Source organism: Lepidochelys olivacea, assembly GCF_965140295.1.
Source record: "Lepidochelys olivacea isolate rLepOli2 genome assembly, chromosome: 5".
In the NCBI taxonomy this organism is placed as follows: Eukaryota; Metazoa; Chordata; order Testudines; family Cheloniidae; genus Lepidochelys; species Lepidochelys olivacea.
In genome coordinates, this window is record NC_140415.1 from 22257105 (window position 1) to 22367942 (window position 110838).

At 43.5% G+C, this 110838-nt stretch overlaps 1 protein-coding gene across 8 annotated transcripts; it reads left to right on the forward strand.

The window, feature by feature from the left end:
* Window positions 1–17314: 17314 nt before the first annotated feature.
* On the forward strand, window positions 17315–98365 carry ZNF532 (zinc finger protein 532). Of its 8 annotated transcripts, none has more exons than XM_084629013.1 (10): window positions 17315–17441; window positions 21831–21939; window positions 58695–61057; window positions 68902–69083; window positions 72933–73109; window positions 82658–82820; window positions 85227–85505; window positions 93304–93416; window positions 94274–94421; window positions 96088–98365. In XM_084629013.1, the coding sequence occupies exons 3-10, from the start codon at window positions 58715–58717 to the stop codon at window positions 96580–96582; spliced, it is 3900 nt and encodes a 1299-aa protein (XP_084485139.1). In that variant the 5' UTR covers window positions 17315–17441; window positions 21831–21939; window positions 58695–58714; the 3' UTR covers window positions 96583–98365. The 8 variants fall into 8 exon arrangements, with proteins under 8 accessions (XP_084485139.1, XP_084485141.1, XP_084485142.1 ...); XM_084629014.1 differs by lacking the exon at window positions 17315–17441 and adding an exon at window positions 21017–21050; XM_084629010.1 differs by lacking the exon at window positions 17315–17441 and adding an exon at window positions 21296–21423.
* The last annotated feature ends 12473 nt before the right edge of the window (window positions 98366–110838 follow it).

A 110838-nucleotide genomic window follows, 5' to 3' on the forward strand; every position in this document is an offset into this window, starting at 1 on the left:
ACAATTCTATCAGCGGGTGTCTGACTTTCTCGGCACCCTAGATTCGCACGAGTGCCTGGTCCTGGGAGGGGACTTTAACACCACCCTCAAGGAACAGGACCGCTCAGGGGCCGAGCCGAGCCCGGCCGCCGCGAACTTTCTCCGAGGAATAGTCGAACATCACTCCCTAGTGGACGTCTGGCATGACCATCATCCAGATGACACTTCCATGTTCACTTTTGTTCGGGTGGAGGCCCATTGGTCACACCACTCTCGGTTGGACCATATTTACTTATCCCGTTTCCATCTTTCACAGGCCCACTCCTCCGCCATTCGGCCGGCCCCATTCTCCGATCATCATTTAGTCACCGTAACGGTCTCCCTCCGTGCAGAGACACCGGGGCCGGCCTTTTGGCACTTTAACAACAGCCTGTTGGAGGACGAGAGCTTTGTGATGTCCTTCCGGGAGTTTTGGCTGGCCTGGCGAGAGCAGTGGCGTGCCTTTCCCTCGGTGCGGCGATGGTGGGATCTCGGGAAGGTGCGCGCCAAGCTCTTCTGCCGTGACTACACTCGGGGCACCAGCCGACGGCGAAATGCGGCGATAGAGCAGTTGGAACGGGAGGTCTTAGAGATGGAGAGGCGCCTGGCCGCCGATCCCGAGGACCCGTCCCTCTGCAGAGCGTGCCGGGAGAAGCGGGAGGAGCTCCGGGCCCTCGAGGACCACCGGGCCTGAGGTGCCTTCTTTTGGTCCCGCATCCACCTCCTTCGGGAGATGGACCGCGGCTCCCGCTTCTTCTATGCCCTGGAGAAAACGAGGGGGGCCAAGAAACACGTCACCTGCCTTCTTGCGGAAGACGGCACCCCCCTCACGGGTCCGGAGAAGATGTGTGGGAGGGCCCGTGACTTCTACACAAGCCTTTTCTCCCCGGACCCGACCGATCCTGACGCTTGCGAGGTGCTCTGGGAGGAACTCCCCACGGTCAGCGTGGGCGACCGAGACCGACTAGAGCTGCCTCTCACCCTGGCCGAGTTCTCGGAAGCCCTCCGTCGCTTGCCCACCAATAAATCTCCGGGCATGGACGGGCTGACCGTGGAGTTTTACCGCGCGTTCTGGGACATTCTCGGCCCAGACCTAGTCACCGTCTGGGCTGAGTCCTTGCAGAGTGGGGTCCTCCCTCTGTCATGAAGGCAAGCGGTGCTCGCCTTGCTGCCGAAGAAGGGGGACCTCCGCGATTTACGAAACTGGCATCCCGTCTCACTCCTTAGCACGGATTACTCCTTAGCACGCAATCTCGCTGCGGCTAGGGTCCGTGATGGCGGACGTGATCCACCCAGACCAGACCTATACTGTCCCGGGTCGCAGCATTTTTGACAACCTATTTCTAGTCCGAGACCTTTTGGAACTCGGGCGGAGAGATGGTCTGTCGTTCGCCCTCCTGTCTCTTGATCAGGAGAAGGCGTTCGATAGAGTAGACCATGGGTACCTCCTGAGCACTCTGCAGGCGTTTGGATTCGGACCTCAGTTTGTGAGTTTTCTCCGGGTGCTGTATGCCTCCGCGGAGTGTTCGGTTAGGCTCAACTGGACCCTGACTGAACCGGTCAGCTTCGGGCGAGGAGTGCGGCAGGGGTGCCCCCTCTCGGGCCAGTTGTACGCTCTGGTGATCGAGCCTTTCCTCTGTCTCCTCCGCAGGAGGATGACAGGGTTGGTGCTGCGGGGAGCCGGAGCTGCGGCTGATCCTGTCGGCGTACGCCGATGACGTACTCCTCGTGGTCCAGGACCCGGGCAACTTGGCGCGAGTGGAGGCATGCCAGGCCATCTATTCAGCAGCCTCCTCCGCCCAAGTCAACTGGGTCAAGAGCTCTGGCTTGGCGGTGGGGGACTGGTGGCAGGTAAGCTCCCTCCCACCCGCGCTTCAGACCATCCGGTGGAGTGCGGGTCCACTGCTCTATCTCGGTGTTTACCTTTCCGCCACGCACCCTTCCCCGCCGGAGAACTGGCAAAATTTAGAGGGCGGGGTGATAGAGCGGATCCGGAAATGGACGAGGCTACTCCGATGTCTCTCCCTCCGAGGGAGAGCACTGGAGCTTAACCAACTAGTCCTGTCCACGCTCTGGTACCGGCTCAACACCCTGGCCTCAGCCCCCGGTTTCCTGACCCACCTCCGGAGATTGATTCTAGAGTTCTTTTGGTCAGGAATGCACTGGGCCCCTGTTGGAGTTCTTCATTTACCCCTGAAGGAAGGAGGGCAGGTCCGCATTTTCCGCCTCCAGGCCCTGCAGAGGCTCCTTTATAGTGCAGGTAGTTCGACGTGGAGCATATTGGCGCACGCCTTCCTGCGCCGCTTCCAAGGGCTCCGATACGACCGGCAGCTCTTTTATCTTTGTCCGAGAGGTTTTCCGTGAGACCTCTCCGGGCTGCCGGTCTTCTACCAGGACCTCCTCTGGACCTGGAAACTGTTTCTAATGACCAGATCTCCTCACGGAGCCCCTGCTACATAATCCCCAACTCCGTGTGCAGGTGGCGGAGTCCTGCTCGGTGCGCCAAAGTTTGGTCCTGGCGGAAGTCACGAGGGTCGGAGACCTCCTGGACTACGACCGGAGAGACTGGCTGGATCCTCTGACGCTCGCTCGGCGCATGGGGCTCTCCAGCCCTTGTACCTCCCGGCGTGTACTTCAGGAGGTGAAGGCCGCCTTGACCCCCGCTGCTCGGGCTTATGTCAACCGAGCCTTGTGCGACGGTGCACCCCGCCCATCCTCTACCGCAGGCCCGCTGGACCTTTCCATTGGGCCCCTACCCTGCCGATCCCAACAAACCTCTGACCCTTTCACTGCAAGCCAGCTGCATGAACTGCAGCCGGTCAGTTTTCAAATCGCACCACGGAATTATTTATACACACTCACGCTTCACACCCTTCACGCCCACACCCTGGTGTCCCGCCCCAATACAAAGTGGCAGGACCTCCTGCCACCCTTGGATTGTGAGCAACCTCGGTGGGCCAGCCTGTATTCCACCTTGGTCCCGAGGCCCGTCGGGGACATCAGTTGGCGGCTCCTTCACGGAGCTGTGAGCACGAGCGTGTTTCTGACATGGTTTACCCCCATCCCGGATACTTGCCCTTTTTGTAATGTGAGGGAAACCCTGGAGCACATATATCTAGAGTGTGCCAGATTGCAGCCCCTTTTCCGGCTCCTCACAAATATTCTATTGCGCTTTTGGCTTCATTTCTCCCCGCACCTTTTTATCTATACACTCCCCATCCGTGACCCCACAAAATCACGAGACCTCCTGGTTTACCTCCTCCTAGCCTTGGCTAAAACAGCCATTTATAAAACCAGAGAGGGGAGGTTGGCCCATGAAGCGTCCCGCGATTGTGGGGCCTTTTTCCGATCCTCAGTACATTCACGAATCTGGGCGGAGTTCCTCTGGGCGGCGTCCACCGACTCCCTTGACACCTTGGAGGAGCGGTGGGCGCTGTCCGGGGTTCTCTGCTCGGTGACCCCGTCCGGTTCCCTCCATCTGACCGTTTGATTGAGGGGAAGAGCGAGAGACGCCAGCCCCCACCATTGCCGCTGTGGATACCATCATTACTGTCATCTAGGAGGGGTCCTATAATACATGGGTGTCTACCCCCCGCACCCCTAAACCGCCCACCCCGCAGCCGTGCCCATCTTGCCGGGCACTCTCAGGAGAGGGATAATCGGTGACACTGGGTGCGGCACTAGGTAACTCGAGGGGGTGGAAGACCACTAGTGTTGAGGAAGCCCCCCTGCTCTAGGCCACCAGGTAACTCAGGAGGGTGGAAGACCACGAGTGTCGAGGAAGCCCCCCCGCTCTGGGCCCAGGCTAGCCTGAACACTTCTCCCTCCTGAAAGCTGCTGTGTTATACCTTCTGTTTGCGTTGTTTTGTTGCATAGTTTGTTTTGTTTTCTTTGGTAACTCTTTGCAAGTGTTACACAATAAAATTCTTTTCTGTTTCAAAAAAAACAAAACAAAAAAACCTTCCCTGTTCCCTTACCCAGGGAAAAGGGACCTACTTAGCCTGCTCTCCTGCTGCTGCCCTCTGACTTGGGCTTTCCTTGCTTTTTGCCCCAGCTTTTGGCTTCCCCCCCGACTGGGCCAGACGCTCTCCCACCTTTCTCTTCTTTTTGTTGTTTTTTTTTCTTTTCTCTGCTGTTGGTAGAGTGCGGGCCGGCTGCCGGCTGGCTGTTAGCCGCCGCCCCCCCCCCGCCACCTGCCCTCGGACACTGCTGCCGCTCCAGCTGAAAACCCCCCCCAAGGGGGGGGGGGGCTGCTGACCCGCTCCCTGGAGGTGGGGAGTGGAAGGACCCAGCCCCCAGACCCAGCCACTTGCTGTTTGTCTGCAGACCCGTCTCGGGTTGAGAGAATTTCTTATCATCCGCTCCGGCATCCCTGGAGGATGCGAAAAAGAAAGTCCAAAGACAGAGAAATAGCCGTCTACCGGAGGAACATTGCCCGGGGAATCTACAAATTGCCGTGGAGGGGGCCCAAGACTGAGTAACATTCAAACTGTGCTCTTGTGTGTGGGGAGGCCTTGACTGTGTCATGACTGTGTTTGTAGGGACAAAGGGGGTGTGGCACCCGATTCATCTGTGTCCTCCCAACTCCCACACCACTATCCTCATCAGTGCCCCCTCCATCGTCATTGCTGGCTGTTTAACATCTGCCTCTGGACTTAGCTGCTCGCCCTGATTCCACCGTGTGGGCCAGAAGCACCAGCCAACCAAACAGGACTCTCTGGACAAGCGTACGGTGGTTCATATACCCCCCCTCCCCCATGAACTGCCCATCCCACAGCCTGTCCCTTTTTACCTGACCCCAACTCCTGTTAACCACCTGCCACCGCCCCCGCTAGGGCATCGGCAATAGAGGGCACCGGGGTGACCTCCGCCGCTGCCATGCCCACCGCCTCCCCAGACTCTAGGGGAGCCCCCCCAGCCATCGGGAAAGGCCAGGGCAAGAAGAAGGGGAAGCGCCCTGCTAAAACCACCAGGCCCTCCGTGGCAGGGCCCCCCCCACTGCTGTGGCCCTGCCACCGACCATAGCATCCCTCCCTGCTGCCCCCTCCACCGACTCTGCGGGTGTCCCTCCCTCACCCCCCAGGACGTATGCCCGGGTGGCAGCAGCCCCACCGCCTGCCGCCTCATCATCTCTCCTGCCCACCACCTCTGCCACCATCAACAGCGGCCAGGGCCCCTTCCCCACCATGACAAGGAAGCACGGTGTCCGATGCCTCCTGGTGCCCGCCTTGCCCCACTTGGAGACCTACGTGCAGGCATTGGCGAGGGTGGTGGGGCCCTCGGCCATTGTGGCGGCCTCCAAAATGTATGGGAAGGTCGTCTAATTCTTAGCATCGGAGGCTGCCGCCCAGGAGGCAGTGGAGAGGGGCCAGGCGGTAGGGGGGGTGTTTGTCCCCCTAGAGCCACTGGAGGACCTGGGCGTCCACCTGGTCCTGACCTCTGTCCCTCCTTTTCTTCCCAATGCTGCCCTGTTACCCGCCCTTTCCACCCTGGGGAAACCTGTTCTGTCATCAGCCCTCTCCCGTTGGGCTGCAAGGACCCCACCCTCCGTCACATCTTTTCCTTCCACCGGCAAGTGCAGCTTCTACTGCCGTCGGCGGCGCATGACAGAGGGGCGCTCGAGGGGTCCTTCCCAGTCCCCCACCAGGGGGCCCGTTACCGGGTGTATTTCTCCACGGGGGAAGCCCGGTGCTACCTCTGCCGGGCATCAGGGCATGTCCGGAGGGTGGGCAAGGAGGGGCACCTGGGATCCCCGAGACCCGGCAGGACATCAGCCCCATCATTGCCGACGCCCCTGGCTGCCCGATACCTGAACCAGCCCCCCCTCCTCTTCGGACCACCGCTTCTCCCGCTCAGGCCCAAGGGGCACCTCCCCTACATCACCCAGATGAGCGGAAAAGCCCCGCCCTCGCTGCTGACAATCTGGCGGGGCCTATGGAGGAGGGTGTGGCAGAGATACCACCAAGCATGGGAGAGAGCCTGCCCCAGGGAGAATCCTCCCTCCCTTATGCTGCCTCGCCGGCACCCCCGCAAGTCCCTGAGCCATTGCCTTTACCCCCTGATATGACCCCTGCTAACCAGCCCCCAGATGATGTCATGGAGGGCTGGGCCCTAGTCCAGGGGAAGCGAGGCAAGTGGAAGGCTTGAACTTCGCCTCATCTACCCGAGGCGGAGGCCCCCCGGAAGACCAGGAAGGGGGGCACCGATGCCGAACCTTCCGCTTTGTCCACGAGTGTGTCCCATCCAGCGGTGTCAGCCGGGAAAGATGTGGTAGCACTGGAAGGTAGTGTCTCCCCTCCACGGGAGACCCTTGAGGAAGCTCCTTCTGTCCTGACACTACCCGAAGCCCCCGTGAACCCTGAGGCAACCGTCTTGGCGGGTGCCAGCGGGGAGAACCCCGAGGTGACGGAAAGTGTCCTCTACTCCATGTTCGAGGAGATCAAGGCCCTAGATCTGACCCCGGTCGCCCAGGGGGAGGACGACCTTTTGTCAGCAAACCTTGATTTGGGTGACCTCACTCCACCCCTCCTTTCCCCATGTTCCCTTCCCCTAACTGCTGCTTTTGCTCCCACCTCCGCGGAGCCCCTGGACTCCTCCATCGACCCGGCCACTGATGGCACCCCACTGACGACCACCGAGCCTGCTTAGGTGACAGCTGGCACCACGCAGCCGGGACACGAGCAGCCAGGGGCACCCCCCATTGGTGCAGAGCAATCGATTTCCTTCCCAGGCGGCGGCCCAACAGAAGATAATCCACCTCCTGATGCTGTGGCCGCTAAATTCACCATAGAGCCCGCGCTCGGTATCACTGAGAGCTCCCTCCTCACCCCCTTAACCCTCGAGCCTGATAGGGAGGCGCCACCATCCAGCTGCTTGCCTCCTGAAACCCAGAACCTCGCCTCTGCCCCTGCCCCTACCCCGCCCCTACCCTATCCAGTCTACCTCCTGTGATGTTATCGCCGCCCCCGGGGCTGTCTCCTTCCCTTTTCCAACCGATGACCCCCAGGGAGCGGCCTTTGCGTTCTCCTGCCCTGACCCATTAGGGACTGTTATTTTCTCTCCACCGCCCCCTATCGCCCCAGAGCTTGAGGTGGGCCTAGAAGCTCCAGCCCATCAGGCACCCGGTTGGGGGTCCGCACCCTGTTTGCCCGTTTTAGTAGGCCACGGGGCTGCACCAAGGGCCCCGCCGGGGAACAACGGGGAAATTGTAACCCCACCCCCCCATGAGCTGCCAGGAGAGCTGCAGAAGTTTTTAGAGGATGTCCGTGGCTCCTGCAACAAGGTACAACTTGCTCTCCAGCGATGTAGGGATTTTTTTCAAATCCTCCGGGCCACAAGGGCCCTCAAGGGGGAAGGTAAAGGGACAGCGAAGCAGGATGCCGTGGCCTACTGGCGGGTCCACGTCTTCCGACACCAATTACTCACCTACGGGATGGGTCAAAGACTGTTGCGCGGCCCGCTGGGGGATGCGAGCGTCCCTGCCAGTGAGGATCCCCCCCGGCCCTCCCCATGACACCTCTCACCATCGCAACGTTGAACACCCGGGGCTGTAGGATGGCTCTCTGCAGGTCCCAGGTGCTCTTCTTCCTTCAGGAGGGAGGGTACTCTGTGATTTTCCTGCAAGAGACCCATATGGATCCGACCGCCAAAGATAGTTGGCGGCTGGAGTGGGGGGACAGGGTCTACTTTAGCCATTCCACGATTTGGCAGGCTGGAGTGGGAACCCTGTTCTCCCCGACCTACGGCCCGAGGTGCTAGGGGTTGCCGAGGCCGTGCAGTGTTGCCTGCTGCATCTCCAGGTCCATATAGAGGGGCTCGTGGTTAACCTCATTAATGTCAATGCCCCGACATCGGGCCTGGAGTGGCTGCAATTCTATCAGCAGGCGTCCGCCTTCCTCGGCACCTTAGATTCTCACGAGTGCCTGGTCCTGGGCGGGGATTTTAATACCACCCTCGAGGAGCGAGACCGCTTGGGGACCGAGCAGTGCCCGGCCGCCGCGGACGCCCTCCGGGAGATAGTTGAACATCACTCCCTAGTGGACATCTGGTGTGACCACCACCCGGATGACACTTCCACATTCACCTTTGTCCGGGTGGAAGCCCATCGGTCGAGCCACTCCCAGTTGGACCGCATTTATTTATTACGCTTCCATCTCTCATGAGCCCACTCCTCCAGCATTCGGCTGGCCCCATTTCCTGACCATCACCTAGCCACCATGACAGCCTCTCTCTGTGTGGAGAGGCCGGGGCCGGCCTATTGGCGTTTTAACAACAGCCTGTTGGAGGATGAGGGCTTCATGACATCCTTCTGGGAATTCTGGCTGGGCTGGCGAGGGCAGCGGCGTGCCTTTCCCTCGGCGCGGCGATGGTGGGACCTGGGGAAGGTGCGCGCCTGGCTTTTCTGCCGCGACTACACCCGGTGCACCAGCCGACGGAGACATGCGATGACAGAGCAGTTGGAATGGGAGATCTTAGAGCTGGAGAGGCGTCTGGCCACCAGCCCCGAAGACCCGCTCCTTTGCGGAGCGTGCCAGAAGAAGCGGGAGGAGCTCCGGGCCCTCGGGGACCATCGGGCCCGGAGCGCCTTTGTTCGATCCCGCATCCACATCCTTCGGGACATGGATCGCGACTCCCGCTTCTTCTATGCCCTGGAGAAAGCAAGGGGGGCCAAGAAACACGTCACCTGCCTCCTGGCAGAAGACGGCACCCCCCCTCACGGAACCGGCGGAGATGTGCGGGAGGCCCGAGCCTTCTATGCAAGTCTTTTCTCCCCGGATCCGACTGATCCTAGCGCTTGCAGAGTGCTTTGGGAGGAGCTCCCTACGGTCAGCGTGGGCGACCGAGACCGGCTAGAGTTGCCTCTCACTCTGGCCAAGTTCTCGGAAGCCCTCTGTTGTATGCCCACTAATAAGTCTCCAGGCATGGACGGGCTGACCGTGGAGATCTACCGCATGTTTTGGGACGTCCTTGGCCCAGACCTAGTCACTGTCTGGGCCGAGTCTCTGCAGAGCGGGGTCCTCCCTCTTTTGTGTAGGCGAGCTGTGCTCGCCTTATTGCCGAAGAAGGGGGACCTCTGCGATTTACGAAATTGGCTTCCCGTCTCGCTCCTCAGCACGGACTACAAAATCATAGCAAAAGCAATCTCGCTGCGGCTAGGGTCTGTGCTGGCGGACGTGATCCACCCAGACCAGACCTACACCGTCCCAGACCGCAGTATCTTTGATAACCTATTTATGGTTCGGGACTTTTTGGAACTCGGGAGTAGAGATGGTCTGTCGTTCGCCCTCCTGTCCCTAGATCAGAAGAAGGCGTTCGATAGGGTGGACCACGGGTACCTCCTGAGCACTCTGCAGGCATTTGGCTTCAGACCCCAGTTTGTGGGTTTTCTCCGGGTGCTGTACACTTCCACAGAGTGTCTGGTTAAGCTCAACTGGACCCTGACTGAACTGGTCATCTTCGGGCGAGGAGTACGGCAGGGGTGCCCCCTCTCGGGCCAACTGTACGCTCTGGCGATCAAACCCTTCCTCTGTCTCCTCTGCAGGAGGTTGACAGGGTTGGAGCTGCGGGAGCCAGAGCTGCAGCTGGTCCTTTCGGCGTACGCTGATGATGTGCTCCTCATGATCCAGGACCCCGGCGACTTGGTGCGGGTGGAGGCTTGCCAGGCCATCTATTCGGCAGCCTCCTCTGCCCGGGTCAACTGGGTCAAGAGCTCTGGCTTGGCGGTAGGAGACTGGCGGCAGGTGAACTCCCTCCCACCCACGGTTCAGACCATCCGGTGGAGCGCGGGTCCGCTGCTTTACCTCGATGTTTACCTTTCTGCCACACACCTTTCCCCGCCGGAAAACTGGGAAAATTTAGAGGGTGGGGTGATAGAGCGGCTCTGGAAATGGACGGGACTACTCTGATGTCTCTCCCTCCGAGGGAGAGCGCTGGTGCTTAATCAACTAGTCCTCTCCATGCTCTGGTACTGGCTCAACACCCTGGTCCTGGTCCCAGGTTTCCTGACCAACCTCCGGACATCAATTCTGGGGTTCTTTTGGTCAGGAACGCACTGGACCCCTGTAGGGGTTCTTCATGTACCCCTGAAGGAAGGAGGACAGGGCCTGAAGTGTCTGCACACTCAGGTCCGTGTCTTCCGCCTCCAGGCCCTACAGAGACTCCTCTATGGTGCAGGCAGTTCGGCGTGGAGCACACTGGCACATGCCATCCTTCGCCGCATCCAAGGGCTCTGATATGATCAGCAGCTCTTTTATCTCCGTCCGGGAGGTCTTCCGCGAGACCTCTTGGGGCTGCTGGTCTTCTACCAGGACCTCCTCCGGACTTGGAAACTGTTTTTAACGACCAGGTCCGTGGTAGCCACCGAGGGGGTAGATCTCCTCGCGGAGCCCCTGCTACACAACCCCCAGCTCCATGTGCAGGTGGCGGAGTCCTGCTCGGTGCACCAGAGCTTGATCCTGGCAGAAGTCACGAGAGTCGGAGACCTCCTGGACTATGACCGGGGAGACTGGCTGGATCCCGACGCTCTCCAGACCTCACACCCCCTGGCGCGTACTTCAGGAGGTGAAGGTCGCTTTGCCACCCGCTTCTCGAGCTTATCTCGACCGGGTCCTGCTCAAGGGCATGCCCCGCCCACCCTCTACCCCAGGCCCGCCGGACCTTTTAATTGGACCCCTGCCCCGCAGACCCAATCGACCCCCTCACCCCTTCACTGCGAGCCGGCTGCATGAACTGCAGCCGGTATGCTTCCAAACCACGCCAAGGAAACATCTATACACGCTCATGCTCCACACCCTTCACGCCCTCACCCTAGTGTCCCACCCCGACACAAAGTGGCAAGACCTTCTGCCACCTTTGGAGGGTGAGCAGCCCTGGTGGGCCAGCCTGTGTTCCACCTTGGTTCTGAGATCCGTCGGGGACATCAGTTGGCAGCTCCTTCATGGATCTGTGAGCACGGTCACGTACTTGGCGCGGTTCACCCCCGTCCCAGATACTTGTCCCTTTTGTGGTGTGAGGGAAACCCTGGCGCATGCATATTTGGAGTGCGCCAGGCTGCAGCCCCTGTTCCAGCTCCTCACAAATCTCCTATTACGTTTTTGGTTGCATTTTTCCCCTCACCTTTTTATTTATGCACTCCCCATCCGTGTCCTCACAAAGTCACGGGATCTCCTAGTTAGCCTCCTCCTGGCCCTGGCTAAAATGGCCATCTATAAAACCAGAGAGAGGAGGTTGGCCGATGGAGTTTCCTGTGACCGTGGGGCCGTTTTCCGATTCTCAGTCCGTTCACGTATCCAGGTGGAGTTCCTCTGGGCTGCGTCCATTGACTCCATTGATGCTTTTGAGGAGCGGTAGGCGCTGTCCGAGGTTCTCTGCTCGGTGTCCCCGTTCGAGTCCCTTTGTCTGACCCTTTGATTGGGGGAGAGAGTAAGGGACCCCAGCCCCAGCCATTGCTGCTGCGGACACCACCACCTTAGAGGGGTCCTTTCACACATGGGTGCACGTGCCCCCATCCCGGATTGTCCACCCCACAGCCTGCCCCTCTTGTTGGGTGCTTTCAGAGGAGGGAATTGTTGGTGACACTCGGGCATGGCGCCAGGTAACTCGAAGGGGTGGAAGACCAAGAGAGTCGATGAAGTCCCCTCGCTCTGGGCCACCAGGTAACTTGGAAGGGTGGAAGACCACGAGAGACGAGGAAGCCCCCCCGCTCTGGGCCCAGGCAAGCTTGAACACTTCCCTCCCCTGAAGCTAATGAGAAAACAATTGTGATTGGTTGCTGTGTTACACATTGCATATTCTGCTGTTTTTTCTTTGTAAGTGTGTTATGCAAATAAAAAATATCTTTTGCTTCAAAAAAAAAATTCTATAACCATCTGGCCTGACCCTGTCACAGTATATATATATCTATCTTCTTACGATATGTTTCATTCTATGCATCCAATGAAGTGGGCTGTAGCCACCTTCTATGTATGTATATTTATATCTTCTTACTATATGTTTTATTCTATGCATCTGATCAAGTGGAAAGCTTGTGCTCTAATAAATTTGTTAGTCTCTAAGATGCCACAAGTACTCCTGTTCTTTTTGCTATATCAAGGTAACTTGAAGAAGAATCCTCTAAGGGATAGAAAGTATTTCTCAACTATCTATCTAATCTATCTATAGTTTGATCACCATGGTATTTAAGTACCAGACAATAAATTAACAAACCAATGAGTGTGCCCTAATGGCTGTATGCTAGAGTGTGTGTGTTGTAATTTTTATTTATTTATTTATTGTGTTTAATTCCTTTCTTCTTGCCTTCTGTGTCTTCCACTCCCATTTGCTACTAGATAGATGTCCTAGGGAAGTGGCTATTACTAGGGAAGGCCTTGTCAAAAGCCAGATCCTCTACTAGCAGAAGTACCTGTTGCTGACAATAGGTTTCAACAACAGCTATTTCAACAATAGGTTCAGCAATGCGCAGGTTAACTGCAAACCCACTTATCATTATTTCAGAAAACTGTGGTTCAGATATTCTCGGTGTTGGTTTTAACTGCAGTTTGTCACCATCTACACTTACATTTAAACTGTATGCAGCCCTTAAACGGTGTTGAGCCTGTTGCTGATACCTTTTGTCAGGAACTGGCCCATCAGAAATGATGGACATGTAAGGCTGGGTATAATCTGCAAACTGAAGACCCTACAATGAGACCACACTTTCCCACTAAGGTCTTGTTTATATCGCTAAAATGGTGTGTTTTGAACCTCAGGGTAACTCTCACATGTGAGCTATCCCACTTTAAGACTATAGCAAGACAAGGCACTTTAGGTTTACTATGAGGTACACTCGCTTAAGTCAGCCCTATACCTCAGGCTGGGGTTTACCTCGCTTCGTTTACTTTGTAGTAAAACTAAAGTGCCTTTTTTTCACTGTGTTTTTACTTTGGGATAGCTCATGAATGTGAGGTAAAAAGCTCACCTTTTTTAGCAGGGAAGCCAAAGCCTATGCCGTCTAATGGCTCAATATACACATGGAACAGGAGAGGTGACATGAATGAGGGAAGCATCAGGGCAGACAAGCAACTGCCCAGTACTACTTTCAGAGATCTCTCCAAAAGAAAGGAATAAAGAAACTCAAGCAACTCTACCTACCTTTACTGTCCACACATGAGTTAATGGTACCTCAACGGTAATGAAGGAAGCTTACAGATAGTTAATTACCAGGAAGTGGTTGTGAACCAACACAATCAGGGTAGTTTCCATGCTATGACCAGGCCTAAAACCAAACTCACTGGTTCTGAAGAGACCAACAATGGCTCCAGCAACTCTAACTGCTTGGTGACTTGATGTCACCAACAAAGAGAGACATGGTTCTGACTCAGGCCTGGTTTACATTAAAAGTTAGGTTGACATAACTATGAAGCTCAGGGGTGTGAAAAATACCTAACCCCTGGTGTAAATGCAGGTAGGTCAATGGAAGAATGTTGACCTAGCTGCTGTCGCTCAGGAAGGATGGAGTTCTGCCAGCGACAGAAAAACCCCTTTCATTGCTGTAGGAAACTTCCACACTATGGTGCTACAGTGGCATAACTACAGCACTGTAATATCTGTAATGTAGACATGGTCTCACTGGTAGCCTGCAACTCTCCATGAATTGGGTACATACAAGGCCAATTTACAGGTGAAGAATAATGTTGCTGAAATGAGCTGCTATTTGCACTGTAAAAAGCAAACGAAATAGTATTTCAATTCACATAAGTACGGTAGTGCAATCTCTTACAAATGTAGAATTATGTAAAAAAAAGTAACAGCATTCAAAAATAAAACAATGTAAAACTTTAGAGCCTACAAGTACACTCAGTCCTACTTCATCCAATCACTCAGACAAACAACTTTGGTTACAATTCGCAGGAGATAATGCTGCCTGCTTCTTGTTTACAATGTCATCTGAAAGTGAGAACAGGTGTTCTCATGGCACTGTTGTAGCTGGCGTTGCAAAATATTTACGTGCCAGATGCGCTAAAGATTCATATGTCCCTTCATGCTTCAAACACCATTCCAGAGGGCATGCATCCATGTTGATAACGGGTTCTGCTTAATAATTATCCAAAGCAGAGTGGACTGACGCATGTTCATTTTCATTATGTGAGTCAGATGCCACCAGCAGAAGGTTGATTTTCTTTTTTGGTGGTTCGGATTCTGTAATTTTCGGATCTGAGTATTGCTGTTTTAAGACTTCTGAGAGCATGCTCCACACCTCGTCTCTCTCAGATTTTGGAAGGCACTTCAGATTCTTAAACCTAGGGTCAAGTGCTATAGCTATGTTTAGAAATCTCACATTGGTACCTTCTTTGCGTTTTGTCAAATCTGCAGTGAAAGTGTTCTTAAAACGAACATGTGCTGGGTCATCATTCGAGACTGCTATATCATGAAATATATATGGCGGAATGCAGGTAAAACAGAGCAGGAGACATACAATTCTCCCCCAAGGAGTTCAGTCACAAATTTAATTAACACATTTTTTTTTAACAAGCATCATCAGCATAGAAGCATGTCCTCTAGAATGGTGGCCAAAGCATGAAGGGGCATATGAATCTTTAGCATATCTGGCATGTAAAATACCTTGCAATGCCGACTACAAAAGCGCAACATGAATGCCTGTTCTCATTTTCAGGTGACGTAAATAAGAAGCAGGCAGCAGTATCTCATGTAAATGTAAACAAACCTGTTTTTCTTAGCAATTGGCTGAACAAGAAGTAGGACTAAGTGGACTTGTAGGCTCTAAAGTTTTGCATTGTTCTGTTTTTGAGTGCAGTTATATAAGACAAAAAATCTACATTTGTAAGTTACACTTTCACGATAAAGAGATTGCAGTACAGTACTTGTATGAGGCGAATGGAAAAATACTATTTCTTTTGTTTATCATTTTACAGTGCAAATATTTGTAATCAAAAATAATAATATAAAGTGAGCACTGTACACTTTGTATTAGGTGTTGTAATAGAAATCAATATATTTGAAAACGTAGGAAAACATCCAAAAATATTTAATAAATTTCAATTGGTATTCTATTATTTAACAGTGAGATTAATCACAATTAATTTTTTAAAGTTAATTGCATGAGTTAACTGCAATTAATCAACAGTCCTAGTTTATTCTTATTACTGTTTGCCAAATTCATTCAAATACTTGCTCTAAAAAGTGCCAAACTCACTATGGATCAATATTGTGCCTGTAATTAATTTATTGTGCTAATCACTTATTATTTTGATTAAGATTATAAGCAAGTTAAGGTCTTGATCCTGCAAACTCACATATATGGGTGGATAATCTGTCCCAAGTGAATGAATCTGAAGAACTAGGGCCTTTGTAAACAAATCTTCTAATAAGAGCATCCTTCCATAAGATGATACTTTAATGTTAATTTGGTATCGCTTATTGCATCTATGCTGTTTTTGTGAGTCTTACGTGGAATGTTACTGTAGCATTCATGATTATCAAGTGTGTATATGACAAATTTCTATATACTTGCAAAAAATGCAGAAGTTCATGCCAAAGTATATAGAGTAAAATAGTAACACCTATTTCAAATGTAATAATGCTATATATTGTGATGTTATAATTAGTCATTCATATGTAAAGCTTCAAAGACGAATTCTGTACAATTGTACAATATGCTGTCCCACTATCAGAGAAAAAGGATCAAACAATGAAATTAATGGCAGGCAGCTTTCCAATGAACAAAAAGCTATTTCTTCATGCAGCCTGTAGTCAGCTCATAGAACTCATGCCACAAGAGATCAGTCATACTATAGAGTAATTTTTTGAAAGAGGTGGGATAATTTTATGATCAATAATATTTGTAGTTAGGGAACAATGAAGTCAATATAGTCAAAAATTATATGTTTTGTTTAAAAAAAAAAGAAGTCAAAAAGCCAAGGGGTTTATAACAGCTAAGATTCAAAACTCTATTGAAAATTGTAAGCACCAGCTTCTATGAGCCAGTCCTTAAGGTTGGATTTAAACATTCTCCTATAACGCAGAAAGTGAAACTGCCAAGAAACAAAAGTGAAACTGTTTTCATTGTCCAGTGTACACAGTAAGTGAAATGCAAATGATTTGCAATAATGTTAAAAAGCATGTGCAGATATTTTAAGTTTCCTGCTAGTGTATTAATCTACAATGATACTGATAAAAAAAACACATTTTATTTTACAATATGTAATTTCAACCGCCCACGTCCCTTCATGAGTGGCAAAATAAGTCTAATCAAATCTCATGTTTAGGGTGTAAATTAATTACTGCAGGAGTCAGAAAAAAATAACCCCTTTCTCCCACCTTAAAGCAAATAATTATAATTCTTTATTCTTACATAGCATCTTCCGTCTAGGGACGTCAAATAGCTTCACAAAGCTGTAAAGTGTCCCTGTGAGGAAAGGAAATATTGTCCCCATTTTACGGGTGGTGATGAAACTGGTACAAACAAGTTTTTGCTTTGTTTGTGGTTATAGCAAGTCACTGCAAGAGGTGAAAACAAAACCCAGATCTGATTCCTGTCCTGTAAAAACTAGAAGACCCCTCTCTGAGAGTAGAGGCTTTTTAACATAGGTAATGATTGAAGAAAACAGAAAAGATTGTGAAAGGAGGAAACATACTCCCCACCCCAATTTCCTAGTGAAGTCAGTGGGATTTTTCTGTTCTGAATGTCAAACGTCGAGTTCTCAGTTTCCAGCTGTAAAAACCTCTGTGAACATTAAGGAAAAAATCAGATCCTGCTTGTCTCACTGCTCATTTATTTTTAAAATGAGTATCTCTGTAATTGACATTTTAGCCAACACCATTTTCAGTCTTCAATTTGGAAAAACCAAAACCCATGAATCGCAGCTGGTAACCTATATATATATATATATATATATATATATACTCTTTGTCTGGGCCTGCTCAATCTGGTTCCTAAAGAACAAGTTTTATTTATTTATTTTTTTAAAGCCCCGAAATTGCAGATCCCCCGTTAAGCCAGCAGTGCACATGAGCTCCCCTTGTCTGCGATTTAGCCATGTATGGTTGACTTTTAACTCCTTCGCCCTCTCTCTGGCTCTCCTCTGTCCCCCAAGGAGTCCCTGACTGTCAAAGGAAATGCGCCAAACACACCTATAAAAGCCCCTAACCGCCTTCCCAGCAAGGGAGAAGCTTAAAATCGGATCACACGGGAGATCTCTCCCATCTCTCCACAAGCCACAGAGGCACCCCCCCACCCCCACCTTTTCCTCCAGTCCCAGCCAGAGTGTCTCTCTCTCTCTGCCATTATGTTCAACCATCTTTTAACCAGGCCTCTCCGCAGGCTGCAGTGTCCGTGAGAGAGGCCTGAGCCCTGTCTGCCCGAGGCCCCCCCGTGCAGGAGCTGCCCCCCACGGGTGCGGGTCGCTGACCCTGCAGGGCAGCAGCAGGTCTGTTTGCATGGGGGTGCGGCATGTGCATGCAGCGGGTTCGCTTTCTCCCCACGGCCCGGCTGCTGCTGCTGCTGCTGCTCCCACGCGCGCTAGGCCCCGCTGGGCTGTGGCAGAGCGGCCTGGAGTGCGGCAGCCGCGGCTCTCTCCCCGGGCCCCGCGCTCGCCGCCGCCGCGGTAGCCGCCGCCGCCCAGGGGGCTCCCAGGCGGCGCGAGGCCGCCGGGGGGCGGGGGGGGGGGAGCGGGGAAGGAGGAAAGGGTGTCCCCTGTCTTCCACCGGCGGGACCCCTCCGCCACGGGGAGGCAGCCGGCGCCAGCGCGCAGGGCCGAGGTCACCCGAGCGCTACAGCTGCCAGGGCTTGAGGGCTGCAAAGTCCAGCACGGCAGGGGGGTGGTTAGCGGCTCCCAGCCGCGGGAGGGGTTAAGGTGGGCGCCCAGGGGAGCGCCCTCTCCTCCAGGCAAGGCCCCTGCGGCCCCCAGCACCCTCTGGGGTGGGGTCCCTGAACTGGTCCAGCCCCCACCCAGGCCTCAGCTACGCTCTGAACAGGAAGGGGCTTTAGCTTGGTGCTGGAGACCATGTAGGGATTCTAGTTTGGGAACGGCCTCCCACCAGTGCGGAGGGAGATGGGGACCAGGAGTGCGGAGGGGACTGTGGTTGGGAGCCCCCCAGCGCAGGGAGAGGAGATGGGGACCAGGAGTGCAGAGGGGACTGTGGTTGGGAGCCCCCCAGTGCAGGGAGAGGAGATGGGGACCAGGAGTGCGGAGGAGACTGTGGTTGGGAGCCCCCCACTGCAGGGAGAGGAGACTGTGGTTGGGAGCCCCCCACTGCAGGGAGAGGAGACTGTGGTTGGGAGCCCCCCACTGCAGGGAGAGGAGATGGGGACCAGGAGTGCGGAGGAGACTGTGGTTGGGAGCCCCCCAATGCAGGGAGAGGAGACTGTGGTTGGGAGCCCCCCAATGCAGGGAGAGGAGATGGGGACCAGGAGTGCGGAGGAGACTGTGGTTGGGAGCCCCCCAATGCAGGGAGAGGAGATGGGGACCAGGAGTGTGGAGGAGACTGTGGTTGGGAGCCCCGCAGCGCAGGGAGAGGAGACTGTGGTTGGGAGCCCCCTAGTGCAGGGAGAGGAGATGGGGACCAGGAGTGCGGAGGAGACTGGTTGGGAGCCCCCCAATGCAGGGAGAGGAGACTGTGGTTGGGAGCCCCCCAGTGCAGGGAGAGGAGATGGGGACCAGGAGTGCGGAGGAGACTGTGGTTGGGAGCCCCCCAATGCAGGGAGAGGAGACTGTGGTTGGGACCCCCCCAGTGCAGGGAGAGGAGATGGGGACCAGGAGTGCGGAGGAGACTGTGGTTGGGAGCCCCCCAGTGCAGGGAGAGGAGATGGGGACCAGGAGTGCGGAGGGGACTGTTGTTGGGAGCCCCCCAGTGCAGGGAGAGGAGATGGGGACCAGGAGTGTGGAGGAGACTGTGGTTGGGAGCCCCGCAGTGCAGGGAGAGGAGATGGGGACCAGGAGTACGGAGGGGACTGTGGTTGGGAGCCCCCTAGTGCAGGGAGAGGAGATGGGGACCAGGAGTGCGGAGGAGACTGTGGTTGGGAGCCCCCCAATGCAGGGAGAGGAGACTGTGGTTGGGAGCCCCCCAATGCAGGGAGAGGAGATGGGGACCAGGAGTGCGGAGGAGACTGTGGTTGGGAGCCCCCCAATGCAGGGAGAGGAGATGGGGACCAGGAGTGTGGAGGAGACTGTGGTTGGGAGCCCCGCAGTGCAGGGAGAGGAGACTGTGGTTGGGAGCCCCCTAGTGCAGGGAGAGGAGATGGGGACCAGGAGTGCGGAGGAGACTGTGGTTGGGAGCCCCCCAATGCAGGGAGAGGAGATGGGGACCAGGAGTGCGGAGGAGACTGTGGTTGGGAGCCCCCCAATGCAGGGAGAGGAGACTGTGGTTGGGACCCCCCCAGTGCAGGGAGAGGAGATGGGGACCAGGAGTGCGGAGGAGACTGTGGTTGGGAGCCCCCCAGTGCAGGGAGAGGAGATTGTGGTTGAGAGCCCCCCAATGCAGGGAGAGGAGACTGTGGTTGGGAGCCCCCCAGCGCAGGGAGAGGAGATGGGGACCAGGAGTGCGGATGAGATTGTGGTTGAGAGCCCCCCAATGCAGGGAGAGGAGACTGTGGTTGGGAGCCCCTCAATGCAGGGAGAGGAGATGGGGACCAGGAGTGCGGAGGAGACTGGTTGGGAGCCCCCCAGTGCAAGGAGGAAATGGAGACCAGGAGTGCGGAGGAGACTGGTTGGGAGCCTGCCATTTCAGGGAGAAGATGGGGGTCAGGGACGCAGAAGGAACCATGAGAAGGAGCCCCCCAGTGAAGGGTGGGGATGGGGTGAAGGGTGTGGAGGAGACCATGGTTAGGAGCCCCCCACTGTGGGAAGGGGTGGCTGTGAGGGATGTGGAGGAGACTGTGACGTGGTTCCGAGCCCCCCAGTGCAGGCAAGGGATGAAGATGACCGGTGTGGAGGAGACTGAGGTTAGGAGCTGCCCCAGTGCATTGAGGGGATGGGGCGAGGGACACAGAGAAGACTGGGGTTAGCAGCTGCCCCAGAGTTGGGAGGAGATGAGTGTAAGGCATGTGGAGAAGACTGTGGCTATGAACCACTTCTGTGTGGGGAGAAGGTGGCATGAGGATCAGAGACAGACAAGACTTTTGTCAGGAGCTGCTTCTTTAAGAGGAAGGGTTGGAGGGAAGAAAGCGCCATTAGTTATACCTCTGGGGGGATTGGTTCGGGTGGTGCAGAGAAAATCATGGTGAGGAGCCACCTCACTGAGAGCATGGGAAAGGGCACAGAAAAGATCAATGGTGGACAGGACAGCAATGGGGGCATAGAAGATCTTGATTTGGAGCCACCCTCAAGTGTGTGTTGAGGAAGCAAGGCCCTGGATTGGAGGATGGCAGAGGAAGCGGGGAACTTGGTTAGGAACTATCCCGGTGCTGAGAGGGGTGGGTGCAGAAAAGGCCTTGATGAGGAGCCATTCTAGACCTTTGGGGAGTTGAGTGGGTTGGGAAGACCTTGATCAGGACAGAGTCACATTTGGGGATGGGGGTTGTGGGAGATGAGAAGACTTTGGTTAGCAGCACCCGCTCCCTGCCCCCTGTGCTTTGTGAAGGTGTGGGGGAAGATCAGACCTTGGTTAACAACTCTTTTCCACCAGAGCCTAAAGAGGATTTAGAGGCAAAAGAAGTCACCACAGTGCTGTTGGGCGTGGGGAGAAGTGATTTCTTGTGGAAGCGGATTGTGGGGTGGGGAGAAAAATCATCTGTGGAGGGGAGAAAGCACTTGTTAGCGTTGCCCCAAATACTGTGAAGAGATGGGAGGATGGGAAGGAGAGGACCTTGGTTAGCTGCCACCCCAGAGCTGCCGGCATGAGGGGGCAGGTATGACGTTAATCGGCAGCCACCCTGTACTGTAGGGAGTGGAGGCAGAGAGGACCTTGGTTAGCAGTCACCCCAGTGCTGCGGCCGAGTCTGCCTTGTGCAGCAAGAGAGATCCTATGAGGATTTTTATTGCAGTCTCTTTGTTAGCTACAGACACACACGCTCACAGCTTTCAGCCAGGTTGTGGGAGGTAAGTGGGGGAGGAGAGGAAGGGAACGTTTATGGGGTGGAGTTGGGGTGTAAGGATGTTTGTATGCAGTGGGGATATGATTGAAATAGGGGGACATGATTGAAATCACCCCCATATCCAAAGAAGAAAAGAGCCCCTGCAATTTTCAGGGACTTGTTGGCAACTCAGCGAGGGTTGCCATAGCTTTTTATGTAGGGTGACCAGAACCGGCTGAAACTGGTTTGAGGCAGATCAGCTCCTGAACACAATGCAGTCACTGAGCTACTACAGTGGGATAGCTTCCTCCCTTCATGGCAGCCAAAAGCAGAGGAGCTTGCAGAAAGATACCATCCCAAAACAGTATGTGAATGCACACTTTAGACACACTGCACTGGTATGTGGCTAATGTAGTCATAAAGGATTCTTTATATAAATTTACATATTTGCAGTAACTGAGATTACTTTAGCTTTTCATTCCTTTTTATGTTTAAAGAATGGGCAAGAGCTGAGATTTATGACCCTTATTCAAATATTTTTGGTTTGCAAGGGTGGGACACTGGTTAAACTAAATAAAAATGGATTGAATGATTTGTAATTGTCGTTATGCTTGTGACTGAAGAATGCTGCTTTGCATGCTGTTTTATTTACAGGGTGTTGTCTTACGGTTTTCTTCGTTATAAGATGTGAAGGGGGGTGCTGTGTCTTTCTTAAAGGCCAAAGGAAACAGTATTGTTGTAGGATTGTGCATAAAAGCATTGCAAAGATGCTGTAAGGCATACTCTTTTTTTTTTTTTCTTGTAGGCCTATTGATTGGGGCTGCCTTTAACCCTTTCATATTTGCAGAGGTAATGCATCTCTGACAATAACTGAGCATTGGCTAAAAAATCTTTCAAAGGTCAAGGTTCACAAGGTGAGATATGGTATTTTGAGTATGACTATAACAACAGTATGAAGCTACGTGTATACAAAAACTAAATCTGACTTCTGATTGCACACCTGACACATTAGTGAAGAAACAATGGTTTCAATGTAGGTGAAGAAATACTATTAACCTCATCCAAGTTTAATGGGATTAAAGCTATTGTTTGTAAAGACTTACTGATACCCAGGCTAAATACAATATCTTCATTTATATATCTCATAGATGAGGATTTTTTCACTATTCAGTCATACAGAATAGGCCTCTGAGTGACAATCATAAATTGTGGACCACATGGCAGTGAACTATTCTGCATTGCAGTACAGCATTACACATTTTGAATGTTCCATCTAATTATTTATAAATTGATTGCATGGCCAAATCTAGGTAGCCTACTTATTATTTCTGAATTAACAACTTTAATGTAATACTGGTATTTTATATATGTTTTATGTATAGGTGTATAATATATATAAAATATACTAAGTTGATTGTGTTTCTTAAACTGTATTACACCGAGAGGATTTTGCAGCCAAGTGGAAGGATATATTTTAGAGCTTTGATAGCGTTCCAGTGGATTATTAGTGACATAAATTATAATATTGAGCAGTTATGAAATAAGAATAGGAAACCGAATGGGCAGTGCATCAGCTGCTAAGGGATGACTGCTTTTAACCAAAGCTTCACAGCAATGCATAATGGACAGGATTTTTTTGTCATCTAAAAAATAAATGTGTACTTAGATTTGAGCTGGCATTTGCATCTTAAACTGAAAGCTGGAGGCTTCAGAGAGAGGGAGAGGGGGAGAGAGAAGAAAGCAGTAATGATTATAGCAAAGGGAAGAACAAAGGCTGTTAGAGCTTACACACTGGAACACTAAACATTTTGCCTTGGGGATTCTTTTGCTAGAACTGTTACTTCCTAAAACAGGAAATCAGTAACTCTCGAATCTTATCCAGTATGATTTTCACAAAGCTAACCAGTCCTGGCTGTAAGCTGGTTTTATAAATCTACAGTCAAGAAAAATATGGAGGAAAAATATTGAAATATTCTAGTGTGAAATGAGTTTTTTTTCTTTGTGTTCAGCAGAGTAAAGTAGACAGTCTTAAAAGCCTTGAGAATTTTTGGATTGGGTAAGTTGTATGGTGGCTGTTGATAGGCAGGGTGTCTATATCAAAGAGTGACAAATATATAGGAACCTTTTTATTTCTGACTGCAGTAGATTACATAACGTATTTGGAAGTGAATTGTGATACAATGAAAGTGGCATGTTAAATGTTTAGCCAGAAAATATTTTATATAGTTTTATATGTAGGTATAATATATTGTGTTTCTCAAATTTGATAGGGTGAATAGCTTGCATGGTGGAGTAAAATGCCTAACAAATCACTGTGCTATGATTTCTTTTAATAGTTTACATAATTTCTGAGTGCAGAGGTTCTATATTTGACTATAGACATCTGTAACAGAATTATGCTTGCAAACACGAATCCATGTTGCATAATAGGAATAGTATTTATTGCTGATGATGATGCATGCTCTTTTCCAAGTGTCAGCTAAAATTCATATGGTTACATGGGAGCACCTTTCATTTCATTTTTTCCCACCAGAATAGTAAACTATTTTAAAACTGTAGGTACTTGAATTGAACAAAACTCAGTGTATGTGTTTTATTTGGTTTTTGGCACTAGTTCTGCGTTACCCATTTTTTATTTTTATTTTTTGCAACGGATGTCTTATTTACATTTGTGAGGAAGTTTATACTGTAACATGAGAAACCGGAATAGATGCTGGTTTATATGGTACTTCTGGTGGCTTTGTTTTTTCCACGTAGGCCAGCCTTTTCAGTTGAAAATGCTGCTTAATGTTAGAAGGTTTGATCCTCTGTATCAGTAATCCTGAGCTCATCTTGGATTGAAGATTATCTTGGGTATTTGATCTTGAACAGAGGGATAATGATTTATCAGGTTCCAGGTCTCCTTTGAATGAAACAGCTAGGTTTCTGTTTCTTGGAAGTATGACTGTAAGGTAGAACATACATATGCATACTGATTCCTGGAACTGAATGTGAAAATATTGACCCTTATGTTTTCAGGGCCTGTTCTCTTTGCTGGTGTTGCGCAGACAGGCCTTGCCTGATTTGGAGTGCTCTCACTGAGATTCCCTGTAGCTGCTTCATGTTGCTTTTGAGCAAGAATTACCATCCACTTTGGAGAAGAGTGTATTAGTCTGAGTGGAGGAAATAAATGGAAGAAGGAGTAATTAGAATATTATTCCTTTTTTTTTCATTAGATTCAGGATATCCAGAGCTGTTAAGTTACCATTATAAATTCTTATGTTCAGGTGTCTGTAACTTAATGTTCCAGCCCATTTTACATACAAAAGATATCAGAGTAGGAGAGAGCTATTTTTGTAATAATCTTTCAAAACAGCATGCAAAAAAGAGAAGTTTTTGGGATTTAGATGGTTTTGGGGCTTATCTTCAGTTTAAGGAGAAACTATGGCGGCTGACAGACCCAAAACTTGATGTACCGTATTTAATCAAATTTGTTAGCAAAATGTAGGCAATTTTATGTCTGTCATCTTCCTCCACTGTTTTACTGTGGAGGTGGTCTGCTCAGCTTCAGAGGGTGGGGGGAAAGCAGTGCTTTGTAATGGCTTAAACTACAGCACTAATCCCCAGACTGTAGGGCAGGGGGTGCAGAGGACCGTTCGTGGGAGGGCATGGCAGGTCAAGGCTAGCCCTCATTGGGGGGCAGGGAGAGAGTGCAACCCAGCCCCGCCCCACCTCTGCTTTCTCTGCTCCCAGCCCTGTACTGGCCCCCAGCCTCAGCCCCCTGCAGCAGCTCCAGCCCTGTCCCCGTCCTCAGCCTTGGCCACCAGTCAGGGCTCCGTTCCCAGCCCCAGCCCTTCCCCCAGCTGCAGCCCCATTCTCAGCCCCCTTACTCCTGTTCACGTCCCGTCCCCCCCACCCCTCCCCGGGAGCCATGGCCCCGCTCCTGGCCCCAGCTCCTGGGGATGGTGGTGCAGACAGGGGTACCTTCCCCCAAAATTGGAGACCACTGGCCCAGAGAATAGAGCACTGAACCAGGAGTTAGGATGCCTGAGTTCTGTTCCTGGCTTTGCCGCAGACCTGCTGAATCACTTTGGGCAAGTCACTTCCGGTCTCAGTTCCCCCATCTGTAAAATGGGGATAATGATACTGACTTCCTTTCTAAAGTGCTTTGAGATCTACTGGTAAATGCTGTGTATTATTATCATGTTAGTGAAAAATCTGCTCTCTGGCTGCCAACCAAAGTTTGGCAATAACAAAGTTTGAAAAGCCGCATTTGGTTCTTTTTGACTAGAAGAATGGGACATGGGCACACAAAGCATATACAGAAGAGAAGAACCAAAATGAGGGATAGGTATTTAGAAATGTGGCACCCTTCCTACTATACTCAGAGGAGGAGGGCTCACCAGCTGGGAAGCCAGTTGGTTAGGTTCTGTGAATATTAACCTGATCCTGAGTAAGTAATGTACAGTGTACTATGTTACTGTTCTGTTGTAACTTTGCCTTAATAAACAGTACAAAAGACAATCCCAACAACAGCAAAAACACAACCAAGAAGTAGGCCATTAGGAGTGAGAACTCCAGATAAAACTCCAGAGAATTCCCCTTCTTCTCCTTTTACTTTCTTCCCCCTCTGTCTCCACCAAGAAGTTAATTCTGCATTAACAGCCCACTTTGTAGACAATTGATGATTGGAGGTGGAAGAAGATTTTCAAGCTTCCAAAGAGTCATAAACCACCAGTGAGATTTTTTTAAAGTAGAAAATATCAGTGTGTGATTTGATTTTTAAAAAAAAAAATATGGAGGCTTTGTTAGCGTAATTATAACAAAAACTAACCTTTCAACAAATCAGACATTAAAAAATTCCAAGATATAGTACCCATCATTTAAAAACAAAACAGCAATTGCCAACAGTTAGCTATTATAAGCATAGGAAATTGTTGGCAAGTGGCAAACTACTGAAGTTCTCTTAGAGATCCAAAACAAAACATCGTTTTGTGATAGTGGACCGTTGTTGGCTTGCCAGTGCTTGGTAGTCCATAGCTGTAAAACTCAGCTAAGGTGTATATGCAAATAGTGGTCTTGCCGTACCTTATAGTAAAGATTTCATAGATTTCGTACAAAGATTTCGTACAAAACTTTCGTATTTTTAAGGCCCCAAACCTGAACCCATGAGCAAAGACTGATTGAAAGAGCTTTGTCTCTAGGAACTACAGAAAGCTAGGGGAACATAATGCTGATTTCCAGCTCTCTGCTCAGCCTGTCTGGAGCTGCTGTTGCACCCTATGTGAAGAAATGGATGCAGACCAATGCCTCTTGAGGCACCCAAATTAGTTGTGCGTCCCAGTGGACGCTATTATGCATAGACCTACATCCTTGGCTGTTCTCTCTGTTAAATTATAGAAATACACTATGGATATATTCTGTCTGGCATGGATACCTGTATGTGTCTGGGGTCTCCATAGCTTCACTGTCCCAACTATAGACTTCCGATGCTTTCATTCGTAAAATGTTTTCTTAAAATGGCACATTACTTGAGCTCAAGTCTTCATTATTTTTACAAAATATATCACAGTACCCTGTGAAGTATTATAAATAAATAAAACCAAACTACAATTGTCAAAATCAACAAAGTACATTTTGTGATGCATTGTCTTTGTTAATTGTTGGCTTACAGTACTTGCTTATTCACAAAATGTCAGTAATTGACAAATCAGTCTCCCAGGTATTAGTGTGGATTAGCAAGGTTCTGCTGTACTTCAGAAATAGGGTAATACAGATATGAGTTAAAAAGAGAGAATATTAAATTTTTGTTAAAGCAATTTTTATCCCATCATATATATTTGATAGTTTGCTTTTAGCATTGCCTTTAGTTTACAATGCCACACAATAATAATCTGGGAGTATAATGTAGTCAAATCTCATTCCAGGGGAAGGTTAGTGATAGAAAGGTAAGAGAGGTGTCATTTGATTTGTAAACTCTACAGAAGCATAATTTCAGTGGTGTCACCCTCCGCAGCATGGCAGGAGAGATTTTCTGTCTCCCCTGGCTCTCAGCTCCATGTCTCTGGTTGCTGGAAATTTTGGTAATACAATGTCGTGAGAAGTGGGTCGAGTTTGGTATTATTCAAAAGCCATATCTCCAGTGCAGTGGTTTTCAAGCAGGGGTCCGGGGCTCCCTAGGGGGTCACAAGCAGGTTTCAGGGGCCTGGGCAGCCTGTGACTCCTCTATTTGGGGAAGCTGTGGCCCCATCCCGAGGCCCACTCCTGCTCAGCCTCTTCCCCTGGAAGCCCTGCCCATGCTCCACCCCTAGCCCCGCTCAGCCCCCTTGCCTGCCTCTTGCGCCTGATTGTCCCCTCCCCAAGACCTCCTCCTGCCGCTCGCATCTCTTTGCCCCCTCTCCCAGACACCCCCCCCCTGCCAGCCAGCCAGCTAGCTGAGCCAGTCGGCTGGCCACTCACGCAGGCTCCCCTCTCTCCCCCAGTCTCCCCTGCCCACCAAAAGAGCCAGGCGGTTGCCTGTTCATTCGCCTCTTTTCCCCCTCCCCTAGGGGCTCCTCGCTGGTCGAGACAGCTAGCCAGCCACTCATGCACCTCTTTGCCCCCTCACTCAGAGCCCTCCCCCAGCCTGGTCACAAACATGCGCGTGTGTGCCTCTTTGCCCCATCTCCCCAGCTGCCGGCCAGCCAGCTAGCTGGCCACTCATGTGCGTGCTCCTCTTCTCCCCCAGTGCCCTCCAGCCAGCTGTCCACTCATGCACTTCTTCGCCCCTGCTGGCCAGTTGAGCCAGCCAGCCTCTTCACCCCCTCCCGCAAGACTCTCATGCAGGTGGAGCTGAGATGGGAAGAGGACAAGTGGGACTGGGGCCTTGGGGGGAAGCCCATGAGGGACTGCAGGCGGGGCGCCCACCCTTTCAGTGGTGGTGTGCTCCAAAGGTGGCGGGCAGGCTGTTTGGGGAGGCTTAGCCTCCCTTGGCCTTTTATATCTGCCGCCTATGTTCAAGGGTCCACCAAGCATGACTAACGTTAGACTTGCTAGGGTCCAGGGCAGACAGCCTAAGCCTTACTGAATGGGACTGCAGCCTGGGGCACCGAGCTCCACCAACAGGGATTGAAGCCAAAGCCTGAGCAATGTAGCATCAGAGTGCCCCCTGTGGTGTGGGGCTCTGGGCAGTTCCCCTGCTTGCTACTCTCTAAAGCTGGCCTTGTCTTTTATATGCAGAAAAAAGGTTGATGGAGAGTGGTGAAACACTGGAATGCATTACCTAGGGAGGTGGTGGAATCTCCTTCCTCAGAAGTTTTTAAGGTCAGGCTTGACAAAGCCCTGGCTGGGATGATTTAGTTGGGGATTGGTCCTGCTTTGAGCAGGGGGTTGGACTAGATGACCTCCTGAGGTCCCTTCCAACCCTGATATTCTATGATTTTGTGTGGCACAGGTGGGCTGTGAAGTTTTTATAACATGTTGGGGAGAGTCTCAGAAAGAGGTTGAGAACCCCTGCTCTGGGGAACACAGTGGTACCAGACATGACAAACCAAGAACAATGATGCAGTTATATATCTGAGAAAATGTTATGTTACACTTTAACACAGGGATACATTGCTTACATAAAAAAGACACTGATCTTTGATGATCCTAGGGAAGTTAGCCTTGACATGTAGGACTGAACACATTTATTCATTAAAGTCAACTTCGGTATTGTCTCCATATAGGGCACCACTGCTAGACATGTTGTCACACTGATACTCGTCCGAGCCCCACTTGTACATCTCTGTACAAGGCAGGCTGCTGACCAAACATTAGCAGGGGTGGTGAGCATCTGGTGTTTGCACACAAACACTTGATTAGCTTAAGGATTGATTCGGAAGCACGTGGTATTTTGCACATAACTGGTGTGATCAGTCCATCCTCCAAGACACATCAATGGCCAATAGGGGAGGGTAGTTTTGGATGCGCTTGATTATCCTGGAGCTATTCCATTACTTAATGATTTGCCTCCCCTTGTTGACGGCAATTTTTCTCTTTTTGTCTGCTTCTTGGAAAACATCCACCAGTGTAGCTCCGCAAGTGTCATAATATTGGTCTTCAAATGGTAAACTCAGCAGATGAACATCTCCGTAGCATTTATGACCTCATCAGTGACTGTCGTAGCCATTCCGAGCATGTTTGGAGTGAAGAGAGAATCTCTGGAGGCTGAATCAAATGCTTTCTAGTAAGATAATTCAGTCTTTCCAACAGCACTTGTAGTCGTAGATTATACACCAATGCACCCAGTTGTTGTGGAAACCTCTTTTTCACTCAAGCACTGGTACATGAGGTTCTGTGATAAAATGACAGCCTTGGCTCCATTTGCTTGCTGTCATACTTGGTGGTGCTGAAGTCACTGCAGCTACTGGTGTACCACCTAAAGAAGAACTACAAGTCATGCAATATTATTTTTTTGAGGTTTGGCATCAGCTGTGGATCCCTGAAACTCATACGTACCGCAGGACAAAATGCTTTTCCATAAAAATTTAGCAGCTGCAAACAGAGTCTGCATATAACTGTTGACGTCAGCACTTTCTTCCGCTTTTCATAGCACCATGTCTTTTGTGGCTTTTAAGGATAAGCGCTGTGATTCATTTCTGTGGATAGGGTCGCTAAAAGCTATATCCATATCCCATAGTTCATCTTCAATAAGTGCTTTAAGAGCCTTTCTGCTAAGCATCTGTTCCTCTTCAATCCAGCTCAAACCACATATTTCTCTGTACTTAGCTTCTGCATCAGCTATTGCTATCACTTTTCCATCCATTAGAGACTCTGTGAGGCAATTTTTGAACTCCAGCTGAGTCGCACAGTTTGCAGTAGTAAAATCAGCAATTGTTTCTGTTGAATTTTGCCTTTTGACACATCACATTACATACATTCTTGATATCATAGTCGATGTGATACGCACTGTCCTAGGCGTGGACACCTTTTGGGTCAGTGCACTCACTTTACTTTCCATGCAACATTCTCCCTAAGAGTGATTTCACCAGCGTCACATGTTGAAACCGTGTTTAATGGAGGTCTTTGGGCTTTCGGCTTACTGCAAAAGAAACAGGTGTTCTTCTCAAAACACGTGCCCTGGGACGTTGTATAAGATGAGTCTCGCCAATAGCAGGCACTTTCTATGTCATCTTCAACTTTTTCTTGAAGCTCGATATATTGCCTCTCCAACTGTACCAAATTCAGTTTGTGTGCGCTGCTTGTAGCATGTAAGGTGCCACCAAACAATGTGTTTAACCTGGTCTGCTGCAGTGGTATTCTCCAAAGATTCAGCTACTAGTTGGTATTCTCCAGCTCCCCATTGACTCCTAAAAATAGTCAAGGCCAAAGTAAAAACAAGAATTTTGTAATCAGTTACTTTGGGATTGTAATTAATTATGTCAGATATGTTATGTAACTATGTGCATGCTATTTGTGGATGGATTCCCATAATTTATGGCTGGCTGCTGATGTCTTAACCAGTGCCTCATTACAACTCTTTTGGCATAATAAACAAAGCTGATAATCAGTACCACTGAACCATTTCTATTTTGCCCATGATGGCTGTGACCTGGCGTGCCTGGGGCTGACCTCATTGAAAATGCCAAGGTCAGGGCAGGCTGCAATAAGTAGAGCAGATTCTCACTAAACTTGTGATTAACATTGCAGTTACTAACTCACTAACTAGTCACAAACTGTACTCCTGATCTCCCACACGGGTTATCAAGAAGCTGAAAGAAATCACACAGCCTCCTTTATTGCATTCCAGTTCTCTGACTCCCAATCAGCACAAAGGTCCAGTACATTGAGAAGTTATTTAAAAACTTTGCTCACAATACAAAATGTTCTTCTGACCGCAAAGGGTCAATTGCGTTACCAGGTCAATATTAGTTCGGATCTTACCCAAAATACTACACTGCCAGCCAATCCTTTAGTGTTTAGAACTAAAGAAGAAAAAAAGAACAAAAAGAGAGTTGTTAAGTAGTAAAGCAATCAAAATACATACATAAGACTTCAAAGTCCATATATTAGGTTCTTAGCAGCATTGGTGAGTTTGCAGGCTTGAAAGTCCCTCTGGAATACATCCACAGCGTGGATGGGTCATTCAGTCCTCTGTTCAGAGCTTCAGTATGTAGAAAAGTTACTCCAGAGGTAAGAAGCAGGAATGAAGACAAAATGGAGACGATCCAGCTGCCTTTTATAGTCCTTTGCCATGCGGCTTGTATGTCCTTTGTCCCAAACACAAGCTGCCCAGCAAATGGCATGGAAAAGCTTTAAAATTCTCTGTCCACAGGCATACCATATGCAGCAGACTGGATTAGATGAACTCTCAAAGTCCCTTCCAGTCCTACAATTCTATGTCTTACAGGATATTTATTCATAAAGAGTAACATATTTGGTATCTACAGAAAGCTTGTAACTTGTCAATATTCATAGTCATTGTGAGATGATTGTATGGGTAACATTTAAGGAATAATGTCTTTATACTGAAAGTATGTTTTATGGACTTAGAGTAGAAATTAGTCACCAGGAGATGTGTCTTGGTGGTGGCCCATACTGGCAAGGGAGAGGTGTCACCCCCTTCCATCTGGCCAGTGATCCAGTGCCAGACTCAATTGTTTAGCCTTGCAAAATACTAAGATTTTGAATAGGAAACCATCAGAGGAAACGACAAACAATCAAAATTACTTAAAGGTATAAGAGAAAAATTACAAGAAGACAGAGGTTCGCCCTGTTTGTGAATAGAAACAAAAGGCTGTTTTCAGTATAACAGGAGAAACACATTGTGAAGTGGGGGTTCTTTCATAAACATTTGGATCCTGGTTCTTGAGAAACCAGACAGCTCTGCAACAGATTGAACTTTGAGGGGGGAAATATTCTTTATCAGATATCAATAGTTACCTTTCCTAAGCTTAGCCCCTAGTTCCCATGTTATGATTTTGTTGTGTATTGTAACAATTTGTTTCCACCACTCTTCTCTTGTTTCTCGTTAAATCTTTATTTTTTCTTAGATAAACCTACTTTTGTTTTATCATAAATGTTCACAAGTGCTGTATGGTTTACAGGAGCAGTGGTTTAAAGTAAACTTGGTAAACACTGCCCCTTTGGGTGCACAGAATCTGGAATGTATATGCATAGCCAGTGTCAAGGGCTGAACATCACAGGGGAATGATTGAAAGGGACTCAGGGATTTGGGTGTACCTATTGTTAATCTGCAAGGTGAAATTAGGGCTAGCATAGCCTAGAGGAGATGGCTTGAGAGGTTGAAAGGCAGATGGTGTCAGGGAGCTGACATCAAACTATTCCAAGAAAGACTCCCTCCAGCTAGAGAAAGGGCATAACAAGGCAATAGGTAACAAGGTGACACACACTCCTGGGTGCCCCAAGAACCACCATACCTCTTTCCCCGTGAATCTAACCACGTTACACAGCAGGATGGATAAAAATCAATGATTTTTACTTTTTTTTATTTAAATTGGATTTTTTTTGATAAAATACTTTTTGAGGAAAAAAACTTATCTAAAGATAGTTTTAATTAAGGTACATTATAGCTCAAAGATATCTCATCATGGAATAGGGATTATAAATTCTAATTCTATAGTATGAGACAATATATTAATGTAATGTTTAAGAAAAGTTTTGTAAATGAGTTCTAATAGTTCATGGATTAACGACCCAATCTTGTGGGGTTCCACAGGTTTCTGTATAGATTATTTAGGTTAATCTTTCTATCTACCCAATGGAACTCAGTGCTCAGTCTAGAAGATACCATCAGAGATGCTTAATTTTGCAGTTCTCAAACTGTGGATTTGTGTCTCCAGAGGTAACATGCTTGTTAACAGCAAAAATGTTTTAAATAAATAAATAATATATAGAGCTGAGAAATAACAGACCTCAACTCTATTGTCCCTCTGCAAATCTGTGTAGATAGAGTCAATCCCTTACCTCTCTCTAAAAGTGCAAAGTTTCAAAAAGTTCAATGAATAGAAGATTGTTGGGGGCGGAATAGATTTGGACAAGGAGAAGAAGTCAAGGTAAATGTGAGAAGCGAGGGACATATGCTTGTTTTTTTTAAATATTATATGTTTACTGTTGAAGAAAAAAATCCAGAATATTTAACGTTGTTGTTTTAGTTAAATAAAACAATTTAAATGTCTCTCTAGTGATGTTCTCCTCCTAGTACAGCATGGCAAGAAAATCCTCCAAATATTAATGATTAACCTGTTGAATTGGAGATATTTATGAAGTCATTGGGAGGTGAACTATCTGCTTCAGTTACCTTTGGTAAATGAAATAACCAAACAATCATTCATTTTCTGATATTGCTGTAAAACTAATCTGAAAAGTTTTCAAAATAAATCACTGTTTAAAAATGGATAGTGTGTACCTTCTAAAAATTAAACCTATATCTATCTCTGAGTTGTGAAGAATATGTATTAAGGTTATAACAAACAACAAGAATGCACTTTTATATAGAAAATCATGATTAAATCGAGTCTTCCTGACTAGTGATTTAAATCAAATCCTCCGTGTTACACAGTCTCTCAATCCTTCTTCTGGCTCCCTCTTTTCTGCTCCATGAAGTATATCTTGTCTTCACCTTCCATGCCCTACATAGCTCTGCCAATACCTACATTGTAACCCCATCTCCTTATTCAAATACCTCTTCAATCTGCATATCTTTTGCAATTCCCACAAGAAGTGAGTCTACAATTGTTATGGTAGAGAAAACGGCTTGAGGCATTCAAAATGTGCATATGCCTACACCAATTTTTTTTTTCAAATTTGTAACTCTTACCTTTATCCCCTTCCTCACCTGTTTCTCTCCTTAACAGTTGTTCTCCAAATTCATATTATGTCTAGAACTATGCTGCTAATTATTTAGGGCAGAAACCACGTTTTTCTATTTGATCTGTAAAGCAACTCAGCACCAGTTTGAGTATTGTAAAAATAATAAATAGTAGTAGTGTGCAGAGAGCTTACCAGTGGCTAGCTTGAAGTGTTGTCAAATTGGGAAATTTCCCAGCATAGCTATGCCAAATAAGTTATTTTAGTGTAAGTATACAAGTATAAGTACCCATGTGGACATTCTACTCTGGAATAAATTCAGTTTTATCAAATGTCCCCACAAAGAGCTAGAACAATGTACCTTCAACAGAATAACTATTCCCATGTAGCTGTGTCGGGAAATTTCCCCACATAGACGTGCCCTATCTCCCAGTTAGATCATCAATAATGGATATCACTTCTTAACACCAGCCTAAACAAAAGCAAATATGTTACCAGTGACAGCTGATCAATAGTTCTGATGATTTGCTGTGAAAGGCAAGTACATTAAGGCAAACAAAAGCAGTACGCTAGTTTTCATGAGCTATCAGCTAGCATAACTTCTCCAGGAAATAGGAGTAACCACAACTCAAACTGTGATTCAGCGTGGTTTGAAATACTCAGAAGGCAACTAGGATATGGAAGAGGCCACTTTAACCTCAATCAGTAATACCTCTCATCCCTGCATAACACACAAGCTCCTTCTGGCTTATCAAAAATCCCACAATTTGATACTATGGGACAGCCAGAAGAGACAGGTTTCAGAGTAACAGCCGTGTTAGTCTGTATTCGCAAAAAGAAAAGGAATACTTGTGGCACCTTAGAGACTAACCAATTTATTTGAGCATAAGCTTTTGTGAGCTACAGCTCACTTCAGAAGAAACACTGCTTCAGAAATGCAGCTATTACAATAAGCAGGATTTTTGCTCTCTCCCCTAATAAAAGTTATTTACCCTACCCATAGTACCAATAAAGTGATGAAGTCAGTTTCCTTAATATTTTTGCTGAAGTGCTAGTGTGTCTCAGCTTCAGACGAATTTGCACCAAGCAACAGAACCTAATATAATTCAACATAATAAACAATTATTAAACTTAAAAAACAAAAAATCAAGTTTGTCTGTATGCATAAATTGCAATGAGTAGAAGAAACTTTAAAATCAGCCTCTCAATTTGCACACGTTTTTCAAAAACTTCTGTTTTTCTTTAGAAAACAGAAATCTCAGCAAGATACTTCTGGCAAAATCTTCCCAATATTAAAACTTTTAAATTAATGCTCACTGCAAAGAAAATCATGAATTACATTTATGAACTATAACTACCTAATAGTTGATTATTGCCTAAAACAGTTTAAAAATGTATCATGCCACTCAAAAAAATTTGTTAAGGATATTCAGCTATATTTCCTGAATCACTAAAAATCAAAAACATTACCAGTTGTTTATAAGTGTATTCTCTATGCCATTATCTAAATCACTGATGACGATACTGGACAGAACTGGACCCAGAACTGATCCCTGCTGGACTCCACTTGATATGCCCTTCCAGTTTGACTGTGAACCAGTGATAACGATGCTCTGGGAATGGTTTTGTAACCAGTTATGCACCCACCTGATAGTAGCTCCATCTAGGTTGTATTTCCCTAGTTTGTTAATGAGAAGGTCATGTGAGACAGTATCAAAAGCCTTACTAAAGTCAAGATATACCACATCTACTGCTTTTCTCCAATCACAAAGCTTGTTACCCTGTCAAAGAAAGCTATTAGGTTGGCTTGGCACAATTTGTTCTTGACAAATCCATGCTGTTACTTATCACCTTATTATCTTCTAGATAGACACAAACTGATTGCTTAATTATTTGTTGCATTATCTTTCCAGGTACTGAAGTTAAAATGACTGGTCTGTAATTCCCGGGTTGTCCTTATTCCCCTTTTTATAGATTGGCACTATATTTGCCCTTTCCCAGTCCTCTGGAATCTCTCCCGTCTTCTGTGACTTTTCTAAGATAATCGCTAATGGCTCAGATATTTCCTCAGTCAGCTCCTTGAGTATTCTAGGGTGTATTTAATCAGGCCCTGGTGACTTGAAGACGTCTAAGTAATTTTTAACTTGTTCTTTACATATTTTAGCCTCTGATCCTACCTCATTTTCACTGGCATTCACTATATTAGACATCCAATCGCTACTAACCTTTTTGGTGAAAACTAAACCAAGAGTCATTTAATGCTTCTGCTGTTTCCACATTTTCTGTTATTGCCCCCCTCCGCCCCCATTGAGTTACAGGGCTACCCTGTCATTCGTCTTCCTCTTGCTTCTAATGTATTTGTAGAATGTTTTCTTGTTCCCCTTTATGTCTTTAGCTAGTTTAATTTCGTTCTGTGCCTTGGCCTTTCTAATTTTGCCCCTACGTCCTTGTGTTATTTGTTTATATACATCCTTTGTAATTTGACCTAGATTCCACTTTCTGAAATGTGTTTGGTCTTGTGGGTTTGTCACATCTGAGGTGAGAGACATTTGCAAAGAATAGGGGACCCTTTGCCAATGGTTTTTATGTCACGGGGGCTAGTTTTAGCAACTGTTTTAGATGGACAGGAAAGAGAGAAGATGACGTGGGTATGAAAGAGACTGGAGAGGAGGAAGTTGCAGTAATTTAGATGGGAGCAGATCAAGGAATAAAGGTAATTTTAGCTGTTGGGATAGAGAGAGAAATGTTCAAAATGTGGAGGGGGAAATGCAAACTTTGTACTCAGTTTGGATGAGAGGACAGAATGAAGGGCAGGAGATGAAGATCACACAGAGATTTCAAGTCTAAGTGACAGGGAGGATGGTGGTGATAATAAGGAAGGAAAATGGGGTAAGTGAAGAGGGTTTAGGAGAAAATGAGCTTTATTTTTGACCATGTTACACTTAAGTGGTTAGGAAAATATCTTGAAGGGAGGTTGCTGAGGCAGCCTAAAATTCGAAGTGGAAACACAACACAAGTCAGGAGTGGAAAAGGTAAATTTGCAAGTCATCTTCATAGAATGGTAACTGAAATTGGGTGAGCAAATAATGTTGCTCAACTATAAGGTTTAGAAGGAGAAGAAGGGGCCCTGAACCCATGTAGGTCCCACAAAGTGGAGAGGGGCGAAGGCACTGAAAAAGCAGTTGGTGGTAAGAAGAAAACTAAAGAAAGGACAGTTTTACAAAGGCTAGATAAAAGGACAGGATATCAAGGAGGGAAGAAGATGATCAGCTGTATCAACAATAGTGGAGGAATGAAGGAGAATAGGGACTGAGCATATAGGGCCCAAGATGTAATCAAGAAGTGATTCTTAGAGACTATTCTTATTGAATAGTAATTTGAGAAACACTGAAAGAATTGGAAAAGAAAAAAGGTTGTTTAGCATAACCAGGTTCACAGAAGTTGCAATCAGTCGTGTCTGCTTGTAAATGAGAGGGCAGAACCAGACCTCTGAGCTACAAGTATAGAGCTAAACCCATCCACTGAAGAGGCTGCTAGGTTATTCTGTTTCCATACATTGGGCTGACAGATCTCCTACAAAGCATCAGGCTGTTTTATACCGATTGCTTCAGTTTTCCTCTTTACAGATCAAAACAAAACAAAAAAAAAACCTTTTCAGTTTCAACGTTAATTTATAGTAGCTTGGCCTCATTCCTGGAAGACTGTTTTCCCCCAGTCTCCTGTCTGAGGCACTGCACCAGTACTGTCGCTCCAGCTCTAAGTGAAATCTGAGACAAATAAAAAAGCTAGGACACAACAATGCTTTTTTTGTTCCTTTCCCCTGCTCGAGTGTTTGAAAGGATAGTTTTGTTTGTTTTGCTCTTAGGACTAGAGTCCCTCCAACTCAAACCAGTCCAGCCACAGAGCTTAGGGAGGAGTGATGGAGAATCCCTTTAGTAAATTCAAAATGCCTTCATTAACCCCTCAGCATGGAACCCCCACACCAGGGAAAGAGCTACTGCTACTAAACCGCCTGAGAGTGTTTCAACATGGAATATGTGAACTTCCTCCACTTCAGATCCACAACAGCTGTGATAAATCAACATTTCAACACAGGTTCTAGGAAACCAGGGCAGTAGTGGTAAGGGCCCCCAGTCATAGATTTCCTGCTGCAGCAACTTTCTTCCCATACCAAGAGTCAGCATGGTTTTCTGCCTTTCTATCTTAGCAGCCATGTAGGGGGGGCCCCAGAGGATCCAAAGAAATGGAGTGTTTCCAGTGGCAAACCAGTGAATTCTTGCCCAGGTTCCCACTTTCCGTTTCTATAGATAGCTCGCTGGGGCTTGCTATCTTCTTTTGATGCTACACTTATACCAGAGATTTGCTTCAATGGAACTTGTGTGATGAACTGAGTTAAAATGATAAACAGGAAGAAAATAAAGAGGCAATGAAACAGCAAGGCAGTATTTTCCCTTCAGCTCAGAAATTGACCCTTTTCATGCTGTTCTCTGGATGTAATTACTTCAGATCAGGCACTTTCAAAGAAACAATGTGAACAGTCATGAACATTTACTACATACATAGAAGCAAAGGAGATTTCCTTTTTCTCCCAGAACGTGATGCTGAAGATTAAACATTGGTAAAAGATATGAAGGCCCACAAAAGGGACTTTCTACCAAAGAGCCTGTTGATAGGTGAGTGGACTCTTCCCTGAAAATAAAGAAGCAGTGAGAGGCAAAAAGGCATCCGTTAAAAAGTGGAAGTTAAATCCTAATGGGGAAAATAGAAAGGAGCATAAACCATGGCAAATGAAGTGTAAAAATATGATTAGGAACGCCAAAAAAAAATTGAAGAACAGCTAGCCAAAGACTCAAAAAGTAATAGCAAAAAAATGTTTAAGTACATCAGAAGCAGGAAGCCTGCTAAACACCCAGTGGGGCCACTGGACGATCGAGATGATAAAGGAACACTCAAGATTATAAGGTCATTGCAGAGAAACTAAATGAATTCTTTGCATTGGTCTTCACAGTTGAGGATGTGAGGGAGATTCCCAAACCTGAGCCATTCTTTTTAGGTGACAAATCGGAGGAACTGTCCCAGATTGAGGTGTCATTAGAGGAGGTTTTAGAACAAACTGATAAATTAACAGTAATAAGTCACCAGGACCAGATGGTATTCACCCAAGAGTTCTGAAGAAACTCAAATGTAAAATTGCAGGACTACTAACTGTCGGCTGTAACCTATCATTTAAATCAGCTTCTCCCAAATGACTGGAGGATAGCTAATGTGATACCAATTTTTCAATAGGGCTCCAGAGGTGACCCCAGCAATTCAGGCCGATAAGCCTGACTTCAGTACCAGGCAAACTGGTTGAAACTATAGCAAAGAACAAAATTGTCAGACACATAGATGAACATAATTTGTTGGGAAATAGTCAACATGGTTTTTGTAAAGGGAAATCATGCCTTACCAATCTACTAAAATTCTTTGAGGGGGGTCAACAAGCATGTGGACAAAGGGGATCCACTGGATACAGTGTATTTAGATTTTCAGAAAGCTTTTGACAAGGTCCCTCAGCAAAGACTCTTAAGAAAAGTAAGCCGTCATGGCATAAGAGAAAATTGGTTACATGGATTGGTAACTGGTTAAAAGATAGGAAACAAAGGGTAGGAATAAATGGTTAGTTTTCAGAATGGAGAGAGTTAAATAGTGGTGTCCCCTGGGGTATGTACTGGGCCCAGTCCTTTTCAACATATTCATAAATGATCTGGAAAAAGGGGTAAATAGTGAGGTGGCAAAATTTGCAGAAGATCCAAAACTGCTCAAGATAGTTAAGTCCCGGGCAGACTGCGAAGAGCTACAAAAGGATCTCTCAAAACTGGGTGACTGGGCAACAAAGTGGCAGATGAAATTCAGTGTTGATAAATGCAAAGTAATGCACGTTGGAAAACATAATCCCAACTATACATATAAAATGATGGGGTCTAAATTAGCTGTTACCACTCAAGAAAGAGATCTTGGAGTCATTGTGGATAGTTCTCTGAAAACATCCACTTGATGTGCAGTAGCAGTCAACAAAACGAACAGAATGTTGGGCATCATTAAGAAAGGGATAGATAATAAGACAGAAAATATCATATTGCCTCTCTATAAATCCATGGCATGCCCACATCTTGACTACTGTGTGCAGATGTGGTCGCCCCATCTCAAAAAAGATATATTGGACTTGGAAAAGGTTCAGAAAAAGGCAACAAAAATGATTAGGGGTATGGATTGGCTGCCATATGTTGAGAGATTAATAAGACTGGGACTTTTCAGCTTGGAAAAGAGACAACTAAGAGGGGATATGTTAGAGGTCTATAAAATTATTACTGGTGTGAAGAAAGTAAATAAGGAAGTGTTATTTACTCCTTCTCATAACACAAGAACTAGGGGCCACCAAATGAAATTAATAGGCAGCAGGTTTAAAACAAACAAAAGGAAGTATTTTTTCACATAGTGCACTTAAACTGTGGAACTCCTTGCCAAAGTTATTGTGAAGGCATAGATTATAACAGGGTTCAAAAAAGAACTACATAAATTCATTGAGAAATAGGCCCATCAATGGCTAGTTAGCCAGGATGGGCAGGGGTGTTTTCCGTACCCTCTGTTTGCCAGAAGCTGGGAATGGTTGACAGGGGATGGATCACTTGATGATTATTTGTTCTGTTCATTCCCTCTGGGGCACCTGGCATTGCCCACTGTCGGAAGACAGGATACTGGGCTAGATGGACCTTTGGTCTGACCCAGTATGGCCGTTCTTATATCCCCGGGGCCTTCAGCGTCTTCTACCTTTTTTTCCCTGAGATCCTAGAATGGGGAGATTCCCTGTGAGAGGTCTCACCACACACTGTCAGAAAAGCAAGCTTAATTCATATTATCCACTTCACTGGTGTTACTCTCTGTTACGCAGTGGTCTCTTGAAAGCATGCAGGCACTCTACTAGAAGATCAGTATCCAGGCTTAAAGAACTCCTCCATTCTTTGGAAAACTTCTGAGGGAAAATATTTGAGCGATCACTAGACAAAGTAGTGGCTGAATTTTGAGAAGGTGATAAAATGCTTCTCATAATTCAAGTAGTATGAAAGGGACTTTAAGTCCTTTTACAAAAGCAGGAAGTCCTTTGCTGGGTAGTCAGAAAAGACAACCAGTACAAAAGAGGGAAATCAAACATGTCTAGAGGAGGTAGGACTAGGAGAGATCTCATTCTGTATCACCCCCTCTGAAGTGAGAGAGTCCCTGATCTGAACACTAAATGGCCTGTCAGCACTTTGGACAGGTGGGTTCAGTAAATAAACAAGAATGGATATGCTATAAAATTAAATCAGTATCTCCAAACACATGTTGTATTTATATACTGCACCCCAAAATCTGTGGAGAGCAGACATGAAGGAAGTTGCATTTCAGGGGAATAGTCCTCCATTCTAAGACTGGGCAGAAATGAGTGGTCTTGAATTTCAAACTTTTTCTCTTCTGTTAATCTGAGATACATATCAGTGTTTGCACACCATGCAGAATATATTGCAGATTTAAATATTTTTAAATATTTTCAAATATTTTACATTCTAGGTGCTTCCACTTGCTCTCTCAGATGCACTACGAGTCTTTACCAAAGCACTTGTAGCCTTAGTGGCGGCCCTCAGGCTTTTACCTGTCTCCTAATTTGGGCTCCATTCATGGATAAAGTGAAGGCAGATATTCTGTGAATAATCCAGTTCTTGGGAGATCATGGTTTCCTGACAAATCAGGAAGTCACTTCATCCCTATTGTAATGAACATTGCAAACTGCACATCAGGGCAGGGCAGAAGTAGAAGTCAGTGGTCTGGCCTGCAGGCAGATTGTTGTTGATTTTATCCTAGAACACCTACCAGAAATCATGCTTGGAGGTAGAGCTCTCCATGATGAAGGAATCAGGAAGGGACCTTGAGATAAAAGGGAAGAATCAGGGTTCAAATGCCTGGCTGCTGTGATAGGGGCAAGATGTAATTTAAGCTGGGAAGGTATTGGTCCCAGATGCCTGAGAACAACAGTCTGCCTCAGAGAGGGAGGAGCAGGAGCAGTGCTTTTTTCCTGAGGTGAAGGGAAGCTACAAACTTTTCATCCACTCAGCAAGTGAGACTACTGGCCATTTGCATGTATGTGGGTTTTTCCCATCTGAGCTGCGTTCATAGATTGTTTGAAAGTCCAGTGAATGGGAAAGACCCATAGTAGGAAAGGGTGAGCCTGAATGTGAGATACAAAGTAAACTTTGTTTTGCCTGATGTTTTTCACTAAGCATTCAGGCTCACCATTCCTTCCCACCTATACTGGGAATTGATCTACCTTCTTTTGATAGACATTTAGAACTATGCATTATGTACTCTTTTGGTGAAGTTTAAACATTTAACCTTAACCATGCCTAATGTTACAGCATGCAAGTTCTTTTGAGCTATTTTTCAGCTTCAGAAGCAAACTTAACTGAGTTCTTAGTGAGGGAAGAACAAAATTCCTGTTTTGATCTGAGTCTTACACAGTATTTTATCTGAGAACTTTTAAATGGCTTTTACTTATTACGCTGCTATTGTCATATGTAAAAAGTTCAAAACATATAATTAAAAGAAAATCATAAACTAAGCAGATTTTAACTTTGTAGTTTCTTTGACAAGCATAAAAATAAAAATCTGACTTGGATACATTTACAAATATAGTGTAATTTACAGTAAATTGAGTTATGGAAAACTCAAAGGTAAGGTTGATTTTTTTTCGTGATGCTGTATATGGGTGTTGTTTTACACTGATTTCTGCAGCCTTTTATGTTAAATCTTTAAAAACAATGTTCTTAGTAAACTGATATTTTTCTACTGCATCTTGGATAACTAAATTCCCAAGGATATTAATAAAATGCCTTTACTCCATTGGACAGTATGTCTGCGTGGTATCTCAGAAGTACAGTATTTAGTTTTAATCCAGCTGGGCTGTACTTCTAATACATCATTCATTTTCTTTATCCTAAAATAAATCACTATATATTGTGACAAAGTTCCTCCTCTACCTTGGTGGGGTCTTGCGCTTATTGACAGATTTGCTCGCGTTGGAGCTTCACGGCAGCCCTCAGTTTGGCTGTTTTTATGAACCCACAGTCCAGTCAACTCCTCCTGTGTCTGACCAGGAGCTGGGAGGTTTGGGGGGAACGTGGGCCTGCCCTCTACTCCAGGTTCCAGCCCAGAGCCCTGTGGAATGCAGCTGTTTAGAGTGCCTCCTGGAACAGCTGTTCGACAGCTACAACTCCCTGGGCTACTTCCCCATGGCCTCCACCCAACATCTTCTTTATCCTCACCAGAGGACCTTCCTCCTGGTGTCTGATAATGCTTGTACTCCTCAGTCCTCCAACAGTCCGGGTTCTCACTCTCAGCTCCTAGCGCCTCTTGCTCCCAGCTCCTTACACACATGCCACAAACTGAAGTGACCTCCTTTTTAAACCCAGGTGCCCTGATTAGCCTGCCTTAATTGATTCTAGCAGCCAATTAGCCTGTCTGTCTTAATTGTCTCCAGAATGTTCCTGATTATTCTGGAACCTTCCCTGTTACCTTACCCAGGGAAAAGGGACCTAGTTAACCTGGGGCTAATATATCTGCCTTCTATTACTCTTCTGTAGCCATCCGGCCCAATCCTGTCATAATATTTTAACACTGAATTGTTATCCAAAACATTTTAAATGGTTCTCTTTGTAGAAGCAAAAAGGTCTGTGTTTGTGAAATTGTGCATAAGATATTTTGTGCCTATAGTCTTCTTACCAGTGGTTTTGATAATCTGCATCATAAAATCAAAAACACGGGAGATGGAAAAAGAACTGCTGGATACTTAGCAGTGAAATTTTGTTGCTTATGATGTAGTCAATAGTACTTTCTTCATTTAAACCACATCTTCTGTTCCTAAAGTGGATTCTGTGTCTGGGGGTCAAAATCAGAGCAGTCACTCTTTTTAGTTTGGGGTGAGTATTGCATCCTTGATTCCCTTGCCAGATTGTATCTCCAAAGCCAGAATCTTGTTGGTTCCTGACTTTTCATACTGCTTAACATTTTTACCTCCCCCCTCCCCCTCCCCCTCCAACCTTCCCCAAATCAGTTAAATGGATATTTTCTTAAATTTCTAAAATTTTTGAGGGGTTAGCTAGTAATTGGTGTCTCTCCTTATGTATTCTCTTTGAGGAACATCAGTATTGTTCTTCTGGTAAGGCAAGTTTGAATCATGGCTGACAATACATAGCACAAAGTTAAGGGGCCTAAGCAGCATGACAGTTTCCTTCTAGTCATGTACTAAAAGCGAGTTCTCCATTAACATGTTGTCCCTCCCTTTGGTGGTGCCAGCCAGGGCAGACTCCATGCTAATTGGCAGTTCAGTAAAGACCTTGCAGATCAGAAATGTAACTGAGTGCCGGTCTACGAAGGGAGTTCACGGAGTTGAAGCGCACTAACAGATCCACTATACATAAGCAGAAGTAATAGCTTGCAGATATCTTTAGTTCTCAAAGTCTCAAGGATCTGCTATAGTGGATGTTTTAGTAGCTTTTTTGTCCCCTGCCTCCTTTACGGATGATGAAGAGAAGGTCTATATTTAGCATTAAGGAAAGGAAGCAGTGTAGCTGTTTGGGGCAGGGACTGTCTTTTTATTCTGTGTGTACAGCACCTTGCACAATGGGATCCTGGTCCTTGACAGGAGTTCCAAGGCCCTATGATTATACTATTAATAAGTTACTCAAGGCTTCAGTTATTTTCCTTTTGCTTCCTGCTGATGTATGGTAAATGATTATTCTAATTTATTATTTTCATCCATGGACATTTTACATATGGCTTTGTGTTCCAGAATTGTTAAACTGGCTGTGTTTGCCAAGGAAGAAGTAGATTTTTAAGGCCAGGTGGGACTGTTTAACTGTTCTGTTAATCTAGGCTGAACTCCTGCATGATGCTGGCCAAAGAACCTCACCCAATAATTACTATTTCAATCCAATAACTTCTGTTTGAGCTCTAGCGTATCTTTAAAAAAAATCCAGTCTTGATTTAAATAGGTAGGATTTGTGCTAATGAAGATTTCATTCCTCCCCTTCCCCTAATTCCTCCTCTCTAATCTCTGCGGTCCATTCTGCAATAGCTTTCTTGACCAAGCCTATACAGATATCAACTGCTGCCTCAAAGGTAGAATTGCTGCAGATGCAAATCTCCAACTCCCATCTCTGATTCTTAAAGAAACAGTCTAAGGCCAAGAAAACAGAAGACCGGATGAAAAACAAAAATGTCCTAAGTGATTTGGATGAACTTTTAAAATTGTCTATTTTCATTTATAATTTAAGAGCCTATCCTTGGCTCTAGGCACTTTTAACTTTTAAATAGAACAATATATAAAATTCACATTATCACATTCGACACAGTCAGTGCCTATGAACCTGTAATAACTCCCACATACATTGTGACTTCATTCTCTCCCTCAACTAGCTCCCTTCCCAAATGTCTGTGAGCATTTATGGACTTTTCAGCCTGGATAATCAACAATGTTGGGATCTGAGAGACCGAGTGGAGCAAGTTCTTGAGTCTAGGATGCTTCCGGAAAAAAATTACCTGCTAGAAAGCCCCACCAATTTTTTTAAAACAAAGTGGGCATGAGTATCTCCACTGATCTAAAATGCAGAGGTTTATTCTAGTCAGAGAAATTATCTCAGATAGGAGGTTCCCAAATTCTTTAGGGTTTTAAGTTTTTTGAAAAGTCCTTTAAAGTCCACTCTGAAATCAACAGCCAGCCAGAACACCTCTGGGAGCCTTGATACTATGTGCTCTTAGTGAGAAACACAGCCAATAAGTGGGTTGCCACATTCTGCGCTAGCTTCAGTTTCTAGATCAGAGGTAGGTAAACTACAGCCCGTGAGACACATCCGGCCTGCGGGACCCAGCTGCCCGGCCCCTGAGCTCCTGGCCGGGGAGGCTAGCTCCCGGCCCCTTCCCTGCTGTCCCCGCTCCCCCGCAGCCTCACCTCGCCCCCAGCGCAATTCTCTGGGCAGCAGGGCTGTGAGCTCCGGGGGCAGTGCAGCTGCAGAGCTCGGCCTGACCCGGTGCTCTGTGCTGCATGGTGGTGGAGGTGGCGTGGCCGGTGCTCCAGGCAGCGCAGTAAGGGAGCAGGGGGGGTTGGATAGAGGGCAGGGGAGGGTGGGGGTGTGGATAGGGGTCAGGGCGGAAACAGGGGGTTGAATGGGGGCAGTCAGGAAGGAGGGGAGGGTTGGATGGGGTGGCGGGGGGCAGTTAGGTGCACGGGTCCGGGGGTGGTCAGGGGACAGGGAGCGGGGTGTCTGTGGATGGGGCAGGAGTCTCGGGGGAGGGTGGCACGACCCCCTCCCCTAACCAGCCCTCCATACAATTTCCGAAACCCGATGTGGCCCTCAGGCCAAAAAGTTTGCTCGCCCCTGTTCTAGATGGTCTCAAAATGTATCTCTGTGTAGAGCACAGCCTGTTAATATAGTCTTGAGGTGGCAAAGGCATGTATTGCCTTTAGCAAGGTCCTCAAATGAAAGAAAGTCAGTCATCTTACCATAACAGATGGAAAATATGGCTACAGCTCCTAACTGAATAGCCAAGGATCTAGCAAGATCGTTACATTGCGAATGTTCATGCAATCTTCAGGTTTTTATGGCTGTCTCTTGCATCTACCAGCGTTAGGTTTATCTGGATTGAACATCAGTCTGTTAGCTCTCCTCTAAGCCCCAATTTTATGCAAGCAGTAGGAAATGTATACAGAAAATTCTCTCTGGAACATCAATTGCTAGGAGTGAGAGACATGGTTAAGGTAGAGAAAAATTATTTTGGTGTCCATGATAGTTGATCTTGGCCCAACTCTGCATTTCTGTTTGCAGTATTTTCATGGTAGTGTCTAAGCTGTTTATTCTTTCTGACTATCATCATTTTTGTTCTGTGAACTTTTTTTGTATCTTCCTGGTAATGAGGGTCCAGTACTGAATTAATATTCGAGACATTGCTGTATCAAAGCAATATTGAGACTACTAACATTCCTGGTTTTTTACGTGAAGGCTTTATGTCTATATCTGCAAGATAAGGGTGTGATTCCGCGGTTCGTGTACACATACACTAGGTCTTACGAAGCTAGTACAAGTATAAATAGCAGTGTAGCTGCAGTAGGACTGGTAGCAGCAGTGGAGGCATGGTTGAGCCGTGCTGAATACATACCCACCTGAGTGGGTATATACTTGGCACCGCTGAGCTGTGCCTTTGCTGTTGCTGCCAGTGCTACTGTGGCTACATTGCTATTTGTACTTGTGCTAGCTCAATGAGAGGTAGGGTAAGTATCTGTACACGAGCAGGGAAATTACACTCCTATATTCCAATGTAGACATAGCCTACAACATAAAGATGCATTGTCCTCTTTTGCTACCAAATCACATTGCAAAACCAAGATTAATTTGCAGTCCAGTGTTGACCCTCAGGGTACGTCTACACTGCAATGTAAGCCCAGGGTTAGTCTGTGAACCTTGGGTTTGCAAGCCCAGGCCTTGAGCGTCCACACTACATATTGATTCTAGGTTTAGAATTTCTGGAGCTGGGCCTCAAACCTAGGGCTCCAGCTTCCGAAGTGCAGTACTGAATCAGACCTGAGTCAAACCACTCTATCCCAGGCTTCCTAGCACCCTCTCCAGATGTGGCTGCTTTAGGCTTTGGTTTATTGCTCAGCATGGGAAAACCTGGCTGTCCACCAGGCATGTACAAGAAATTCCCAACAGATCCTGCCAAGTTGTCTTTTGGGTCTGCATTCCCCGGCAACAGGAGCCAGTAACATTGGGAGGAGCCACCATTTGAAGAGCTTCTCTTGCTTACGCTTTCACTCCTGTTTCAGCAAATGGGCAGAGCATCCATTAGATGCCATTGGACGTTCTGGCAGCAGATTATGGTGGAGGAGGAGGATGACAGACATGGAAAAATGGAACTGGCTGATGCTGTTTGTGGCTCTTGGTGTAGCTGTTGATGTCTGTGTAGATAAGCATTCCTGGAGCCCAGCCTCAAGCACAGATTAATGGGATCACATCATCATACAGAGTGACCAACAATGGAATGACCAACAATGGGTCCAGAACTTCCTCATGAAGAAAGTTACATTTCTGGAGCTTTGTGAGCAGCTTGCCCTCCAGCATCACAACGCATGCATGATGGCGGTCATACCAGTCAAGAAGCAGGTTTCTGTAACAGTCTGAAAGCTGCCTTATACTTCAGACTACTACAGGTCCATCACTAACAAGTTTGGCCTTGGAAAGTCATCTATGGGTAAAGTGTTCATGGAGGTTTCAGAGCGAATCAGGTGTGTGATTTACGCAAACAGGCCAAAACAATATTCCTGAAGTAACTGGTGGTTTTGAGAGAATGGGGTTTCCAAACTGCACCAGGGCCATTGGCTGGACTCGTGTGCTCATTGTTTGCCCTATTCAAGGAACACGTGAGTACATAAGCTGCAGAGGGTTCTACGTTATGAACCAGGCCCTTGTGGACCACAGGCCAACTTATGGATGCCAGTGTGGGCTGCCCTGGAAAAGTTCATGATGCCAGCGTTTTCCGATGGTCAGGAGTCCTTAATGGACAGACTGGGATACTGTTCCCACCAAATGGCATTGTCATAAATGGAGTCACTGTTATCCTGGGGGACCCCACATATCCCCTTTTGCCTTGGCTATGAAACCATATCCTGATCTCAGAGAGACCAGCAAAGGAGCATTCCGTTACATTCTTAGCAGATGCAGATTGGTGGTTAAACGTGCATTTGGAAGACTGAAATCCCACTGGCACTGTTCACAGACACATTTGGAAGCCTGTGTCATGAATGCTGTCCATATTATTGTGGCTTGCTGTACTCTTCAGAATACTTGTGAAGCCTTTTGAAGCCAAAGGTGAGCCATGCACCCGTCAATGGAGCTATTATAGTAATGGATTGCTGAACTGGTACACTCAACCAGAAAGTTCACTTATCACAGCTAGGACAGGATGCATCTAGGCACACACATCAGGGATGTTCGGTGCTCACACATCATGGACTCACGGGCTAATGGAAGAGGGAGTATAGTACATTTATGAATGTGCTTGTACAGTCTTTACATCTTGCAGTGAAATGTATGTGGGAGGTTGATTGCCGTGCATTGTAGTTATGAATATCATGACAGCTTATGAAGTGGCAGGAACTGGATTTTAGATTATGGCTTGATGTAGAGAAATTTATTGAGAAATAATGATTGCATACGACTTCCCAGTTGTGCCTTTTCATGTGATAAGCTTTTATTTGAAGTACACGTTACATGATACAATGCAGTGATGCCAATAACATTACTTAATAAAATAAACTTTTTATTTTTTGAAGATTTATTAGAAACACACAATATTAAACCATTGCCAGACAGACCAGTTGATATTAACACACCAAAACACCAGCAATAAATCAACAGCAAAACCTTAAACATGAATAGTGCAAATTTTTTGGAACTGGTTCCACTGTCAGCTCTTACTGTTGAGTTTCCTTGGCCCCCTGTTCTCCTTTGCCTTTCTTCCGCGTGTAGTGTGCACTTGGCGGCACAGCAGGTGGGTGGAGCTGTTCACATGGGCAGAGGTCAGCAAGTGGTTGTATGTATGCAAGGAGGAGGGGGCCAGCATGGGCTGGAGAGCTGCATGGCCCAGCCAACCACAGAAATGTCCAAAGTGTTCCTGGTCTGCAGCACATGGAACCGCGGAGGGGGACTCCAGCCATGGTGCAGGTGCAGCAGGAGGCTGAATTCTGATGGCTATAAGCATAAGCAGCCTCTCAAACAGGTCTTTCGGCTGAGCTCTATCTTTCTTCCTCAGCTGATATTCCTGCTCCAGAAATGCTGCAAACCTCCCATATGTGCTGAAACTCTGTCCTCTCACTCTGCAGTCTGTCTGTGCCTTTCCATTTGCCGCACATCTTTCTCCCTCTGGTATTGCACCTGCTTGTTGGCCCTGTCCAGAATGTCCACCATAAGTTCATCACAGAAACACATCTGCTTGGACCAGTCTGTGACAGTTCTGCATCCCAGGGGCGTGCTAGAGTAGGCCCATGCTGCTGAGGTGGTAGGACCATCAGAGATTGAAGGACCATCAGAGCCTGAAGGGTTTAAAAGCAGATATCAGACTGCATTATTGTTTGTGCTTCCTAGAGAGGTTCAGTGCCTCGTGAAACACCAAGCTAATACTTTTGTAAACTGAGCTTCTATAGATTCTGAGAGGAATGCCTCAGCTCCCAGAAGCTTCTTAGACAAAGTTCAGTTAATCACAGTGAAAAGACTGCGCAGACAATGGTAAGTTACAATTTACTATAATTTTTGTTTTAAAATTACAGACCTGCTTGGCCTTTTGGGGATTGTTGAAGGGCTGGTGTAGCTTTCTACATAAATCTTCTCTATGCTTTCAGGCATTCCACATTCTTGAGGACATCAACAATCCTAGAGGTCCCAGAATGGCGAAGGGGGATTTTATTCCAAGCTGCTGGTGGCAAGACAGCTGTGTATAAGACAGAGGTGTTCCTTGACAGAGGAGCATATGGATGAGTGGAGTGGGCTGATGACCTACAGAGGAGGGCCTAGGAAATATACCCTTCCCTGAAATTTGTCTGCCTATCTGGAGTCCCTACTACGGGGGAAAATAGCTTCTTCAGTGCCCAGGATTGGATCAGAATTCATGAGGGAATCAACGGGATGCTACGCAAGTGTCCACATGGATAATTGTCTCCCTACAGCTCTGTACAGCACTCGTAGGCTACTCTGAATGCATCTACTCAGGAACTACATGCAAACACACCTGATAATATGGATTCTCAGAGAACTACACAGTTATTCCCTCCTCCCCCATCTTCTTGGCACATTTCAGGACTACGTACAACCTCCTGGTTGTACTCCAGACATTGATTTTTGTCACCCATGGACTACACTTAACCTCCCTCACAGCAGTCAATTTTTTGTTTACAGGCAGCTCGTTATGATGTGGCATGCCTGATTTGCACAGTGTGGTGTATTAAAAGGGAAAGCAGTATACAGTTCTTATTTTACACACCACGGCACATCTCTGTAAGCATGTGCGAGTTTCTAGTAAACATTTAGTTTTAAGTGCTTGTTTCGCTGTTCTTTGCGCTTCCTTGAATTCCACGTGGTGTGTGTCTAGATGGGCTTATGCTGCTGCCTACGGCTTGCAATACATTTTGTACTGGGTTATAAATAGGAAATTCCTCCCTTCCCTATGTTAATAACAACAAACATGGAGCCAGAAACTTAACAGGCTCAGGGGCTATTTCTCCCTTTTGCATGTCTGATGCTGGTTCCATGGCAGGCAGCTCCTCCAGGGAAGCATTAAAAAGCTTCTCCACATAGGGACCCAGAATGTGTTGCAGCTACTCCAGCAGCAGAGCCTCCTTGGCGACCATTTTGCTCACAAATCACTTTGGCAGCCTCATCTGGCACTTGCCGGCTCCCCTCTGGTCCTATACTGGAGTTAGGGATTAGAAGGTTGCTGTCCTGGCTGACCAGGCTGTCTGAAGTGTTCATGTCTCAGTGCAATACCCACCACCTGCTGATCTGTGTCAAGCTCTAGTTGAATAGAAATTCAGATCAATTAAAAATGCATAACACCAGTATTTTAAGTATTTTTGTTAAATAAAACTACCTTAAATATGCTGCATACATAACAAAAAAAATTATGAAAAATGTCTTTGCATTGTAAGCTAACTGATTTATTAAACAAAGGAGGTATTGTCTATAGTTAATGAATTGAACTGATTGTTTCTGGTCATCATGTCTTTCAAGATTTTAAAAAGAGTAGATCTCATCCTCTCACACCTTTTTTTTTTCTTCCATAGATTGGAAGAGGAAAATAAATCCCAATTGGTTTCTTAACTTTGAATGAAATAATCATTGAATTTAACTATTTGAATAAACAAATTATTTTCTGTGCTCCTGCAGAAGAGGCTACTACTGTCAAAAGTTGATTTAGCACTTCAACAATGTGATCCCAGGTGCTTAGCCAGTGACTTCCTCCAGTTCAGTGTTGAATGCTAATTTTTTGTATTTAATTTACACAATTTTAATATTAGAAGCTTAGGCCATAAATAGGTTGTCGGTTGCAAATTAATTTTAAATAAGTTTTTAAATTTAAAAACATTTATTTTAAATAAAAATCCAGAATTGATTTTTTTTAAAAGCTTGATTTTTATCCACCCTGTTTTCACTCTAATTCCTGCTTTTTATTCATAGTAGGCCTGTCAAGCGATTAAAAAAATTAATTGTGATTAATCGTGCGATTAAAAAAATTAATCGTGTGATTAATCGCACTGTTAATAATAGAATACCATTTATTTAAATATTTTTGGATGTTTTGTACATTTTCAAATATAGTGATTTCAATTATAACAGAATACAAAGTGCACAGTGCTCACTTTATATTTATTTAAATATATTTAGTGTTCATTACAAGTATGTTAAGCATATCTGGCATGTAAATACCTTGCAAGGCCGGCTACAAATGTCCCATGAGAATGCCTGTTCTCACTATCTAGCGACATTGTAAATAAGTAGGCAGCATTATCTCCCGTAAATGTAAACAAACTTGTTTGTCTTAGCGAATGGCTGAACGGGAAGTAGAGCCTACAGGTCCACTCAGTCCTAAAGTTTTGCATTGTTTTGTTTCTGAGTGCAGCTATGTAACAAAAAAAAAATACATTTGTAATATTGTACTCACAATAAAGAGATTGCACTACAGTACTTGTAAGAGGTAAATTGAAAAATACTGTTTATTTTGTTTATCATTTTTACAGTGCAAATATTTGTAATAAAAAGTAATATAAACTGAGCACTGTACACTTTGTATTCTGTGTTGTAACTGAAATCAATATATTTGAAAATGTAGACAAACATCCGAAAATATTTAATACATTTCAGTTGGCATTCTATTGTTTAACAATGCAATTAAAACCGCGATTAATTTTTTTTAGTTAATCGTATGAGTTAACTGTGATTAATTGACAGCTCTAATTCATAGGTATTTTTACAACCTTTTTATTATTCCCTAATTGTCCAAACTTTCTTTCTGTTAAAGACAGATGTTAAAACTGAGTTCACATGCCTTGCCATTTTTAGTCGTCGTCATTGCATTTGGTTGTTTTTTCTCATTAGAAGTATTCTCCCTCCTCTGCTATATTTGTGAAAACCCTTTTAATTCTTATCTCCTGTAGCTATTGGCAACTTGTTCTTCTTTCTCTGGTGTCACTGCCCTCATCACATGACATCTGTCCTACAAAGAGAACCATTTCTTCTCTCTACCCAGTTTTCTCTATTGTCACCTCTGTCATTCCCCATTCCTTTTTTTGAGGACACCGTTAATTCTGAAAATTAGAGCCATCATACCACTCTTGGCCTCCACCCATCCCCAAGTTAACGATGTGTAACTTACTCTTTCTCAATACAGGACAGGAAATAGTGATCTTATCTCTTTAATGATGTCATTTCCTACCACCTCCTCAATCCAATATCTCCTGCCTCTTCCTTAGCACTGAAACTACAATCCTTACTGTGGTCATCCACTCCCCCCCACTGTTCTGATCTTGGCTCCCTTACACTTCATTATTTTCCTGTTTGACCTCAGTGCAGTGTTTGACATTATTGGTACATCCTCCTATGTTTTAAACATGATGCTGGTATCTGATATTCTTTTGTCTTTCTAATAGCTATTGGAACATGGACTATAGGTTCGCTAAAGGCTATCCTTGAAAATTCCAGCTATGTTCACTTCTTTGTGTACTGTTTCCAACATGGATGTCCAGAGTCTCTTCTGTCAGAGCACAAAGGATTTCTGAAATCCTATGCTGCGACTATGAAGAAAAGATTATTTACCTCCACAGTAGCACTTGCAAAGTCCATGGCAACTGAACTGATCTGAGGTGGCAGGCTAGTAAACGTAACGTGGTGATGGCTGAGCTTATTTAGTAGTGAGGAGTTTCACTGTTACTCTTTTTAAAAAGAGTTTTGTCAGGGTTTGTGTATAAAATAAAAATTATTGCTTAGATTAAATAATTGCAACATTTAACATGAAAATTCTACTTTATATTAAAACTTTCCTTTAAACCCCTTGGAAAGTCTCCAGCCTCTCTCATTTGTTTGTCTGCTGAGGAACCAATTCCACTGTCACAGATATCAGCCATTTCTTGCCATGGAATGGCTAGTTGTTGGCTCACCAAGAGTGATGTACAGTGAAAGTGCTGATGCTCCCTGGCTACCCAAACCCTTGTAGAGCCCTATTACAAGTAGACTTGCAGATGTGTTTCTCAGATGACTGCCTGCCACATGAGATCTAAATTCCTGGGCTGTACAAGATTGTCTCCTGATTTTCATAGCACATAGGGTTTTCCATGTTAGATCAAACCAAAGATACCTCAGACCCAGTAGTATCCTGTCTCCAGAAATGGCCTATGCTTGATGTTTCAGTGGAATGTAAATACCCAAGCATCAGTAAGATATCTGGACATAGATATCTTGGATCTTGCAGTCTTGGATTCAGTGTGGGTGGGCTGGTGGGTAGAAACTTCCTTCCTGATACTTGTAGCTATCAGCTGAATGGTAGAAATGTGGGTTTCCAAAAGTGGCAGGATTGGACCCTCAAGTCACTGTACAGACAAGATGGCAATTTTCCTGGTCTTTAGATTTTTATATTATCTGCCTGCCTTTTGAAGGTGTCCTTCACTAGTGTATCGGGGCACCAAACCCAGCTATTAGATATGCATTATTTTGTTCCCAAACACTTGTTTGGGAACTTACTATAACAAGACTGTAGCCCATCTCAGGATGGACGGTCAGTTCATCTATAAAAATCACATCTCAACTCATCTTAAAAACTTTTAAGGGAGCCCAGTCATGTGGTGACATAAAATGAGTTACAGAAACTGAACACACATGTTTAAATGTCACAAGCAAATAATTCTGTTGCATCTCGGCCTTGATTATCTGAAATGTAGTCCTGTCCCCCACCCCCGTCATCTTTTCTAACTGTGGTCTGGGGAGCCTTCTGTGTGATCCATGGAACATAATCTGTCATATTAGTGAAGCCTCTGTCACTCTTCAAAGTAGTGATGATTTCTTCCAGATGTGGCCCAAGACAAGACTTGTAGGGCTGTTCTACATGGGGGACATTTTTCTAAAATTCTACTCTCTGTTTCTAAAACTAGTTAAGCCAAACAGATTTTAATGGTGGCTGAAGCCTTAGTATAGATTCATTTTTAGATCCTGAACCATTTTTACTGGTGTCAAAAAGCAGATTTTGAATTAAGTGTCAAATTTAAGGTGAAGAGCAGAATTCTCAGCTTTTGCAGTTAAATAGCTGAAGAGAACTGTATAGCAGTGAGTAGCATCAGTACATCTGAAACAAGTATGGGGGCCTAAGGTCTCTGTTACAAACTTTTAAAAGTCTTGCCCTGTTTTATGTTTTTATTGCTGTACATATACCTAAGCGCTCTCTTGTGGTAAGTTTGAGAAAGATAGTGGAGGGTTGACTTCATTGGAGCTACACTGATTTACATCACCTAAGGCTCAGACCTTTGAATCTTCCTCGTATACCAGTAATGGAAGATATAGGCATGGGCTAGCTCAGCTGGCTGATTATGTGGAGAATAAAGTGCTGAGGATAAAGGCATGAAACAACGTTTTGGATATTTCAGTACAGATGGAAGAACCAGAGAGGCAGGAAGGCTACTGAATAGTCACAGAGCTGCATGCTATAGTTCCTGTATGCAGAATTATTGTTTTAAAATAAGAAGAAGAAAAAACCTATTCAAGCAGTCCTATCCCATTTTTCGCCTTCAGAAACAAACAAACAAACGAGTCCCCCAAACAAAAAGGAAAACCCCACCACCGCCACCACAATAGCCTGGTAAATTTGTTTTTATTTTATTTTTGTTTAATAACTTATTTATTTTACTTGTATCATGTCATGAGTTGTGCTTCAGTAAACCTAATCTGAGCAGCTGGCTAGTGATATCTCTCCATGAGGGGATTAAGATATTGTAAATTCCACTGGAAACCAAAATCTGTGTATATGGTCTGTAGGAGATCCTATGAATTTGTGGCCCAGCATCCTGTATTTCTCTGGTTGGGTTGTCAGTGGAATAGTTGAGAACTACTGTGTCCTTCCCACAGAAACATCTTCCAGTTGACTTTTAGCCATCTGTGATGTAGTATTTTGTTCAGGGTTAACACTAACAAAGCTGGAGCCCCTGCAAAGCCATTTTATTGTTTCCCTTTGCATACAAGGCCCAGAATTTAATAAGCAAGCTCTTTCCACCCCATGCTGTGACCATGGCCTGATATGGGGTGGGGGAAGGGAAGTCTAGGTATTATGTTTAGACTAGGTATATGTATTTGTGGGAGGAGTTAAATGAGTAGTGAGTGAAGATTTCTGGTTCAGAGGAATGTGTGATTTCCCCTAGTGATAAATGGATGATACTCACTAATAGTGCCCTCGTTCTATAAGTAGCACCTTGTTCTCCACACCATGTATCCATCAAAGCACTGATTCACAAGCAATAAACATGTCACTAGTACTTCATTCTGTCTCAGGTGGGAACCCATGCCCTGACCCCTCCTGCAGATGTGGCAGCATTGTCTGAACCATCCCTGGTCTTGTTAACTATATGTAACAGGACCAAGTACTCCCTTTTAATTGTATCCTGTCAAACAGCTGGTTTAATGGTAGCAAGCAGAGCCCTCTGCGTATCTTGCACAGGAAGTAAGCATGCCACTAAGTTCAAGCTCCTGACCCTTTCTTATCAGGTTTTCAGAGAGTTAGGACTTGTGTGCATGGGGAAATTGACAGGCAGCTATAATGGAAAATCCCTGCATAGACTTACTGTTCTGAAATAAATATGACTTTATTCTGAAGTAACTACTCTGCTTTGGAAACAGAGTAGTTATTCCAGGCTAAAATCATTTTTATTCTGGAATAGAGTGTCTACATGGGTGAGTTATTCTAGAATAGTTAAATTGTAGTGGACTAGCAGTAGCAGAATAACTATTTCAGAATAGTCGTGCTGGTAATTTTTCCTGAATAGACAAGGCCTTTGCAAAGATTCTTCCCAGATGCTTATGAATTTGCACAAGGCAGATCTCCTATCTCAAGCACTAGGTATTCTAAAGGCTGTAGTTGAACTTTTGTCCATCTGAAGCTCCTAGGACAAACCCTGAGATTAGTTTTTGCTGCTTTGTTACAATCTGAGGGTCTGCTTCCTTATAGACAAAAATGTTCCATTTTCATTAAGGAAAACTGGCTTGTCTGCCCAGTGTAGACCAGATATCATTACTTTACAAATGAGGTCAATATGGTATTTTAGTCTAGGGTGTGTTTGTTTAAAGACCATCTGAAAAATGTTTCTGCATTACATTCACTGGTCAGGCAAATAGTGTTGGTATGCTATGTGTTTAAAAGCAGCTCAATTAACAGGATTTTAACCCTAGAGTAGAGGGGGGCAAAAGGACCTTTACAGGTACTCCTCATACTCTAACCTTGTGAAAATGTTCTGGGGGCAGTTAATTAATAATCCACCCTTTTGTAAACTCAAAGGAATTTCAATCTGCCTAGTTTTTGCAGAGAAAAAGGAAAGATTGCAGGGCAGTGTCACAGTTAACAAAGGGCAACCACCATAACAAAAGTACTTAACAGTCAATGGGACTACTCACAGTACATAAATTTAAGCATGTGTGTAAATCTTTGCAGGATCGGGGCCATAGTGGATGACTGAAAATAGTCTGGAAAATAGCTTACTGAGGTTAACTGTTTACTGTGAAGACAGTTCAAATGTCCAGTACTGCAAAGACCTCATGACTTTAATTGATTCAGTCACTAGATATGCTCTGTTGCTGTAGCCATGTTGGTCCCAAGGTATTAGAGAAACAAGGTGGGTGAGGTAATATCTTTTATTGGACCAGCTTCTGTTGGTGACAGAGACTAGCTTTCGAGCTACACAGAGCTCTTCCTCAGGTCTGGGAAAGGTACTCAAGAGGGTCACCGATAGTTTGATCTTGTATTTAGCTGTGACACAGTTGAGTACCATTCCCAGACCTGAAGAAGAGCGCTGTGTAGCTCAAAAGCTTGTTTCTCATTAACAGAAGTTGGTCCAGTAAAAGATACGACATCACCCATCTTGTCTCAGTCAGTAGATGTCAAATAATGGGCAACACTCCTCACTCTCTACTCCTTTGCCTATTTAATTGGAGTTGAATTTATCAACCTAAATATACTAAATTGGAATTAATCCTGATGGAACCTCTTTCATAGCTGTAATGAAAAGTGAGTATTCTGGACATTCACGTCATATAGAAGATAGTGTGATGGAACAATGCCATTTTTTAAGAGTGCATTTGATCTACAGTCTTTGGGTATGTTCAGTGGTTTGACTAACAGTGAAAAGTACAAATGTGCAAGAGATCTAGGTTTTTAAGTTCCATAATGTAGAGGTGTCTGGCTTTAAGCACAGGAGTAGGGTGCTTTTGAAAGTAAAGTGTAAATCTAAAATAAAAGGGAAAATTATAATCCCCAAAGGCTTCTTTTGTGCTGGTCTCACAGTGTAATCATTTGGCATGTTCGCTTCGACCTGGACAGCTACTGGATAATTTCTAACCTCTGAAAAGAAATTGTGATTTATAACATTTCTATACATTCATGGATGAAATAAGTGTGGTAACACTTCGCAAAAACATTTACAAACTACGTATAGGGGCATTATTTTTATTTATATATAGATAGATAGATATAGATATATAGTATTAAAATATGGTTTTGATGTTTAAGGTACTGATATAAAGATTCTGTGCTCTTTTTACAGATTTGCTTCCAGACAAATACATGACCATGGGGGATATGAAGACCCCCGACTTCGACGACCTTCTTGCAGCCTTTGACATCCCAGACATGGTCGATCCTAAAGCAGCTATTGAGTCTGGACATGATGATCATGAAAACCACATAAAACAGAATGCTCATACAGATGAAGATTCTCATGTGCCATCATCATCAGATGTTGGTGTGAGCGTCATTGTGAAAAATGTACGTAATATTGAGTCTTCTGAAGGAGTGGATAAGGATGGCCACCATTCCACAGGCAATGGCTTACATAATGGTTTTCTAACAGCATCTGCTCTTGAAAGTTACGGTAAAGATGAAGGGAAGTGTCTGAAAGAGGAGGGGTCAGCTTCTGAGGCTACTCTGAAAGAGTCAGCTTTCAACCAGTTTAGCCCAATCTCAAGTGCTGAAGAATTTGATGATGATGAAAAAATAGAGGTGGATGATCCTCCAGATAAAGAAGAGATGCGTGCAAATTTCAGAGCAAATGTGTTAACAGGATCAGTTTCTCAGCAGGAATATGACAAACTAAAGATGCTTGGAGGGGAAAACTTGATTAAACCTGGAATTCCAGCTTCAAGTAATATAGATAAAAACAAAGGTGTTAAAAGAGAAACAGAAACAAACTCTGTGAATGTAAGTGTCTATGAACCATTCAAAGCCCGAAAAATAGAGGACAAATTGATGAAAGACAATTCTGAAAAGCTGCTTGAAAACAGGGTACTTGATGGAAAACTAGGTGCTGAAAAAGGTGAAACAAATCTTGCCAGCATTTCACAGTCCAAAGCAAAGTCATCAGCAAAGCTTTCTTCATGCATTGCTGCAATTGCAGCACTGAGTGCTAAAAAGGCAGCTACAGATACCAGTAACGAATTACAGTCTACTTCAAGAGAATCTTCTCCATTACCAAAAGACATGAATGAAAGTCCCCGGGCTATTGAGAAATCACCTGAATCTCAGAGTCTTATTGATGGTGCTAAAAAACCATCTATAAAACAACCCGATAGTCCCAGAAGTGTATCAAGTGAAAACAGCAGCAAAGGGTCTCCATCTTCTCCTGCAGGGTCAACGCCAGCCATTCCAAAAGTTCGCATAAAAACCATCAAGACTTCTTCTGGGGAAATCAAGAGAACAGTTACAAGGGTGTTGCCAGAAGTTGATTTGGACTCTGGTAAAAAGCCAGAGCCAACTGCTTCCATGGTAGCTTCCATGACATCTCTCCTATCCTCTCCAACTTCTGCTGCTGTTCTTTCTTCTCCTCCTAGGACACCTCTCCAGTCAGCAGTTGTCACCAATGCTGTTGCATCTGCAGAACTTGCGCCAAAGCAGGTCACTATTAAACCTGTGGCTACTGCTTTTCTCCCAGTTTCAGCAGTTAAAACAGCAGGATCACAAGTGATTAATCTGAAGCTTGCTAACAATACTACGGTGAAAGCCACTGTAATATCTGCTGCTTCTGTGCAAAGTGCCAGTAGTGCCATTATTAAAGCTGCAAATGCTATACAGCAGCAGACTGTTGTGGTGCCAGCATCAAGCCTTGCCAGCGCTAAACTTGTGCCAAAGACAGTCCATCTTGCCAACCTTAATCTTCTGCCTCAAGGTGCTCAAACCACCTCTGAACTCCGCCAAGTGCTAACAAAACCTCAGCAACAAATAAAGCAGGCAATAATTTCTGCAGCAGCCTCACAGCCTTCTAAAAAAGTGTCACGTGTCCAGGTGGTGTCATCTCTGCAGAGTTCTGTAGTGGAAGCATTCAATAAGGTGCTGAGCAGTGTTAATCCTGTCCCAGTTTACGTCCCAAACCTCAGTCCTCCTGCCAATGCAGGTATAACATTACCAACACGTGGTTACAAGTGTTTGGAATGTGGTGATTCGTTTGCTCTCGAAAAGAGTCTGACACAGCATTATGATAGGAGGAGTGTGCGAATTGAAGTGACATGTAACCATTGTACAAAAAATTTAGTTTTCTACAATAAATGCAGTCTTCTTTCTCATGCGCGTGGACATAAGGAAAAAGGAGTTGTAATGCAGTGCTCACATTTGATTTTAAAACCAGTCCCAGCAGATCAAATGATAGCGTCTCCTTCAAGCAATACTGCTGCATCTTCTACTCTTCAAAGCCCAATGGGAGTTGGCACACATACTGTAACCAAGATACAGTCTGGCATAACTGGAACAGTAATATCAGCCCCAGCAAGTACACCTATCATTCCAGCTATGCCTCTAGATGAAGACCCATCAAAACTCTGTAGACATAGTCTAAAGTGTTTGGAGTGCAATGAAGTTTTCCAAGATGAGACATCTCTTGCTACACATTTCCAGCAGGCTGCAGACACAAGTGGACAAGTAGAGTATCTTATGTTTAAATTCCAGTGTTTCAGCAATAAGAATAGGAGATCTGAATGTGTTTTTTGCTTTCACTTAAACATTCATACCTCATTTGAGAGAAGTAATAAATGCTTGAAAGAATATTTTAAAAATAGGAAAAAAACCTGCAAGCACAAAATAGTGAATGTCATTGTTTTCAGAATTAGAGTGTACTTTGTTGGAAAAATCTGATTTGATCCAGGTCTTAAAGTTTACATCTGTAAGGGTGGTGGAGGTTTTTAAAATTAAGATTTAGCGAAGTTTCCAGGACTTTGGAGTGGAGCCCGCGAAGCAGCTCCGGAGCAGTGGAGCTGCAGGTTTTTGTCTGGAGCCAGAGTGGAGCCGGAGCACAGCTCCAAAGCCCTGGAAGATTCTGAGAACTGTGCCCTGAGATACTGAAATCGGTAATGATATTCACTGAGAACTTGTAGTGATCCTTTTTTATGCTTTGGAATTTAAATATACAATGGAATCCACTTAATTGGCACCCTCCTTAACAGCACACGCACTTAATGGGAACGATTGTCTTATGGTTGATTGTGTCTTTGATTTGATTTCAATTTCTATTACTTATAGTGCCGTAAGTGTGCTAGGCGCTTATTTGGGTGCTACAGTGACTCTAGGCAATGAATAAATGGCACACAAACTCTATTTAAATGATGTGCCTGCTGTGCAGGCCTTCTGAAAATAGGAGTGAAAAGTGGTGTTTGCTAGCATATATTTCCAGCTGTGTGCCCATTTGTTTTCTTGTTACTGCTTTCTTTCTCTCTTATGATTGCTAAAATGAGTCAAATTTATCTTAATATAGTATTTTTAAAATGTTGTGTACATTGCATAATTTACATAAACTTATTAAATAAAAGTGAAATAAACCAATGCACAGTGTAGTCTATAAGCCTCTGATAATTGAGACCATTGCTTAATTGGCATATTTGGATTTTCCCTGGGGTGTGCCAATTAAAAAGGATTCTACTGTATTTCAAAGCATGTGGCTGGCTTTCGTGTTGCAACTTCCTGTTATGTGTGAATGGAAAGCCAGTAAATACACTCAGATCGCCAGAGACAGGAGTGTGGGTATAACATTCTTCCTCTTATGGGCAATGGCAGGGATAGACTTGCTGAGCTTTTGCACTTAGTAAGAAATCCTCTGATACAGTACAGAGTACAGGACAGTACAGACGCAGGTGGCTTTTACAAGGGCCTCCATATTACTTAAGACACATTGTGGGACTGTGCTGGTAGGATGTCTGTGAAGCAACACTTTGTACACATCACCTGAAGTAGCCCTGCATATAAAGGTAGATGAGTGTGGAAACACTGAATCCAGGATTGCGTGAATTATATGACACAGTAGCAGATGCTATTCCAGCTATTAGCTGGGATAATAGTTACAAAGAGTCTGCAGTGAAATCTCATGGCCTTACTGTGGCTTGATATGTGTGGATTCCCACCCTTGGAATGCTATAGCGATCCCTGCATAAAGTCTGATTATTTAGGCTTTGGGCGAAGAAGATGGAATGGTGAATTTTCACCCTTTGCTCCCACTATAATTTTGAACCAAGTGTTGAACCAGTTATTGGCATGGTTGACTCTAAATATATTTTGTGCCCATGCGCAACATAATTAAAACTCCGTAACTGGTCAGCTAACCCTGTCAGAGGCCTAGGCTGGCGTACAGTTGGCTTTTTTGTAACTAATCCATTACTATTATTTATATTATGGTAGTGCCTAGGAACCCCAACCAAGGCCCCATTGGGCTTGGCACTGTAAAAGCAAGTAAGAAAGAAGACATTCCCTGCCCCAGAGAGCTCAGAAGCTACATATCAGACAGGACATGTGGAGTGCGGGTGGGCTGGGAAGATGAGGTAAGGATAAAATGAACAGAGTTGAGCAGAAAAGCATGGAAAAAAAATGCTGGTCCATCATGCCGGGTTTTTGTTGGTGGTTTTTGCCAGGGTGGGCAAAGAAACCAAATCATGTTTGTATAATCGGCATGGCTTGTGCTGTTTCCTCCCAGTTGTCCCTAAACTAGGATGTTCTCGCCTAATGTGCTGCTATTCTGTGCTGTGTGCATGTCTTTTGGACACATTTTCCTCTGCTGAGGCCTATGGGACAGCTGCCCAGATTTCCCCAGAATGTATTAATATAAACATGAGTAAGCAGAATCAGAAGTGTGGACATTCAAATACAGTTATGAAGGCAGAAAAGCTGCTATAGGGACACAAACTAGACTGTATTGCATATAACCTGTGAACAACTTGGCTGTCTCTAACTGGTAACAAAACCTCTAAAAGTTTAAGTGTTGACAAGGCCTTAGTGTCTGGCCATGTGATGTTCTGTTTTCAAAGAAAAAAAATCCAAGCATTTTAGCTACATCGGTCTCCATTATTTCAGTAAGCCACTGCAAGGGCAGAAAGTTTTAATTTTAATTCTTTTTTTTTTTAAAGGACACTGATAATAAATAGCTTTTAAATATTATAAATCTCTGTTGTTTGCAAAATCCTCTTTAAAAAAAATGAATTATTTTTCCTATTTATTGTAGTCTTTTTCCTTTGTCAGACATGGTTGCAACCTCTCTGACCACTTTTTTATATGTGTGCATTATTACATTCAGTAGTATTACAACTGAGATGGAATGCCCAACATGAAAGCAGCTTAAAAGAACACTACCACTTCAGCAACAACAGTATATCACATTTTTCTGACAAGATATGTTTTTGTGCTCTATCATCAATCAGTGTAAGCATTGTTGTCGGAATAGTGTTTGTTGCAGAAGGACATTGTCTAGGTATTTATTAATCATTTTTGAATTTTTCTCTCTCATTATAATATCCCTTTAGAAACTTGAAAGAGAAATATTATTTCTTTATTGACTTTTGATCTTCCTTTTACCTAGCACTGGCTTGTTATTGTAAAGTTGCTCAAGAATGTGGGTTGCTAGACTGACTTGTTTCTTGGGGCAGTGGGGGGGGTGGAGAGGAGGTCAGAAAAGGTGGATTGATTTGGGGGGAGCCGGGAAGAACATGTGGAATTATTTGGATTTTGCAAACAAATAGAAAGCACAGTAACTCCTATTTGGGGGTTACCAATCTTCACAGTGTGCTTTTAACTGTTCTTGCAGTGCAGTTAGCACAAATGTTGTGTTTTGGTTTAGTCTAGATAACAATTTTTTCTTTTTAAAAATATTTCTCGGAAACAGGTTAGAAGGTTTCTTTTAAAAACTATCCAAAAAAATCCACCGGTCTAACGGTTTGAACATGGAGGTCCTTCTCCACATATTATAGGAACTCTTCCTTATTATTTTGTGAAAGATCCACCCAAACCACCACGGAAACGGACTATGTGTCTAATACTGTAGATGAATACGTGAATAAGGGCTTATCTACATGGCAGTATAGCACTACGTCAGTTTGAAGTAGGTACCATTTAGAGCATGCCAGCAGGGCCTATGTGGAGCATTTAGAGTGCTTCACAAATTACACCCGCTTAGAGTTATTTGCCACAGTGTGTAGACAAGGCCTAACTTTACTCATGTAAGTAGTCCCATTGAACTCAATGGGCCCACTCATGTGTAAGTGCAGGATTGAGTCAGTGCACTGTATGGAGAAGATAGTGAACCTGAAGTAATAAAATGTTCAGGTAAGATAGGCTTAGAGGTATAACTGCATAGCGCTCATGGAAACTATGTAGCCCACCCCTTAATATGACTTAACTGGTCTTGTGGGTTTTTATTTCTCCTCACCACCATTTTCCCCCCAAGCCTCTTCCTCCTTACTCCTAGATCCGAATGCTTGTAATGCTTGTCACACTGAGAAAAACATGGTTTGCTCTTATGTGGGTTGGAATGATAGATGTGGAAATTCAGGCTCACCTTAAGCCCAACGTAAAGTGTTAAGCAGAAGTGTTGGCTTGTAGAATTCCCTGGTAGTGTCTTCTTGTAAGCAGCTACAATTACACATATTTTCTACACTTGTTAAAGTAGTAAACTGCCTACTTTGACAACTAGTATTGCTGGAGTTTCGTGACATTCTGGAGTGTTAGTGTTGTAGACTAATTATGCAAACTGCTTGCTGGCACTTCTGAAATTGAGGAATACTTAGTGGGATTGGTAACGGTGTATGGCTTTTCTGTGGCGTAACATCCGGGTTTTCTTTTGTAGTGCTGCAAACAAAGATACTTTGGAAGGAATATGAAAAATCCATATATTTCTATTATTGGAATAAGAAGTTTTGTTTTGCCATTTTCTTATGTAATCAAAGAATACTCCAGATTCTCCACTGTTGTATTACTGCTTGTTAATACGTAGATGGCAAAAGATAAATTGTGGCAGTGGTACTGAAGCTCAATAAATGTGGTAAGAACATTTTAAATAGAGTTATGGTTAGTCAGGCTTTTGCCCTGAAGCCTGTGATGAACACAAAATTAAAACCCCACGTTAGTTCTATTAGTAATGGAAGTCATAATTCAGTGTTTCAGGAATTATTTACTGGGACAATTAAGAACAAATATTTGGCTTTTTAAAGTGTGTGTGTGTGTGTGTTTGTGTGTGTGTGTGCGTGTGTGTGTAAAATGAGGACATTTTGTGGCACATGCTTAGAACAAGGCCATGTTCCAACATATAGGGCCATCAGGATTATAAAGTAAAGTTTAAGAGTGAGCTGCATGAAATTAAACTCCCTAATTCAGTGTAGAGTTCAAGATACTTCATTTTAACATTCTTCTTTAAAATAAAACTATATGTAATTTTTTTCTGGGTTTGCATGGGTCCTCAAAACCATTTAGACTGAGATCCTGCATTATGAAAGGAATAAAAATGAACTTTGTCTCTTGTCAGGTTTCTAAAATTAGAGAGTAGTACAAAATAGCATCTTTAAAAAAGAATTCCTTTACAGGTGAAATACTGGCCTCATTGAAGTCAAAGGCAAAATTCCCATTAGCGTCAATGAAACCAGGATTTCATCTTATATATTTAGGGTCTGATCCTGCAATCCTACTCAGAGAAGCAATCCTTATTGGAACATGCCTGTGACCCTGGTGGAGAATCACCATAATATTAATAAAAAGTATATTCCATGTTAGAATAAGCATAACATTCTCAAACTGTTAAATTGTTTGAGGGATTACTTTGGTTCATGGTATTTACTAATATTCTTTTAAAAAACAAATTAACCCCTTTATGTTATTTTTCACAGTAACTATTAAGGGCCTGTTCTTGTAGTTAGTATCAAAACTCTGACTTAAGTGGGAGCAGGTTTAGGCCCTAACTTTACATGGGTGCATAGACTCAATTGCCAGTAATGATGAGTCAGCACCACATTTAAGCTACTTATAACTAGGGCCCTACGAAATTCATGGTCCATTTTGGTCAATTTCACGGTCATAGGATTTTAAAAATTGTAAATTTCATGATTTCACATATTTAAATCTGAAATTTCACAGTGTTTTAATTGTAGGGGTCCTGACCCAAAAAGAAGTTGTTGGAGGGTCGCAAGGTTATTGTAGAGGGGGTTGCGGTACTGCTACCCTTACTTATGCGCTGCTGCTGCTGGCGGCGGCCCTGTCTCCAGAGCTGGGTGGCTGGAGAACGGCATCCGCGGCCCAGGAGCCCAGCTCCGAAGGCAGCGCTGCCGCCAGCAGCAGCACAGAAGTAAAGATGGCCTGGTGTGGTATTGCCACCCTTATTTCAGAGCTGGGCCGCCACTTTCCAGCCACCCACCTCTGAAGGCAACGGCGCAGCGTGGTATGATATGGCCACCCTTACTTCTGTGCTGCTGCTGGCGGGGCACTGCCTTCAGAGTTGAGCACCCGGCCAACAACTGCCACTCTCTGGCCACCCAGCTCTGAAGGCAGCGCAGAAATAAATGTGGCAACACCTCAACCCCCCTAAAATAACCTTGCAACCCCCCACAACCCCCTTTTGGGTCAGGAACCCCAGTTTAGAAACGCTGGTCTTCCCCCGTGAAATCTGTACACAAAAGACCCTGATGTGTTTTTCATGGCTGTGAATTTGGTAGGGTCCTACTTATAACATTCTACTATTGTGCTTACAATTGCAAGTTTGATTCTGCTGTTATGACTAGAATTGCAACATACCGTGAGGGAGCAGCTTTGGACTTTACTATGAAACACAGAATTATTCAAAGGAAAATGGTCCAGAATTAGAGGAGATGGTCATTTTCATATTATGCCTACCATTTGCGGGGGACAGACTCTTTTACAGCAAGAATAAACACACTGTGTTATATTATTTCATAATTACAATTTTGTTTAATCAGTAGTTCAATAAGTCTGTCTTTAATACAAATTGACAGAGGATTTTTTGTTTTGCGTTTTAGTTCATTACTTTAAGGGTAAAGTTTTCAAAAGTCTTATTTTCAAAAGCGCCTACATCACTTAGGAGACTCGATTTTATTTTCAGAAGTGCCTAAGTCCCTCAAGAGTATAAGTCCCACTGAAAGTCAAGGGGCACTTTTGACAATTTGACCCTAGAATCCATTACAGTAGAAATTGAACATTTTAAAAGTTATACTTTCTCACGGACGATGACCTCCTTACTCTAATTTTTTTTCGTGAAGAAAAAATAGAAATACCAAAAAGCACCAGAAGCCCTGTACATTAGCTATCCATTATTTATGTATATTATAGCTTGGTTTAAAGTGTAGGACGTAAGAGATTTACTGGTTTTGGTTTTTAGTTTAATTTCAGGCTTCAGCTTGGGGCTTGTAGCTTTCTGCCTTGGGTCAATCACTTATTAATTACTTTTTATTATTTTATTATAACCATCTTGTTATTAAAAAACAAACAAAGTATTAAAAAGAAGAATTAGGGATCCTGTTCTGCAAAGACTTAACATCCAGTACTTAATTTTAAGCATGTGAATAGTTCAGTTGAAGTCATTGGAACTATTCATGTGCTTAAAGTCAAGCACAGAGCATAAATCTGTCCAGGATTGTAGCCTAGCTATTTAGAGATGCTTTTTTGCATTTATGTAACTAAAACCTATATGGGCCAGATTCACAGGTACCCTTCAGCCTCTTTGTGCCTCTTCAGTGATGGAAAGGAGCTGTAAATCCAATTTAAATCTGTGTTTACATCCGATTTACATCATTTGCATTCCATCACTGGAATGGCACAAAGCAGCCAAAAAGTGCTCGTGATTCTGACTTAACAAGTGATCAATCATGTACTAAAGGATTTTAGTTAATTAGTTACTTTGAAAACCAAAAATAATTGCTTGAGATTGGGAAAGTGGCTATTGCACTTACAGAGACTCCTTTAAAAAAAAAAAAGCTTTAGAAATGTTTTACATAAATTTAATTCTTATTTACATGTGCAATACTTACAATGCATACACAATACTCTGGTCTTGTGGGTAAATATATTTAAAACCACCTTTTTAAAAAAAATTAACACCCCCCCCATTAAGTGGTACTCTGAATGTTACAATTAAAAAACAACATAAGCAAGGAGATCTAAAAGTAAAGATAACACACCATATTTAAGTTTATTTTGGTGGCGTAGATTTTTCTGTGGTGCTCTGAGTTAAGAGCATAAATATAGTTCACATGGACCTTTAGGCTCTTTCACAGTGCCAGAGTGGTGTGTAAAGGGGACTTTATATCAGGCCCAGAATGTCCAATTTAGAGGCCTCTGTTTTACAAAGGGATCCAGGAGTAGGGCCTACATTTGAATTTGCCTGCTCTTGTTGGTTTATATCACAACCATAACACAGGGTTTTTTTAAAATGTGCTGTAATGTTTGACAGAAGAAAGCATATCATTGAACCAAACCATTTGTTTTATCTATTTTGGTTTATCATTTAGAAGACTTGCAATATCTGCCAGATGCTGCTTCCTAACCAGTGCAGTTTTGCATCACACCAGAGAATTCATCAGCATAAATCTCCATATACGTGTCCTGAATGTGGAGCAATCTGCAGATCGGTCCACTTCCAGACCCACGTCACTAAGAACTGCCTACATTACACACGAAGAGTTGGTTTTCGGTCAGTATGATTACACACGTGTAACTAAAATATGTTGTCAGTTTATATATATGTATATATATATGTAATGGGTTTCTTTTATGTTTTTCAAACTTAAACTGAAATAGTTTCTCTTTATTGTGACAGTTGCTTGCAAGATGCTGCTTTATTATTTTAAAGTTGTCATGGCTACAGTACTATTTGTATTACACATTTTGGGATAAAAATTCTTGCTGGGTGTCAGCTATGAATTTGGGCATGTGCTTATGTATGGTACTCAATCAGAATACTACTAATTTCATGCAGCCATGAGATGTCATATTAAGGCATACAGTTTCTAAGCTAATGAATTCAGACGTTTTACCAATTTAGTTTCTTTAAAAAAAGACGTAAGCTGACTTTTAGATAGTCTTGGTAAAATAATGATAATCTTTTCCGTATTTACTGCTAGACTGTATCTTTAAAGCACTGATGGGTGTACTCCACCTGTCTATCAGATACAGGAGGCAACTTTATTGAAGTCTTTCTGCCTCTCTTGTTCTCACTCTTTTTCCCCAGTTGGGGAAGTCCAGGTTCCCGCTGCTGGATTTACCATTACGTTATATTTTAAACCAGTTCACATTGTCCATCAGAGAGTGCAACAGTCTGCTACTTTGGCTCTTTGTTGAGAGTCTTTAATTCCTGTTTCAGAGTGGTAGCCCTGTTAATCTGTATCAGCAAAAAGAACAAGGAGTACTTGTCTCTAAGGTGCCACAAGTACTCCTCGTTCTTTTTAATTCCTGTGTTTCCCCTACATTTTCTGCTGGGAAGCAACTGTCAGTGGAGTAACAAGAATTGGAGGAGTATCAAGGAAACCTCTAGCCTTTCACTGACCAGCCTTGAAACTCTGTCAGTCCCTAGATTTCCACCAACACTCAGAGCAGCACCAAGCCAACAGCTCAGAATAGCCTCTCTTTTCCCAGCTCCTACAGCAGGCCTCTGCATAGCACTTCAATATAGTCTTGCAGTCGGTCTTAACTGGCTTCCTAAAGATAGAGTGGTGTGATTTAGAATCCCACCAGCCGATAGTATGTCTTCCCCTCAAGGAAACACAGTTCAGTTATCAGGATGGCTGAAAAGTTTTCTGTTAAGGTTACTCTGAGGGGAGGATGAAGCCCTTTTACTGCATCTAGGCAGATGTTGTGGCAGGATCTTTCTGGTTTTGGTGACCTGGGTAGGTCAGGCCAAAGATTCAACTCTCATCTGCCCCAAAGTATCTTTGGATTATTCTCTCTCTCCTTCTTCCCCGTCTCCTGAATAAGCAGGGGGTGTTCGGAAGAAGGGGAAGGTTTTTGACGTGTCTTCCATCCCCAGCCCATTCCCTTCCTATACCTCAGTCACCTGTGGGACTCAGATGCAACGTCTTCCTCAGAGACACCTGGCCTCTACCCATATGGCCGTTGCAACGAGAAGACCCCCTCATAGTCAAAAATCTACTTTCCACAATGAATCAGGACAATGGTGCTAGATTATCCAGGATTTCTCTTCAAAACCCTATGAGAAACTGTGTGAACCCTTCACCACAATCTGCGTCAAAGTTCCTTTTCTCCTCTCCATCCAATGATCCTAAAACAAAAATATCTAAGACAATCAAGAATCCATCTTCTCCTCATTAGAACCCTCAGAATCAACACCAAACTTGCTCTTGAGGAAGGATGTATTTCCTCCTGCCTTTCCAAACAGTGTCCAATAATTTAAGGAAGCTGTTTGATGCCAGTGATCTAGACTAGCTGATTGAGCTAATTAAATTGAGGAAATTCAGCTCACTTGACTCAAGCTGGATTCTCTCAAACTGAGGGGAAAAAAGCTGCTGCAACAGTGAGTCCAGGAGGGGGGACCTGGACCTGAGGGGGACCCAGATCTTCAGCAGAGCTACTTTTGTATTCAGGCAGACATGCAGACTGTAGTCAGCAGTGGATGCTTATAGTTGTGGATTATTTTATTTATAAGGAAAAAAACTCATGGAAAGAAAAAAACCCCTCTTGAATGTGATATCACTAGTACATTAGAAGTAGAACTAATATGGAGTTAAATGTAAAAAGATGATGATACTTAAAACTTAGTGTTGTGGAGAGTTGTGTGTCTGTAGTTAAGATGGAAGGTCGTTTTCATTTATAAGTTTCATTTGAGCCCCTCCCATCTTTAACAGATTTAAGCCAAATCACCTGAAATTTCACGTATATGTTGTTATGCTGAAGTAGAGGTTTTTTAGAAATTTGGAGGTATCTCAGAGACAATGTGTTTGTGAGATAAGAGGGCTCAAAAATTGTGCTTTCCTTTTCAAAAAAAGTTTCCTAATTCTTTTAGCTTGCCGTATCTGAAAAATGGCATATGTTTCCTATATCATCATGCTATCTCTCTTCCATAAGATCACCGTATCTCTAAAAGGATATAACAGACATAGAAGGAGTTCAGAGATGGGTAACGAAAATAATTAGAGGCATGGAAAATCTTCCATAAGAAGAGAGATTTAAAAGGTAGGAACTGTTTAGTTTAGAGAAGATACGAACAGGTAGATACAAAATAATAAATGATATAGTGAAGGTAAATTGAGTGAATTTACCCTTTCTCTCTTAATATGAAAAGAAGGGGACAGTTAATGAAATTGGAAGCAAATTTAAAACCAATAAAAGGATATTTTTAAATGCAATGCATAATTGGCCTGTGGAACTCGTTGCCAACAGATTAGTGGGTGTCAAAAGGATTGGACATTTATATGGCTAACGAGAAGTTCCATAATTATATTAGATAGAAATAAAGTTTGGAAGGGATATAAACCTTCATTCTTCAAAGTGAACTTCCAAAAGATTGGGGTTAGTAAGAAACTTCCCCTATAAGCAAGTTATTCCATAATTGTCCACTACAGGGTATTTTTGGAACTTCTTGGAAGCAGCTAATACTGGAGAGAGGACACTGGACTAAATGGGCCATTGACTTGATCTAGTATGGAAATTCCTGTGGTCTTATATTAACTCAATTTATGTTACTTGCTTTGCTGTAGATTGAATTGGGGGAAGGTGTCAGAGACACTAAGATTTCAAAGGCATATTTTAGAAAAATATTTTCAGAATTCCAACCTGATGTTTAGAAAGGATTGTAAAGCTCCTGCGTAGTCACCCTGAATTTAAGTTTACTCTTCTCTGTCCAAATATTGATTTGACTATGTACAGAGAAAAATCACTCAGTTAAGAAAACATTTTCATTAAAATTAAACCTGAATAAATATAGTAAAGTTGTTATTCTTGTTGTATTTCATTTTTGGTAGCTTCTAGATTGCAATATGGTTCTTCATACAATCTACTACTCCTGATAAAAATGTGTTTTCTAGGGCCTATAGGGTCTAAAAAGTTCTTATTTATAATCAGCAGATGGAATAGATTCCACTGGCCATTCTGTCTATTGCTGGCATAACGCTATTATCAAATCTTGTCCTCTGGCTTTAGATCTTGCAAATTAATTATTGTTATCTTTTTTTCTTTTTTAGGTCTATAACCACTTTGTTTCTGTTGGATCTTAATGTGTGATTTGTACTTTCCAGTATTACTGTAGCCGTGTCGGTCCCAGGATAGTAGAGAGACAAGGTGGCTGAGGTAATATCTTTTATTGGAACAATTGTCTCTCTCACCAGCAGAAGTTGGTCCAGTAAAAGCTATTACCTCACCCACCTTATCTCTCTGATTTGTACTTTGTTAACCAATCAAATCATATTATTGTATCAGATTGAATACATAATCCTCCCTCCTCCACCTGCCTAAAACCCAGTTTTGATTCCACTTATTTTAGTACACTTTTGTGTTATGTTAGATTGACTCTTTTCCTCTTCTCTTACAGCTGTGTACATTGCAATGTTGTGTACTCTGATGTGGCTGCACTCAAGTCTCACATTCAAGGTTCCCACTGTGAAGTCTTCTACAAGTGTCCTATCTGTCCCATGGCATTTAAATCTGCACCCAGCACACATTCCCATGCCTATACACAACACCCTGGTATCAAGATAGGAGAACCAAAGTAAGCAATATTAATCTTTTGCTCTTACTCTAATGCTATATTTTAATAACCAGTACAATTACATTCTCTGTTGTATTTATAATGTTAAAAGTCACATACTGCATAACCCGCCATTTATCATACTATTGATAATGTGTGGAGTACGTCACATTTTCTAGTCATTTATTTGGCAAGGATAAGATTTCCATGAACATAACAATAAGATTTTTTTAACCATAGCACAGAAAACTTGATACACTGCAGCCAAGAAACTACCTGTATTCAGTCTTGCTCAGTGGTTTTTTTTTCATTGTTAAACTAAATGATTTTAAATCAGCTGCATTTTTTATCATGAACTAGAGTAACAGTAGTGACAGTCGAAACGATTAACGTATTTGCTGTTTTTGAAGTGTGTTGAGACATTTATAATTCTAACAGAGTACTGTTTCCATCTAATGTTCTATTTGCAGGCATAAACCTACAATCTGGGGAAAACATGATGGTCACTGACATTTATTTCACAACATAACACAAGAACTAGGGATCACCAAATTAAATTAATAGGCAGCAGTTTTAAAACAAATAAAAGGAAGCATTTCTTCATGCAACACAGAGTCAACCTGTGGAACTCCTTGCCAGAGGATGTTGTGAAGGCCAAGACCATAACAGGGTTCAAAAAAGAACTAGATAAATTCATGGAGGATAGGTCCATCAATGGCTATTAGCAAGGGTGGGCAGGAATGGTGTCCTTAGCCTCTGTTTGCCAGAAGCTGGGAATGAGCAACAAGGGATGGATCACTTCATGATTACCTGTTCTGTCCATTTCCTCTGAGGCACCTGGCGCTGGCCACTGTCGGAAGACAGGATACTGGGCTAGATGGACCTTTGGTCTGACCCAGTAGGGCCGTTCTTATGTTCTTATACTATTATTCATTAATTAGTAAAATAATTGCAGGTTTATGCTGTGATATAATAAAGGTATTTTCATAACTTTTTACAGTGCAATAATATTATTGATAAATTGACATAACAATCATCAGTGTCTGACTTGATTCTGATGTAAAACTTAGAATACAATGTACAGGTGAATCAGCAAGTATTTTGCTTACAGTGATAAGTCATCCATATTACAATTGCTTTGCAGGACAAAAGTGTAATATTATGGTTTTGTGGAAATGGTCTCTAATTTAGGATGAAGAAAAGGAGTACTTCTGGCACCTTAGCGACTAACCAATTTATTTGAGCATAAGCTTTCGTGAGCTACAGCTCACTTCATCAGATGCATACTGTGGAAACTGCAGAAGACATTATATACACAGAGACCATGAAACAATACCTCCTCCCATCCCACTCTCCTGCTGGTAATAGCTTATCTAAAGTGATCACTCTCCTTACAATGTGTATGTGTATGTGTATGATGATCAAGTTGGGCCATTTCCAGCACAAATCCAGGTTTTCTCACCCCCCACCCCCATACACACACAAACTCACTCTCCTGCTGGTAATAGTTCATCCAAAGTGACCACTCTCCCTACAACGTGCATGATAATCAAGGTGGGCCATTTCCAGCACAAATTCAGGTTTTCTCACACACACACACACAAACTCACTCTCCTGCTGGCAATAGCTCATCCAAACTGACCACTCTCCTTACAATGTGTATGATAATCAAGGTGGGCCATTTCCAGCATAAATCCAAGTTTAACCAGAACGTCGGGGGGAGGGGGCGGGGGTAGGAAAAAACAAGGGGAAATAGGCTACCTTGCATAATGACTTAGCCACTCCCAGTCTCTATTTAAGCCTAAATTAATAGTATCCAATTTGCAAATGAATTCCAATTCAGCAGTTTCTCGCTGGAGTCTGGATTTGAAGTTTTTTTGTTTTAAGATAGCGACCTTCATGTCTGTAATTGCGTGACCAGAGAGATTGAAGTGTTCTCCGACTGGTTTATGAATGTTATACTTCTTGACATCTGATTTGTGTCCATTTATTCTTTTACGTAGAGACTGTCCAGTTTGACCAATGTACATGGCAGAGGGGCATTGCTGGCACATGATGGCATATATCACATTGGTGGATGTGCAGGTGAACGAGCCTCTGATAGTGTGGCTGATGTTATTAGGCCCTGTGATGGTGTCCCCTGAATAGATATGTGGGCACAGTTGGCAACGGGCTTTGTTGCTAGGATAGTTTCATGGTCTCTGTGTATATAATGTCTTCTGCAGTTTCCACTGTATGCTTCCGATGAAGTGAGCTGTAGCTCACGAAAGCTTATGCTCAAATAAATTGGTTAGTCTCTAAGGTGCCACAAGTACTCCTTTTCTTTTTGCGAATACAGACTAACACGGCTGTTACTCTGAAACCTGTAATTTAGGATGCAAACACCACGAGCCTTAAACAAATTAGAAACTAGTATAATGTCTCTCTGATTATGTTAAATTTGGTCCACACTTTCTCGACTGTCAACCATGTCAACCAGCATTCAGAGGTACTAGAGAAATTGGAGTAATTTTTTACATACATCTAGTCCCTCAGTTCTTCTCTCCCAAGCTCCTCTATATAGCTCTGCCTTTCAAACTGAACAGAAAAAGCCCTTGCTTTCCACACCTTCTAGAATGCACTCTAGTTAATATAGCTTTTCCATTTAGTGTAGCTTAATAATCATTAATATTCCTCAGCACTGTTATTGCACTTTTCTCCTTCATAATGCTTGCCTGACAAACCAGAAAAGATACGGATAGTGTTTGGTAAATGCTTAACGTATTGCAGAGCAGTTGACTCAAGAGAGCTTGTTTCTTTCAGTCACTTTTGCTCGCAGGGCTGTCAATAGTCACTTTTGGCAGTCTCAGAAATACTAGGTAGTCTCAGTTCATTGGTTTCATGCTGTTCTGTCAGGGAAGAATTGTCTATGGCCTAAAGTTCTCCCAGGTAGGCCATTTCATGACAAGATGTGTTTTTTCTCCAGGAGATGTTGTCCCCCATCAGTCTTTTCTACCTGGCTTGTCTTCACTACTAGCCACAACCTTTGGGAGTGCTGAGCTAGGCTTGCACCTTCACAAGACCCACATGTCATCAAGAAAAAGAGAATTCCAACTGCAGTTAAGTGAGAGAGGCCCACCATTAAACAGTCTCCAACCTTGCCTGCCAAGGTCAAGGCAGATGCACCTTGGTCTGTCTCTGCACGTGCCTTTTTTGATGCATAACAACTCCTCTGTTAAATGGGGAAGCATTATTTCCAGTTTACTACAGAGGGGCTTAGAGAGAGATTAAGTGATTTACCCAAGGGCTGTGGGAGAGTTAGGATTTGAGCCTCAGGATCCTGTTTTTAGAAATATGAGAGTAAGCTCCAGCTGAACTCAGTGGAATCTACATACCTCCTAAATCCCAACCCAGTGCCTTTGCCACAAAGCTGTCATTCCTCTCCCTGCTTTCTCCATTGTTAGGTAGGGTATTAAAATATTCAAGAATTCTGCGCTATCTTACCGCTCTGAAACTCAGAGAGCATGGCTCTATATTTCAATATCTTGCATGCTCAAAAAAACCTCAAGGCAGCAGAGTAAAAGAACAGTGCAGCATCCATCGTTATGTTTAATTTTAAGCCTTTTAAACTTGACACTGTCCTGTTTAATATTCCAAAGTATATTTTTATTCTTCAGATTGTTCAAACCTATATTGAAGCAGAATTTAAACTAATGTATGGGCTCTGACCCTGAATTCCCATGTTTCCGTTGCTGCGAATTATGTTCCTTTTTAGCAAGATGGCATCTCTGACAGTAGGCTCAGAAATGCCAACATTTAATTCAGAAACTTTTAGATTGCTGTGCTGAACAGTAAGGAAACAGTTTTTAGTTATGTGATTGATTTTCTTTTTTTTTTTTTTAGTAGTAGTAGTAGTAAAAGCCAGTGTGACAGAGTGCTAAGCAAGAACAGCTGATCCAGCACTCTGGTCATAGCAGCTCCAATCAAATAATGCAGAATGGGGCTGGTTAAACAGAGCTGTGCCTAATTTGTGGTGGAGGAAAGCTGGAAGGCTAATTAAGGTATTAGGCACAGGAAGGAAGTAGAGGGGAGAAAGCAGGTAACAGGGAGAAGAGAGAGATTTCCCATCCCTGCTTGGTTTAGCAGTTGGGGGCTCCATAGGACTGTTGAAGCAGAGCTGTATATAGTATGAAGATATGGGGAACCCACATTGTAAATAAACTACACAAGATGTTTGACTAGCACAAGGGTCTCTGAGCAGTTTGTAAGCTGGAGCAGAGGCTGGAGCCAGAGGGCTTTCTCACAGCCAGCAAAAAAAACCCTAAGATCAGAAATTACAAATGACTGTTTCACATTGAAGGAGTTCAAAAGATTTCTTGAATTAATCTTGACCGTATTGAGCTGTATCAGGTCATGTTCACAGGTTAATTCTTTTGAGCTGGCTCCCCTATTTGTGGATATGAAATGACATGCTTCTTCTGAGTATGAACTGGTGTATCATTAGAGCCATATGCAGAAGGAAGAACATGCATTTTTGTGGAATACATTTGTAGAGCCCTGTACAGAAACAAAATTTGATATCCGATCTGCAAACATGGTTCGTGGATATAAAGTGGATCTCCACAGATTTGCAAAGCTCTAGATATAAAATTTGGATCCCTGTCTATCCGTGATCCGTAAACATGGTTTGTGGATATAAAGCAGGTATCCGCGGATTTGCAGGGCTCTATACATTTTTGTATTATAGCAAATTATTTTAAGAATTAACAGTTGGATTTTCTTAAAGTGCTAAGCTTTTTCCCCTCTAAACGGACCCTTCACAAACACCTGCAGATGATATGTTATCACTAAGGCTATGTTTTAATCACGGGTATTTTTAGTAAAACTCATGGATGGGTCATGGGCAGTAAACAAAAATTCACGGCCTGTGACCTGTCCATGACTTGTACTTTACACCCCTGACTAAATCTTGGGGTTAGGGGTCGGCCCAGGCCTGCTGCGGGTGCTGGAGGGGGGCAGCCCGGGGGCATGCAGCCTGGGAGCCCCGCTGGTGCTGGGGTAGGGGGGGAATTGGCTCCCTACCTGGCTCCGCACCTCCCCAATAGTGGCGACATCCCCTTCCCTCAGTTCCTAGGTGGAAGGGCAGCCAACCAGCTCTGCCGTTCCTGTTGGTTGGGAACTGTGGCCTGCAATTCCTCTGGGAGTTGTGTGTGCTCAGCACTGCAGAAAATAAGGTGTGATGGATGGACTGGTCAGGAAGGATTTATAGATCTGTCCTGAAGACAAGGGCTGGAGCCACCCCTGAAACACCTGTCCAGGAATGAATGAAGGACCCTCCTCTGGCTGAAGTGGAAAACAGGCTTCAGGCCTGGGCTCTCCTGACACAGGGTTTTGTGTGTCAGAGGGAAAGTCTGATAGGCAAGGGCCTGTCCAAACTGGACTAGGAACACTGGGAGCAGCCCAGCCTGGACAGAAGTGGACTTACAGTTAGTTGCCTTATTGTTCCTCCGTTTGTTACAAAAGTGAAACCCTAGGATGGAGGTGAGTTTAGAACCTACGCAGGGATGTGTACCATGTTTGCAGCTGTGGCAGTCACCGGCTCATGCAGTCTGTTTTGTTTGCAGGAACTAATGGAGATAGAGCATTAAGTAAGACACTGTATGCCCTTGGCATTTAGTGAAATTGCATGATTTATAATTGTATTACTAATGTCTGTTTATCAGAACAGATGCAGCAAATAAGATATGATTTCACTTCTTAAATTTAATTTTAACCTGTTTTATGAAAAACCACATTAGGTAGAATGGCTTTCAATAGGTACAAATGAGATTATTTTAATATGGGGAGAAGGAAGGCTTTTTCAATTTTAATTCTCCACACACACACACATCAGTCTCATCAGGGATAGCTTAATTTATTTTATGGGCTAAAGAAGCTCCTCTGTGACTTTTTCTTTGTAGCTAGTATGAGCTCTTAGGAGTAGCAGTAAGATTTTTTTTATTGGTAATCTCCTTTTAAAGCTTGGAGAAATTAATATGTATGGAACCAATTTATTAATAACATTAGACTGTTGGTACACAATATAGGACATTATTGCACAAATTATCATGTATATAGACATATAAATTATTGGAAGGAGAAATGCCATATCCTAGTAGAGGATTGTCTTTTAATGTGATGTTCAGGTATCTGCCTGTAGATTCCATGTTTATGTGTTCTAAGGAAAATTTTAAAATTTCTATTGGCCAGATTTTCACAGATTGAAATAAGTGCATTTCCCACATACAGTTGTTGGTGCATAATATTTGTGAGGAAATATTTAGCATGTGCATGCATATTCACTGACCTCAACTAGACTACTCATGAGCTTTAACTAAGGCATGTGTTTCAGTATTTTGTTGAATTGGGGCTACAGTAATTTAAGTCATGATCGAGCATAGCCCTTAAATATATGCTTTAGTACTTTGTTTTGATCATGGCCTTAGCTAGACACATTTGGTATTGACTCACATTATTTGTTTGATTCACAAATGTATGTGCTCAGTTGCATATACCTAACTTTGAAAATGCGGCTGAAAGAAATATTTTGTAATGAATTGGATCCATGTGTCTACCATGATACAGCATACCATACAGAATATCTGTATCAATTTAAATTAGTAGAGTTTATTCTGAAAATAGATGACTTGGGAATTTGGACTCCTATCAAGAAGATTTTGAACTTCTGCGAAAGCGGAGCAACTTTAACTTAACTTAAATGTTTATTTAAAATGTGAATATTAAGAATCTGATGTTTTTAAAGAGGTGTAATAGTCTCAGTAGCAGATTTATTTTCTCCTATCAATATTAGCTGGTTTTGCTAATGAGCACTGTGTTGCTCCATTACACATGAAGTGATTACTCAAGGATTAATTTACTTTAAATACAATGAAAAGATCAGAAAGCAAAGCAAATTAAAAAGTACTAACATAATATGCCACCATTTGACAATATATATAATCCTGTAGTCGCAAATGTATAGATTAGGGGCCTGAAACAGACTTCCACTCAAGTCACTGGCTATGGAACTGTACCCTAGATCAGTGGTTCTCAAAGCTGGTCCGCCGCTTGTTCAGGGAAAGCCCCTGGCGGGCTGGACCGGTTTGTTTACCTGCCAAGTCCGCAGGTTCGGCCGATCGCGGCTCCCACTGGCCGCGGTTCGCCACTCCAGGCCAACGGGGGGCTGCGGGAAGCGGCGCCAGCCAAGGGAGTTAGTGATGGGTATCAGGAGTCAGGATTCTAATGTTCTGTCTAGTGTGCTGCCATGGGTGACAATCATTTGGAGGGTCAGTGCCGTGGTGTATAACCTTGTTCAAGTCTCTTAACCTTCCTGTGCCTCAGTTTCCAAACCTGGTTATAATTATTAATTAGCTTTGTAAAACCACTTCATCAGAGATGAGTCCCATCACAAAATATGGATATCTGATACATGCCATCTATTATTGATGGAAATACACATCTTCTTTACAAAATGTATGAATAAATGAAAATTACAAATACTCTTGCTAGTGAGTTGTTCTTTATATTCTCACATTAAAATGAAGAATGCTGAGAATAAAATATTACCATTTTAAACTGCTTTTCGCTGTTGCATTTCTGCTGAGCGAGGCCATCACCGGGAGTGTGCACCCCCTATAAAGTATAGAGCTACACAGTAGCTCCCGGTGTGCCCAACGGTGGAGGGTGAACACATTGCCATGTGAATCCTTGGGTTCTCCCCATTCCCTATGGATGCATTATGGGCACAGGTGCTACTGCATCCTTAAGACTTAAGTGATGCGCATGGAACATGTCCAAAATAGCTCTGTGGCCGGGGAAAGATTCCTTTGCTCTGCATCTCTCCAGCATTCTGCTGAGGTGCTCTGACTGGGCACTGAGCTGAGATTTTACTTTAACAGAGTTAGCTCTTCCAGTAGTTTAGGGACAAAATACAACCAGTACCAGTAAGATTCAACTGAATATTTATTAACATTGGAAAATTATTATTAACATTTTAAAAGTAAATTTTAGAAGCGTTGATGATGAAAAAATGTCAGGGGACTCTAGATACTTACACTTTTCTGTAAAGTGGCTACTACTGCCACTGTCAGAGGATATTAGATTAGTTGGACCACTGGTCTGATTAAATATGGCAATTCCTATGCTTGTTTGTTATTTTTCCCTTTCAAATGCCATTTGCTTTCTATTCTTTTTCTAAATAAAAATTACAACAGTTCTGAAGAAATAAAGGGTATTACATGGGCTTTATAAACAGATATATGAAAAAGAGGATAAATTTTGGACCTACCAATCTTAACAGTGTTTTTTTATTTAAAAATTACAATAATTTCTTATAGAGCCAAACATGTAAAACAAACAAACAAAAAATCATGAAAAGAAAACCTGTGCATAACATCCCATGTTGTTTGAAGAACCATTGGCAAAATGCAACCAGCCTCAAACCATTATTATGTAGTATTAGTTCTTTCACTTAGACCAGAGGGTTACCCTCTCAGTGAACTGACTTGATCTCTCCATTTCATTAGCACATCCTAGTTTCATTCTGGTTTATTAATTATTGGTAGGGACCTTGACAGAGTCAGAATTCTGCTGAAATGATACCCATTTCAAGATTAATTCATAATTTTTCCTTCATTTTGGGAAACATTTTTATGCTGTCATTTTAACTCACCTTCAGAGACTGCTGTTACAATGTCCTTTACTAATTCAGCCTGTTTTGGTCCTTATTAATTACTATCTTAGATTCTTCACCATTCTTTTTATAAAGTCTGGATGAATTTATGCATTACTTAATCATCAGCTGACTCATCATAACGTGCTTTTGTTGCTAGTTAACATCTTTATGAGAATATTGTAATACAGGAAGGAAGTTGATTCACTTGCTATTAAAATTACACAATTGGCTTTTCCTGTTTCCAGCAGTCCTGCATCAGCAGTGCTAGAAGCTGTGCTTTGGTCATTTCTGTACAATGCTTTGAAATAGGTAGCCGATGAAAAATTTTAAATTGCCAAATAGAAAGGCTGCGTTCCAGTGAAATTTCAGCTTCAGCGAGACACTGGAGGGATTGGACTAATAGTTTAAGAAGTGGAGAAGACTCATCTAAGCCAAAAGTGAACCCTACTTTAAACATGTTAACATTTTTGATCAAATCAGTAACCCCTTCAAATTTGTGCGTTTGAATTCCAAAGTCAGGTAGATCAACAGCCCTTTTGTTTTAAATGTGAATTAGAGATCTAAAGATATATACGTTGGGAAAATCTTGTCAGAAGCATTTACTGGTTTTATATATAACGGTTATAAATAGATGTAAATGTGCCGTTGGTTTTGGATTTTAATACTGTTTTTCTTGAATGCTGCTTTACTTTCCATTTTGAGGATTATTCTTGAATTAGTTGTATCATTTTCATTTTTGATTTTCCACAACAGACCAATATGTTCATGTATACATACATTTGGTCTCACCTGTGATGAGAAGAAATTTAACAGTGATTCCTGCTGATAAATGATCAGGATGACTGACTTTTATTTACTGAACTTCTTCTATTTTTAGAATAATATATAAATGTTCCATGTGTGACACTGTGTTTACCCTGCAACCCTTGCTGTATCGCCACTTTGATCAACACATTGAAAACCAGAAGGTGTCTGTTTTCAAGTGTCCGGACTGTTCTCTTTTATATGCACAGAAGCAACTTATGATGGATCATATCAAGGTGTGTGGGCATCTCCTTTCATTTGAATCCTTGTACAGCATTTGTCATGTTTAAAGCATTACACATAATCATCTCAGAAAAGCACAAAATTATGAGAAAACCACAGAAAGTAATAGGTGGTAGTTATTCCTAAAGAGTAATTTGCAGTTAATATCTCTATGCAGTTAAAATATAGAGTCTATATGTTCTAGTCACTAACTAGATTTCTCTGTGTGAATGTTAGTATTTTATATATTGCCTGTGAGTGTGTGTACTGCATGCAAGATGATATATTATAAAAATACTGGTTACAGCGAGATTTATGGCCCCAATCCTGCTAAGTGTTGGCATCTCCTACAGTGTGAGCTAAGTATCATCAGCTCTTGTTGAAGTCCGTTGGGAGTTGATGGTGCTCAGCTCATTACAGAATCAAGCTTTCTGTACTCAGAACTCACTGATTAGAGAAGCATTGTGTTACTTGTATGGATGCAGAAATACATATACCCTTAGAAGGTAAAATAAAACAGAATATCTCATAACTGTATTTTCATAATAAGATGATTTATTGGAGAACTCTGGCTATTATCCTTCCAACCTGTGTTATTAAGAGACAATAACTCCCCCCCACCACACCCACCCGGCTGCAACTTGTTAGCCATTTATTTTAAATATATTGCTTTACCTTATTTTTAAAGTACTGGAGGCCTTAGCGACTCTTAGATTCCTTAAACCACAAGGGTGTGATTCATCATTGCCCTGTACCTTGTGTCATCGTTTATGCCATTGTAAAGTGGTGTGAACCAGAACAGTGGCATTTGACATCCACTTTGCGTTTCCTTTACGCTAACATAAATGACTTAACAAGGTGCAGGGCAATGGAGAGTCAGACTCATAGTCTTTGCTGAAATCAGCACGGTGAATGTCAGCCTGAGCTATGGCACGTACTACCTGGGAAGTGGCTGAGATTTGTGCTGAAGGCGAGAACAGCAATTCTGAGAAACCAACTCTTTTAAAAATACACAATATACCCTAAAGTTCTTTCTCGTCTACACCCAGGTAGGGGAGGAGACTAGAAATTATTTTTTTCTTTAAATTCCTGTTTTTTCTGCTGAGAATATGGTGCCATAAGCAACTGGATCCCAGTGAGACAATTGTATTCCAGAAGAACTGTTTTCAAATATTGTGATTAATTATTATCACTCTGATAGCTAACATTGTCTTAAGTTAAAAATGTGCAGAATACTTCAAAGTGAGCAACCATTTTTACACCTTTCCTCCACACGCCAGAAATTCTTTTTTTTCATTACCTTTCATAGAGTTTTTGTCAACTTGTAGTGGGAATAGATTTCATTATATTAGCTAGTACTTTATTTAGACATGCTAAAAAGAGTTAACCTTTCTTCTTTTTGGATGTCAGATGGGTGAAATGAAAGTACCTTATCTTTTTAGTCACCGTTTTTTAATGAAACGTTTTGGTTTTGAAAGTAAATGGCATTAATTTCTGTAGAGACCACTTAAACAGAAAGACAGTTCTGTTCCACAGCACAGCTGAGTATGACATTTGCGAAGTACCTGGCAAACAGTCCATGGGAATCATCTGATTATCCTACAAAGAAGAGCCTGATACTGAGATAGTTTGGCTTTGCTAAAGTATCAGATTTATATCCCAGTATCAGTTTCCTCTGGTTCAACAACGTATTGAATGGTTTTGGCTGCTGGGACTACTTGCTCAGCCCAGCTATAAGATAGGATGATTATATTTGGAGTGGCTGGACATGCAAACCAGCAAGGCAAAGGTAATGGACAGCGTAAGAGACCCTGAGAACACTAGCAATTGGAAGGCAAGGCTTTCATATGTGAAGGTAATCTCCTGATTAGCAAATTCACGGTTCAAAGGGATTATTAACTGGGTTATCTAATCTTTCAAAAGCCATCTTTACTTGTATCTTTTTCCCAATATTGCTGTCCAAACTCTGTCAATGCAAACACGTTTTGAATTGTTTACAGGAAACAATAAGCTAGGTTATATATCAGGTGATCCACATTAGGGAAGACTGACCCACTTTATTGTGCAAGTAAAATGAAAAATTAGAGTTAATCAGGATAAAGAAGGCCTTTTTAGAAAGCTCCCCCCCCCCCACAAAAAAGCAAGTTAAACCTCTCACTCACACAGCTTCACTTAATGTAACTGTAGGCAGCCATTGAAGATAACTACACTTTGTCTATGGATTTTTATGTTGCTTGTTTGTATTACAACCTTGTTTTTATTTAAACATTGTTTTGAGTGTCCTTATATTACAAGTGATCTAATAAATAGATTTCTATCATGAGGGGTAGAATGAGGTAAAGCCTTTAGTCAGATCATTTTTTACATTTTAGCCACACCAACAGCAAACTTGTGTAACATTTTTATTTTTTATATTTTAGTCTATGCATGGAACATTGAAAAGTGTTGAGGGGCCACCAAACTTGGGTATAAATTTGCTCCTAAGCACTAAACCCACAACTCAAAACTCAGCCAGTCACAACAAAGAGGATTCAAAATCCATCAACGGAACAGAAAAGCTGGAGAAGAAATCTCCCTCTCCTGTAAAGAAAGCAGAGCCCAAAAAAGTAACCAACCCTGGCTGGACGTGCTGGGAATGCGATCGACTCTTCACTCAGAGAGATGTGTACATATCCCACATGAGGAAAGAGCATGGAAAGGTAAATTACTGTAGCTTCCAAATTAAATGAATTAATGCTAAAATAGCAACAGTTACTTTTTTTCAAATTCAATAGACCTTTATAAATAGAGGGATAATGTTTCTGATTATTTCATTTTTGTGCTCTATTTTTTTTCTTCCCTGTTCTCATATCCATTTCCTTTTATGTTGCTTAGCTTTTTAAATTTCTACTGAAAGACTCTCATCGCCCTCAGTTAATTGTAGGGTTATTTAGTCAATACCAAAGGTTGTTCAAGAACAGATGGAATAACTGAAAAAAGTTCCTATGAAATTTTTCTGAGTCAGCTAAACTAATTTCTGATTCTCTTTCCATTCCCCTCACAATTCTTTAACAGTTTGGTTCCAGAGGACATAATTTTTTTTGTTTTTGTTTGGCCAGATGAGTGTGGTTGTTGTAAATTACAGACTTACGTTACATGTTGCATTCCTCATGCATCTTTGACTGCCTCTTCTAGATCTAATAACCTTTAGAGCTAGTCAAAAAAACAAGAAAAAATCCACCAAAAAAACCCCATTTTTCTTCTTCGAGTAGCGTCCCTATGGGTGCTCCTCTTCAGGTGCCCATGCACCTCTTGAGCCTTTGATCAGAGATTTTCCGTTAGCAGTGTCCATTTGGCCTGAACATTCTCCGAATGCTTCCTCATGCCAGATACCGAGAATATACAGGGATGTGTGGTTGAACCCCTGTCAGTTATTTCTCAGCCACCTTGGCCTGAGATAGAGCCTCAGAGGGTCCGCCTTGAACACGCCTCTGTTATCTTGTATGCAGTTTTTTCCTATCGTTGTTTGTTTAGTTAGTACAGGTTAGTTATTAGTGATAGTTTTAGTTAGAGATATGTAATGGAAGGATTATTTTGTTCCTCTCCTTCCCCTCAGGGAGCCTTATTCTCCAGACAGGGCATGCCTGGCTCACCAAGTTTTATACTCCGCAGAGAGGCTCTACCTGTTAGTGACAGCCATTCTAAGTGTGTCCATTGCTTGGGTGAGTGCCATATCTCCCAGAAGCGAAGCTTCTGCCTGGCTCTCAAATCCAGGTTAAGGAAGGAAAGGGAGATTAAACTCAGACTGTTGAGGATGGAACGCTCCCTTTGACAGCTTTTGAATCAGGCTAGAAAAACCTCCCATACATCTGTCTCTGGACAGATCCAGCTCTCCTTCAATCTCCACAAATACTTCCCCTTGGAAAAGGGAATATTTTGGAGGCTTCAGCTAAGGTTTCTAAAAAGAGGAGTGCAGACTCTCATCTTAAAAAGCCAGCTCCAAAAAAGCCCAGATCTTGTTCGAGGTCTATGGTCTCCAGAGCCTCAACCTCTTGGCTTAGTACTGTTGAGTTGAAGAACTCCTCCTCCAGTACTGGTGGAGCTGGAAAGTCCCAGAGCTTGAAGGAGAGACATGGCTCCGACAGGGCCACAGCACAAGAAGAGCATGCATAAGCATTCCAAACTGACACTATTGGGCTCAGCCCTCCACCAGTACCTACCCATTCAGCACCCTCGGAACCAAGCAAGCAATGGCTCCAAACACCATTGATGCCTACGTTGTTAGGGCCCTCCTCCACCATAAGCTTTGGCTACTGCATCCTCAGTACCGTGTCAGTACCATTCCCCTACTTGGTACCACAAGAGTTCAGAGTCCCCGCTTTCTACAACCCTAAATTAATCTCTAAATCTAGTGCTTTATGTAATCCCATTATGAAAATGTAACTAATACTAAGTGTAAACAAAGCAGTTTTTTAAATAGAAAATCTCGCAAAGTAGTACTAACTGTTTTTTTCCAGGGGCAGTAAAAAACATGATTTACCTGGTAAAAACTACCTCTGGTAAATACCATGCCATTCTTGCCACCCCAACCTGAGACCTCAACCTGGTACTCAGTTACCTTATGAGACCTCCATTTGAACCAATGGCAACCTGTTCACTGCTCCATTTATCTGTGAAGGAAGCCTTTTTAATAGCCATCATGTCAGCCTGTAGGATCAGAGAGATTGGAGCCTTGATGGCAGATCACCCCTTTATGGTGTTCAAGCATAAGGTATATTTATGTCCACACCCTAAATTTTTACCTAAGGGTACTGTTGGAATTCCACCTTAACTAATCATAGAATCATAGAATATCAGGGTTGGAAGGGACCTCATGGAGATCATCTAGTCCAACCCCCTGCACAAAGCAGGACCAGTCCCCAACTAAATCATCCCAGGCAGGGCTTTGTCAAGCCTGACCTTAAAAATATCTAAGGAAGGAGATTCCACCACCTCCCTAGGTAACGCATGCCAGTGTTTCACCACCCTCCTAGTGAAAAAGTTTTTCCTAATATCCAACCTAAACCTCCCCCACTGCAACTTGAGACCATTACTCCTTGTTCTGTCATCAGCTACCACTGAGAACAGTCTAGATCCGTCCTCTTTGGAACCCCCTTTCAGGTAGTTGAAAGCAGCTATCAAATCCCCCCTCATTCTTCTCCTCCACAGACTAAACAATCCCAGTTCCCTCAGCCTCTCCTCATAAGTCATGTGTTCCAGTCCCCTAATCATTTTTGTTCCCCTCCGCTGGACTCCTTCCAATTTTTCCACATCCTTCTTGTAGTGTGGGGCCCAAAACTGGACACAGTACTCCAGATGAGGCCTCACCAATGTCGAATAGAGGGGAACGATCACATCCCTCAATCTGCTGGCAATGCCCCTACTTATACATCCCAAAATGCCATTGGCCTTCTTGGCAACAAGGGCACACTGTTGACTCATATCCAGCTTCTCGTCCACTGTAGCCCCTAGGTCCTTTTCTGCAGAACTGCTGCTGAGCCATTCGGTCCCTAGTCTGTAGCGACGCATGGGATTCTTCCGTCCTAAGTGCAGGACTCTGCACTTCTCCTTGTTGAACCTCATCAGATTTCTTTTGGCCCAATCCTCTAATTTGTCTAGGTCCCTCTCTATCCTATCCCTACCCTCCAGCATATCTACCTCTCCTCCCAGTTTAGTGTCATCTGCAAACTTGCTGAGGGTGCAATCCACACCATCCTCCAGATCATTTATGAAGATATTGAACAAAACCAGCCCCAGGACTGACCCTTGGGGCACTCCACTTGATACCAGCTGCCAACTAGACATGGAGCCATTGATCACTACCCGTTGAGCCCGACAATCTAGCCAACTTTCTATCCACCTTATAGACCATTCATCTAGCCCATACTTCTTTAACTTGCTGGCAAGAATACTGTGGGAGACCGTGTCAAAAGCTTTGCTAAAGTCAAGGAACAATATGTCCACTGCTTTCCTCTCATCCACCAAGCCAGTTATCTTGTCATAGAAGGCAATTAGATTAGTCAGGCATGACTTGCTCTTGGTGAATCCATGCTGACTGTTCCTGATCACTTTCCTCTCCTCTAAGTGCTTCAGAATTGATTCCTTGAGGACCTGCTCCATAATCCGTTCATCTACCAGTGTTTAGTCCAAAACTGCATAGCTCTTTGCAGATGACCTGTTCTCATGTCTTGGATGTTAGGAGGGGGTTGGGTTTGTATTTAGATAGGACCAAACAATTTAGAAATGTCACCTAGATTGTTCATCTCCTTCACAGATAGTCTCTGTGCACAGATCATGGATCTATCAAGATGGATATCTGGGTGTATTATCACTAGTTTTGGTACTGCGGACATTCAACCCCTGCAAAGGGTGATAACGCATTCTACCAGATCACAAGCAACATCCACAACATTACTTAAGAATGTGTCAGTATCTGAGGTATGAGGGCTGCAACATGGGCTTCATTATATACATTTTCTAAACATTACATTTTGATCCATGCCGCTAGATCCGATGTGGCACTTGCTAATGAAGTACTGTCTTCAGTTCTGGACTCAATTCCAAAACTTCCTCTTCCCTCTGGGAGTACTGCTCGGAAGTCACCTGAAGTGAACACCCATAGGGCACTACTTAAGGAAAAACAGATTACTCATCTTGTGCGGTAACTACCGTTTTTCAAGATGTTTCCTCCTTGGGTGCTCCACTACCCGCCCTCCTTCCCCTTTGCTTTGGACTGTTCTCTATGGAACGTGTGGGAGGAGAAGGAACTGGGGGCAGTTTGCCTGCACGTCCCTATATAGCCTCGGTGTCCAGCACAATGAGATATAGGGAGCATGCGCGGGCTGAACAGACACAGTTAATGGAAAATCTCTGATCAAGGGCTTGAGAGATGCATACACACATGAAGTGGATCATCCATAAGGACATACTTTTCGAAGACCCACAGTTACTGCACAAGTGCACAATCTCTTCTTCTTCAAAGTTACCAACATTTTCTGACTTGTTCTACTGACATTTCAAACACTGGAACAGCTTGTAACAGACATTTACAAAAGAAACAAAATATGCTAGAGAAATGTTTCCTTTTTCCCCAGTTGTGGAAATTCCTGAAAATTATAATGTCCTGCAGTGCAGTTACTCTATGTTGCACTAGTCTCAGGTTCATATCTCATGACCAAAGAGGGCTAGATATAGGACCTTTTTGTGGAAATATATATATATGGAATTTTCTATCTGTATATTTGGAAAAGGAAAGAATTCTAGCTTCCCAACAAGACATGTCCCTTCCTTCTAAGTCTAGCATTCCTAAGATATAAAATCATGACATTATTATGTATAGAAAACTACTTTAGGTAGTTTTTACAGATTTCTAAAATCTGTAGGACTTGTTGAAAAATTCCAAAATTCAAAATTTTAATGACTTTTTTTTTTCAAAATGTCAGCACAGAAAAAAGACTAAATTTTTGTGAAACAATGAAAATGAATTTCCCATTTTTCAAAAATGTATTTGTTGTTTTTCTCTCCCAGGAAGGCCTGTATAGTTGGATTCATGGTACTAATGAAGCCTGGCTTTACAGGTGGAGGGTATGAAAAATAGTACCAATAAAAACAATTAAGTTCTCCGAAAAAAGCTTTTTTTCCTCTGAAATAGGCTGAGTAAAGAGAATACATGGGGGTGTAATGTGGTATAATGTTTTTGGATGGCCCCTATAACACGCTTGTGGCTTCATCATGAGACGCAGTCATACATAGCTCTTGCCAAACTTTAAAGCATACCACCAGGCATTTATATATTGTAAAAATGTGGTTTCAGACTGTCTTCAGCTCATGTCCCTCCAGATGTCTTTTCTTTTAGAAACATGTACAAGGGATTTATACCTGAAGAAGCATGGTACTTAAGAAACATAAGAACGGCCATACTGGGTCTGACCAATGGTCCATCTAGCCTAGTATCCTGTCTTCCAACAGTGGCCAGTGCCAGCTGCTTCAAGCAGAATGAACAGAACAGGGCAATTATGGAGTGCTTAACTGTAAGCTTGTGAGTAGTCCCATAAGCTTCAGTGGGGCTTCTTACATGCTTACATGGTTTCATTTTTTTTTCAACTGGCCTAAGGAGTCACTATTTTAAAGATTAAATATAAAATGGAGGTTGGGGTCAGAGAGGACTGTGTCTGTAAAAACTTCTAATTTAGGATTAACCCCATTTGATATATTTTTCCCATTATCTGTGAGAGGTCCTGCAGCCATTCCTAAGCAGTGTAACCATTAGGGAGGATGTGCACACCAACTAACAATCTGGCATTCAAAACTATAGAGATGAAATAACTGTCCCTAAAATCGTCTTCAGTTCCTCTTAATTCTGTCAGCACAAACAATCTGGAAACATTCCCTTTTGTCTTCAGCCTGTTGTATGGTTAGGTTGGGCAGATCTGGAGAGGTGCTCTGCATTCAAGACATGTACCTCCTGTGATATTGAAATGCCTGAGATCAACATATGAGCTTAAGAGTTGTTTAAAAATTGGCATTTATGTAGGGGCTATTTGGCTTCAAGGGATAGGAATGAATGGAGCCAGAAACTGAATGTCATCCTCCTGGAAAAGTCCTTGCTGCTCATTCCTTTGAATCTGTTGGCTAGGAATAGATGGATTCACCTCTGGAGTCTCATTCCCAAGCATTGATCCAAGAACTCGGCTCAGAAGTCCCAAATGGAATACTGGGAGACTCTGATTTACCTGGCCAGTGCCCATGAAAAAAAGAGGAAGGAGATGAAGTTTGAGTCACTTTGGAGGAAAGGTGTGTTCTCTATCAGAAAAGGAAGAAATGATCCTAGATATCAGATATTTCTTCTTCTAGGCACCAGGCAGACTCTGGATCAGACTATGTCTCTTTGCCATCCTTTCACTTGAACCTGAATGGAAAGTATAAGCCATCCTCAAATCAAAGCACTTCAGCTCAGTGTCTGAGTGATCTGGATTTCCTTCTATGGGCACAGCACTCCTAGCTAGGGTCCAACCCAGTTCTTGCAGATCTGTTGCATATTCAGACGCAAAGAGTCCTCGGATCTGACAGTCTTCTAGTTGGGAGGGGATAGTTTGAGTGAACCAGGAGCCTGGTTCTAATTAACTCAGAAGGATCATCTAAGTCAAAGTGATCTACATTAGATCAGTCAGCTTTTTTTTGTCTTTTTCTTTCAATCCTCTGTTCCAGGTCTTTATCGAACTGGCCTAAGAAGTCAGTGTTTTGAAACAGAAAGATATAGTTCAGGGTTTAGAAAATCCACTTGCCTGGAAGCAAGAAAGCTTTAACTGGTGACTGTGGGGGACTGACTTATCAATTTCTGAAGTGTTTAAGCTGTCAATACGATTAAATTATGGCTGCGACGATAAACTTCTAATTGTAAACCTTCTAGTCTCCTGAGTGTGCAATGAGTGTGCAGTGTCTTTGCTGCAAGCTCAAGGTGATAGACCTGCTGTTTAAGGGACTGACTTGCTGAGTTCTTGGATTGGTGATATGCTAAATCAGTTATAGGGGACATTAACTATGGCTTGTTCTTTGAGCTTTTGCAGCTGGGAAGAAGTGGGAAGAAGTGCTCTTCAGATACTAGAGACCCTCTGGCCATTCACGTTAGGAGTACCATCACTAGAGATGATTCCATTAATCTTTCTCTTTTAGAGAAACTCAACACAATAGAGGGCTTCTATGCTGGCACCTGCAGCTGCGTCTATTTCAAGCAAGTACAATTTTGAAAAAAATCTCCTGAGAGCTCCGAATGAATGACATAAATTGTTCTGCTTCATTCCTTCCTTTTTGGGATTTTTTTCCCACCTTCTTCCACATGGTCATCTATAATATAAAACCATTAGATCCTCGAAATTATGAAGAAGGCTTATGTCCTACAATGGAATGCCATGCTATACCCCATCTTTCTGCATGCCTTTTCAGGGATCTTTCCTATGAGTCGAAGTTGTGAGATGAAATCACCATCCTTCACATTTGGCAAAGCAGTGCTTCAGTCTATTTTCAATTAGGTATCCCTCACCCTTCCTCCTGCAGTTGTCTGCTCCTTGCTAATCTACCAGAGTGAAGATCTGAAGAGGCAATTTGGCAATGGAGAAAGGGTTATTTAATAGTAACTAGAGTTATCTGAAAACATTGCTTATGTAAATTCAAACTGATCCTCCCTTTTTCCCCTTCCATCTTTGGTGGCAGAGAAGAACTGAAAAGAGGGCAAGGTCATCTCTTTTTTTCACTACAGTTTACAATGCAGGTAGGCGTGTGCATGCCTCTTAATGGTCACACAGTTTAGAAACTGTTCTGGGACCAGTGACTCCTACAATGTTGTCCTAGAGAGGCAGTGTCCTCGAAGAATAAAGGATCTGGGTAAGTAACCTTACTTTGTTATTTTTAAAAGATTGAGAATATATACTGCCTTTGATTACCTTGCTACTTAATATTTTCTTCTTTTTCCCTTCTTTAAAGCAAATGAAGAAACATCCTTGTCGACAATGTGACAAATCTTTCAGTTCATCCCATAGTCTATGTCGCCACAATCGTATCAAACACAAAGGCATTAGGAAAGTTTATACCTGCTCGTAAGTTCTACTTTTAATGTTCTTTAAGATCAATGGAGACAAAGGTAAAGAGAAAAGTAGAGGCTGTTGTCAGTTTATCTGCACTTCTTGTTTATGCAAAACCAAACATCTAATTAATTCAGTTAGATCAGTTTGTTTATTATATGAATGCATGGATCAACTCTGAATTTGAATGACAACCAGAGTTTCTGGGCTGTCCCACTTGTGTATAATATAGCACAGTGGTTCTCAACCAGAGGTCTTCCAGTGGGTACATCAACTCATCTAGATATTTGCCTAGTTTTACTACACGCTACATAAAAACCACTAGCGAAGTCAGGTACAAACTAAAATTTCATACAGACAATGACTTGTTTATACTGCTCTATATACTGTACACAGAAATGTAGGTACAATATTTATATTCCAATTGATTTATTTTATAATTATATGGTAAAAATGAGAAAGTCAGCAATTTTTCAGTAATAGTGTGCTGTGACACTTTTGTATTTTTTATGTCTGATTTTATAAGCAAGTAGTTTTTAAGTGAGGTGAAACTTGGAACATGCAAGACAAATCAGACTTCTGAAAGGGGTACAGTAGTCTGGAAAGGTTGAGAACCGCTGATCTAGCATATTGCTTTATGCTTCCTTAGAAGTTTTTAAGGTCAGGCTTGGCAAAGCCCTGGCTGGGATGATTTAATTGGGGATTGGTCCTGCCTTGAGGAGGGGGTTGGACTAGATGACCTCCTGAGATCCCTTCCAACCCTGATATTCTATGATTCTATGACTACTTCATATGTGTCTTTTTTTTTAAAAGATTGTTTATAAAAAAGGTAAACATTTGACCATATGTATGTCTGCTTTGCACTTATACAGGCACTGCCCAGATTCAAGACGCACTTTTACTAAACGACTGATGTTAGAAAAACATATTCAGTTGATGCATGGCATTAAAGACCCTGATGTGAAAGAAATGACAGAATCAACCAATATAGAAGAAAGTGAAGTAAAAGAAGACACAAAGGTAAACACTTTAGGAGAACCTCTTTCAACAATGAATTATTTGGTCCCTTCTTGTTTGTGTGAAGTTAGACCTTTTTATAGATGCATAGATTTTAGCGCCAGAAGGGACCATGATGATTGTCTAATCTGATCTCCTGTAAAACATAGGCCTGCATCAGGTCAATAGCTTGTGGTTGAACTAAGACATGTTTATTAGAAAGACATCTAGTCTTGACTTAAAGACTTCAAGTGAGAGAGAATTCAGCCTCTCTCTTGATGAGTTGTTTCCATAGCACCTCTTTAAAGGTGCTCTGTTGGAAGCTTTGCAAACCAAAATCCTTTATCAACCAAACAGCTACAGCTTAGCTAGAAGCTATGTTTGTTGGCAAACTGGCACCACCAAACTCATTTCACATAGGACGCTGAACAACCATGACATAGTAATAATACCAATTTAGGCTTAGTTTAAAGTTGTAACTTAAAGTAATCCATAGAATAAGGCAGTCCTCCTGCAGTGCCGGATGAGTGAGTGGTGTTGACTAACACTGAACAATCCTCCTTGGCCAGAGGAACACTGATCCAAAAACAGAGCTTGGAATGTTCATGGTATATATTAAGTATCTTGGTTTTATTGAGACAGGCCTCGTTTTCCATTCAATGCCTGGGAATTTCTTTCAGGACACCTGGAATTTTCCCATTTTTTTTCCCATTACATCAATCAAATATTTGAATTTTTTTATCAAAATTTATTTCCATACTAAGTAAAATGTTGTCTGTGTTTACCAGAAATAAATGGTAGAGTGGAATTAGTGTTCAGTGTGATGAAGAATGGTAGGAGTGAAGAGAAAACTAAAATGGCTATAGGGTGCTATCAGAGTTGTTGAGTTGCCCAGGGTGAATGTTAATGACCCTTGTTCAGTGTTTTATGATCAACTCATTCTGTACCCTAAGAAATACACATGTCTTTGAGTCAGAGGCTGATAGTGGTGACACCAGCACACATTTTTTAAAAAGGGAATTTATGTGTGACTGTTTCACTACCCTAAAAAATGTTGCCATGAAATTGTCCCCGCTTTCTAAAAACATTTTTGAAAATAGGGTCATGTTAGGTATACAATCTTGAAATATAACGTGGATTCTCTGAGCCAAACAGGTAAGTGAAGGATTTTTGAAAAATATGCCTCTTGCACAATAAAATGAAGAAACAGATTGGTAGTAATTAAAAATTGTACTCTGTGATTCATCTTTCTCCAGTATCTCCTTTTGGCCACAAACAGTCAGGAGGTGATCTACGGTCATCATCGTCATGCATGGAATAAAATCAAATCCAGTTAAGATTGAGATTTCTGAGTAAGCACTAAAGTGCTGATAGAAAGATATTCTAAATATGTCCATCATTACTGTATCATTGAATATTATATTTTAAAACAGTAATACTGGAAAACATTTATTCATGTTTGTACAATGCACCAAATGCTGTTACTTAGCTAGCAAAATCAATCTCTTGTACAATATATTAAGGAACTGATTCTTGTTAACATAGATGGTTGTTTTTACTATTTCAGAGATTGGATTTAGCAGGGGGGTTTTGGAACATACCCATGGAAGGTTTTTAAGTCCACAAGTGGTGAATATTCATGAGAACTGTGTATTTATACCTGCATAAATACACTTTTGTTGTTTTTTAGGTTCCCAGTCCAAAGCGTAAGTTGGAAGAACCTATACTGGAATTCAGGCCTCCCAGAGGAGCAATCACACAGCCATTGAAGAAGTTGAAGATAAATGTTTTTAAAGTCCACAAATGTGCTGTGTGTGGCTTTACAACAGAAAATCTTCTTCAATTTCATGAACATATCCCTCAGCACAAATCTGATGGCTCTTCGTATCAGTGCAGGGAATGTGGCCTCTGCTATACCTCTCATGTATCTCTCTCCAGGCATCTCTTCATTGTACATAAGCTGAAGGAGCCTCAGCCAGTATCGAAACAGAACGGGTCTGGGGAGGATAATCAACAAGAAAATAAAGCCAATCATGAAGATGAATCATCTGACAACATGGTATCAGACCGAAAATGCAAAGTGTGTGCAAAGACATTTGAAACTGAAGCGGCCTTAAATACTCATATGAGAACACATGGCATGGCCTTCATTAAATCTAAAAGATTGAGTTCAGCTGAAAAGTGATCAGATATTTGAGAAGCAAAAATCCGTCTCCACATTGGAATATAAATGACATTTTTGTTACAGAAAGTTCTCCATATAATCGTGTTAACAGTACAGTTCAGGCTGTTGCAATATATTCTACATAAATGTATCCTCTTCACCTCATTGTCTATATGCTCAATAAGCATCAAAACAGTATTTGAGTTGAAAAGAGTTTGTATATATTTAAACTAACAATTTTTATACTCTTTGTTACGTGTTTGTATTGCTATTTAGTGGAAAATCCGTTTTTTGTTTTGTTTGTTTTGTAGTAAGTTTCTTTAAAACAGAGTTCTTAACACAGGGGTAGTTCCTTCGGTTCCGTTAAACTGTTTTATATATGAAATGCTTCTGAAAGAAAGTTTAGTTAATGAAACTGCACCAGAAAACAGTGATTTTATGTATAGGGAAGATTTTGAAGATCAATGGGACTCGTGCTTCTAAATCTTTCAGGTGGTTTTGAAAATCTTTCTGTAAGGAATAGTCACTGCATCTATAAAGAATACAGTGTTTAGGCAGTAACACCAGAAATACCAGGTGTTTACTATTCAGAGTGCATACTCCTTAGAACGTCATTGCACTTTTGAAAAAATGTTACTGCACAACTGGGCATCACTACATCATTTGTTTAGGCCCTGCAAGGAGGTCTTTAAGGTCACACAAAGTTAAAATTGTTACAGAAAGGCTGGGCTGCTGTGGATTAAACAAATAAGATGTAATTAGATAAATACGTTTTATAATTATGGTGGGGTTTGTCATATAATTTATTTAACATTATACAGAAGCGAGTACACAGCATTGTGTATTTTCCTTTCTTCTGGCTCTTGAAAGAAAATAGTTTAATTCCTTGGCTGTGAGAGTTGGTATTTCCCAGCTCTGTATGCTAATGCCAAGTATTCTGGTGCTCAGTGTTCTGTCCAACCACAACTGTTAAGAAGGTAATACACCAGCCTATTTCAGTAGAAGTTGGCCTTTCGACATTAGCACAGACCATCTGAAACTAGTTCAGTCATTTCAAAAAGTATACCTAATATTACTGGTTATGCATTCTTGAAGTACAGAAAAGGTACCATACTGTCCCTTTCATATATAGTTCTCTGTGAGAGTTATATTTTTGTTTGTTTGCTTTTGCATTTTATACCTTGTATGGATCCCTAAACAAATTTTGTACCTTTTTTAAAAAAAATTGTGTATATATAGATATCCGCATGATATACTGTAGTAACTGTTCGGTTCTTTAAAAGTCTTGCTGCTCTCAAATGTTACTATACACTATGTCCATTATAACTGTATTAAGTACATTTCATATGTAAATAAATGTGGCGCATTTTGCCCCTAAAGATTTGTGAGATTCTGTTATTTATCATTAAATTCTAACAGCGTTAGAAACCTGAGCTTCTATGTAAAAATTCTTCTTGCCATTCTGTGTTGTATATCAGAAACTTTAGCTCTACCTTTTCTCTCCATCCATGTTCCTAATTTGGTTGATTAGTAGATGCTTGTTATCCCCTTTATACACTACTCAAGTATTAGGTGGTTATGCAGTACTTCTGTATGCTAAAGCTTATAGCTGAAGTTGCAGGTTCCTGGTATGTTTTTGTCAGTTATGTGCACTGGCTATCATTGCCCTTTTGTTAAGTGTATACCTCTTTAACACTTGTTTGTTGATGAGCACTGTCAACTGTACAGCAAATAAGTTATCACTATGCAGCAATGGTGTTTTGTATACAGTGAACAGATAATAAAGGTTAAATTTGCACAGGCATTATTAATACTTTTTGTTGTCTGTTCCCTTTCCATTATTGTACACCTACAAAGGAGAAAGCCTGAACTAATGGTTTTATGTCACTACATACAGGGCAAAAAACTGCCAAGTTAGCAGACACTCCAAGATTTTAGGTAGGCTATGTGAAATGCGTTTGGTGGTCACAGTCCAGTTTCCAAGTGCGCATGTGTCAAAGAATCTGCCACAAATTGTTCCCTTAGGGATTTCATTTGCCAATCCGTTAAGTGGGTGGAACTCAGATATTTGGTAATGGGCATTAGTTAAAACCCCAGGTTGGCAGAATTGTCATTCCTTGATAGTAATTTCAGCAGAGGTTTAATGGAAGACAGGGATTGAACAAGCTCCTAATTCCTAGAAGCATTTCTTCTAGATTTGGGTTTATAGACATTGCTAGGAAAGCATATGGAAATACAACCTGTCACTGTCGGTAACAGACCTGCTATGTAAATAAATAGGACTTTGATTTTCCATAAGCCCTGAATATACACACACACACACACCCCTTTTAAGAAGAGATAGAGAGAATACCCTAATAGCTGCAACACCTTCCCATCTCTGTGTATCATCCTACTTCTCAAAACAGTTCTCCCGTTCTCTCTCTCTCTCTCTCTTTTTTTTTTTTTTCTTCTTTTCCCTTCCATCGCCAAGAAGAAGGCTAGAAAAGTGGCCAGCCTTTTTCAGGTGGAAATATGCTAGACGACATTCTATTAAGAGCATTCTTAGCACAAGCTAAGTGTGTGGGCGGGGGGGGGCTCCTTACTGACAGGAAAATACCTCCATCTCAGGATGGTTACCTACACCAAAGTAGAGAAAGCTTTCATATCTCAGGACATACAGCCCTCCAGGATGTTGTGTTCCCCAAGTGCAGTTTCATGGAGGTGTTTCCTGTGGTGATCATGGCCACCTTCTGCAGTCTTGATCCACCAAGCCAGGCAATTCTTAAGTCTTCTAGTCACTTATTCTGAGAAAGTGGCATCAGCTCTCTTCTCTGTCAGATATATTTCCTTCCCCAGTCAAACATGCACTCCTACAATAGGCCTATGATGCAAAAGCACCCCCTGGCACACTGGAAAGCTGGTGCCTGTAGCTCCAGCCCCGGAGTCGGTGCCTAGACAAGGAGCCGCAGAGTAACTTCGGACGAGCCACAGGCTGGCCACCCCAGTCTAATGCATAAATGTGCTGGAGAGAAATATCCAGAACGCTTCCATTATTGTTGTTATTACTATTAGCTATACCAGATATAAGCATGGTCTGAATGAGCTCTCCCTTGGCATCTAGTGATGAGCTAGGGGACAAGACTTCAGGAACCGACCGGGGTGGGGAGGACACCAGGCCAGGGTGGGGGGCTCCAGGGACTACTAAGGGGCGGGGGCATGAGGCCAGGGTGAGGGAGAGATTGGGACCACTCGGGTGGGGGGCATGAGGCTGGTGTGTGATGATTGGGGGCGCAGAGGGGGAAGGGCTATGCCACTCTCACTGCCCCAGCACAAGGGGCTGCTGCAGGACTCCATCAGGCACTTACCAGCAGGGTTGCCTGGTCAGGCCTGGGGCCCACAAGTCACAACTCCATGGCCCAGCTATCTCCACGGCAAGTAGAAAAGAATTTGAATTAGGGCCCCTACAGCGCTGCCCTCTTATTAGTCTGCAGAGTGAGCACATGACATGTCATCACTCCCTGATTGGAGGGGCAGGTTGTAGTGGAGACACATTAGGCTCCCCGTGGGGTGGAGACATCCCCCTCAAACATCGCTGCTACCACCCCACGTCCCTGCACTGCTGCCAATGGGGCGGCAGCTGCACAAGCCACTGCCCGGGGACATGACATGGCGTTGGCAGGGGGACCAAGAAAGAGATTCTTTAAATAGGCCATATGGATGTTGGGTATGGAAAACTGCCATTCCTGAATAGTGTTTTAGTCTTGTTTGGCACTAGTATCTGAATGCACTTCTTCAGTGTGATGTCACATCCGTGGTGATTATATGCATATTTGTTAAAATATAAGCTGCTAAAAAAATTTGCCTCGCTACACTCCTCAACTTACATTTTCAGTCTTGGCTACTTTGCTGTGGTCCCATCCCTGTGCACCCCTGGATTTGGTTCACAAAATATGGTCACCTTACTGTAAACATACATTTTAAAAGAGTCCAAAGGCCCTTGATCCTCAGGGCTTTTGTCTCTGTTTACCTCCCTTGTCCCTCCAAGGAGGTTAATAGTCTTTCAGAGGCAGTCTGCTGCTAATTCCGCTGGCTGGGAGAAAATTACTGCTTCTTAGCAGTCCCAAGCTCTTTCCTGTTCCTTCCTCTGCATAGTTGGGCTTTTCCCCACTAGTCACGACAGCTGTGAGTGTGGATCCATAATTGGCATTTCTCACAGCTGAGCTGGGGTGTGGCTAGGTTTGGTGTCTGCAGACAGGTAGGGTTCTTAACTGCCTGTATTTTGTGGGGAGGGGTTGTAGACCTCATCACATACACCTACTGGAGCTCAGAGATATTCAACCAGCATTTGCGGGATTGGAAGCTTCCCTGAGATGCCATCGTGTCCTGGCAGATTCTTAGATTCCAACCAGAAGGGACCATTGTGATCATCCAAGCTAACCTCATGTATAACACAGACCATATAGAATTTCCCCAAAATAATTTCTAGAGTGTAGCTTAAAAATAGTCAATCTGGATTTTAAAATTGCCAGTGATGGATAATCCATCCATTCCAATGGTTAATTACCCTCATTGTTAAAAATTTACAGCTTATTTCTAGTCTGAATTTCTCTAATTTCACTTCCAACTATTGGATTGCATTGTATTCTGCTAGATTGAAGAGCCCATTATCAAATAATTGTTCTCCATGTAGGTATGTATAGATTGTAACCAAGTCACCCTTTAACCTTCTCCTTCTTAGACTAAATAGCTTGAGCTACGGATTGGGCCATAGCCCCTATTTAACCCAGAGGAGGAAACAAGAAGTTGTCTGTACAATTGGGCTTCACCTTGCCATGAATCGCATTTATCTGTTCCTGTCTTCCGAGCCTGACCTGGTATCCTGACTCTTGGTAACTGCCTCCTGGTTCCTGCCCTCTGGTTCCATCATCTGACCCTGATCTCCTGGTATCCTGACTTGGCCTGACTCTTGGTCCCTGCCCTTTGGTTCATTCTATCCCAGCCTGATTCCTGGTAATTGGCTCCTGGACCCTTGGCCTGTGCCTGATACTAACCCCTAGGCCAGACCACACATGCCCCGGCCCTGACACCGCCTGCCCCAACTTACCAACGAGCACTGCTGCACTCTCTCACAAAAACTCAGTCACTGATGCTGACTCGACCACTGGTACCGACTCAACTACCAGTAAGTGATACCCTTAGCCCCTTCATGACACATCCTCGGAATCAGACATCTCTGCCCAAGATTGCACCACCTTCGCATTCCAACCTCCCTCCCCAGTGATGTACCCAGAGGACAAGTTGCCAGGAACTAGTTGATGCCTAACTTGTAAACCATGTCTGGAACACCCTTGGGGTCCTTCTTTTCCCAATGCCTCACCTCACTGGGCTTTCTGGGACCCTTGGGTCCCCTACAGTGACCAATTTTATAGCGTGCCCTCAAGTAAGAGGACCAGCCACTGGTTCCATGGAAACTCCTCCCCAGGAAGTCCCTGTTCCTCACAGATATCTTTCAGAGGATCAAGCGCTAAGAGATGAGGAGGAAGCACCTCCTTCCAATAAATCCTCTTTCTCTCCAGACAAGGCAGTTATTCCCCTTTCCCCGTTCTATGCAGATGATTTCAAAGTCTTTCAAGAACTGAAGAGGAAGGGTGTCTGAGACTTTGCAAATTCCCCTAGAGAAGATACAGGAGATTCAGCTCTTTCTAGTGGATATCCTGCATACTACGTCTCAAGGAATGATAGCCTGCCTATTAATGATGCCCTCTTGTCATCAGTCCATACGACATGGCAGACATCTGTTACCATCCCCCCCACATACAAGAGGGCTGACAAAAAGTATTGTGTCAGCCAAAGGCTCAGAATATCTTTTTTCCCACCCCATAACTCCCTGGTGGTCAACCCAGTTAATGAAAGAAATGGACAACAAAAGTCAATATTTATTCCTCATCATAGAGAGCTCAAGTGCCTGGCCCTTCTGAGCCACAAGAGCTACTCTTTGGCTGAGCTACAAATCAGGGTCACCAACTATCATGCCTTGCTGGTGAAGTATAACTTATGCCAGTAACATCAAGTTCTCCCAATTTATTGACCACCCCCACAGGACCACAAGGACAATGTTCAAGCCCTCATTTTATACATCAGGCGATTGCCAAAGCATATTTGCAAGCTGTGATGCTTCCCGGGGGTGCCCGTGTTTGTGAGGTGTTAGGATATAGATATTCAGGCCTGTCTGCAAAGGCCTATGTTCTAATTTAGGTGTATTCTTATCACTTAGCTAGTTACAGAGGTATAAAAAGAATCAAAATCACTGTCTGCCGGTGTAAGGGCCTTCTCTTACTGTGACAGTCTGAGGCCCTGTTCTTAGGCTAAGGCCTCTGGCTAAGCAGCAGAGGCATCCATAAGCTGGGAAGCGACCCGTCACATCCTGACATTCCAAACCAGTCACATTGAAAGAAGGTGCTATTGGGCTGTTAGGAATACAATCCTGTCCTGATAATGCCTGTCACCTCCAGAGAAAGGGAAGTGCCTAGAAGATGTAAAAGGAAACTTAGTTTGATAGCATCCTATCTGGCAAGAACTCACTTGTCAATAGCTGGGATGTGAAATCCTCATTTCTTTGTTGTTCTATCACTGTAGTCCCCATTTCCCTTTTGTTTGTCTGTATAATCTCTGTCTGGTTGTAGAGTAGCAGCCGTGTTAGTCTGTCTTCGCAAAAAGAAAAGGAGTACTTGTGGCACCTTAGAGACTAACCAATTTATTTGAGCATAAGCTTTCGAGAGCTACAGCTCACTTCATTGGATGCGTTCAGTGGTTCTGTGATTGTTTCTGTCTGCTGTATAATTAATTTGATTCTCAGGTAATAGCTGAGACACAGCTTCAGATTTTAGAATTGTACGTACACACACCTTAGGGTTAACCTGTTCCCCTTATTTTCAAGCTTCCATCCAATGTGACTGCACAGAGTTGCACTTACAGTTACATTTATGTAACTGGGTTTTATCATTAAACAAAAACTTCCTTCTTGTAACACCACAACTGTTACTCTTTTAACATCTTCACAACAGTTACCTTTTACCATTTCCACAACTCTTCAGCAGCCCTTGCTGAAGCAGCACCAAACTTGAAAGATTACTGGCAGCTTCCCATAATGCTGCCCTTACTTCAAACCTCTCACAAGCGGACTGAAGTGCCTCCTTTCCCTGGAAGGCATACAGTCCGCATGGGCAGGGACCCTCTTCCACTACCCATATACCAAGGAGGGGGGGCTCCTGTCATAAATATAAAGGGAAGGGTAAACCCCTTTAAAATCCCTCCTGGCCAGAGAAAAAAATCCTCTCACCTGCAAAGGAATACAGAAGCTAAAGGTAACCTCGCTGGCACCTGACCAAAATGACCAATGAGCAGACAAGATACTTTCAAAAGCTGGGAGGAGGGAGAGAAACTGTGGGTTTGTCTATATGCTGCTTTGCTGGGGATAGACCAGGAATGGAGTCTTAGAACTTTTAGTAAGTAATCTAGCTAGGTATGTGTTAGATTGGCTGAGAAAAGAATTGTGCTGAATAGAATAACTATTTCTGTCTGTGTATCTTTTTTGTAACTTAAGGTTTTGCCTAGAGGGGTTCTCTATGTTTTGAATCTAATTACCCTGTAAGGTATCTACCATCCTGATTTTACAGGGGGGATTTCTTTATTTCTATTTACTTCTATTTCTTTTAAAAGTTTTCTTGTAAGAAAACTGAATGAATGTTTTTTCATTGTTCTCAAATCCAAGGGTTTGGATCTGTGGTCACCTATGCAAATTGGTGAGGCTTTTTATCCAACATCCCCCCAGGAAAGCGGGGGGGTGCAAGTGTTGGGAGGATTGTTCATTGTTCTTAAGATCCAAGCGTCTGGGTCTGTAGTCACCTAGGCAAACTGGTAAAGCTTTTTACCAAACCTTGTCCAGAAAGTGGGGTGCAAGGTTTTGGGAAGTATTTTGGGGGGAAAGACATGTCCAAACAGCTCTTCCCCAGTAACCAGTATTTGTTTGGTGGTGGTAGCGGCCAGTCCAAGGACAAAGGGTGGAATATTTTGTACCTTGGGGAAGTTTTGACCTAAGCTAGTAAAGAGAAGCTGAGGAGGTTTTTCATGCAGGTCCCCACATCTGTACCCTAGAGTTCAGAGTGGGGAAGGAACCTTGACAGCTCCTCAGCCACCCCCCATTCCTCTGGGTCCCCTAACACTTCCTCCATTTCCTTTTTAATCCCATCCCAGGTTGACCCCTGCACCTGGTATGGGCCCTGGTTCTTCCTTATCCATTTATCCAAAAAATCCTTTACCCTGGCTTGCCAAAACCCACAACTACCGATACCCCCTCCAAGCAGCTGTGCAGACTGTTGGGGAGGGGGATTTACAGGCTGCCACTCATCTATCCAGTGCAATTCATCCAAGATGTTAGGGGTCTTATTCCTTCACCCACTTACTTCCCTGGTCCTTCTTGCATTAACAGAGAGCAACAATACCCAAAGTCCAAGGGTGCAAACAATTCAATGTTTATTGGGGTGAACTTCCAGCAAGCGTGATTCCAGTTTCCTTCCTTAGTGTCCCCCTTCCCAGCTCTGACACCACAGAGCCTTACACCTGTATCCCTGTTCCCATTCCTACCCTTAACCAAACATGATTCCAATTTCCCCAACCCCATTCCCTGTTCCCATTCCCCCTTAGCAAAACATGATTCTCATTCCCTGTTCCCATTTCCCCCCTTACTTCCTGATTGACTGCAGACTATATAGTAAAACTTGAGTTCCGCTTAGCTCTACCTTAACCAATCATTTTCCTGAAATTTAACTAACCAATCCTAATGTATTGTAACATGATTATTTAACCAATTCTATCCCAACACCTTAATTAGTTTACACCCAGCAAAATTAACTATCCAGCAGACAGAAACAATCACAGAACCAGACAGAGATTATACAGACAAACAAAAGGGAAATGGGGACTACACTGATAGAAGAACAAAGAAATGAGGATTTCACATCTCAGCTATTGATAAGTGAGTTCTTGCCAGACAGGATGCTATCAAACTAAGTTTCCTTTTACATTTTCTAGGCACTTCCCTTTCTCTGGAGGTGATAGGCACTATCAGGACAGGATTGAATTCCTAACAGCCCAATAGCACCTTCTTTCAATGTGACTGGTTTGGAATGTGAGGAGGTGACTGGTTGCTTCCTAGCTTATGGCTGCCTCTGCTGCTTAGCCAAAGATCTTAGCCTCAGACTGTCATAGTAAGAGAAGGATCTTACAGTGGCAGACAGTGATTCTGATTCTTTTTATACCTCTATAACTAGCTAAGTGATAAGAATACACCTAAATTAGAGTATAGGCCTTCACAGACAGGCCTGAATATCTATATCCTATCATGAGGCATCACACAACGACCTGCCCTTAGCATGAGGGTGCCTTGTTTGTCCCATATGCAACTTTTGTTGCTCCATGAGCAAATATCTCAATTCCTCAATGCTTTTCCCTTCAATATCTAATTTCTGAGCTGTGCACGGCTGCTCCAACTGCTGCTTATCTAGTGTGGCATACGTTTCTTGTTTACGCACTCGTTTTATTTCCTTTACCCGAACTAAACAAGCTGAAAATAACAAACCATAAGCTTTTTCTTTTTCTGTTTCCAACCTCCTCACCTTTGAATCTCTTAGTATCTGGTATATAAGTGCCTGGAGAGAGCCTTTAGTTAACCAGCAGCTGTGACATTTCCTGGTAATACCCAGGGTTGTGAGGCCCCCTCGCCCTGAGCGTGCGGGAGCCTTATCTGTGCCTATCGGGGGTCAGTTCCCTGACTCCACTAGTCATGGGCAACACACGCACGCTCCTCAATCAACCCAGGCTCCTCTCTCCTGCAGATTAGCTATAGGAAAGCTCCAACCCCAAGCCTTCTGGGCATCCCCCTGTTGTGCTCAACCCCTGTTCCACTAGAAATTCACCATATTTACATATGCTCTGTTCCCAAAGGAACACTACACCCAGCTTGCCAGTTTCACCTCAGGATTACCACTCTGCTTAATTTACAACACTTAGATTTGTTGAAAGTGAAAATAAGTATATATTTCTTTGTTAAATACATATTTAGCTTCAATAATAACAAGTAGGTAGAAATATTGGAAACAATTGACTACATCTGAAACAAAGTCATAATACGCCTTCTAGAGTCTAGACATAATGAACAAGACGCTCTTCTGTTCCATAAAGGTTATCTTACCCAACGTGTTTCTCCCAGTGATTAACAACCAGGTCAGCTTGTCCCCTAGCTGAAGCACTGGCAGCTAGTCCCCTAGCTGAAGGATACTGGGTCTCTCTCTGCAGTCTCCTGATATACCAGAGTAATTCTTTGAGCTTAGTCATAATCAGGACGCCCTTCCCACCCTTACTGTGTGCTCCTTCCTTTAGATTTTGTGATCTCTTGTCGACTTCGCAATCTTGATTAGCTGGTGGCTCCATATACAAATAGACTTACCTTGTAAGACTCAATGGTCAGCTCGAGAGCAATAAGTGTCTCCAACAGCCTGTCTGAACAGAACATGTTTATCTCCTTCAGGTGACCCGTCTTAACTTAAGACCATAGTTTTCATTATAGAGACATACCTCCTTAAATGTCATCTGTACATACATCTCACAATGATTAGGACAACCAGTACATTACTGGCTGTTGGTGGTGACCTCACATGCCACCCTTTCACACATTATTATGTAGGCATAAACTCCTAGGCACTGCCCCCTTATGCCCTCTGCCAATTGGCACCAAGGGGTCACCCAAGCCTCCCTTGATGCTGCTGACACAGTCTCTTGCTCTATGGCTACAGCCATACTTATATGCTGAGCTTTCTGGCTGCAGTTCTCTGGTCTCCTTAGAGAAGTGCAGAATACGGTGGAAGATCTTCCCTTCAAAGGTCTCAAGCTTTTCAGTGATGCAGGGGATAAGTCCCTGCACTGTTTCAAGGACTCCAGGGCAACCCTGAAATCCTTGAATATTTACATCCCTGCAACAAAAAGGAAATTTAGCAAGTCCTAGAAAGCCCATCGTCTTGCCCAGTGCAGTACTTCACCTCCCATGGACTGACCAAATCACCCAAGAGCAGATCTAGATTCCCCAAGAAGGAACCATCTTCTACTGTTACCTCCTAGTCAGCGACCTCGTCCCAATGGCCATTTTGACCTGTTGGTCAAGGGTCACAAATCACCCACCCCACTGTGTGAATCCTATGATGGACCATACTGTCTTCCACCCATCATATGGGGACCATCGCTCCCATTTTCTACCCTCCTCGGAGCTCATTATGTCAGACAGATGGACACCGTAAATAGTTTTATCAGGCTACACCACACCTTTCAACTCCATCCCCCCCATTGACCCTCCTCCCCACCTTTCTTCAGGGCCACTTCTCATGAGGGCTGCTTAAGGCAGGACATTCAATCTCTCCGGCTAGTGGTGGTGATCGAACGTCCAGAATTCACTACAAGGGGGTTCTACTTCAGGTGTTTCCTGGCTCCCAGGAAGAAAGAGGAATGGAGACCAATCCTGGACCCCAGGGCTCTGAACACTTTCAGAGATTCAGGATAATAACCCTGGCAGTGATAGTACCATCATAAGCTCTAGGGGACTGGTGTGTGTCCCTCAGCCTCCATGATGCATACTGCCATGTAGTCCATGCACAGATGTTTCCTACAGTTTATTGTTGGTGACAACTACTACCAGTTCCAGGTTCTTCTCTTGCATTTCAATTGCCCCGAGAGACTTCACAAAGTTCCTCTCAGTGGTCTCCGTCATCTCTGACAGATGGAAATAGTTGTCTTCCCCTACCTGTATGACTGGCTCCTCAAGGGTTGTTCCATTCTCTGAGGTTTAGTCTGCCACCAACCAGGCCTAGCTCTCTTCCACCCCTTGGGCCTTCAGCTCAGTATAGAGAACTCCACTTTAACATCTGTCCAACACACAGACTTCATTGGAGCCATCCTGGATTCCACAATCAGCAGGGCATACCTACCTACAGCCAGGTTTGTCACAATGTCCAGTCTCATTTAAAACTGCAGCAGAGAACTCAGACCACACCAAGGTCTTGTCTGCAACTTCTAGGTCATAGGGCAGCCCCACACCAGGCTTCGCTCTCAATGTCTCCAAGCCTGATTCTGAATCATCTATATTCCCAGCAAGCACAGCCTGTCCAAACATGTGGCTGGTTCCCAGAGTCCTTGACTGCCTCAAGTGATGTAAGGACCCACACAGCTGGACATAGAGAGTGAGAGAGATTTACTCAGTTACCCTATGGTTATGGTACTCAGCTGGGATGTGGGACAGTTTGGGTCAAGTTCCTACTCTGAATTGGACAAAGCAGGGATTTGAACTTGGGTCTTTGACATACAAGGTGAGTGCCCTGACCACCAAGCTATAAACTATTCTGGGATGGGTTTTTTGTGAATTTTTTTGAAAGATCTCACTGTCATGCTGTATCAGAACAAAAACAAATGTTGAAATCTTCATATTTTTGCAAAATGGAATTGTTTTCCAACCAGCCCTACTCCTCTCCCTTCCAGAAGCTGTGGGCATGAGATGGGAGGCTTCAAACATCAGAGGCATCTGCTACCAGAGGCTGGTGTGAAAGATGGAGCACTCCCCCCCCCCCCCAGGGTCTAGAGAAGTCACCCTGATAGGAATCCAACACATGCTAGAACATGTGGGAAATTTTTGGTATATTTTCCCAGTGTACACAAGTCTCAAGGGTCTGTTCCTGTATGCTCACTTACTACTGCATTGTGTTTCATAAGAAACAGAATTGTGAGGGGTGAGGGACTCATTTTGTCCAAATGGAAAATTAAACTGGTAGAAAAGAGCGTATTTTCAAGATCTTAATATGATATTATAAATGGTAGCAATTTTAAAGGATTTTGACAGTGTCCCTTCACTTTGCTATGCTCTTCTCCACCACTCATGATTGGCATGCAAATTGTATCATTTTATCCTGTTTCTAAAGAAAATCTGCAAGCATCAAAATACTGTGTCATCCCTAATTTTCCTATGACAGCTACAAACAAAAGGGTACAATCCAGCAGACAAGTTTCCCTTCCTGCCTTGGGCAGTTCCCCTTCCATTTTTTCAGTTGCATGTGTGAAGCATGTTCATACTGCTATAAGGAACACAGTGGGATCAGAGTATATTGTACCTTCCCACCACCCTTCTATTTCGTCCTGGAAATTATAACACAACCACTAAAATCCTTTGGCTTATCCTCATTGTATAGTTTGAGGACATGATAACCAGACAAGCAACTAAGTTCAGATGATCTTAATTTTCTTTTTTAGTCTCCTTAAAGGCCAGTTCCTGCACCCATTGCAATCAATGGCAAAACACTCAGGGACTCCAGGAGGATCAGGATCAAAACTGAAGGGTTTATACTTGGCGCTACTGCTGTGTAGTACATATAGACAGACTCAATAAAATGTGTTATCCACAGAACAAGTACTGTATGTGTGGTGACCGCGTAAGTAATCAAACACTGCCTGGAAAATGTTCTCTGACCTGCAGGGAGCACCCTTAGGTTTGAAGGAAAATTTCAGTCTTCATGTCCATTCGGACCCTGGCATCTCTGGGTATGTCTACATTGCATACTAAGGCCAGGTTCTGACTCAGGTTTGAGTCCAGCACCCCTTCTGTCCACACACAAATCAGTCTGAATTAGGTCAGCAAGCACTCAGGACCTGGGTCCTCGGACCCTGCAAGACTGGTGGGTCAGAGTCCCAGTCCTGCTGACTTGGGTCTAATCCTCATCATTCTGCAGTGGGGCTGCAGCTCAAGTGGCAGACCTGAGACAGACAGTCTGAGTAGTGCAGTATGGATGTGTTAGCATGGCTGGGCGATCCAGGCCCAGCAATTGGATGTCCAAAAGCAGGCTTGGAAACACCAAGTCAGCAGGCCCACAGTGCAGTATAGACATACCCTCTGAAGCTGCGTTAAGGTTGTCAATCAATGTTAGTTTGTTGTGGTGGTTCTGTGATGTAGACACTCGTCCACTAGGAATTAGGCTGGGATTCCCAAACATATTACCCACATCCAGCAACAACTTTAGCTCACTACAGCTTGGGTCCAGTTTAAGCCAGTGAAAAAAGCTCTCTGTTTAAGACCCCCACAGGTCTGGAAACCAGGCCTGCAAAGCCACCAGGCTCCTGACAGCACCATACTGCCACCTAGTGACAGCTATAACTACCTTGCGTTCCATGGCCCACTCTGGACACAGACCATGGGAAGTCCCACCT

Excerpts from the sequence above, each read along its gene's own strand:
- ZNF532 (XM_084629009.1), top strand. The coding sequence starts at position 21,341 with ATGGCAGCCAAAAGCAGAGGAGCTTGCAGAAAGATACCATCCCAAAAC. Across the intron at positions 21,390-58,694 it reads AAAGATACCATCCCAAAACA|ATTTGCTTCCAGACAAATAC; the intron begins GTATGTGAATGC and ends CTCTTTTTACAG. Across the intron at positions 93,417-94,273 it reads AGGAAAGTTTATACCTGCTC|GCACTGCCCAGATTCAAGAC; the intron begins GTAAGTTCTACT and ends GCACTTATACAG.